The 111,797-nt window shown below is 39.1% G+C and overlaps 3 protein-coding genes across 15 annotated transcripts; 2 read left to right on the top strand and 1 right to left on the bottom strand.

Moving 5' to 3' along the window:
- Positions 1-627: 627 nt before the first annotated feature.
- LOC101746252 (MORN repeat-containing protein 4 homolog) lies at positions 628-6,512 on the top strand. The gene is made up of 4 exons (XM_004928064.4): positions 628-793; positions 1,031-1,226; positions 3,485-3,594; positions 6,307-6,512. The coding sequence occupies exons 1-4, from the start codon at positions 784-786 to the stop codon at positions 6,459-6,461; spliced, it is 471 nt and encodes a 156-aa protein (XP_004928121.1). The 5' UTR covers positions 628-783; the 3' UTR covers positions 6,462-6,512.
- A 1,900-nt stretch (positions 6,513-8,412) lies between these two features.
- Positions 8,413-46,437, bottom strand: LOC101746391 (elongation of very long chain fatty acids protein 4). 10 transcript variants are annotated; one of them, XM_062671705.1, is made up of 8 exons: positions 46,387-46,437; positions 46,060-46,305; positions 18,705-18,799; positions 17,911-18,179; positions 16,072-16,243; positions 12,834-12,961; positions 10,364-10,513; positions 8,413-8,626 (listed from the first exon to the last, which is right to left on the bottom strand). In XM_062671705.1, exons 2-8 carry the CDS (start codon positions 46,116-46,118, stop codon positions 8,543-8,545), a joined length of 957 nt encoding a protein of 318 aa, XP_062527689.1. In that variant the 5' UTR covers positions 46,119-46,305; positions 46,387-46,437; the 3' UTR covers positions 8,413-8,542. The 10 variants fall into 10 exon arrangements, with proteins under 10 accessions (XP_062527689.1, XP_062527691.1, XP_062527694.1 ...); XM_062671707.1 differs by lacking the exons at positions 46,060-46,305; positions 46,387-46,437 and adding exons at positions 20,066-20,181; positions 33,948-34,025; XM_062671710.1 differs by lacking the exons at positions 46,060-46,305; positions 46,387-46,437 and adding exons at positions 20,104-20,181; positions 33,948-34,025.
- Positions 45,576-104,280, top strand: LOC101735387 (proton-coupled amino acid transporter-like protein pathetic). 4 transcript variants are annotated; one of them, XM_062671703.1, is made up of 10 exons: positions 45,576-45,599; positions 72,728-72,789; positions 82,611-82,730; positions 84,494-84,644; positions 93,344-93,465; positions 95,620-95,704; positions 96,670-96,914; positions 99,145-99,357; positions 100,167-100,336; positions 101,311-104,280. In XM_062671703.1, exons 2-10 carry the CDS (start codon positions 72,740-72,742, stop codon positions 101,595-101,597), a joined length of 1,443 nt encoding a protein of 480 aa, XP_062527687.1. In that variant the 5' UTR covers positions 45,576-45,599; positions 72,728-72,739; the 3' UTR covers positions 101,598-104,280. The 4 variants fall into 4 exon arrangements, with proteins under 4 accessions (XP_062527687.1, XP_004927985.1, XP_021204816.1 ...); XM_004927928.5 differs by lacking the exon at positions 45,576-45,599 and adding an exon at positions 56,904-57,067; XM_021349141.3 differs by lacking the exon at positions 45,576-45,599 and adding an exon at positions 58,101-58,211.
- The last annotated feature ends 7,517 nt before the right edge of the window (positions 104,281-111,797 follow it).

Genomic DNA, 111,797 nt, shown 5'->3' with positions numbered 1-111,797 from the left:
GTCTCTATTTCTACCATAGCGGGTATTTAACGGTATACAACAAGTATTATTTAAAATAAACAAAATGAAACAATAACAAAAAAAAGTGTAACGCGTATTACTCAAAATAAACAAAACAAAACAAAATAGTATGTATAATAACTGTAGATTTATTGGTAAGGAAAGTCATTAAGTCAAATGTGCAAAAATAATAATATGCATTTTCAATCCAAAAGTTCAAAATGGTATGTTTAGTTTCAAGCTAAACAGTCCCAAACAATAGGCAAACTTACTGTTCGGTGGACATTATCTCCAAGATGATCGATAACATTTATGATATCTATTGATAGCTACTTCACACAACATAATATTAAAAGTAAGTCATACAAGTTGTTTTGAAAAACACTATTTTTAGTGTTGAATATTGCTCTCAGGGTACTTTAAGGCGTTCGGTACGTGTCACACTATAACTATGAACTTACATAAAACTCTAAATACATAAATGCGGGCTGTTTTGATACGTAGTTCAATATTGCCAATTTTTTTAACGCTTATATTTATTGTCAATGGACACATAAAAACAACGAGGAAGTGTAAATTCTAAGAAGTTTGTACAGAGCACTCTAGGTTGTCTCATTGTTTTGAACTGCTTTAGAAACCGATAATATGACGGAACTCGCCTATTCTGTTCTATAATGTTAACATTCGCTCTTTGCTAAATAATTAGATTATACCAAGGACTAGCTAAACACGACAGAAGCCGTATACTATACGCATTAAACAGTGCATTCAGAAGTACAGATAATGGTGGACGGTTAGACATTTTATTATTTATAATACTTTACTATAGTAATATTTAGTAAGTAGTAAAGCAAGCGAGTAAATAAAGTGAGCTCTATCGAGACAGAATACTCCATTGTAATGAAATGACATCTAATGTTTTTAAATTCGAACTACTTATTAATTAGTGACAGAAGCGAAGTGGGAAAGCTTATCACGTGGACTTAGATTTTATTTTGATGATAATAAACGTATTTTCTCTTTATTTCAGTCGTGGATCCCGGTGTGGTGAAGACTGGAGCGTATAAATATGAAGACGGCACTCGCTACGTCGGAGAATGGAATGCTAAAGGCCAGAAACATGGGATGGGTCACTTGGTCCTACCCGACGGAACCAGATATGACGGAGCCCTGATCGGAGGATTGTGTTCTGGACTTGGGGTGATGGCGTTTCCTGATGGCGCAAAGTAATTAATTTTGTTCACTGGTTTTTCTATTTAATGCTACCGGTTTTTCACTACAATTTGCTTAATTGGATTGAACAGAATCACGTGCGCGATTTTGTTGATTGTAATCGGTATCCTCCTAAAATATACATAGAATGGAAGACTTAAACTTCATGTTTCAAAGTATGAGTATGGTCCAACCAAACTTACCTTGAAGGCTGGATAGTCTTTGTAAAATAACTTAAACTGCAACGTCATGCCTCAATGAGGGCGTTTGCATACAAGTAAAGATATCTATGGGCTCCAGTGACTCTATAATATTGGACGAGACATTACCTGGCAATGTAACATCGTAAAAAAGGATATACAAACGTTTATCGCCTTATAATTGGCTTAAAAAAAATCTACCGTAAAGGTGCCTACTAATGCCAATTAATTTGGATGACTTCTCAAAGTTACATAATTTTATTTAAGACTAAAACGTAGAGCGCTTTGAACGTAGTCTCTTAACTCTTAAATTAAATTAATTATTTGTCGGGCTTTTACTATTGAATTCCGTTGATAAAATTTGCAGCTATTGTTATCAGTTTGGGAACTCGCGAAATATGATTATAATATACAGATCGTATGATCGTCTGTCTACAAAGGCATTAAAACATATATTTTACAGATTAAAACAATTTATACTAAGAGATAAAATTTCATAATTCTTAAACTATCTTTATATGTGACGCACTATCGCAGACGTGTTTTTTTGTGTAGCACGTAATATACTCGCATTTATATATCGGGTGATGTTCGAGATCCTACTACCTACGGCTACTAATTAATATTAACCTACTAAAGTATTTTGTAAATGCATAGATTCAGTTTCTACTGAAATTATAGATAATACACATAAATTAGTTATAGATAAGCAACTCAAGCAATCAACAAAAATGTTTACGGGCGTCGACCAGTAGATGGCTTCGCTTTAATTAGTTTCTCATTGCTCCTGTAGGTGGCAGTAACATATTACATATTCTATATTTTATTTTTAATGAAGGAGTTTGTAAATTTTCAGAAACCACAAATTGATAAAATTTAATCAATTTGTCTTTAACAAATAAATACCTGTATGATTTTTTTTTCTGTGTTTGGTTTTAATATAATTAAATGCCTTAACTTAACAACATATAAGTTTAGGGGCATCCGCTACAAGATGTCGCTAGTTTCCACATGGCGGTAGTCTCGTGGGCCAGGTCTAAATATTTTATTAATTTGTCCTTTTCTCGTCATGAGGAATGGTGATATCAACCAACACTGCTCGACGCGACCTAGTATAGTATTGATCTTAGGTTGTGTTCAATATGAAATAGATGTGTAAGGCTTTTTTTTATTTACACTTTTTTATTTACACTTACTACATTGAATTTTTTGTTGAAGTCGGTAGAAAGACATTCGTCGTGACGTCTCCTCGTAATTCATTTGAATTCGACTACTAATCAAAACGGCAATTTTTTGCGCCATTCAAGAATCGTGTACAATCTCGTTTTCGACATACGATATTTCGTGAATAATCTTTGTCTTCTTCTGGTAGTCTTATTTTGTTGTGCTTAATGTTTTTTTATGTACTGCCAACGGACTTATTAACTTTTTTCCATCTAAGCAATAAAAATAATAATAATAACAAACACATTTTATTATGTAGCTACTTACAGCTTTTTAATCAGCATATATGCGAATGCTGCTACACAAGTTGAGATGACAAAAATATATTGCATTGATGCTTGGACGAGCTCACAGCCCACTGGTGGTGGCCGGTGGCTACCGGAGCCCATAGACATCTACAACGTAAATGCCGCCCCCCACCTTGGGATATAAGTTCTAAGGTCTCAGTATAGCTATAATGGCTGCAACACCCTTCAAACCTCAACGCATTACTGCTTCACAGTGGAAATAGGCTGGATGGTGGGACCTACCCGTGCGGACTCACAAGACGTTCTACCACGTAATTTATCATAATCGACATGGCTAGACAACGTAGCAATTGTACTACGAAAGCGTGCATGTTGCGTACTATCAACGAAAAACGCTACTGCCCGTATAAGACCCCGACTTTATGCTGGGAGATCAACATGGCCGACTGTGTAATGTGACTTAGGAATTTTTATTAAAGTAAAGGTGAATCAGATTAGCCCACTGTTTTGATTATAAAGTTGACGCATTAAAAAGTTCATGTACCTTTTAAGAGTGAAATAAACACGTTTACTTGATTTCTTTGGTCAATTATTTTTCAGATATGAAGGAGAGTTCATGCAAGGCTGGTTTCACGGTCATGGTGTATTCTGGCGAGCTGATGGTATGAAATTCGAAGGGGAATTCCGAGGAGGCCGGGTATGGGGTTTAGGTAGGTTGTTTCTTTTTTTCTTTTTTATGATGGGTGACAGTGCTTATAAATCCACCTGGTGGTAAGTGATTTTTAGACCCCGTAGTCATCCTAATGTGAATGACCCGACTTAAGAAATGTCTAACGGCTGCCCATTCTTTTTCTTCCCGAGCGCATGATTGCTTTGCGCTAGAAATAAGCAGGATGATGCTACTGTGTGAACTCACAACACTACTAACCTTCTACTACTCTTAAAGATATTATTAATTTATTTCATAATTTCAATAAAATCAAAAGAAACATCGCTTTTATACATAAATGTGATTATTCATTTTTGCCCGCGTGGCATCCGATTTCGCTACCAGGAAATTCAGACCACGTACCTTTACCGAACTCCCATTGAAGCTTTTCACGTTTGCTGTCTTTTAACATATGACATTCTGAAACTAGATCCCTCGGGGAACATCGCGTGAAAAGGTTCGCAATCTTGGGGATTGAAGGAAAGCTTCGACAAGTACCGGATACAAGTGGGCTTTAAGTTATTGCCGCCGAAAGGCATTTAGGGTGCGATCTTTAAAAGCTCATAACGAGTTAAAACTTGAGGAAAAGGTGGAATTTGTTACGCTTTACCAGATATCGACCGCTGAAAAAAAATTATTGAAGTCTAGTGCTAGTTGAAATTTAACCGAGAAAGAATCTTGCTCAGGGGACTGTTGGAAAGATAGGTTGATGCAGCCCCGCTTTGTCATCTCGTCACGGTTTAGAGGAGAGCGAAGTAAAGCTCTCGACTTTAGTATCGTTCTATAAATGTTTTTTTTTTTTATTGTTTAGATGGATGGACGAGCTCACAGCCCACCTGGTGCTAAGTGGTTACTGGAGCCCGTGGATATCTACAACGTAAATGCGCCACCCACCTTGAGATATAAGTTCTAAGATCTCAGTATAGGTACAACGGCTGTCCCACCCTTCAAACCGAAACGCATTACTGCTTCACGGCAGAAATAGGCAGGGCGGTGGTACCTACCCGCTCGGACTCACAAGAGGTCCTACCACCAGAAAATGTGTTCAATTGATTCTTGAAACGCATTATATTCTTTTCTTAAACTGGCAGGCAATTTCTCTGTTCATTGTACGTTGTGAAATTTACGAGTCCACACCAACCACCCTTTTTTTTTTCTTTTTTTTTTCGCTGGGGAATCCGTTTACGGATACCAGGGACAACAACCACCCTACCAATTTTCGACGCGAACTACCTTCCGTTTCGAAGAGTACAATATACTATATACATGTAGGAATGGAACGGTATGGATGAATGACAGATATGGAGCATGACTGAGCGAGAGAGATAGGAGATGTCGTGTTAGGAAGTAAGAAAGACGGCGAATGAATGTGGAACATTAATTTTTTTTCGCAAGAGGAGGGGTAGTTGCCGGACGCGACGGCAGACTCACGCGATTTAATTCTGAAGACGAAAGACTTTTATATTTTAGTTACATAGATTAAGACGATTAAGACGAAATAATAAATCTAGTTTGTATCAATTCATCAACCGTTTTACTGGCCCACCCTGTATATAAAACCCTACATACATATATTATAGACTTCATTTATCTCAAAGTGTGTGGCGGCGTTCACGTTGTGATGGTGAGCTGATTCACGCGTCTGAGTATAAAAAATTCCATAATTCAAATTAACATTTTCGTAGGGTTTTCGCGAGTCATAGGAATAATTAAAAATACGCTTACGGTTTATTCTTTAATCATGTCCGTGTCGACGAAAATTGTGAAGTCTTCAAATTATGCTGATAATTTATGACCTCATGTCTCAAGGTGGATCGCGAAATTCACTTTGTGATATTTATTGGTGGATTTTATTGGTGGTAGGACCTCTTGTCCGTCCGCGCGGGTAGGTACCACCACGCTGCCTATTTCTGCCGTGAAGCAGTAATGCGTTGTAGATGTCTATGGGCTCCAGTAACCACTTAACACCAGGTGGGTTGTGAGCTCGTCCACTCATCTAAGCAATAAAAAAATATATTAGGCCATCGTTTTTAAAACACGATGGCCCAATAAGTCCACTAAACCAGTACAATATAAGATCGTAGTGTGGTTTAATATCTCAAAGCTTTCATATAGATGTATCGTCCGACTTCTTGCATAAACGCTAGGACCTATATTATTTTCTATTTTCCTAAAAAATGTAGAATCATGTTTCGTTTTACTCGGAAGCAAATTATTTATTGTGATAGATGAAAAGACTTTAAGAGCCTCTGTATCAAGTGACTGAAGAATAAATTGCTTATAAATCCTTGTTTAATTTTGAAGATAGCTTTATGTAGATAGAGAAGATTGGGAAACGTACTTTTTACCTTTAGAGCCTGAGGTAATTTATTGGTATTAATCTTATTTTCAGATTAACTATACCAAGAATTTATATCGAAGTTAGACGAGAAAAGATAATGTTGTTTGCAATCTTCCTGTGACTCATAAAGACGGTCTAAGAAAAAGAAGTCCAACTTGGAATATGAGATACAACTTTCATTCTTAGTTGTACATATTATAATATATTGACCTCTTCGTAACTGGAATAGGCAGGAAGTGGCTGCTTACGAATGCGGGCTCAGAATATTCCATAAAATCAGCAATAAAGCTGTTTTATTATAAATTTATTATTAGGCATAAGTTTTTCAGTGAAATGTATATCGTACTTAAAAGAAAACTATTAAATTTTCAGGTCTGGTCACATTCAATGATGGCAGCAACGGATTCCCTCGTAACGAAGGTTTCTTCCAAGACTGCAGGATGGTGAGAAGAAAGCGATGCCCTGAAGTCGTTCAGAGAGCCCAGAAAGTAGCTTACATGGCCAGAGCTCAATGTCAACAGTTTTAAGCCAAAAATACACAGTTAATAATAAAACCCATTGTGGTAGTTCAAAAAGCATTTTGTGTTGTATCTTTTAATTATAATAACGTTTGCATTCGACGCCTGTGGAATTCAAATCGATTCATATATCGTCTTTTCGCATTAAAAGTGTACAATTTCAAAAAATATATTCGAAATTGAGTTAATATGCGGAATCATTTGGTATCACCAGTATTTTTCTCATAAATACTGTCAAAAGAGCGTAGTTTAGTTTTAAATTATTATTATTTTAGTTTACCTATGTTTTGACTACTATTAAAAAAATTAATACATAATTTTATCTTACTTTAAAAGACAGATAGAGTAATTGGTAAAAAGTAAAATGTTGCAAAGATGATTAATATTAAAAATATCACATGTTAAACCTTTAAATCACTCTCCTGTAAAATTAGTAAGTTTTGAGACTATATATACAGTTTTAATGCGAGAAGACGATATGTGTTTTAGTACTGAAGGAGGAAAGAGCTCACGGTCTGCCTGGTGGTAAGCGGTAACCGGAGCTCGAAAAGTAGCTTTACTTAATTTCGTTGGTCTCTTTCTGATCTTTTTGGTGATTACCTATGTGGTGCATTAAGCTTCGTGCTTTACATATACGGTGGAGGGAGTGGGTTGCACATCGGCGCAGCGGAGTTAGGGAGAGCCGCCCTCAAACATTCAACGACTCTGGTATATTTGTACCTATTTCATTTTGACCGCGCAATTATTAGAGGGCGTGTGCATCACACGGGCAGTACAAGGGCTGGAGACATCACAGTGGAATGCGGCGACCCACCTTGAGACATGAGATCTAAGCTACCAGTCCATATTAACAGGGAGCCCAAGCCTGGGTAGATTCGCCTTGAGGTTCACTCAGTGTTCCTGTAGGGGAGCATGAAAACCGCGCTGGTTGAGCCTTTGCTCGCCCACCTATCCTGGTGAAACTGGAAAGACCCCTGAGTAATCCTTTGATCGTGAAAATAAAACGAAGATCGCGTAGATTCCACCTGCGCATTCGGCTATTCAAAGATGTTCCTTTAAAAAACATCGGTTATCTGTAAAGTCGGTTTACTGACGATAGCTGAACGTGACAACGTCATAAGAAAATACTGATGGAATGGTCTAATTTTTCAAAAGAAAATTTTAATTTTATTTGTTTGATAGATATTTTGTATGGACAATTGACACCACATTCACTTTTCACTGAACTTCATACTTGACGAAAACATGCAAATGTATTATTGTATAGCAGCTGTCCACGCGGATGCATCGCTCACTCAAGTAGGAGAGAGACAGATGTCGAACGCTGCCGAACGCGGAGGCCGATTGTGCCTCTTTGTCGCTCGTAGCGCGCTCTCTCGCTTGCACTTCAGGCCTTAAATGGAACGCCCCAATGAGTTATGTTTTTTCGTGCGTGCAGCCGGCTCCATCGAATTATAGGACGTTGTCACGTTAAAAACTTTCCTTAAAAAATACATTATTGCTCCATTTTATAAATCCTCTCATCTCCTTTTTATCATCGCACCTCCCGCCATCGGAGCAGAGTTCATCCATATTATCTGGAAACGCTGCGTTTATCGACAGTGCGTTTCCAGAGGTTTTGTTTGCCACGTACCATCCGGCTATGGAATGAGCTCCCCTCCACGGTGTTTCCCGAGCGCTATGACATGTCCTTCTTCAAACGAGATTTGTGGAGAGTGTAAAGCAGTAGGCAGCAGCTTGGCTCTGCCCCTGGAATTACTGAAGTCCATGGGCGACGGTAACCACTCGCCATCAGGTGGGCCGTATACTCGTCTGCCTGCAAAGGAAATACAAAAAAAATATACGTCCGATACTCGTCAAAAAAATTACTACGATCACTGTACTACGAGATGTGATGTCAAGTATGATTATCTGGCTAGCTATTTATAAAAATCGAATAGTTTAAAATAAAACATCGAAACTAGATTAAATGTTTATTTGATCTATGTATAATTTAGTAAAAATAGCACAGTGTAAATAATATTAAAGAGAAGTCCTTAAATTAAGTTTTTTTAATCAACTGATGTAATAAATATTATGGTTAACTATGTTTAGCAATCTTTAAGTTTTTTGGCGGCTATCGTTTCGTCATCGTCCAGACACTGCCCGTATCTGACTTCCATACACTTGCTTCCCTGTAACAGATAAATAAACGGTACATAAATTTTACTAGATAATAGATACATTAATTATAATGATATGGAGTATTTCAGAATTAATAAACAATAAAAGATTTAATTGTGTTTTCTGTGATATAATAAGAAAACAACTTTTAAAGCCCTTAATCTCTATTAAAATGAATATTAAAAATTAAACAGTATTAATGAACTTTATAAAAGTAAGCTCTCTTTTTACTCAATCCCAGACTTCGCTATATGACATTGAAGAAAAATCCTTTTTAAAAACTAAAGAGTTTTAAATAATAAAGATTTTTCTTTAAATACATATTTTTCATGACGCTTGTAGCTCAGATAGCGTAATATCAGGTGACATCAATGTATTTTTGAACATAATGTGATTCTATTACTCGTACTAATTAAGAGATTAGAAAAAAATTGTAAAACATAATGATTTTAAAAATACTTTATTCTAAAATTGGCGTAAAGATGTTTCTAGGTACCAATATATTAGAACCAATTGTAGTTTCAAATATTCAATTAAGTAATTAAAGTGATGGATAACCTACTTTAATGGCTATAGACTCTAATTTCGAGAATAATAAATGGAAATGGCTTAGAAAGAGCTTCTCCTTTGCATACCTTAGCATCTCATAGGTTAACTAGTTGTGTTATATATTATTTAAATTTCGCTACTAAGATCTCGCTGTTTTTGAAGCAAATGTAACTTTATTTTTAAAAAATGCTTAGAAATGGATCATACAAGTTATTATCTATTACTCTAGCTTTAATTTATTTCCATCTTTCTGAAAGAGTTCGAATATCCTGACTATAGAATTGATCGTCTTTTGCTGCTATCTACAAATTAATCAGATTTTTGATGTCTGTATATGATCTGTAACAGCTGGTCAGTCAGACCACGTTTCATCGAAGGGAACAAATAATAATCGAATGGTTATCTGGGGAATATAGTGAGTGGACTTGTGATTTTAGCGGGTCATGCGTAATAAGAAATCCTTTATATTCCTTTACAGTTATAAATACCTATACGCACTTAGTTGGACGATTTTATTGTGAATTAAAAATTGGATTATGACACGGAATACGAACGAATCAATCATCCAACTCGCTCATTCAAAATTACTTGTCAAACATTTTTGGGTTTTCATAATATAAATTTACCTTGACGATTTACTTGTATACACAAGCAAGCTAAGGTATTTTTAACTCCGAAATCTCAGAACTAACTTCGTTAACGGAAGTCACGCTTCGTGCCTCAATATAAAGTAAACATTGCTCCGTCTCGAGAGTAATCATAACGTAACTTGAAAGTGTAATGCCATAACGGAACCAGCCACAGCCAACTTTCACTCGGAACCAACATTATGCAATCGAAAATGCAATTAGCTTGCAATTAATGATTAATATATATTTTTAAATTTTCTACATTCCGAACAATCAGTTTGGGCTGTGCGAATTATGTTTCGGTGCTCATACCAGGAAATGTTTCTATTTTGAATGATAATGAATAATCAGAAGAAACGCATACGCGTATTTCAAAGTCATGAGTTACTGCAATTAATTTAATACTATTTTACTATTTAAATGAGCATTTAAGCCGCTTGTAACACATATAAGTTTGCAAAACTAACAAGGCTCAGTTCCAATTGCATTCTACCACAGCAGGACGTTGATACCTTGCCGTGTTGGCTCAGAATAAGATTTATAATGCTCTGATATAATATCGCTCCTTACCTTTGCAATATAAGCCTTCATGTAGAAGTTACCGAACAGAATGATGAAGGAAATCATGTAGAAGATCAGCACGTAGTGCATCCAAAGCGGGAACTCACAGCCTGTTCTGATTCCGTTGATGCCGAGAATCAAAGCGCATGTGAACTGGATCTATAAGAGGTCAATACATAATTTGTTATCTGAGATTTTATAATGCTTCTGGTTTTGTTTTTTGTTATCTTTGTGTTTTTTTGTAGATTGTAGTTTATGTATTCTAATTAGTTTAGTAACGGTGTTCGAATCCCACAGGCTGGTACCAATTTTTCTAATGATACCTACTTCACAAATGTTCACGATTGACTTCCACGGTGAAGGAATAACATCGTGTAATAAAAACGCAAAATTATAATTTGCGTAATTACTGGTGGTAGGACCTTTTGTGAGTCCGCACGGGTGGGTACCACCACCCCGCCTATTTCTGCCGTGAAGCAGTAATGCGTTTCGATTTGAAGGGTGGGGCAGCCGTTGTAACCATACTAAGACTTATAAGAAGAGCTTATATCTCAAGGTGTGTGGCGCATTAACGTTGTGGATGTCTATGGGCTCCAGTAACCACTTAACACCAGGTGGGCTGTGAGCTCGTCCACCCATCTAAGAGATAAAAAAAGTTATTTTTTTGTTTGATACACTTTTATTGTAATCCGCCAGCAAATAACGCAGCATTCTTAACTAATCCAAAACTAGGCAAAGTTTTTGAAGTAAATTAAAAAAGTTTAAACTAGAATAGCACCACCCGCTTCTTTCAAAGGGCGTCATAAATTAATAATAGTTTATTCAAGAAGATAAGTTCATCTAACTACAACTAAATAAGTCGGACTTTATAAATAAATTATGTTTTTCTATTCATATCACTTCATTATTATAAACAAGAGTACACCTGTGTTTGTGTGCGTGTGCTCTATGCTACCCTCCAAAACCATTCTTAAGTATTCTTTATAAGATCTGGACGAACTAATTTACAGTTTAATGTAATTCTAGAGACATTTTAGTTTCTAAGCGTTCGTACGAAAAATTAATCTTCAATTATTTACTTTCGAAGAAAACCATAGTAAAATTTTATGCAAAGGTAACTTGAACATCCATTAGGCACTTTCAGAAACTATCTGAAAGCGATTCTATTTTAAAGCCTACGTTAAAGCTTAATTAGTAAGTTTAGCAACACCTACAACTATTAAGAATAAAAATGTGGTTCACTAAATAATTGGGCGCGTGCCAAAAGTTTTACTGTCTTATAATTTAAAGGACAGACACTTGGTGCTTTTAAATATTTTATTCACTACAATATGAAAAAAATATACAAATACGAAATGGAGCTCAATACATAGATCAAATAAATTGGCATATATCTAAATATAGAAGTATAACTACTTTTTACTGGTGGTAGGACCACTTGTGAGTCCGCGCGGGTAGGTATCACCACCCCGCCTATTTCTGCCGTGAAGCAGTAATGCGTTTCGGTTTGAAGGATGGGGCAGCCGTTGTTACTATACTTGAGACCTTAGAACTTATATCTCAAGGTGGGTGGCGCATTTACGTTGTAGATGACTATGGGCTCCAGTAACCACTTAACACCAGGATGGCTGTGAGATCGTCCACCCATCTAAGCAATAAAAAAAAACTTAACTTGTATTGTTATTTAAATATGTACAACTAAAACAAAAACATAAAAAATAAAATATTATGTGTACTCGTAAAAAAAAGATTAAGAAATAAATCAAATATCGGTTATTTAATAAAATGATCGATATATGAATTTCATGTAATTATTTTTCTTTATACTGACAACACTGATTTTAATCTGACTGACTGACACTTCGCTTGCTGCTTGTGCTTGCGTTCAAAATGGATGTGTTTTGATTTTTCTTCGTATATGTTTTTTTATATACTTAAAATGTTTACTTAATACGTAAAAGGTTTTGATGCTGGCAATATTTTTCCCGCAAAAATAAAATTCTTGTTTTTTTCAATAGAGTTACTTTTTTTAAACTACTTATTGTAAAATGTAGTGGCGCTTATTTGGAAGAAAGTAAATGCATATTTATTTATGACAAAATTAATGCACTAAGTATTTTTTCTCTAATCTATTATCCGCTTTGGGCCTGAAATGGGCCGTCCCCTTTGCAGATTGTAACATGCGATCGTCTTCCGAAAAACATGTAGTTACTAAAAGCTATTTCAAAGCAAGACATTTAATTAAATATGACAATTAATTACGAGAACTATGCCTTTTTCTGCCGAAAAATAGTCACAGAGTCTGGTTTGGAGGACCCGCTGTTCCAGCAATTCATCCAGGCCAAGCCCTACTTTTACTCTATCTCAATAAGATTTGTGTCCTTACGTTGAGATGCCCATGGGCCTCGATAACGGTATAATACCAGACGGGCCGTGAGCCTGTTAAGAAAAAAAAACATCACTTTCAAGGTTCACTTACCAGTTGCATGATCGTGAGATACTTCTTCCACCACAAATACTGACTGACTGTCGGACCGAAAACTGAAAGACCATAGTAAGTGTACATCAGCACGTGGATTCCACTGTTCACCATGGCGGGAAGGAAAGCTGAAACAAAAATGTATAATTTTATGAGTACATCTCTGAGTTTTGTGACTACAGAACAATCACTATTTTTCTCTATATGTGGTAAGCAGACGTCTTTGGCCTATTGATATGAAACTGCTACCTAACACGTTAAACGCTTCATAAAAAAATTGAGTATCTTCATTCAGGTCATGGTGCTCACCGGTGAGCCTTACGTTAATGAACGCGTGAGGATTCCAACGTAAGCGCTTCCTACAAGCCACAGATTGCAGCTATCAAATCAAATGCGTATGGAAGTGAGCCGCGTGGCCCTTTAGCCGAACCGAACGCATTTGTTTTCAAATCCAATGGAAAGTTGTAGTTTTTATCAAAATTATATTTTTTTTATTGCCCTTGTAGGCAGACGAGCACACGGCTCACCTGATGGTGAGTGGTTACCGTTGCCCAAGGACTTCAGCAATGCCAGGGACAGAGCCAAGCCGCTGCCTACCGTTTAATACTCTCCACAAGCCTTGTTTGAAGAAGGACATGTCATAGCGCTCGGGAAACACCGTAGAGGGGAGCTCATTCCATAGCCGGATGGTACGTGGCAAAAAAGACCTCTAGAAACGCACTGTGGATGACCGCAGTGGCTCCAGGTAGTAGATGAACTCTACTCCGGTGGCGGGCGGAGCGATGGTAAAAACGAGATGACGGTATCATCTCGAACAGTTCCTCAGAGCACACACACAAAATTATAGCCTTTTAAAATATCTTAAAAACTAGGCGGTAAAAGTCACAATTTTTTATCTTCCGCGCAAATATCGCATTTTATAAATTTTATAATGAAAATCTCAAGTTGATAAAAATTTATGATTTCCTGATTTTGGCTTGGCCCGAATGGTATAGTACGCTAAGCCCACCGGTGGGCTGCATGGCGTTCAACGTGTTAAACTCTCATTTGTTTTTCTTTAGATGGGCAGATGTCTTCGGCCTATTAATATAAGTTGTTACTGAAACTCATAACTATTATTCAAATGCATTTGTCACTTTATACCTAAATAAAGTTCTAATTAAGTTAGATTTCCACACAGAGATGTAGTGTAATGTGTAACTCCTTTAGGGGCCCCGTGTACATCTTTACAACAATGACCCTCAATGTTATAGATACATCATTATTCTCCTGCCCTTCTCCCAATCACCTGGGGTCGACGCAACATGTACCCTTCCGTACTCTTCTTCTATCATGTACCATTTGTTCGCTCACTCCTCTTATACATATCGTCTTTCACGAAATCCATTCATTTTTCTTCTGGTCGACCTCTTCCTCTTCCTCAATGCTACATATACCTAAACTTAAAAACAATATCAAGAACCTTTGTAAAGTAAGACCAATAATTGTCTAAATTCAGTAATTATCTAGCAGATAGCGCTTTGTGAGAATGAGCCCCAGACAGTTACATTATATTTTTTTCATTTTTATATATTTTTTCAACTAGCAAGAAATGATTAACGGTAATTAAAAAAATATTGACTCGCCTTTGAAGTGTTCTCAGAATCTCCTTTTAGAGCCGGTGGCACATATGCCATGTTTTGACATATATTATATCGAATAGGGTATTAATTACGTTTAAGTTGAAATAAATGATTTATTTATATGTAAAAATGTAATTTAATACAAAGCAGATAAACGGAAAATTAACTTCACATTTAAAGTTTAAAAAAAAACCGTTAAAACAATTTTGAATTGTATATAATAATTTCAACTCTTTTCATCAGTCTTATTTATATAAAGTTTAAAAAAAATTTTTTTTATTGAATTACACCTACAATTTAATGCCGCATTCAAATTCACGCTGAAATCGTATCACAATGACTTCCACAAGTAACCTTTAAGCCACTAAATTGACATTCGGATAAAGAAAATTAATCCTATAAAGCAGTTTTCACACCAAACAATATTTCTCATGAATTCCATTAGCAGTTGTTTGACTTAAGATTATCGAGCTCAATTACTTTAACTTCGAGGTATTAATCGGGCATTTCACCAGAACTTTCTTTACCCAGTGACTAATCGTAAAAAAAAAATTGGGTTTTACAGTCTCCGCACAGTAACCCAACCACAAATAGAATTTGCCTATTTTAACCGTCCGAAAAACGAGAAAGGGAAATGAAATGCTATTTTTTTTTCTTAAATATTAAATTATCATTTCTAAACGAAATTAGTTAAGTATTTTCATAAAAGTCGTATTGGGCCCGACTCGGAGCTATAAAAAGAAAATAAATTCATATTTAAAAAGGAAAACCAATGAGACATTTCAATTAAGAGTTACCAAGAAGGCTTCACTTTCCCTTAATACAGCTCGTTAAAAAAGATGTAATTGAATTGAAAAAAATACTCATCTGGCAAATCAACGGTTAATTTAATTTTCTGACTACAACAAGAAAGTTATTACATTATATATCAGAAAGTACGGTTACAAAGGCCAGTTCTGAATTGAGAACGAACGTTACTGTGAGAAGCAAACAGTGTTTTCTTTACTACATTTTAGTGGAACATATGATTGTTGGAACAGGCTAGAAAATTCATTGTTCTTGTTTCCTCGAAAGGTCCATTTATAGCGACATGTAATCCTGAGACCCATTATTTAAGCATTTATATTACAATTTGAGGAAATAACAATTGAAATCATACAATGTCAGATTGAGGAGCTTAACAGTCCCGACTTATAAACAATTGAAGAACATTTCATATTAGTTTAAAGTATTTAGAGCAACAAAATGTGAGTTGTGGTGTAAAATAAGGCACGTTTCTGAAATAAAGATGCTAAGTTTATTTCTATACCGTGCGTTGAAATCTGAGCAAAGAAGTTTCTATTATTTTTTGATGCCATTGTAATATAAAACGCGTGTGATATTTTTAAAAGATAGAGAGATGAAAAGATATGTCACTAAAACACTTTTAAAAATCTCTTAACGATACGTGGATTCTCAAGAAAATATTATGTAGAAAGTTTCAAGTCTCAGTCAAAAATAATAGTACTAAGCATCCAATAAGGAATACGCTTCAGAAAAGAGTACCCATTATTAGTTTGGGTGTTAATATTTATTTATTTAAAATATAAAAATTCTAGGATATGAATGATACTCACTAGATCCACTAGGCACCCATTTGATTCCAATCCACCAGAACGAAAACATGGTCGAGTGATGGTAAACATGCAAAAATGTCAGCTGCTCATCCTTCTTCCTCAGTATAAAGAAGAAGGTATCACAAAATTCCAGAAGCTTCGAAAAATAGTACCACCATACCGCATCTGCTATCTGTGAAACAAATTAATGTTTCTAAGGCAACATACAAATCTAATTAATAGGATTAATTAGCTTTAAAATTTCACTAACAAATGTTTTTCTTATAAGTAGCTTAAACAGTAATATTTAAAAATAATTTCTTTATTTTAATTTGTAAAATGTCAATTATCGAATTTGTAATAATAATAATAGCCATGCATCATGCGACTAACATTGATTTGCAAAGAAAAATATAATTGGCATTCGTCACAAGTACATTTGTTGCACACAACATCAATTAATGTGATTTAGGCATGCCTATTGGGTGTGGTATATATATTCACCGTGACTAAAGTAAACAACTCATTAACAATTCTTTTCAGACGTGAAAATTTTCAAATGTTTTTGTTCGTGTAGCCTCTTAACTTCATTTACATTTCTAAAGGGATGTTTAAGTTAATTCTTTCGAGAGACCTTGACAAAGTGTGACGGTCATTTTCGTAGCGCGAAAGTTAGCAAAGCCCTCCATTATCACAAGCGGACCCGTTTGCTGTTTACAGATGAACGTCAAAGAGATTCTCAAACAATTTCTGCGAAACATCTTCGTTTTTGCTTTATGTCCCTTTGTCTTGTTGAAATTCTTCATGACCAAGTCTTGCATTAGATATTTTTTTAGTATTCATCTGATTTTATACCAAAGATTCTGCCTTAGGCTCTATTGCAGGTAGAAATATGTTGTGACCGGTTAAATCTATACTAATATTATTATTATTATATATATATTATAAAGAGGAAAGATTTGTTTGTTTGTTTGTATTGAATAGGCTCCGAAACTAATGAACCGATTTGAAAAATTCTTTCACTGTTTGGAAGCTACACTATTCCCAAGCGACGTAGGCTATAATCTTTTTTGAAAAAAATAGGGATCCTTACTAAAACTCCAATAATGTAACCCAAAGTGTAAAAAAATTACCTAAAATATTCTTTACATCGCGTGCCCTGCGAAAACTATTGATGATAGAATAAAATTATGTGCTATGACTTTGTAGAACACATTATTATTTACAAAAATTGTCGCGACAGCATATGTCTAACTATTGTAGTTATGCCGCAATAAGTGTTCTTTTATTTTTTAAAATAAAACAACGCCAAATAACGTTGATCTCTTTGTTAAAGACCCGAATGGAGCCGGAGCGGGCCGCTAGTACCACATAAGTCGTTTAGCTAGTTTACCTTAAAATAAATAATTTGAGAGACACTCTTAATTTTTGCACCTTTTCAAAGACAAATTAAACTACACAGAACGCGGGCTGTTACCAAATTCTCTCAGGTTGAGCCCGTGAGCTCACTTACCCATCCGGGCTTAGCTAGAACAGCCCACTAGTCTACCAGCGAACAGATTGGGGAAAAAATACAGCCTTTGTTACTACTTTCTCCTTCGTTCATTTACTGGTGGTAGGACCTCTTGTGAGTCCACGCGAGTAAGTACCACCACCCTGCCTATTTCTGCCGTGAAGCAGTAATGCGTTTCGGTTTGAAAAGTGGGGCAGCCGTTATAGCTATACTGATATCTTAGAACTTGTTTCTCAAGGTGGGTGGCGCATTTACGTTGTAGCTGTCTATGGGCTCCAGTAGCCACTTAACACCAGGTCGGCTGTGAGCTCGTCCACCCATCTAAGCAATAATAAAAAAATACTAACCTGCAATTCGTCCGGGTCATATTTCTGCCGGCAAGGTTCACAAATATAACTATATCTTAATCTAAATGAGGCTGTCAGTAACCTGACAGCTATATAGGCATTTAGCGCAGCCATGGCTAAGTTGTAGGGTACTAAAAGCCATGTTAATTGAAATGGCTTTCTGTTTTTCATTAGCTTAGGACCGATCCACACTATGAAGAGGTAGGCTAAAGTGTACAACGCAGTCGGCAGCGGCGAGTCAACCAGTGGCCATCCTTTTGTTCTATCATCTGTGAAGAATGTTTACAATAACTTTTATATCTTCTAGAAAAATAATAATTTATTAGAGATGGGTTGTCAGTCACTTACGAAATGCTTACTTCCTTAATTTACATGTAATTAAAACTTTTTTTTACGCCTGACTGAGAAGTCCCTGACCACGAAAACTTTAAAGTAGTTAGGTTAGAGTAGTTTAAAATGTAAAATTGACCAGAACAATTTGTCCCTTCAATCGAATATAAACAACTGAAATTCAATCATGTTATGTCTCATGTCCCAAAGGCGGTTTCAGATACTGCTTCCGTTAACCACTGAACATCATAATAATATAGTTTGTGAGCTGATATATCCGAATACAAAACCAAGGTAATGATAAAGACTTGAAACAAGAACTTGAAAATTTATTTGAAAGCAATACGGTAAGATAATGTGAACAATACCTAGTTTTATTTATTCCGTTTCTCCTCACAAGATATATTTTTAACTCATTTCTAATAACGACTAATCTTTATAATAAGTTAAGCTGAATATCAAACCTGACAATGATAGTGTCCATATATAATAATCGTATGTGTCTTTTAAAACGCTCTGCGTTGAATTCACTATAACATCGGCCATGTTTCTGTGTAATCTGTAACAAAGGAAAAATTGGTTTTAGCTCAGTCATTTTGATTATATAATTAAACTAGATGTTGTTCGGGAATTTATGTGCTTTGGTTATACGATCTTTATTTCAGTGCAATTGAGGTTTCAATTAAAATTACATACGTGAGCCCGCTGTGTTAAGAAATATGTTGTTGCCAGAAATTAATGTAAGCCTACTACAGACAAAATCAACAAAATTGTATTATGAGATAGTTATGTGTTTGCTGCGATTTTAACGTCTCTGTAGTCTGGTGGTAGTATCTCTCTCTTCGATCGGTCCCTCACTGCTGAGGATCGTGACTCCGTTCGATTCCGTCAACCAGCTGTCTCCATCGATCCCTTTGTGTAGCTTGGTGGAGTTCGTCGCTGACAGATTATCCCAGTTCCTCCGCTATTTGGTCCGACCATAGCTTGGGACCTCTATCCCTAGGCCTTTTCCCTCTATTTTACCGGTCATCACGAGGCGTTCCAAAAGGTGGTAGTATAGGAGGAGTTTATGTTTGTTAAATTTTTAGAGTTCTGAAATTACTTGTATCACAAGCTTATATTAGTTGATAGATCCACTCTATTGTACGTAAAGGATTGATTTTTAAAACTACTCTCACGTTTCCTGTCGTACGTTAATGATTGAAATAAACTTTGACTTTTGGCAGGAACGCGAGGAGTGAAGTTGTGTGATTTGTTTAATTTTGTCTATTTAGTGTTTCTTCAGGTTTAAATGTGTAATAATGGTGGTTTATTAACTGTTTAGTATCTGTGAAAATGCTCAAATGTGGAAAAATGAAACAAAGCCACTGGATGTAGCTTCTCGGGATCCTACAGAAAGCCCACTGAAAAAATCTCAGTACATGATACCATTTTACTGAGATTATATTTCATCCCATATAATCTCATCTCATTTCATTTCATTTCATTTTACTCAATATTATCGTTTTTCATAAAAATAAGAATATAAAATAAATTAAGTCTTAGCTACCAGGTCACATAGATTGTATGTTGTCTTAAATTTGTATGTTGCCTTAGAAACTGAAATTTCGTAAATTAGCCCTTTAAAAAAAAGAAATAAGCTTTCCCAAAAGTGCTAACAACTGTACCACAAACAAATAGAGTTTCCATATAAACTTATAATCACTAAGAATAAAATTATCGAATACATCAATATATTTGTACATTGGTTTCTAACCAAAAATAGTTAATTGGAATTTGTTGCTTTTGGTATGAAAGTTACATTCAGTTATTCATTCTTTCATACCATTTATCTCCACGAATATTTCCTTAGTGGATGCTTACAAGATGAAACGCACCAGCTGCCCGAATTTCAAGTTTACAGCCCCAGTACTTCTACGTAGTGGTTCTGCGTTGATGTACCTGTCAGGACCAGTAATGATGTCTATTAGAGATGTCGGCGCAACGTCACTATTTAGTTAACTAACTGTTTCCTTAATATTACGCATGTCAACAACTGATTAAGACGGTATTCGAGAGAATTCATGACTAAGCTACCCCTACGTTCTACATAAATAAGAGTGACTATTGTCGCGCAAAGCCCCCAGAAGACTGAAGACGAAGTGGAAGGAGAAAGAAAGGAAGAAACAAGAAAAAAAGAAAAAGAAGAGAAGACAACTATCAACGTCCTAACTAACATTCACAAACCTGCATCACTCAAACCCGCAGCTCATCACCCCTGCCCCCATATCCGCATAACCTTAACTAGTAGGTGAGCTCACGGGGCTCAAACAGGACGATGTTGCTAATACGCGGCGAGTCTACCACACCATCCCACTTCTGACACCACTGTTACGGGGTGGGATGATGAAGACTTTTTAAAAAAACACATTTTACAGAAACTGAAAAATGTAATTTTATTATATGAAAGTACACGTTTTAGATAAGTGTCCACAACGAGATTTTAAACCGATCTAATTTACTGTGGTAACCGAAATGCTGACGAAGCTTTCGATTTGCGTCATTACTTAGAATCGAAGTAAACAACTGAGGCTAGGTCAGCAGTTTACTTTGTATTGACCATGTTGTAATCGAATATTATAACAGAACCCTAGCAAGAGCCGTGCTTCGCAGAATCTACCACTGGATCGGAAACGCGACCCACTGAGAAGATCCGGCGAGAAACTTAGTGGGCGTTGTCTGTGGGTTAATTTACTCGCCGAGAACGATGACCGGAAATATATTATATTTAATTTTTAAAGCCTATTAAATTGGTTGGAACAAATAGTTTAAGACTTAGAAACTATTACAAATATGTTAAAATGAAAGTGTCATGTACAATGTTCTGCGTGCAAATATGGTTGTACTGACCTTACATAAACAAGCTTCGAAACATAAAAAAATGTTAGCAAAATATGTAAAACTGAATATTTAGATTTAAAATACTTCGATAGATGTATTGGTTGTGACATTTTTAGTTAATGATTTTTTTTTAGTTAAAGCCTTTTTTAAGAGTATGCTCACATCTACGAATCTAGTTTAAAAATAAATTATTTATGGCCACCTACAACCTGAAGTCATCGTGGCCTATCGGATAGGACGTACGGTGCATTCGTGTTGAGCGATGCACCGGTGTTCGAATCTCAGGCGGGTACCAATTTTTCTAATGAAATAAGTACTCAACAAATGTTCACGATTGATTTCCACGGTAAAGGAATAACATCGTGTAATAAAAATGAAACCCGCAAAATTATAATTTGCGTAATTTACTGGTGGTAGGACCTCTTGTGAGTCCGCGCGGTCGGGTACCACCACCCTGCCTATTTCTGCCGTGAAGCAGTAATGCGTTTCGGTTTGAGGGGTGGGGTAGCTGTTGTAACTATAGAGAGAGAGAGAATACACTTTATTGCACACCAACACAATTTATATTTAAAAAAAAAAAAAAGTCAAAAAGCACATATGTACAATATACTTGAGACCTTAGAACTTGTATCTCAAGGTGGTTGGCGCATTTACGTTGTAGATGTCTATGGGCTCCAGTAACCACTTAACACCAGGTGGGCTGTGAGCTCGTCCACCCACCCAAGTAATAAATAAAAAAAACTTGCTTATTTATACGAGTCGAAGTCTTAGAAGCAACTTATCGTAAAACTAATCACAAGTAAAGAATCGGTAAATAGCAAATAGATATTTTTTTGGTTTTCTAATGCTATTTATCATTAGAGCCTCAAGCGAGTCGCAATTGTTCTAAAATATGATTTAAATAATTATTTTCACACGTCAGTTTGTCAACAATGCAATTTGTAACAACATATCGCGTCATTCAATACTTTCCCCTTATCAGACCCGCTGAAAGCTTAGCTGGCGATATGAGTAATTAGCATATTGTTAATCAATTTCAACGTCAATCAAATATAAACGCTTATTAACGCGTTCTGGAACAAACATTACAGATGGGTTTTTTTTGCGCTAATTTTAAAAAGCAAAATAATGATGTATAATATATTTAAAAACTGACACTTACACTGAATAATTAAGAATTCTATAGAAGAAAGAAAAGAAAATGTGCACATATTCTATATACATATAAGATAACATTACTGCTTATTTCAGTTTTTAAATAATAAAAAATACAAGGTTGTTCTATTTTAGGTGAATCGGGCAATGCGTGACTAATTTTTTCCCTATTTACCATTTATTCAGTTAAGCTTTCCAAATTATAACCAAATAATCAAAAGCTCCGCGGCTTATACAGTTTGACAATAAGCGGTATATATACGTATACATACATTGCGTAAATTATAAAAGTTCAGCCTACTAAAAGCAAATATCATTAGATAGGTACCGAACCTCTACATATTTTTGCCGCGAAGTTGTCATTCATTACATTTTTTTTTATTGCGTAGGTGTGTGGACGAGCTCACAGCCCACCTGGTGTTAAGTGGTTACTGGAGCCCATATACATCTACAACGTAAATGCGCCACACACCTTGTGATATAGTTCTAAGGTCTCAGTATAGTCACAACGGCTGCCCCACCCTTCAAACCGAAACGCATTACTGCTTCACGGTAGAAATAGGCGGGGCGGTGGTACCTACCCGTGCGGACTCACAAGAGGTCCTACCACCAGTAAAGTTTAAAAGTAGGTACGATACAATGCTAATCAGAGACCTTTTTTTTCTTAAGGAAAGCGTTTTTAGTGTCCACGTTATGATGTTTAAGGGTTATATTGCCGTAACATACAACGTAAATACCTATTGTTTTAGTATGTATTGTAAACTTATGGTGTAATTAACAGGCAGTGTAAAACAAAATTGATAGACCTCTCATGCTACGCTTGAACGTTGACCTCGCGCGTTATCTGATTTCAATTGTATTTCATTGCTGACACGTGTGAAACGTGGTCTCTTTTAAAAGTCGCTCTCTCTTTCGGAAATGTTTTTTCAAACCACTTTGTATGTCATAGTATTTAATTCAATGTAGTGTACCACTTGTAAATTATATAGTAGATTTGTGGGTGCATTATGTCGCCAATCTTGGTATATTGTTAAAAAAAACGATATCTCCGTGATTAAAGCTACTTTTACGGTTTTTTATTTTCATTGAATATTTAACAAAGAAATACATTTTTTTTACTTAGGTGGGTGGACGAGCTCACAGCCCACCTGGTTTTAAGTGGTTACTGGAGCCCATTGACATCTACAACGGCTGCCCCACCCTTCAAACCGAAACGCATTACTGCTTTACGGCAGAAATAGGCAGTACCTACCCGGGCTGACTCACAAGAGGTCCTACCACTTACCACCAAAATTGAAGGTATTTCATAATTATAAGTGCATAATAGTATAATGATCCGTGACCACGAAAACTGTCAATTGTTCGAAATTTTGAAACTATTAATACTAGTGGTCCCGCAATAGTCGAAATTCGACTATAATTAATTGGAATTATAAGTTTTAACATTATTATGGTCCTATTGTTACAGATTTCGCCAAGACTATACTAGAGACAAATACTCGTAATATTAAAGATAAACAATACTAACCTATTCATAAATTAACTACAGACTTTAAGCAATAAAAAAATTTGATAATAAACAAAGAGTATATTATTATGTGTGTGTGTCAAATACATGGTATGGTAATGTAATGTATATTTTATGCATTATTTAAAAAAAATATTAGCATTGTACACTTCTTCTCTATATTCTCTATAAGTGTGGAAAAATTCATACTCCTCCATTCGCGCAATTTTTGTAAAAAGGGATACAAAGTTTTTGCTTCACGTATTAATATATAGATAATGACAATAAAAGTCCGGAGATTAAAGCGTAAAAGTAGCTTTAATTGCATTTACTATTTGCGGCAGCCGACAATACCATATGTCTCCACATTCGGCGCCTGTAATTCATTGGGTTACGTAAATAAAGTGGACAGACCTTACTTCAATTCGCTCGAGTACCGGCGTAAGTAAATAGAATCAGAATTAATTAGCATTACGTGCTCGACAACACATAGGGTGTAATCAATTACATATATAATCGTCAAAGCGAAAATATTCGTGAACAAATAACAGAAAACAAAATACGTTTGTCACGTTAGAATACAATATAATGTCGTAAATTCACCTCTTGCGATTATTTATTTTTGTGAAAAACGAAAATATTATATTTTCATTTTTCTCGGGATCTCAACATCTATCTAGACTATAATTTCCAGATCGAGTCTTGAAATAAAACTTTTCCTAAAAATTGTCACGTAAGATTTATCTAAATCTTTTATTTATTGCGGTAGTGCCACAATATAATAATATAAAACACAGTAATTCCAAACACAAAAGTACGTTTTTTTTTTGAATTGCTCACATTGGTACGTAGGGCCCACCTGATTTAAAATTGTTATCTGTGCCCCTTGATATCACAACAAGCCACAACCTACTTGGAGATTGTGCTCAAAGCCTCAACTGTATTATAAGTATAAGTTGTATAACGGCTGACCCACTCGTCAAATAGGAACGCGCGACTGCTTCCTGGCAGGTATAGGCTGGTTGTTTCTGCAGGATAGCACCGTGGTATGTGAGGAATGTAGATCTACACGACGACCTAAATTTAGTACCGACACGTAAGTATAGTTTAGTACCGATCAGGAAGCGTCAGAACGCTACTTTAAAAAAGCAGCGCGGTACGATAAGCCTCTTGTCGTGGCCGCCGCTAATTTATTCTTCGATCGCGACGGGGCAACGCAAGGCCGCCGTCACCCGAAACATGTCTTGTCGGATCTGCAGAATCTACCACCGGATCGGAAACGCGACCCACTGAGAAGATCCGGCGAGAAACTCAGTGGGCTGTGTCTATGGGTTAATTTACTCGTCGAGCCCTTCGTCGCAAGCGACGGGTTCGACGAGGACGGTGACCGGTAGCCACTTAGGCTAACAGCGTATAAAATAATAAAAAATTTATGGATTTGTGCAATTTTTTTCTATTAGCAAAAATATCGAATACTTTATTAAATTTTTATAAGTAACCAAATAATTGTAACTCTAATTAACGGTATATTCAAATATCAACAAATAAATAACAACTTAGTACTCCGTGACAACTACGGAAAAAAGGTGATAAAGGCGAGATTAAACCGCAAAGGAAGTGTAAATTATTTTAACGCCACACGAAAAACTAAGAAACTACCGAAAGCAAGTCTCATTTATGTTTTGAAGAATCAATATACACAGCATTTTCCTTAAACAATTCCATCGTTCTATAAATAAGAAACAATTAACCGACAGACATTAAGAAAATTAAGAAATGTTAAACTACAATATCATCGAAATATAACCTTAGCCCTCTAAAACCGAGATTTGTCTCCATTCATTTGAATCAACAATAATTATCAAGACGGTCATCATTTGTCTTGCGACGTCTGGCCATCAAAGGTGAAAGTGATGAGAGAGATACAAAATACAGAATCGTGTACGAAGGACGGAGGTAGTGAAACTCTAAAATCAGGTACCGTTTCTTGTTAAGTAACATCGGCATTACAAGCCTTTATTATGTAAGTTTTCTTATTAATGCCATGACTCGCTTTTTTTTCTGAGTTGCCCTACTGACGTTGTCTATGAAGTTTCACTTACATCGTTTTAGTAAAGCCGGTGTACGGGCAAAAGAAATCAAAGCAAATGAATGTTTTTTTTTTCTACCTAGGCTGATAGCCTTGAGAGGCTATGTCAGCGTAACCAGACAAGTAGGTTATCTCTCGGGGCTCAAACCAGGAGGCCCTAGCAAGAGCACTGCTTAGCTTACTGAGAAGACCCGGCGAGAAACTCAGTGGGCTGTGTCTATGGGTTAATTTACTCGTCGAGCCCTTGGTTGCAAGCGACGGGTTCGGCGAGGACTGGGACCGGAACGAATGTACTGATAATATAAAAACAAATTAAGTAATAGTCACACGACATCCAACATGCCATCACGGAGCATACCATTTTCAATTCTATGGACTGGTTATAAAACACAAAAATTCGTACGTCAATGTCAAGCCTAATAAGGGTTCTTGTGTTAATTTAACATCAGGTAGGTACGCCGTGAGTTTGTCTATTTTACTAATTACACAATAATAACGAATTTAACGCTAAAGTAATAAAATGAACGTCTTGAAACACTCAATTAAATGTCTCTCGGTACGAGATTGTACGTTCTAAATTCATTCTCATAATCTGGTTAACATAATACGAGAGGTGTAATAGGTTTCCGCGGTGTACTCGCTCTGCGTACTATATGTACGGTATAACACCATTTCCCGGAATAGTCGACCGCGGCTCTATGATTATATCATTATTACCTTCGCACACAATCAAATTAGAAGTATGCTTCACAATGATATGTTGAGTTTGGGAATCGGAGCGACATTTGAATTTCGTTCCCGATCCACTAACGGTGCTTTTAGGTGCGTTGAGCTCACCGTATTCGTCGAACCCGAAGGGTTCGACAAAGGGTTCGTAGTCTATGGTTTTTTTTTTCAACTCTCACGCTCAACAACCCGCGTCCGAACCTTGCATGAGACAGAACTCATGAAAAGGCAAAGGGGGGAAAGTGAAGCGTTTAGTGCGGAGCACATCTCTCCCATCACCCTCCCCCTCGGGACGCCGGACCGGCGGTCGTCGGCGCCACGACCACCAGCCCTCTCGGTCGAGCAGGCTATCCGGAGCCCGCCTAGATGTCGCCGGTTAGAATGGGTTATCCTACGGAATACCCCGCCGGGTCAGAACCAGCGTGGGTCGAGGATAGCCGGCCTTCCATCACCCGGATGTTCTTGCGTAAAACGCGTGCAGAGCACTTGCATGTCGTCTTCTTAGGCCCCCTTCGCCGGTCCACAGACTGACATGTGAAGGGGGCGCGAAACACGTAGAGGGCCAGGGCTTGGGCGAGATCCACCTCACTGTCCCCCGCTCGACGGCGGCGGGCTTGCGCGTCTCTCACGTGCCCCGCCGCCTCCTTTTGCAAGATGGTGCACTCGCAGAAGTCAAGCATCGCCTTCCACGACTCGTCGTCGCTGAGCATCGATGCCACAACACTCGGCAACGACAAGTCGTTTCCTATTTTTACGACGAGGACACGGTGCTACCACTCCCATGCGGGGCAGGCAACGAGCGTGTGCTCTGCCGTGTTCGAGTCGCAACCACAATAGTGGCACTCTGCCGTCGGCTCGGCTCCGATCCGGTGCAGGAACTCACCGAAGCAACCATGCCCAGTGAGCACCTGCGTAAGCTGGAAAGTGAGGCGTCCTCTGTCACGATTCACCCAGTCCACAAGAACTGGGCGAATCGCCTCGACGGTCCTACGACCAGTCGAAGGATCGGCCAGCCGCCTGGACCATGATTCCAGCACGGACCGCCGAGATTGGGCCCTCCGCGCTCTGACCACACTAGGGCCGGGACGCGCCACGCCCCAGGCACGAAGGTCAGCCAGCCACTGATAGTCAGCGGCGAGCGCCTCCGCCTCCAGAACCCAAGGCGGCGTCCCAGCCAGTACACACGCCACCTCAAAGGAGATGGTGCGATAACCACGGATGACCCTGACCGCGATGGTGCGTTGCGGCCGTTGCAGCAACTTCGCCACCCCCGCGGCCAGGGACAGTTGAAATTTGTATAATCGATACCGAATGAGACACGATCAGTACTGTCTTTTATGCCAAAAAGCAGTCTTGCCGTGTATTTTGAAGGCAGCTGCTATAAAATAGTATTGAGTTTTTGAACTCATATCTCAAGGTCGCGGCAGTCATGTCTAAGAAGTCGTAAGGTCGAGCAGTTCATCTTTAGTCATAATAAAACGTGCTGAGGTTTATGTAAATTATGATTCCTCGATCAGCGCTTTCTCAGTGACGACACTTCAGTGCTAAGGGCAGAGACTCATAAAATTATAATGCGGAGCCATGTAGTTTTTAGATATTTCTCGATTTTCAAAATTACGAATACTATGTATGTTTATAAGCCTACAAAAAAATACAAGAAAGCATATAAGAATAAAAAATACAAGAAGAAAGAAGAAGAAGAAAGCAACAATACAAGAACAAAGCTTATTTATTTTTATTTCTCACCGAAAATCGGTAATGTCAATTCGAAAAGTTTTTATTATTTATTTATTTATGTACACACAAAAAAGAAGACATAGTACAGAGTAATAGGAAAAATATGTACAAAGGCACTGCTTATTTCCTTAAGAAATCTCTTCCAGCAGACCTGCGAGAAGATTATGAGAATATTAATTAAAAGTGATGAGTGTGTGTAGAACAGCTAACTTAAAAAATACAACATGAGAATTATAGTAATGCACATACACATAGCAAATATTGTTAAACTTGAATACAAAATATTAAAAGTAACACAGTTTTTAATTTTTCTTCAGATCATTCATTTACTTATGATAATCTCTTCTATTATATTATAGCCAATATAGAGCAAGCAATATTTTCTAGCAAGCTTTGACATTCGCCTGGGAATGTCGATACTGAAGTATTTATATCTTACTTTCATTCATTTTGAACAAAACCTTTTTAAAAAGGTCTTAACTATTTGCGACAGCCATGGACAACTGATAAATCCTTTTCGAAGAGTTCTCTTTTGGTTTAACAATTGAATACTTTCTCCTGCTATTCAAAAACACCTGACAGCCGTTCCCAGCGATATCACATCGTGTAGTTCTCATACGCGATACACATGCAGGTGGCTTTGATTAGATATATATAATCCACTGACTCGGTGGTATAGTAATTAGCGTGACTGACTGTTGTACCGAGGGTCGCGGGTTCGATTCCCACGTCGATTAAACATAATGTGTGATGAACAGGTTTGTTTGCTCTTTATTTGGCTGTTTATCTATACAAATATATAAATCTACAATGGTTTTTACGGATGTTCCGTTATAACTACTGAAACATGCATCCGATTGACTTGAAGCTTGGTATTCATGTAGAAAACGCATGTACTTAATGGATAGGCTAATATTTATATGAATCTTGGACTCCCTACACCAGTTGTGGGGGCGTTAATGATCAGAATGTTTGTGGGGGTTAGAAATAATAATGTTAATTTTAAATGCCCAGCGAAGCGGATAAGGTACAGCTAGTTATCTATATATTGATAGATATATAAGTGTACACTTCTGGATACGGTCTAGGTGTATTAAATTCGTTTCTCGCAATAATACGCTCTGGATAGTTTCTCCAAAATATATTGCCGGTAAAAATCACGTTGTTCCGATTTAAACAAAGTAAAGTGTCATCTTTTGACATTGACATAAATTGACATCGATTTTTTTTGTATGTGGGCCTATTTTTGTACCTAGTTTCTAAAATAAATTTATGTTCCTCAGTCACTGTTACTCATAACACAGGAATCTTAAAATTGGGGCCGGATGACCGTACCTGATTTGTTCTTATTCCATTAGTAAATGTATTCTTAGTTTGACGATTTTTTTTTGCGTTAAGAGTGCAGAATGACTTCACGCCTCACCTAGTATTAAATGGCATAGACATAGTAATGTGAACTTGGAATTCACTTCAGGACATGAAATTTGAAAATTTTTCTATTGCGTACTGCCTAAATTACTAGATTACTTTCAACGTATAGTCGTCAAATCTGTATATATATTTTGTAATCTATGGTAATTGAAATTCTAAAATTAAAAGTGAATTAGACTAATTAATTAGGCTTAAAAACAATTAAAAACAATAAAAAGTTCAAAAGAAATTAATAATATGTACAATACATGAAAGCAAACATTTAAATTATAATGAATATTAATAAAGTGAAATTCACACCCTAATTAATTTTTAAATTAATTTAAACCACAAAACAACGCACATAATTATGCCTCTCTGACTTTCTTTGAAACAGAACATTTATCTAAGATGTCGTTCCGAAGAGTTTTGTGACTGCCAATGGAATACAAAATCAATAATTCGTTTTTCTGATTTACTAATCATTGTCCAAAAGTCAGATTGCCGGCTTTGATAATAGTCGATATAATGTATTGTTTTTTTTTATTACCAATTCTCATAGTTATATTGACTTTTAATCTATTGCATAGCTTTTATAGCGTACCTTGAGCGCGGCGACCGAATCATGAAATTCCGTAACGGAAAAAACCTAACACCCCTCACTCCGCCTACCATGTAGCTCGCGTTCAACACATTCACACGTTGCGCTTGTGTAGTGTTTGTGAATAAGCGCGTGGCGTGACGTCATACTGCATGCGCATCATGAAAAATCTGCCCATCTCTCTCTCGCGCGGTCTAGCTTATGAGTGTGAAGGGGACAGTTAATGTTTTGCTTTTATTAATGTTTAATATAGCGTGGTCTTGTTTTATTATTGTTTTAATATTAAATTATCATTGCCTATGATAAAAAATGCCATGCAATAGCTTTACCGCGACAGTTCCCGAGTGCCACACGTTTTTTTTTTGTAGCTATTTATTGTGTTTGAACTAGCGATATTAGTTTGACTTGAAGTTCTTATTAAGCTTACCCCACGCGCGCCATTCAATATTAACTCATTCTATGTTTAAGTAACTCAATGTATGTATTTTTATACACAGCTTATATTACTTTATAATTTTAATTAATTCTTTAATCAAGAAAGTATGCGTCTCAAAAACGAGACCAACTTTTATGAACTCTCGACATCCAAGCTTTTACCGATAAAAGCGATCACAACAACCATTCAAAAGCTTCAATGTAATTTTATCATAAAACGAAAGCTTTTTCTTCACTTTCAACAAAAAATAATAAATTTGTGCAATTTCCTTTTTTTTTAATCGATTATATAGTTTATTATTTATTGAAATATTCACATACACATTTCAAAACAGCAAAGGCTTTAAAACAATTTATATACATATATACATACATATATTAAGTATATAGAAAAGAACAAATAGAATTATTAAAAAATTTCATAGCGAATTTTTTTTTTATTCCTTAGATGGGTAGACGAGCTCACAGCCCACCTGGTGTTAAGTGGTCACTGGAGCCCATAGAAATCTACGACGTAAATGCGCCACCCACCTTGAGTAGTTCTAAGGTCTCAAGTATAATTACAACAGCTACCCCACCCTTAAAACCGAAACGCATTACTGCTTCACGGCAGAAATAGGCGGGGTGGTGGTACCTACCCGCGCGGACTCACAAGAGGTCCTACCACCAATATAAATATATTTTTTTGTAAAATAAAAAAACTCAATTCCAAATCAAACTTTTCCAATGTCTATGACGGTGAACTCGAGGTGGTATTGCTGTCATACGATTTGTTTGTCGTTAAGCTCTGGTGAATATTTTGCAGAATAATAATTTTTACGATGCAATTGAAACAGTTACATGTCCTTGAGACGACCGCTTGCATTGTGGAATTGGGCTACTTATGGACTCCGGTAAGAACCACTGCAGAACGTCAGATAGGTCATGGATAGATGGCTCTATCAGGCTACTTCACATAGTCACTATAGAACTGATACTTCGAACTCATATCTCAAGGTGAGTGGCGGCATTTACGTTGTTGATGTCCACGGGCTTCGGTAAACACTTGACTCCAGCCAGGCCGTGAGCTCGCCGCATCCGTCAAGCAATAAAATAAAAAAATCAAAATAGGTATCTATTGTATTTTAATGACGTGCCATTGACATGAGTCATCTGATAAAATTAAAAAATCGAAACATTTCCTACTAAAACAAGTTTCAAGTTCAAAGTCGCGTCCGATATTTAAATTAGCATAATGACCGTATTGATAGTTTAATAACATTAGATAATATAATGTTAATTTATTTAAATCAAATTCACGTTATTCTGAATACAAAGTTAGCGTTTCCCATTTTCTTCGCCAATTACTCTTGTTACACGTCCATTCAAGATTGTATAGGAATAATGTTTTTAGAGTTCATGTTCATATAGATATAGGAGTTTCTTTATTGGAACGAAGTTCCTTATGGGACTTATGGGACAGGTCCAAAATATCGGAGACTCATTAAAAGTAAATTGATGTAAGAATAAAAATTATTGTTACGATAATAATCTTACAGTTTTTATTCTCATTATAGATAGTTCAAATAGTTTACAGATATCGTCATTACGGCCACAAAAACTGCGAGATTTTGCCGTAAAAATTGTTTTAGTTATGTCCACTACTCAGCAAAACCGAAAAAAAATATTCTAATGAACCCATTAAATATTATTATTTATACTGGGAACGGAAGTTTAGATCTCCGTTACGATAGGAACAGATAGGATAATGACGCGTGCGCGATCTCATGACAAGCCGTATTGCTACCACCAAAGGCGACTCTTAGCATTTAAGATAAGGCTTCAACAGCTTATTATGAAATTGTGATCAAAATTATGACGGTCCCAAGTAATTATCTTGCAGGTATGCTGCGGTAGGCAGCGGCTTGGCTCTGCCCCTGGCATTGCTGAAGTCCATGGGCGACGGTAACCACTCACCATCAGATGGGCCGTATGCTCAACTGCCTACAAGGGCAATAAAAAAAATTTATCTGTTATTCCATTAAAATATGTTATCAATTAGTATTTAATTTGATGAGGTTTTGTGTAACAGCTAGTTTTATTGTATTTGTCACTTTTAATTGATATATCATCAAGTTTGACAACCATGTTTATATTTGAATAAATGATTATAAAAAGAACAAAAACATTGATCTAATAATGACCTTGAAACTTTTGTAACGAAATTCTTAAATCCCCACTTGTAATTTCATCAAACTTTGATTTATTAGATTGGTCTTGACAGAGACTATCCACAGGTCGCAAGTCGTATAAATGCAAACTAAATGCTAATCGATCAAAAATATTGAGCATACTTCACTCACACATTACGTACAGTGCGCCATGCGCAATTTAAAATTCCAGGGTGAAGGAATAACATCGTGGAGTAAAAATCAAACCCTCAAAAAGTATAATTTGCGTAATTACTGGTGGTGGGTCTTCTTGTGAGTCCGCACAGGTAGGTACCACCACCCTGCCTATTTCTACCGTGAAGCAGTAATGCGTTTCGGTTTGAAGGGTGGGGCAGCCGTTGTAAATAAACTGAGATCTTAGAACTGATATTTCAAGGTGGGTGGTGGCATTTACGTTGTAGATGTCTATGGGCTCCGGTAATCACTGAACAGTCTTGGCACCGGGTGGGCCGTGAGCTCGTCCACCCACCTAAGCAATAAAAAATAAAAAAATTGGTATGTGTGACCAGCTTCGAGAAACGACCTCTTGAATGTGAGGTGCGTGTAATACCACTGTACTACAAGCGCAAATAAATCATGCACTCATATTAAAATTTATAAATAACTAGCTGACCCGGCAGACTTCGTAGTGCCTCAATCGATAAATAAAAGACACATCAAGGGGACACATCAAAGGAAAAACAAAATTGTTATTTTTACTTAATTCCGAGCATTTTCATATTTATCTACCTTTTAAACCTTCTCTGGACTTCCACAAAAAATTCAAGACCAAAATTAGCCAAATCGGTCCAGCCGTTCTTGAGTTTTAGCGAGACTAACAAACAGCAATTCATTTTTATATATAGAGATCTTTTTTTTTTTATTCTTAACAAATTCCTCAATACGGCATTACCCACAACTTCGAAACTTTGTAATCGATGACAAAAAACTTAAAAACGTAACAGTTTAAATACGTACCAATTCTGTTTTTTTTTTTTAAATACACTATAACACTCACTTTATTGACGGCGCAAGTTAGGCGCCAGGCTTCCGACTACCGACTGCCTTCTCCAAGCGCGGAACCTCGCAAATCGCCTCCACCGTCGAGCGAAATGCACTTACGTAAGAATCGTTACACTGTGTACTCAATAAACGGTCATATTTGTAGTTTACACTTGAGATCTTCGCACATTCCCCGGTCACCGTTCTCGTTGAACCCGTCGCTTGCGACGAAGGGCTCGACGAGTAAATTAACCCTCAGACACAGCCCACTGAGTTTCTCGCCGGATCTTCTGAGTGGATCGCGTTTCCGATCCGGTGGTAGATTCTGCGAAGCACGGCTCTTGGGTTCGTGTTAGCAACGTCGTCAGGTTTGAGCCCCGTGAGCTCACCTACTAGTTAAGGTTACGCTGGAATAGCCTCTCAAGGCACATTGATCTGAGAGAACCACTTATACTCTCTTATTTTGTTATGGTACCATCTCTTGCCCTTAAGTCCGAATGATTAGGCAGACTACAATAGAATAATAAATAGGACACATTGACCGCATAACCCTAAGTGGGTTGCGCACTTAAGTACTTTTAACGCTTTATGCCTATTTCTGCCGTAAAGCAGTAATGCTCGAAGGGTGGGGCAGCCGTTGTAACTATACTAAGACCTTAGATCTTATATCTCAACGTAGGTGGCGGCATTTACGTTGTAGATATCTATGGGCTCCGGTAATCACTTAACACCTGGTGGGCCGTGAACTCGTCCACCCAGTTAAGCAATAAAAAAAAAATATATATATTTGTCCTCAAAGATTTTTCATGCGTTCCAGCTTTTTTTCTGTAATTTGAAACCTGGATCTCAGGTCTCAAGATACTGGCGTCTATTGACTTTGGCCATTTCGTTCAGGAATAGTTATATTAATGTCTATAAATGTCAGCTAATAATTTTTTTGGGTTATTAGTTAATTGAAGTCAAACAGGAGACTATACTAATATTATAAATTCCTGCGTCTACATTATTTAGCTATTTATCTTATATATCCTTTCTTTGTAGCTTTGAAATTATGTTTATATATAATATAAGTATCTGGACTATTGTGTACTATTTATAACAAAGTAAGAGGAAAATAAAAATATAATACTGTTTCTCTTGAAAATAAAATCTCTGGAAAATAAAATACTGTTTCTCTTTATAAATTTAATATCCTCTAGGCTCGAGCGACCATAATAAAAACATGTATTCTTATTAAAATAAATCTTAAACTTCTATTTATATTTTGGCGTAATTCAAGTTTACATGCAAAGAATTTGATTTGTTAATCCTCTATTAAAACATTGTCGTTTATTAATTACTAGACGACCATATTTTAATCTTCTTTTGTCATCAAATTACTTTCTATTCAGCTTTGCTTTAGTAGTTGCCTTGAAGTCGTCGTGGCCTAAAAGATAAGACGTCCGGTGCATTCGTGTTGAAGCGATGCACCGGTGTTCGAATCCCGCAGGCGGGTACCAATTTTTCTGATGAAATACGTACTCAGCAAATGTTCACGATTGACTTCCACGGTGAAGGAATAACATCGTGTAATAAAAGTGAAACCCGCAAAATTATAATTTGCGTAATTACTGATGGTAGGACCTGTTGTGAGTCCGCGCGGGTAGGTACCACCGCCCTGCCTATTTCTGCCGTGAAGCAGTAATGCGTTTCGGTTTGAAGGGTGGGGCAGCCGTTGTGACTATACTGAGACCTTAGATCTATATCTCAAGGTGTGTGGCGCATTTACGTTGTAGATGTCTATGGGCTCCAGTAACTACTTAACACCAGGTGGGCTGTCAGCTCGTCCACCCATCTAAGCAATAACTAAAAAAAAAAAAAAAGTACTCTCCAGAAGCCTCGTTTGAAGAAGGACATGTCATAGTCTGCCTACAAAAACAAAGCAAAAGACTTGTTTAATAAAGATATAAGAATAATACTAAATAATTAATAAAAATATAAGAATTAATTTTGCAACTAAATACCCTATAGTCGACGCGTATACCCAGAACTAACTACAAACAGGTAAATATACGTTTCCGTTGACCTTTAAGACTTTTGTCTCCATCAATATTTGTCGTCTGTAGTTTTACGACAAAAAAAGTATGTATAACTGAAAAAGAAATGCGACAAGTAAATGGGCTTGTAGTTAGATCAATATTCGATCATCTCAAATACTAAATTAAACATCAAAAAGATCAATCCCTCATTTATACTCTGTGCTGTATTTTGTGTTTTCGTACATTCTAGAATATATCGTTGATAATTTCATATGCGCTTGTGCCTAAATTTACTAACGCAATGCATAATATCCGGAGTTGGATGTTGAAAATAATTGAGTGATTGAATCGCGATTTATTGTTGTTATTGTTTTTGTGTTTTAATGATATTTCTTATTATCACACCGGCTCTGAATAATTCATTGTTTCCCGATACTGAGAATTCGTAATTAAACTTCCTGCTTGTGATTTGCTGCGAGCAAAATCGTTCAATAGAGAATACTGTCAAATGAATTATTATTATAGTATTTTATGCGCATTACATAATCAAAATTTCATGTTTTTTTTATTTTTATTTTGGTTTATTCAAAGTCCAAACACATTGGTAAGTAGCCGTTTAATTATAAAAAGTAAAATGTTGAAAGCTACAAAAGTTCTAAACGATTTGTATTTGTCAGTGAATTAGTGTGTGGCGGGTAGCCATCATACAACGCAAGATAATTGACAGATGCCTGAATCTCGCTTACGACATTTTCAAGATAAGCTTGCATATATACAAGTTCCGAACAACAACATTCGGACCTCCTCCCCACGACCTCTCACAGCTGGAGTCCCGCAAGGCTCTGTCCTCTCACCCCTCCTATTTAGCTTATTCGTCAACGACATTCCCCGGTCGCCGCCGACCCATTTAGCTTTATTCGCCGACGACACGACTGTTTACTATTCTAGTAGAAATAAGTCCCTAATCGCGAAGAAGCTTCAGAGCGCAGCCCTAGCCCTAGGACAGTGGTTCCAAAAATGGCGCATAGACATCAACCCAGCGAAAAGTACTGCTGTGCTATTTCAGAGGGGAAGCTCCACACGGATTTCCTCCCGGATTAGGAGGAGGAATCTCACACCCCCGATTACTCTCTTTAGACAACCCATACCCTGGGCTAGGAAGGTCAAGTACCTGGGCGTTACCCTGGATGCATCGATGACATTCCGCCCGCATATAAAATCAGTCCGTGACCGTGCCGCGTTTATTCTCGGTAGACTCTACCCCATGATCTGTAAGCGGAGTAAAATGTCCCTTCGGAACAAGGTGACACTTTACAAAACTTGCATAAGGCCCGTCATGACTTACGCGAGTGTGGTGTTCGCTCACGCGGCCCGCACACACATAGACACCCTCCAATCCCTACAATCCCGCTTTTGCAGGTTAGCTGTTGGGGCTCCGTGGTTCGTGAGGAACGTTGACCTACACGACGACCTGGGCCTCGAATCAATTCGGAAATACATGAAGTCAGCGTCGGAACGATACTTCGATAAGGCTATGCGTCATGATAATCGCCTTATCGTTGCCGCCGCTGACTACTCCCCGAATCCTGATCATGCAGGAGCCAGTCACCGTCGACGCCCTAGACACGTCCTTACGGATCCATCAGATCCAATAACCTTTGCATTAGATGCCTTCAGCTCTAATACTAGGGGCAGGCTTAGGGACCCCGGTAACCGTACTCGTCGAACTCGACAAAGAGGTCGACGTGCAACCTAACCCATGCATCAGCCCGCTGAGTTTCTCGCCGGATCTTCTCAGCGGGTCGCGATTCCGATCCGGTAGTAGATTCATTCGCGAAACAATTGCTCTTGAGTTGTTAGGTCTCCTTCGGAGGCGCTCGGGCAGTTGTTAGCAAATCCCGCCCCTCTTGGCTGAGCCTTTGCTCGCCCACCTGTCCTGGTGAAACTGGAAAGGCCTTCGGGCCACCAGTAAACCTTCAATCATAAAAAAAAAAAAAAAAAAAAAAACATTCGGACCGTCGGTCTACCGAGCAAATATCATCCGCTCGGTGGAAGATCTTCCCTTTGTCGTATATACGGCCCCAAAGTGGTGACCTGCGACGAGATGTGAACACGCAACCTTCTGATTCATCATCAGCGCATCAAGAACTTCGGCTACCACAATCCCCGCATTCTCGCAGATAAAACAAGTCATCGACAGTCGTCTCACAGCAAGCCAGCATCACAGCCTCAACAGGACCATCGCAGCCGACTCACCGCGCTTCCTGGTCCTACGGCACGCACCTACACTGCCTCATCGCGCAGCATTCAAGCTCAGTCTTGACTCACCGCAGACTTCGAGCAGCACTGGCGACAATCACGCAGCATTCAGCTCAGTTTCGACTCACCGCAAACTTCGAGCAGCACTGGCGACACGCACGCAGTATTGAAGCTCAACCTCGACTCACCGCAGGTTTAGAGCATCACTGGCACTTGCAAGCTAATCTCAGCACGGACAACGATAACTAAATATGACACGACCTCCAGTCTCGGAGGGGAGTGATGTGGCGGGTAGCCATCATACAACGCAAGATAATTGACAGATGCCTGAATCTCGCTTACGACATTTTCAAGATAAGCTTGCATATATACAAGTTCCGAACAACAACATTCGGACCGTCGGTCTACCGAGCAAATATCATCCGCTCGGTGGAAGATCTTCCTTTTGTCGTATATACGGCCCCAAAAGTGTATCAAAAATTAGATGGATATCTTAGTAGTGGCATATACCAAATAAAACGCCCCGTGTACTAGTATCGAGTGATGTGACTATCCTGGTACTCAAATCCCTCATGCGAGTACAATTTATTTGTAAGCTCTGTATTCTCGGGGTATACATTCTGTGGATATGTAGCGAATACAGAAACCGTGAATGTGGAAAAGCGGGTTTACAAACGATATTCATTTAGATACCTACATATTAGAATCCTTTTTATCAATGTGTATGTAACAATGTACCGAGTAGATCTGCGAGTAAAGAAATCTTTAGCCGCGAACGCGAACTTGGAGAAATTGGTGGTCACTAGAAAGGTCGAGGGCAAGCGACCAAGAGGCAGGAGCTCGACCCGTTGGACGGACCAGATTCGTGCAGCCCTTGATACCACAGAGCACGATGCTCTGCACTCAGCTGCAGATAGGAACAGATGGCGCTGCATTATAAAAAAATTCATGTGTGCAATTCACACGTGGTAGAAGTGAAACCTTCCAAAATTAAAATACAATTATCCTAAACGTCTTAAGTATATGTAAAATTTTGTCATTAGTAAATAATTGTAAGGTAGTGCCCTCTGTGAATTGATATTTTAATTTCACGTATAATCCTAAATTAAAATTCACTACAAGAGCTTTCATACACACGTTAGTATTAAAAAATCTCACAGATGGCGCTGTATTAAATAGTATGTATATTTCTGTCTCATTCTTTGCTGGCTTCATCCTACACATTTTTGTATTTGTGTCTCTTACCTGTCGTTTTTTCCGTTGCATCCGGTTTGAAATCACAACGATTCTAAAGAAGTTTTCACTTCAAAAACAAACTGTTTCAAGGCCATGACCACGACCCTGAATGAGGAAGCCGACGCAAGGAGGAGGAGCCGCGAACATAGGAATTGGGTCGCATTGTTTTAATCCGTGAATAGGAATGGCAAATAAGGAGCTTTAATTTGTACTTGCCGCGTGTGCCTGACTGACTTCGACGATGTCGGAATGGCATTGTGTAATTAAGCTCGCAAAATTTCTTAACTTGCAAAATAACTGGCAGTAGGGTGTATTTCGCCCCGCGCGGAAAGCCATGCATTCTATCTATAATATGCATTCTGGTTTGAAACACGGAACAGCCTTTTTACGACAGAATTGAGTCTTCATCCTCGTGTCTCGGGGTGGGTGACAGCTTCTACGTTACTATGTCTATAGGCTTCGGTATTAAAATTTAATAATTGTAGGATTGGTAAGAACGGAATGTATGAAGAGTGTGGAACGGAGCGTTAAGATGTGAGTGACAGAAAATACTGTCTTACTGGTGTACTTTTCACTGGTGGTAGGATCTCTTGTGGGTCCACACGGGTAGGTACCACCACCCTGCCTATTTCTGCTGTGAAGCAGTAATGCGTTTTGGCTTGAAGGGCGGGGCAGCCGTTGTAACTATACTGAGACCTTGAACTTAGATCTCAAGATGGATAGCGCATTTACGTTGTAGATGTCTATGGGCTTCAGTAACCACTTAACACCAGGTGGGCTGTGAGCTCGTCCACCCATCTAAGCAATAAATAAATAAAATAAATATTAAGAAAGGGAAAAGAGAATGACAGAATAAAAGAAAATGGCGTAAACAATAGAACGAGAAAGGCGTCAAAAAACTGTCAGATAATTTTTAATTATTATAAAAAAGAAAATTTGAGAAAAGAACATTAAAAGTGCAAACAAAAAGGAATAGTCTTATTTTATGTGCTACGGTCCCAATTCTGCATAATTATGTCCGAGAAGTTTCAAATGCATTGCCATCTAAATGGCCGCCATCGTTGTTTTATTTTACTAAGACAATGCCCAAGTCCGGCTCAGGCAGTGTTCCCCAAACAAGAGACCTTCGGCCAACGCTCACACGCAGTACCGACAGATACATTGACATTGACAACTGACAACCTATAAGACGTCAATCATATTGTACTAATAAATGATCGGAAAACAATGTTTCTTTCGTTCAGATGAGCGCTTATAAGCCGACACGTATTAAAGGATAAATAATACCTTTTTTGGTCCCTTCCACGCTTCCTTCCTGGTATCTTTAATCTTAGGGTGGACCTCAAATGATAGAGGAAATGAGGCACAGATAAAGCGTAAAAAGTTTTACAAGACCCTTGAGCGTGCAAGAGAGAGAGTATTCTTTATTGTACACCAAAAAACAAACAGTGCGATACATTAAATACAAAAAAGTACAGTTGGCTGTCTTATTGCTAAGAGCGATCTCTTCCAGACAACCATCAGGTGGACAAGAATCATTTGGAAATGAATTACGCGCGGTTTACCAATCCAGTGAAATATATATATACATACACATAAACATAGGTACATACACATATCCGTAAATATACATACAATTAATACACAATATAATATAATAATAATTATTAAAAATTAATATTTTTTTATAAGCAAGCTCAGGTGTACCTCATCATCGCTCTTAAAGGTTTGTTTTTTATCATGTAGTGTCATTGCAATTTGTACAATCAAGTACGCGGCTAGTGAAAGGCGAACGGGTACATGTTTTTGTTTCAATTTCGCTAAATTAAACAAGTTTTTGGGCAACGCCTCCATGTTTTTATTGACATTATTCCGTACACGGAAAGCATTATTGTTGTATGTGCCAAAATAATACGAATTTCAATTCGAAAATAATTTTTTTATTGCCCTTGTAGGCAGAAGAGCATACGGTCCACCAGATGATGAATGGTTACCGTCGCCCATGGACTTCAGGAATGCCAGGGCAGAGCCAAGCCGCTGCCTACCGCCTCTATTTTATGCAATTTCAAGTTTATTATTAATTAAGAATCACATTGCCAACAACCACATTTTGTTCGTGCGTATTCTATATATCGGACTGCTTAACTACTTCAGGTTGGAAATAGCCAGGATGCTGTTACACACGAGCTTGCGCGCCGACCCAGCTTTCGCGCAGCGACCGATCGTTAGTGCCCCGTGAGCTCACCTAGTCACCAGGTAAATCTAGTATAACCCCTCAAGGTTATTAGAATAGGTAGGAAAAAATTCATTATTGAAAATTTGTGAGTATGGGTTTTATTTATTTACTATTTTATTTATTTATTTATTTATTTACACACAGAAAACAAGACAGTACAGAGTAATAGGAAAATTATGTACAAAGGCACTGCTTATTTCTTTGAGAAATCTCTTCCAGCAGACCTGCGAGAGGATAATGAGAATAATAATAAAAAGTGATAAGTGTATGTAGAACAAACAACACATAACTAAAATAACAAATACAACATGAGAATATAGCACATACATATAGCAAATATTATAAGTAACACAGTAACACTCGTATATGCGAAGAGTATAGAACCATGATCATTCGGTTGATGAGAGATAAAATTGTTTGACCTCGTATTTAAAAACAGAAACAGACTTGCAAACTCGGATGTCAGCCGGCAACGAATTCCACAGTCTGACCGCGTGCACAGTAAAGGAGTGAGAATAGAAATTGGTTTTACTACATGAAGAAAGTAATTCATGAACTTTTTCAAAACATAATTTCTCGATATTTTAGGAAACTGAGCGAATTTACTTTTTTATACATTTTAGAAGCACAAAAACCGGACACATTGATAATTATAACACAAGTTCTGCCAGCTACTGTTATTACCTAGAGCTACGTATTATTTTACTATGCTTTTTATTCAATACGTTATGGCAACTTGAATACAGCAGGTATTCGCCAATATACACACCGATTCGCATCTGTTGACCTATAAAACATCAATGCATTTCTCACTCGTCTTACGAGACACACCTTTCCTTTAGTATCGCGTCATGTGACGTCGTTGCTATTAACATGATGTAACTTCCATTCACGTATCAAAATGCACTACACTACAAAACTAGAATGAGAAATTAGCCTGTAAATAATGTCGTTTAATTAAAAGATCCATTTATTATAATCAAAAGATACAATTTGAAAAAAAGGGCTTATCGAAACACTATTCGTTATAGGAAAAAAAAACTTATATTCAACCATTATGCGGCAACCTTAAACCCCATTACAAGTTAATAAGAATAATAATAATAGTAAAAAAAGATGTGTGGTGTCGTGGGACACCGGATAGGAACGAATTTCCTTATTATAAACATATTAATTTTAAGGTCTCTTTGAGGTATAAAGAAAATAAAACTGGAGGTTTCGCAACAACCCACGGTCATTCGGTAACGTGCGAACTTATTGTGGTACACTTCATTCACGGCATAAGAGTTAGTATATTGCGCAAACGAACGCTCTGAGATCGTGGTCAATAAATGATAAAAAAATATGTTATTTTTTGTACGTTATTACAAAGTTGAGTCGTACACTGTGTGCATTACTAATTTGTACGTTATTACAAAGTTAAGTCGTACACTGTGTGCATTACTAATTAAAATCTTACGTTACGGACGTTTTTTCCCGGTTAGGGTACCCATCCGCATTGTCCCTTAAGGAACTTCGTTCCAAAAATGTGTGAGAACAAATCACGCACGGTCATGTGGCCCCAAACTAGGTTTCCCTGTGTTATGGGTACTAGAGACTAATACTTATATGAGTTTATTAATACATACATATAGATAAACACAGCCAGACCAAGGGCAAGCAAATATGTTCATCACGCGAATGTGTGCCAGATGTGGGAATCGAACCCACGACACTCGTCGCAGCAGTTATGATCTCTGACTACTGGACGACCGAGTCAGTAAAATCAAGAGTAATATTATTAAACATACATTTAATGGATGCAGTAATGACCCTTCTCGCCTTTTGGCCTCAAAGATTTGGGTCATAACGCACATTTTTTGTGGAAACATTAGACTAAAAATAGATAGATAAAAAAATAAGATAAGATTTTTAGGTTACCTATATCATATGATTTGCTGTCAATACACTTACACTTTAACATAATCATCAGCTTAAATATTATTTATACTACTATACTTTATGACACAGACCTAATTCAATGAACATCAAGACTTAATTTTATGCACAAAAAAATATAATAAGCAGGTATATCGCAATGGAACACTTAATAATATCCACAATGCGCACGAGGGCGAAAACGACTGATCAAATGTAAAACGTCAATAAACATTAAACAAGCGCAGTTTTTTTTTTTTTTGCTTAAGATCAATAATTATTGATCAATGTAATGATTTATTCTACGGATTTAAAAGTATAAAAATTGATTTTTGTTTAGTTATAATGTTTTATATTAGTTTTAAAATCCATTAATTAAATATTTTAATATATTTTGCTAGTTTTTTGCAATATAATGTTTTTTAAGAAGATTTAATGTGAATTGTTTAAAATAGAAATATATGTTACCTATGGCAACTCCTTTAATATTATCAATGTTTGTAGCTTAGTCATGCTAATTTCTTTTTATTTATGATTTTAATTATCCCACCATTAAAATACCCTTAAATTTTATAATAAGTATGTAAAAATGAAATGTTTTTTTTCTATAGATACTTCATTAATGTTCTTGAGAGCACGAGTAGCTGGGCCGAAAATGGCCATGTCCTTTTCACACTAAAACGTCAAAACCAAACCAAAACTCAATTTAAAACTTCTGAATTATTTTCCCTCTTGAAATTTGATTTTTAATTACCGAATGACCAACTAGGGCATGTTTTGATAAATCAGAAGCTCACTGTTGCTACTGGGTTTGTCTGTGTGATTTTATTTTTAGGTATATAGGTCTTTAATGTTTTGTGTTTATTATAGTTTGTTTTTTTTTATGTTTCGTTAAGCTATGTAATTCAGCGACTACTTATAAGATATTTATTGCAAAACATTTTTGAGAAAACGCCTATATAGAACACTGGTGGGTACATCTCTCTGGTTGTACTTGATATTTCCAGAAAAACTTAGCATAATATCTAATAGATTTTCACTTTACCGATACTAGATAATCAGATATGGCGCCAGATAGTCACTTCAATTTACCATTAAAAACTAGTTTATTAAGTAACATTTATTGTATAATTTTTGCTAATACTAAATACCAATTGGAAATATACAGGATGTAATATCATGAAAGATTAATATTGATTGATGCATTCTCTTAGGTTTAGCGGAAAATATTGTACATTTGCTAAACTCATAATTAATTACGTATTGTTCCATAAATTCAATGTCTTAAGCAAAGCCATTAAGAGGGTATCAATTAATAATAAGGCTTACTATGAGTCCATAGCATCCATAGCCTAATTTTACCGTGACGCTGTTACGTGCTGCGGCAAAAAGGGGGAATATGAGAGGGCTAGAATACCCGGTAAATTTTATCATGTCATGAATTAAATGTCTTTATCAAGGAGCAGTATCATTTCTTGCACAAGCAGACGACATAACCTAAATTCTTCAAACGGAAGATCGCAAAATCTCACATTTAAAAGTAGAATACAACAAAATGCTACTTCGTACATATTTGATAATTGTTAATGTGAGTGTTACAAGGTGTCACATTTCGCAACTCCACAAATCCAACAACAAACAGACGAAGTGGCAAGCTAGTTACATAGTGTTATTAAATCATAGTTACGCATTGCATTGCGCAAGTGAAGGTATGATGTAACCGGAAGTGAATTTGGTCAGTTTGGTCAGCGTCATCTCAGAAGTGTCTAATGTTTTTTATGTGTTATAGTATAAAACGGTGTTACGTCAAATAGTTTTCTTAAATTTCGTGACCCTGCTTGTGTTAAATATTTGTAAGTTTTCAGTTTTGATAATTTTAAAGGGAAGAGAGATACAAAAACGGAAAATTAAAACGACTGGTCCGACCTGGAATAGGAACATCCAATTCACAATGGATCAAAGGTAACTAAATAATTCACCGCGAAAGGCGCTGCAGTATTTTTTGAGCTTAGTGGCTTATTGTAGCCGCATTTACCGGTTGGAGAATTGACCCAAAAAGCAACGAAGTAACCAGGCATGAAGAGCTACAACTATTGCCTCCACCGAGCTGAGGGCCGGAGGAGGGCCTTCGTTCACGCCCCCCTCGGTAGTTTGCTTTCGGTGATAATCTCGTGATGACCTGGAAGTATCGAGACTGTACCAACTGCTACCATCACTCTAGCACGCTCGCACCAGGTGGATGGAACGACGCAGGTGTGGACATGGTCCACGTTTAATTATTCACGTTGCCGGGACGCCTGTCGTACTGTGGAAGAGCATGTTCGAAGGCGGCGTAACGCCTACCGGGCAGGCTATGTCTGACCCAGCAGGGTATCCTGTAACACTAGTGGTGCCGCTTGGATGGTCTGACAGATAGGCATACCGTGGTGGTGGTGTTGGTAGTGGAGGTGGTGGTGGTGGTACCGTGGTTGTGGTCGTCATCGATTGCCTCGACGTCTCGTCGGATCTCCTCAGGGTGGCGCCACCAGTCTGGTTGTAGTGTTGACCGCGGATAGAGATCGGATGTCTGGTGTCGTTTGGTAGGTTGGTAGGGCCCTAAAAATATCCTTGGTCTCGTGATCCGCTCCCAACATCTGTGGACCGTTAAGACCCACATACCCCGCACGCCCTATCGGTGGAAAAGCGTCGTAAGAGATTGGACCCTCTCTCTGCCCGAAAAAAAATTATGAAATAAAATTATAACACATACCGTTAACCAAATAAGTAATGAACTCCAGTAAATCGGGCTGAGAAAATCAACCACTGACTGTTAAATAAATGTGTTTTCGCGCAACTAATATTTACATTTTTGGTTAGAATATTTACTTCGAGACTTTGAGGAGATTTTTCTAGTAAGATTTCCAATTCATTACGTTATTTTTTTGGTTTATTAGCCCGGTAAAGTTTGTAAGAGAATTTAGGTAGCGCTCCTGGAGATTAACATAAAACGGATGTTATTACTAAGTTTGATTCGAAACGTGTACAATGAGTTTTTTGGTCCAAAATACCAGTAGGTATATCAAGATAATGTAGGTATATAAAATGTATTTGCTTATTGAAAATTCCGGCAATTTTGACAATCTTAGAGCATAAATGTAAGTTTTTGTAATAATGAGATGTTTTAATTAATTACGTACTTTTTTTATTACTTCGTTTATCCTAAGTGCTCTTGGATCTTTTTAATGAATACAATTACGAATGGCATGTTTTTAGAATTCAGAATGTTAAATATTATTATATCTTGTGTGATAGATGATATGTCTTTCTTCAAATGAGATTTGTTGGGGTACTCAATTGCCTTTTTTTATTGCCCTTGTAGGCAGACGAGCAGACGGCCCACCTGATGGTGAGTGGTTAACGTCGCCCGTGGACGTCAGCATGCCAGAGGCACCGCCAAACCGCTGCCTACCGTTAAGTACTTTCCACAAGCCTCGTTTGAAGGAGGACATGTCATAATCTGCCTACAAAAGCGAAGCAAAATAGAAAAACAAAAAAATTGACTCTGAAACTATCTTAGAGGGCTGTTTCTTTTAAACCTAGTCTTTTATGATATATTATCTTGTATATTGCTTGTGTGGTATATGACCTTATCGATATAAGAAAAAAAAAGCTGTGTTTTGGCTGATACTTTTTACTGGTGAAGCTTCGATGTAAATGATTGTAAGGTACTTTTTTATAGCTTATATGGGCGATCGACCAACCACTTAACACATACATGGTGCTAAATGGTTACCGGAGCCCATGGACAGCAACAACGAAATGTCGCCAATCGCCTCGAGGCATGAGCTCTCTCATCATACGAGACTACTTGTCGAACCGTTCGTTCCGATATCGAGTCGAGGGAACGCGTTCCCGGCCCCGTCACGTCACAGCCGGAGTCCCGCAAGGCTCCGCCCTCTCCCCGTTACTATTTAGTTTGTATATCAATGATATACCCCGGTCTCCGGAGACCCATCTGGCGCTCTTCGCCGATGACACCGCCATCTACTACTCGTGTAGGAAGAAGGCGTTGCTTCATCGACGACTTCAGACCGCAGCTACCACCATGGGACAGTGGTTCCGGAAGTGGCGCATCGACATCAACCCCACGAAAAGCACAGCGGTGCTCTTCAAAAGGGGTCGCCTTCCGAACACCACGCTGAGCATCCCCCTCCCGACTAGGCGCGTCAACACCTCCGCCCCCGCCATTCGCCCAATCACGATGTTCGACCAGCCCATACCGTGGGCCCCAAAGATCAAATATTTAGGCGTCACCCTCGACAGTAGGATAACATTCCGACCCCACATCAAGACGGTACGCGACCGTGCCGCCTTCATTCTAGGACGTCTCTACCCGATGATATGTAGGCGAAGTAAAATGTCCCTTAGAAATAAGGTGACACTCTACAAAACTTGCATACGCCCCGTCATGACCTATGCAAGTGTAGTGTTCGCTCACGCGGCCCGCACTCACTTAAAATCCTTCCAAATTATTCAATCCCGTTTTTGCAGGATAGCCGTCGGAGCCCCGTGGTTCATCAGGAACGTCGACCTCCATGACGACCTGGACTTAGAGTCCATCAGTAAGTATCTCCAGTCGGCGTCGATGCGCCACTTCGATAAAGCGGCACGACACGAGAACCCTCTCATCGTGGCCGCCGGTAACTACATTCCCGATCCTGCGGACAGAATGGAAAGCAGTCGACGTCGCCCAAAACACGTCATCTCGGATCCTCCCGATCCACTAACGGTGCTTCTAGGTACTTCAAGCACCGGTCACCGTTCTCGTCGAATCCGTCGCTTGCGACGAAGGGCTCGACGAGTAAATTAACTCCCAGACACAGCCCACTGAGTTTCTCGCCGGATCTTCTCAGTGGGTCGCGTTTCCGATCCGGTGGTAGATTCTGCGAAGCACGGCTCTTGCTAGGGTTCGTGTTAGCATCGTCGTCAGGTTTGAGCCCCGTGAGCTCACCTACAAACGTTAGGGTTACGCTGAAATAGCCTCTCAAGGCTCTCAGCTTAGGTAGGAAAAAAAAAAAGCATGAGCTCTAAGTCTCAGTATTGTAGTACAACGTCTCTCCCTTCAAACCGAAGTGCATTACTGCTTTACGGCATAAATATGCTTGAAATTTTCATGAATCAAAACTCTTTGAGTTTTTGACGTGACAATGTCCTATAATTCGATGGAGCCGGCTGCATGCACGAAAAACATGACTCGTGCGGCGTTACCTCGCCCTGAGGCGTATTTTCTTATGACGTTGTCACGTTCAACTATCGTCAGTAAACCGACATTAGAGACAACCGATTTTTTTAACAAAATTAGAGTAACTAAACTAACCAAGTTCATTAAAATAAAAGGACCGAGCGACAAAAAATACGAAAACCAACAATAACACAGAACGTCTGCCGAGAATGAATTTTTATTAATACTCTCAAAGCTTAATTCAGACGAGATTTTTTTATGAGTCGGAACACATCAAACGCGACTCGGTCGAGGTTAGCCTTAATCTTTCATAATTCAACGGATCTACAAACTTATTAAGAGGGTATGAGGACTAAAAAACATTTTATGGGCATCGACTTCAGAATATCTGTTCATTTGATTTTCGAACAAAATGTTTTATTTATGATATTATTTGAACTAAATCGGACAAGGCGTAAAAATTGAAAATACTTAGTATGTAGACAATATAACAAACGCACACTTTGCTAAGGAATTTCAATCAGGAGTTTGCATATTCATAAGTTTTCATCATAGCAATACTGTACAATTGATTTATATTTCAAACCCCTTTTTTTATTACTACTACACTTTTTGCAACATTAAAAACGAAAGAAAAACAGGGAATTTACTAAAAAAATTGCCGAAGAGATATTGAAGAAGGCACGGAGTTATGTTGCATTTAAATAATTTCATTGTAATGTCTTGTTATCTTTTTATTTATTGTGAGTGATGTCTCGAGTTTTATTTTAAAGAAAAAAACCTCCAAACTCAAACGTTCGCAAGCTAAAATTTTACTCTGTGCTATGAGCGTGCATATGACAGAAAAATGAATACAACCAGAATACTTAACATAATCGCGTTTAACAAAAAATACTGACTTCCACCGGGACTCGAATTAGGACCCTCCGATTTAATATCAATATCAATAGCCACTTGACTAACCAAACCGATCAAAATTTTATGAGAACCATCTAAACTTAATAACAGGATTTATCAGAGGGCTAAAGGTCATGTAGGTAATACAGCTACATACCGCAAGATCACAAGATTTTCAATTATCGAACATGAATCCGCATTCTATTTACGGGCGTCGGCCACTAGATGGCTTCGGTTCGATTAGTTTCTCATTGCTCCTGTAGATGGCAGTAACATATTAACTATGCTATATTTTATTTTTAATTAAGGATTTAAAAATATTTTTTTTTGGAATGAAGTTCCTTATGGAACGATGCGGAGGGGTACCCTAACCGGGAAAAAACGTCCGTAACGTAAGATTTTTATTAGTAATGCACACAGTGTACGACTTAACTTTGTAATAAGATACAAAAAATAAAATATTTTCATTATATATTTTTTATAAATCATTGTGAATAAAATAAAGTTGATAGCTGTGTAAACTAGTTTTTTTTTTTTTTTTTTTCATCAATAAAAAAATGATAATAAAAAATATATACCCGAATAATAATTTTCTATATACCTCGAATAGAACATAAAATTAATATTTTTATAATGAGGAACTTCGTTCCTATCCGGTGTCCCACGACACCACAGTCTTGTCTTTTTTTCTATATATAATTTTAAATGTATATAAATGGTGAAGAGGTCGTTTCTTTTATACAAAGCATTCCTTAAGACAAGAAAAAATTGATTTTAGGATGAAAAATGAAGAAAATCACAATACTACACACAGCAAAAGAAGTTTCACTTCTTTCACGTGCTTGTTGCATGCACACCATTTTTTTGCTGAAAGCCATAATAATATTATGTAATATTTGATATATTAAGATCACGTGAAGATGTAGCATCTGTAGAAACGAAAACAAAAAAAAAACTTGAAGAAACTTATTATGTAAAAACTGGAGTTTCATGGCCTTTTATTTTCATCATAACATCAGTTTGATGATACCTTTATTAGTAAGTATTAAATTTAAGAGGGCCATATTAGACTTAGTTGAAACGTTCAAATTATTTTTAGTTAAAAGTGAAACTGATAAAAAAAAACGTAAAAAATTTGAAATCTACCGAACTAGTCATTTTTACGCAATATTAACAAATCTATCAAAATCTCTACAAGTATTTAGATCAACGATAAAACATTTCATAGATAAAACTTTGTTGCTACTTGCTGCAATATTTTTGTGTAACCCACAGAAATGTTTTTGTAATAGCTAATGACTGAATGTAAATATAAAAGAGATTTCGTCGGTTATTTTCATAGAGTTTCAACAATATGTTAATGAGCATTTCATTATAAAATACTAAATATAATATTATACTATATTATACTATAATATTATAAACTATATGTATAATACACAGGGTTATCTGTGGTATAATATTATTACTGGTGGTAGGACCTCTTGTGAGTCCGCACGGGTAGGTACCACCATCATCCTAATTTCTGCCGTGAAGTAGTAATGCGTTTCGGTTTGAAGGGCGGAGCAGCCGTTGTTACTATACTGAGAACTTAGAACTCATATCTCAAGACCCATCTTGAGATATGAGTTCTAAGTGGCGACATTTACGTTGTACATGTCTAGGCTCCGGTAATCACTTAACACCAGGTGGGCCATGAGCTCGTCCACCCATCTGTGCCAAAAAAAAATAAAAAATATATATCTATATGGGTGTTATTATATATATAATACACTGTTCTCCCAAAGATCTCAATTCGACCATACTCACTAACGCCTTAAGATTTATTTTTCCTTTTGATTTGTCATTGAGATTTTGATCAATAATTTTCTTCAGTTCAATTTTTTTTCTATTAATAAAAAGTTCTTTAATATGTAACCAAATAAATAAAATCGATTAGTAAACGGAAGAGAAAATATTATTAGTGTAAATGTAACAGTAACAACGCGTATTCCTGGACAGATCCCTTAACATCAGGATGCATTATATCGGAACTACAGTATCGGACTGTGTAAACACGCACTCCTATTAAAATCAAGGGAACTTCCATTTTCCTTTATTAAAATAGCACCAGAATATTTTCGGAGAAGGAAAGCCTAAAACTGGCAACATCAATCCACCACGGCTCCTACATAAAACAGACTTTTCCAGCGAGGATTTTTCCTGGAACTATTCCGGAATAAATTCACAGCAAACATTGTGGAAATTGAGTGTGCCTTTATTATCTATACTCCTATACTAATATTATAAAGGGAAAAGATTTGTTTGTTTGTTTGTATTGAATAGGCTCCGAAAGTACTGAACTTATTTAAAAAAATCTTTCACTGTTTGAAAGCTACACAATTCTCGAGGGACATAGGCTATAATCTTTTTTGGAAAAAGTTAAGGATCCTTACTAAAACTCCAATAATTTAACCCAAGGTGTAAAAAAATTACCTAAAATATTTTTTACGTCGCGTGCCCTGCGAAAACTATTCATGATAGAATAAAATAATGTACTACGACTTTGTAGAGCACATTGTTATTTACAAAAAGTGTCACAACAGCATATGTCTAACTATTATAATTATGCCGCAATACGTGTTCTTTTATTTTTTTAAATAAAACAATGTCAAATTAAAGACCCGAGCAGAGCCGGAGCGGGCCGCTAGTCTGATATATTTCTGTCACCCCCAATTTTCTATGCAAATTTATTTCGTAGAAACACATCAAAAGGAATAAGATATGGCTTTAGACATGTGTAAGCTGCGAGGATAAATTGCTTTTACAGGCGGCTTTGAGATTGCTCGATTTCATTATTTGTTAAAGGCTGGGAGACAATGTCCGTTAGGTTAATTTACATGTAATTATTATATTACATTGTAATAATTCTATAGTTTAGCCTCGCGTTTATTAACAATACTTTTTGAATTATTTTCATATTTTTTTTCTAGGACTACTGGGATCTTCAAAAATTCACTGTGACTAGAGAAGCCGAGGGTAAAGAACAATTTGTAGATAAAAATCTACATAATGAAGATAACTTGTAAGAGGTTGTACGTTGTCCGTGTAACGTAACCGTTATACATAAAACGGTTGTAACCCCAGGCGATTGGGGCAACGCAAAACCACCATCGCCCGAAACATGTCTTGTCGAATCCCCCGGATCCAATCTCGGTGACTTTAGGATTTTTAAGCACGGGTCACCGTCCTCGTCAAACTCGTCGATTACAACGAAGTGCTCGACGTGTGAACTAGCCCATAGACCAATGTTTCCCAGCCTTTTTGTGCGATGTCCCACTGTATCATTTCTAAAATTTGTTATGTCCCCATACATAAATTTTTAACATAAAAAAAATTATTTTTTCACTTATGAAACATAAATGATAGGTTTTAGAAAGACATCACTATGAAATTTTTATCAAAATACAGTAAGTAATATTTCGAAACATATAATAAAAAAAAAATTAATACATATTTTCTATATTAATATAGTACGATTGCCTCCCTTAATTATCAAATTACCCCCTTGTGGGACGTGGGCCCCACGTTGGGAAACACCGCCTTAGAAAAACTGAGTTTCTCGCCGGATCTTCTCAGTGGGTCGCGATTCCGACCCAATGATAAATTCAGCTAAGCACTGCTCTTGCTAGGGCCAGTGCTACTAATTCTCTCAGGTTGAGCCCATGAGAGTCAGTACGTACCTATAGTTGTAATAACCCCTTAGCCTACTAACGATTAGATAGGAGAAAAAGAGGTTAGTAAGTACATTACATCGGAAGAAATACATTTGAAGCAATCAAAGAAATGTCACCAATTTAATTGTAAATATATTGATTGTGGTGGTCTTTCTATTAATTATGGTTGATCGATATATAAATTTAAAGTCTTATAATCTATATATATATAAATGTATTACTGTTCGTTAGTCTCGCTTAAACTCGGGAACGGCTGGACCGATTTGGCTAATTTTGGTCTTGAATTATTTGTGGAGGTCCAGGAAAGGTTTAAAAGGTGAGAAAATATAATAAAGCTTGAAATTATATAAAAACAATAATTTTGCTTTTCCTTTGATGTGTCCCCTTGATGTGTATTTTATTTATTGATTGAGGCACTACGAAGTCTGCCGGGTCAGCTAGTATAAAATATATTTTATAGTGTATTGTAGCGTTTACTTAAATGTAATTTAAATTATAAAAAAATTAAGATTAAAATGTTTCTACAATTAAATAATATATCGTAAAATGCAAACTATTTTTATTATTACGATTCCTAATGTTTAATTTGAGATACCAATGATATCCTAAAAGTTTGCCAATTAAAACGACTTTCGAATGTCCACAAAAACCTTTGGGAGCTTTGAAATAGTCGAATTGCTGTTCACGCGGAGTTGTTCTGTTAATTTAATTTCGAATTACGAAACGTATGAGCTCGCACTGAACATCGCGATTATTATTTCTTTAAGAATTTTTTTAAATGACGTAATTGTTGATTGAATTGAATGAAGTTGCTCGGGGACAGATTTGTTTGTTCTCTTGGCGGTCCACGGAATGCGGACGCGGTACGGAGCATCTATATATTAATACGTGAAGCAAAAACTTTGTATCCCTTTTTACGAAAATTGCGCGGGCGGAGGAGTATGAAATTTTCCACACTTATAGAGAATATAGAGTAGAAGTGCACAATGCTAATATTTTTTTAAAGTAATGCATAAAAGAAACATTAAATCAATAAAGAAAACATTACACACACCACATACCATGTCTTTGACGCACACAAGCAATGCATACTATTTATTGTCACACTTTTGTTCTTGACGTCTGTTGTCAAATTGAGAATAGATTAAATATTGTTTGTCTTAGCTAATATTTTATAAAGCGTAGTCTTGGCGAAATTTGTGAATTTTGTGATTATAGAAGTATAAAATACAATATAATAGTGTACAAGCTTACAATTACAATTAATTATAGTCGAATTTCGACTTAGGGACCTCTAGTTCTTCTAATTCTACTTACAAATGTGTTTATCGCTTCATGATTAAAATCAAAATCACCGTGTCACTTAATATCAAGATAACCAATCTTCGCACGGTAAACAATTGCGTAAACTTGATTTATGTCGTTCAAATAAAATAGAAATCTAAGATAAGTAAATCAATGTAACATGGTTGATTGTTAAAATTACTTTTATATTATGATCATTGAATAGTAATGTTATATGCACAATACATTTATATGCGTTGTATGCAAACGTTTAAAATATTAACCGCAATAGAAACGGCACGTAAAAGTAATAAAAATTTTGTGTTTCCAAATATGTTTGTACCTTGTTTTAATTTCCTGTAATATTTTCTTTTCCATGTTACATATTTTAAATTCCAAATTCCTTTAATTATGATTTTTTTTAAAATAACTTGACACAACTAACAACAATGACTAATCTAATTATATCTAATAAATGAATAAAAATAATGATTATTTATGTAAAGCTACTTATAAATAGAAAATCTGCGTTAGCTCCCCGCCAGCTGGCAGCGTTCCCAGAAGGCTGGCAGCATTTCCACGCTGGATAGCAATGCTAATTCTTTGTGCAAAATACGTACCGGCCTTCTGGCTTCCCGAGGCCTCAAATAGTTTTTTTTAAGGTCCTTCAAAAATCTTTTAGGAGATGGGTCCCAGGGGCCAAAAAGTTTCTACCCCAAACGGAACAAAAATGAAATCTTCAGAGAAATTTTCATATTTCCGCCGTTTGAGGCCTTCAGCCGTGTAAACAGCGCTGCCAGCGTTAGTCCCAGGAAGACGTGTCGGTGCCATGGTATCTACACAAGTCGCATCCCAAACGAGCGACCGACCCATCTTCCAGGGAATAATCGTTCTGTTCTGAGTTCTGTTCTGTGCAATAAAAAGAGTACCTAATAGCGCGAAAGATTGAAGATCACTATTGGCCCAACAGCATTCATCATGCCACTTGTCCGCGAGATCACAGGTTCCAATCTCGCTAAATATCTCTCCGGAGCTCCTCAACGGTTCGCGGTTCTGATCCAGTAGTGGCTGCATTCGCGAAGCAGCACTCTTTGAACTCTTGAGTCTCCCCTGGGGGCGTTCGGGCAAGAAACCTTCATTGCTGGCGGAGCCCTCAAGCTGAACTGCCTCAACTAAGCACCAATGTTCCTAAACTACCTGCGATGCTTCCATCTCAATTAAGAAACGGTATATTCAGAGCAGGGGTCGCGATTAGCACGGATCCCATCCCTTTTCTCATCTATGGGTACATTAATTTCATTAACGTGTCATCTGGATTCAATATGCACATCATTTGTTTGGAACCGAGTTCCTCAAAGGCTTCGAGCTCCACTTGTAATTGCGACTGGAACATTCAAAAGAATCGTAATTGATTTACAAATGAGATGTGATTCAAATGAATCTTTTGACAAGAATTGAGTCAGAATAAATCAAGCCCGATAGTGACGTCAATCCATTCAAAGGAACTCCATCATGGAAATGCATAAAAGATTAGATACCTTATTTTTCTAATAGCCAAAAAATATCAATGGGTAGCACTGTGATGCGCACCTTGACTTACTTCTATGTTTTTTTAAATGGGTGGACGAGCTCACAGCCCACCTGGTGTTAACTGGGTACTGGAGCCCATAGATATCTACAACGTAAATGCGTCACTCGCCTTGAGATATAAGTTCGAAGGTCTCAAGTATAGTTACAACGGCTGCCTCACCCTTCAAACCGAAACGCATTACTGCTTCACGGCAGAAATAGGCAGGGTGGTTGTACCTACCCGTGGGAACTCACAAGAGATCTTACCACCATTAATTACGCAAATTATAATTTTACGGATTTGATTAGAAGTCTAGTGATTAGAAAAATTGGTACTCGCCTGCGGGATTCGAACATCGGTACATCGCTACACACGAATGCACCGAACATCTTATCTTTTAGGCCACGAGATACAGACTACGATCGGGAATTGAACCTGGACTCAGAGGAACAATAGTCCGGATGAATTGATAGAACAATGAGACAGATTAGTAATAAGGAAGAAGACCACATCTATATCTAGACGCCTAAAGTGAAAGTTTTCACCGCGTCCTTGACCGGTAGCCATAATCAATATAACCATATTGTATAGGAATCAGGTTTTGAAATAAGGTCTACTGATAAGACCTTGTCAGATCACGATACTCGCAAACGTAGTGTCGCTCAGTCGGATCTGAAGAGTCGGATTATAGTGACTTGTCTTTATTAAATGTAAAACTTTATTGAACGTGAATTTTGTGCAGGTTCGTAAATTATTTAATTTACATTTTTTTTAAAGCTTATGGCATAGGGACATTACTGTTGAACTTATTCACGAATATTATTTATGTCGATATTTTATTCGGGGTTTTATTTATTGGGTATTTTTCTTATTTTACAATCCGCACACTATTGATAGTAATCAGATTTATTTAATTGAAATAAATAATTTTAATACTTGACTTACGGATATTTGTATCAGTACGAATATTAACTTCAGTTCTTAATAGTTGGAACTTACAGAAAAGCAAATACTTTACTAATTTATTATGTTTGTACATTGTGGCTTACTTTCAAACATCGCTTTGAGCCAAATAACTTAGAAATAATATTTTTATCTTCAAGAAAGATCTATTTTCATTAATAATTATGTGTTTTCAGTAATTTAGTTGCTATTAAAGATGAGAGCCTAGTTTAAACTTACGAAACTAAAATATGTAGGATCGGTAAGAACGGAACGTATGAAAATAGAGTGGAATGGAGCGTTAAGTTGGGAGTGAGAGAAAACAGAAAGAAAGGGAAAAGAGAAAAAGGAAGATGGCGAAGACGTTTAAAAAAATGAGCAAAGCCTAACAAAAGTGTTAATTAAATTTAATTATTATTACAAAAGAAGATTTTGGAGCAGTGGAAGTTATATTTTAGGATATTATAAGTTATTTATTTATTTTTATTTTATATTTTATAAATATTTAGAAAGTTATAGCATGACGTGATTCGCGTGTTTTTTTTATATTCACAATAAAATAATAATTTCTCGCAGATCATTCTGTGAAAATCTCTATGCGTATAATTATTGTCTGTATAATTAATGTCATTAACATAGTTCAATCTTGAACTATGTCAGTGTGGGCCAGACATAGGAAGTCTGCTTAACACGCCCGTAAAAAAATGTTAAGTTTCAGTTTTATGGGTTTGCTTTGGGATGGTATAGACATGTGATGAGACGAAATAAAAATGAGGTTGGTAAGAGAGCGTTAACTATGAATGTGGAAGGATATAAAGGAAGAGGCAGACCTAAGAAGAAATGAATGGATTGCGTGAAAGACGATATGTGTAAGAGGGGAGTGAGCCAAGAAATGGTATATGATAGAGAAGTGTGGAAGAGGAAAACATTTGCGCCGACGCCAGGTGAGCGGGAAAAGGGTAGGAGAATGATGATAAATTTTATGGGTTTGTGTATAACTTTCTAGGAAAATGTCTCAAGATTAAAACTGTTGTTCTTAGATCGATTGAGAAATGATGTATAATAGATAAGGAAATCTTTGTTATCCTTTTGCACTTCAAAGATAAATTGTGACGTATAGAATACTAATTCTGACTTTTTTTCTCGATAAGCGATTACTCAGTTAAAAATAATGCTAAGCTGAGAGCTGCTTCAATAGAACTATTGAATTCAATAGACTTCGATTTAAAATATCTTGTGAACATTTCTAATCGTTCGATTTCAAGGTGCAGTTTCAAAATTCGCGTCAGATAAATCTTTTATCAATAGGCTAAATCGAAAACGACGTCGATTCTTTGATTTGGCACAAATTAGGATATGGAACTGTGAATACGATACTAGAAGCTGACGATACTCAATCTATCGCTGAGCCAACAGTAACTTTTAATGTTAGCATCTAAACTATCTGTATCTAAGCAGTTTTGTAGACAAAGACCTAATATAACTTAACCCTTGTTTAAGACTGTTTTTGTGCTTTTCGTGTTTCACGTTTCATTGAAAAAGTCTTGTACTGAAATTTATAGTTTGCTTTATTTGAAATTTTTAGTAGACGGAACGTTTGTATGTTATATGAATATATAAGTAGTTCAGATGCTAGGAATGATTTTTTGAGTTGAATTGTAAAAAGAACATTCACACGATACAATCCAAACGGTATTTTCACAGATATTCTTAATTTTCTTAGAGCTGAAAATGTATACTCTGAGCAGTAAATAATTATCTTTCGCTGTCTCAAACACAGCTATCGCATAGTATGTGAAGACGTATTTTCTTCTCCTCCTTCAGAACTTATGCTTGTTCCTGAAGAAAAAATATTGTTACGCATAGGGGTTCGGGATAAATAAATGTTCAACCAAAGTACAACTAAAAACTGTATTCAGCACTTAAAACACTTCACAAATACTTTAAAATTCTCAATTCTCTTCTACCGCTTCGCTTCAGGTGATCCGTTCGCTGTTTCACTTCGAGTACTCTATCTCTGCAACGCTTTTAAAGTCGAGACGAAATCCCTAGCATCGTCGAGAATATTCCACAAAAGTCGAGTATTGTGTGTTTCCGCTATCTGACAATAGATGGCGCTGTACTTCTCGAGCATTCTAGACGCTACTAGATCCATCAATATTCGTTCGACTATTCGGCGATAGATGGCGTTACTATTATCGGTGTAACAATATCAAAATTCATATTAAGCATTTTTGTTGCGAAAATCTTGAGTTATTTTGCGTGTTTTACATCTGAATTAATCCTAATATCTAGAAACAGTACCGTAAACATTCTGAAGTGTGATAAGGGTTCGATCAATTCGACCTGACATGATTCCTCGCTCCTTAAGTTGTTACTGTGAAAAGTATGACATGGAAATATAGATCGAGCGTTCGAGGATGTCATACGAGTATTATCATTTGGATTACGGCTCTAGCAGAAAATATGGATTTGATTAGAAGAAACGTCCAAAAATATGAAGCTACTAGAACATTAAGCCTTTCTTTTTGAACAAAAACGTTTGAAAAAGAAAAAACAAAGCACTTAGGTCTCAAACCGTATTACTCCTTCAAGTCTCCACACTATATTCACAATTTTGTCTATTTCAATTTATAAGATAGGACAATGTTCGAGTCTCGTATTGTCTGTATGAAATCTTTTACGAATTCGACAAAAATAAAAATAATGTTGAAAAATGTCAAGCATCTACTCTAAGACGCATTTTGAGCTTGTATAAGAATGTAACCATCGTCTTACCATTCTCAACGTAACGATTAGGAGTTAGATAGTTAATTAATAAGTTAGTAATCATCACTTCATCTATTGGTATCGGCACGTAAAAAAGAATTAAATCTGGCCCATAAATGTAGAATGGGTAAGAAAGGAATGTATCAAAAGAATGTACAAGATAGTCTTGAGGTGTGAGTCACGATACTAAGAAAAAGAGAGAAATACTAATTTGTAGACAGCGGCTTGGCTCTGCCCCTGGCATTGCCGAAGTCCATGGGCGACGGTAACCACTCACCATCAGGTGGGCCGTATGCTCGTCTGCCTACAAGGGCAATAAAAAAAGAGAAATAATGAAATATATATTTTTTTTATTGCTTAGATGGCTGGACGAGCTCACAGCCCACCTGGTGTTATGTGGTTAATGGAGCCCATATATATCTACAACGTAAATGCGTCACCCACCTTGAGATATAAGTTCTAAGGTCTCAGTAAAGTTACAACGGCGGCCCCACCCTTCAAACCAAAACACATTACTGCTTCACGGCAGAAACAGGCAGGGCGGTGGTACCTACCCGCGTGGACTCACAAGAGGTCCTACCACCAGTAAAAATAATAAAAGTAAATTAAGATGACTAGGACGATTAAGTGAGATAAATTTAAAATTCAGTCAGTAAGCTGTTAGGTATTAGTAACAGGGAGGATTTGAGAAGAGAACAATCAAAACTACAATAGTGAATCAGTGTTATTTTATACGCCAATCCCAGTTCCTCATGCATTTAATCAACATTTATTTATTTATTTATTTATTCAACTTAATGCACATAAGTACAATGGCGGACTTAATGCCTGAGGCATTCTCTACCAGTCAACCAAGGGTGGTGTAGAGAATCCTGTGGTAGGTGCATAACTTAATCTGAAACAACCAAACTACATTATACAATATACAAACACATACATGGTATATATATATATATATATACATACACAAACACATATATATATACATATATATAATCACACAAATAACGTACACAATTTTATATCATGATAATAATACAAAATTTACACATATATCTATATATATATATATATATATATATCTATACATTTTCATTCATACGTTTGACTCCCGCCGAGCAGAATTCGGGAGTAGCAAGGGAGTCCTTGCATAAATTTCACCTTTGACTCGCTCGGCTGGCGAGCTATAAGAAGCCCATCCAGACGGAACGTCATTCAGTAAGGGCCGCTAAACTAGGTCGGAGAGTAAATCGTCTAATTTCGCGGTTTCTCTTTTGAAACACGCACTCTGATTTTTTTTTTTTTTTTCTTTTTTTTTTTCTACCTATGCTGATAGCCTTGAGAGGCTATTTCAGCTTCACCCTAACGTTAGTAGGTGAGCTCGCGGGGCTCAACCGGAGAGTTGCTAACACTGACCCTAGCAAGAGCAGTGCTTCGCAGAATCTACCACCGGATCGGAAACGCGACCCACTGAGAAGATCCGGCGAGAAACTCAGTGGGCTGTGTCTATGGGTTAGTTCGCTCGTCGAGCCCTTCGTCGCAAGCGACGGGTTCGACGAGGACGGTGACCGGTGCTTGTGGTGCCTAAAAGCACCGTTAATGGATCAGGAGGATCCGTAATGACGTGCTTTGGGCGACGTCGACGGTTTACCATTCGGTCTACTGGGTCGGGTATGTAATTTCCAGCGGCTACGATGAGAGGGTTCTCATGTCGTGCCGCCTTCTCAAAATGGCGCAGCGATGCCGACTGTAGATACTTACTAAAAGAGTCGAGCTCCAGGTCGTCGTGGAGATCCACATTCCTAAGGAACCAAGGCGCTCCGACGGCTATCCTGCAGAATCGTGATTGAATAACCTGAAGGGATTTCAAGTGGGTGCGGGCTGCGTGAGCGAACACTACGCTTGCATACGTCATGACGGGGCGTATACAAGTTTTGTAGAGAGTTACCTTATTACGGAGGGACAGTTTGCTTCGACTACAAAGCATTGGATAGAGTCGTCCTAGAATAAACGCGGCGCGGTCGCGTACCGTTTTTATATGGGGACGGAATGTCATCCCTCTGTCGAGGGTGACGCCTAGATATTTGACCTTCGAGACCCACGGTATGGGCTGGCCAAAGAGAGTGATGGGACTAACGGCGGAGGTGTTTGCGCGCCTACTACGGAGTGGGATGCTCGAAGTGATGTTCGGAGGGCGACCCCTTTTGAAAAGCACCGCTGCGCTTTTCGTGGGGTTGATGTCAATTCGCCACTTCCGGAACCACTGTCCCATGGTGGCTACTGCGATCTGGAGTCGCCGATGAAGCAGCGACATCTTCCTACACGAGTAGTAGATAGCCGTGTCATCGGCGAAGAGCGCTAGATGGGTCTCCGGAGACCGGGGTATATCTTTGATATACAAACTAAATAATAACGGGGAGAGCGCGGAGCCTTGCGGGACTCCGGCGGTCAGTTGACGGGGACGAGAACGAGTTCCCTCTACTCGATATCGAAACGAACGGTTCGACCAGAAGTCTCGTATGATGAGCACGAGTCTGTCTGGCACTCCCATGTTGTACAGTTTATAAATTAAACCGTTGTGCCAGACTTTGTCGAACGCCTTCGCGATGTCGAAGAAGAGGGCGCCGGTCGGGATTTGTTTACGCCTATTTAGTCCTATCAGAATGTGCTCCGTGAGGCGGTGCACTTGTTGTACGCACGAGTGTTTAGAGCGGAATCCGAACTGTTCGTCTATGAGAATTTTGTTCGCGGTAACAAAATCCCAGAGGCGTTTCCTAAGGAGCCGTTCGTAAATTTTTCCTATCGTCGAGAGGAGACTAATCGGACGGTAACTAGAAGTTTCGTTTGTCGGTTTGCCCGGCTTATGTATACCGATAACGTCCGCTTCTTTCCACACCGCGGGAAAGATGCAGTGCGTCATAGCGGCATTTAAAATTGTAGCCAACATTGCTATCAGTTGGACTGGCAAGAGTTTTAGCGCGCGGTTGTAGATGCCGTCGGAGCCGGGTGCCTTCCTAGGTTGGAGGTTGTGGATCGCGTCTCTAACTTCGTCAGTGGTAATGGGGGGTAACGCGTCCGAGGGCGGCAGGGAAGCTCTGCGCTCGACCTCCCTGTCGACTAACTCGGTGTGTTCGGGGTCCGCGTGTTGAGTGCTGGTGGTGCACTGCTCTTGCAGTGCATCGGCCAGCAGCTCAGCCTTGTCATCGTCATCGAATGCCGGTGGTTGGCCTGAAGGGCGTATGAGGGGAGGCATAGTAGCGGTAGTTTCGGATTTGAGGGTCCTAGCTAGTCGCCAGTATGCTTGGTGGGAGGGCGCGAGTTGTTCTAGATAACTATGCCAATTATCGTTACGCGCGTCGCTTAAGCGGGAGTGGACTTCGCGTTGTAGACGACGCATCTGAATCCGGTTTGAATGCGTGGGAAGACGATCGTAGGCCCGGATTGCCGCGTTCCTAACTCTTAAGAGATTCCTAAGATCGGGGGACAGTCTGATGCGGTGGAAGCTGTCCTCCACATCGACTTCTTTTGAAAATCTAATGATCGCGGAAGAGATGTGATCGGTAATGATGTTTATGGATTCGACGGTGTCCTCGGGGGATGAATTCGAATCCGGGCCGCAAGGGAGGATTGGCGGAGCGGCGTCGGCTAGGCACGTGCTCAGCTTATTCCAATCCACCATGGTCCTCGTAACAGTGACTGGGTTGTGAGGGCGACCGAGCTGCATAACGACAGGTCGGTGGTCTGAGTCGAGCTCTGACATTGCTTCGATGGAACGCAAGCGCAGAGTTACGTTCCTAAGCAATGCCAGGTCTATAGTGCTCGGACGGAGCGCGATGTTATACGGATAACATGTTGGAGTTGGGGGACCGACTATTTCAAAGGTGAGGTCGTCTATAAACGCGTCGAGACGCCTACCGTTAACGTTTGTACGATGGCAGTTCCACCTAGTGTGGTGGCAATTTAAATCGCCTGCCAGGATGACAGAGTCTCCCATGCCGAACAGTGACTCGATGTCACTGCTCAGAAGGGGCTTGTCCGGGGGGAGATAAACGGATGCGATGACGATCGGCTGGTGTCCCGTCAGCGAGATACGGCACACTGACGCCTCGATATGTGAGAGCGAGGGAGTATCGAGAGGGACAACGTGCAGGGCCCGCCTATAGTAAATGGCAATCCCGCCTTTGGAGGCGGTGAGTCTGTCATTCCTAACCATGACGTAATTCGCGACTTTCGGGTCGCGACGCGAGGGCTTCAGACAGGTTTCCTGCACTAATAGAATATCTACAAGATTATCGCGGAGGAATTCGAAAATTTGATCGCGTTGCCGCGCGAGTCCGTTAGCATTGTAGAATGCTAACGTAAGGGAATACGGTTTTTCTCTACCTTTTTGCGCCATTGGTTACCGGTAAAGATTTTTATAAAGTGCGGGACACGGACTCGTATACGTCCATGTGATCGAACGCGGCCGCGAGTCTCTGTTCAGGGGTTACCGACCTACGTATCGCGTCTGCGAACGATCGCAGACGGTCGAAGTTAACAGCGGTGACGAAGTCGCGCACGAGCGCGAAGTCGTTGACGGCAGAGGGTTGCGGGGGGCGGAACGCGGGCGCGGGGCGAGGTGCGAGCAGGGGCTGGGGCGCGGGGCGTGTCGCGAGCGGGGGCGGGGGTGCGGTTTGCGTTCCCGCCTTCGTATACGGCAGCGGCTTTTTCCACGCTGAAACCGTGGGAACTGCAGCCGGCACGAAGGCAGGTTTCGGCACTGAGGGTGTCGAAGTCTTTGGGCCGACGGTTCGCGGAGCTGGGAGGGTTGAACGCTTGCGCGGAGCCCTAGGACATCCACGGTAGTTCGCGAAGTGCCCTTGCTTAAGGCATAGGACACAACTTGGGGGTTCGGTCGCGGTTTCCCTATCTCTAACGCAATCTAACGTAGCGTGATCGCCGAGGCACTTCACGCAGCGGGGACGCGCGTGGCAATTACGCGCCGAGTGGCCATATAGCTGGCATCTGTAGCACTGCCCGGGAGTGCCACGTTTATGGGGGGCTTCGATGGAGACCCCGGATAAGCCGCAAACTTTCGAGAGGCATGAAATTTTCTTTTTGGCCTCCGGGGTTGGCTCCAACGCGACAAGAATCATATTATAGGGCTGCTTGCCCCGCCCACTGTGCATCCGATGCACACTAACTATAGGGAGTGACTGAGCGATCAGATCCTCCTTAACGTAGTCGATGTCTAACTCCTTGGGGACTCCGCGTATTACTACGCGGAGCTCGCGGTCCTCCTGAAGAGCATAGGTGTGAAAACCTATGTTCTCCTTTCGGAGGTATGAAGAGAGGGCCCTATGGTCGCCCGGCGTTGCGACCTTTATCTGAATCCCATGCGCGACGTTACGCGCATGGGTGTAATTAATTTTGTTTGCCTGAAGGGCCTGGGATACTCGATTCCACGCTGTCTTCTCTTGAAGTATCATGGGGTTACGCGGCGCGCGGAGTCCGACTCCGGTGTAACTACTACCTTCGGTCGAGAGGCGGGCGCGGATTTCGTTTGTTTTGTCGTGGAGCTCCGGGACTCCACGACGCGAGTACGATTTTTACCGCGGGTAATCGTTTGGAACCCATCCGAGGTTCCGGGCTGAGGGCTGGGCGCGGATTCAAAGTCCATCTCCGATTCGGTATCGGAGCCTGAACTATTAGAGACAGAGCTATTAGAGACGATCGAGGTCGCGACGGACGAAGTCAGTGAGGCTGACGCAATAGACGCGGGCGCGGGGGTGGGGGTAGCGCTAGGCGCTTCGTGAGTCGCATCATCGGAACGTGCGCTCGAACTTAACGCGGCGGCGGGGGGCGCGCGGCGTGCCTCCGAGGCACGTTTGAGATACGCGGCGACGGACGCGGGGGGGAGGGATTGCCACGGGCGGCCCTAAACTCTAGGTACTCGGCCCTAATTGACGGGTACCTATCCCGGAGGAACCCGACAATATCACTAACGTCTTCTTGCTCCATTCTTCGGTCTTCTTGCCCGGGGGGGGCGGCCCCGGGACTTTTGTTGAACTCGCCGAAAGGCGAGGCCCCGGATAGGATTTGTAACCCCCCTGTGCTGCAGGACAGCAAGGAGCAGGGGGGGGAATGCCTATGCCGTGAAAACGGCAATCGGCGGGGAAAAGGAAAGGAACCCGCTCGGGCTGTATAGTGCTACAGCAGGCAGAATCGCGAGCGGGGGTCTAGTCTTGAAAAAGACTGTTGTTTTGGGAAGGGTTAGGAAATCGCTAGCCTGTGAGTGCCACAGGAAGCCTGATCGTAGCGATTGGTTTGTCTTGAAAAAGACAGTTGGTAAAAGGTGGGTTCGCGGTTACAAAACTTTAGCGCACAAAAATGGACTCCGAGACGCAAATCGCAAGCGACCAACGGATCGGCACGTCCGCACTACCGAATTGTAAGCACGATGTATTCACGGTCACTACACTGTCGAGCACAACTGTGAGTTCAGAGACGCAGCTCGCAAGCGGGCCACGGATCGGAAAGCACGTCCGCGCACGACCGAGTCGTGAGCGAGAATGCGCACTCTGAGAGCACATTGTCCCTTTTTATCGTCGAACCTGCATTGAAGTAGTTCGAAATACTTGGGGAGGCAATAAGACAACCGTGATTTCCTAGGAGGATCCGTGCAAGGTCTTTTTTCGATAGAAATAACAACATACCACCACCTGCCCATTTCTGCCGTGAAGCAGTAATGCGTTTCGGTTTGAAGGGTGGGGCAGCCGTTGTAACTATACTGAGATCTTAGAACTTATATCTCAAGGTGGGTGGCGCATTTACGTTTTAGATGTTTATGGGCTCCACTAACCACTTAACACCGGGTAGGCTGTGAGCTCGCCCACTCATCTGAGCAATAAAGAAAAAAAAAGCGTACGGATTCACAATTTATCTCATCAATATACATAAATAATAAACGGTGTAGTTGAAAAAAAAAACCTTTCTGTAACATCTATAAAGGTCAAAAGCATTAAATTCCGTATATCCGAATTTACGCTAAACGCAAAATTAGACTAGAGTGGGAGTAATTTTTTTTTTTTTTATAGAGTATTTTCAGTTCAAACCTGCCTACTAATAATTAACATAATTCATATCGTTTCAACGCATTTTTTTTAATGACAAATGATAAAACAAATAATAAAACAACAAATAAAAAAATGATAAAACAAATGATAAAAGTTAAATGAGCTCCTTCGAACCTTGGCTCCCTAAACGTCCTAAAGTAATTACTATTAACATTAACTACTGGAAGTTAATCAAGTGAACGGTATACGACGAACGCCCCCTCGAACAAACAAACAGAAACACAAATAATCGTTTGGAACCTCTGGGTCTGGGTCTGCGGAGGGACTTCGGTTCCCTCTGTATTTTGTACCGTATGTTCCATGGGGAGTGCTCTGAGGAATTGTTCGAGATGATACCGGCATCTCGTTTTTACCATCGCACCGTCCGCCACCGAAGTAGAGTTCATCCATACTACCTGGAGCCACTGCGGTCATCCACAGTGCGTTTCCAGAGATCTTTTTTGCCACGTACCATCCGGCTATAGAATGAGCTCCCCTCCACAGTGTTTCCCGAGCGCTATGACATGTCCTTCTTCAAACGAGGCTTATGGAAGTATTAAGCGGTAGGCAGTGGCTTGGCTCTGCCCCTGGCATTGCTGAAGTCCATGGGCGACGGTAACCACTCACCATCAGGAGGGCCGTATGCTCGTCTGCCTACAAGGGCAAAAAATATATATATATATATATATATATTAATTTTTATGGATAAGATGTCGTAATCATCGATTTTAAAACAGGTGGCTCGTACCAAATGTCTGATTGTATTTTCCTTATAATTAACTATTTGTTTTTATGTGCTTTAGAAAAATCCATTGTTGTCTAATTATACAAATATGTACAGCAGAAGGCCGTATAATAGAATAGAAAAACTCTTTATTGAAACACCTCAAATAAATTACAAACAATAAAATTTTGAAATCACAATAATAAGCGTAACGATGGGTGGTCTTATTGCTCAGAACCTCTCGTCATTGCCAGGAAGTATTTGGCAATTTACGACGATGGTTTCCAATAATACAATGAATCACATAAAATAACCTTGAAGTTACGGATCACCGGACGTTAAACAACCTCCTCGGCTAGTTGTTGCCAAAGTCCTAAATTTTGAAGTCGTCGTGGCCTAACGGATAAGACGTCCGGTGCATTCGTGCTGAGCGATGCACCGGTGTTCGAATCTCGCAGGCGGGTACCAATTTTTCCAATAAAATACGTACTCAACAAATGTTCACGATTGACTTCCACGGTGAAGGAATAACATCGTGTGATAAAAATGAAACCCGCAAAATTATAATTTGCGTAATTACAGGTGGTAGGACCTCTTGTGAGACCACACGGGTAGGTACCACCACCCCGCCTATTTCAGCTGTGAAGCAGTAATGCGTTTCGGTTTGAAGTGTGGGGCAGCCGTTGTAACTATACTGAGACCTTAGAACTTATATCTCAAGGTGGGTGGCGCATTTACGTTTTGGATGTCTATGGGCTCAGGTAACCACTTAATATCAGGTGGGCTGTGAGCTCATCCACCCATCTAAGCAATAACATGTATATATATATATATATATCATCATCACCAGACTCCCAGTACAAACACAAACGCAGAACATACACCCACACAAGCACGCCCACGCACATAAAATACCCTGCCACCAGTAAAGTACATCAAATAATTTAAGCGAAACAAACTTTACAAATTAGACTATGAACACATCATTGAAAGCCACAAACAAATTTGTTCTGCCATTATAGAAATGACCCTGCACACACATACGGGCAAAAACTCTGATTTGCTATACTTAATTAACTAATTGATTAACTTTTATGTCGGAATAGCCATAGACAATATTATCCACCACGTCCGTGACCACTCATTGTGGGCCCGATGCAGAGATCTGGACAAAAAATTATGTTTTTAAAATATACAAGTTCACACAAAAAAAATATTGCCCGTGTAGGCAGACGAGCATGCGGTCCACCTGATGGTGAGTGGTTATCGTCGCTCAAGGACGTCAGCAATGCCGGGGCAGAGCCAAGCCGCTGCCTACCGTTTAATACTCTCAACAAGCCTCATTCGAAGAAGGACACGTCATTGCGCTCGGGAAACACCGTGGAGGGGAGCTCATTCCACAGCCGGATGGTACGTGGTAGAAAAGATCTCTGCAAAACGCACCGTGGATAAACGAAGTGGCTCCATTATTATTCATACAATGCAATCAATGCAAGAAGTTACAGCGCGACCGTCCATACCATTCATGTTGCATCAACTCGCAATTGAGAGCAAAAACAGTTTGCGGACTTTCAGCAGCGTTGTTGCTGCAGAGATTTGTTACACATTCCATTACGTGCGATGAATATGCACCGGAGAAATATCTTTTGACTTTTTTTATCCTACTTTTCCATTACCAACACAATTTATTTACTACGCATTCTACGGATTTACCACGTCATTACGGATCCTCCCGATCTATGAACGGTGCTTTTAGGTACCGCAAACACCGGTCACCGTCCTCGTCGAACCCGTCGCTTGCGGCGAAGGGCTCGACGAGTGAATTAACCCATAGACACAGCCCACTAAGTTTCTTGCCGGATCTTCTCAGTGGGTCGCGTTTCCGATCCGGTGGTAGATTCTGCGAAGCACTGCTCTTGCTAGGGCCAGTGTTACTTTTCACAGGAATTAAATAACAAATTTAATATAAAAATTTACTTAAAATGTACGAGTTTATCACTTTTTAATTTAACTCTCGCAACGCTAAATTAATTTGAAGAAAATCTCAAGCCTTCTCGTCATTGAATAAAAGCCCTTCAAAGCCCGATTTCTTGGAAACATTTAGGAATTTAAAGTACAAAAAATCTCCTGAAGCCTTTTTTTTTTTTTGGATATTGTCATGCTAAATATAAAAATCTCTTTTTTCACTTCATCAACGCTTTGGAATGTTTTATTTGAAATACCGACTTCGTTAGGTAGCCTTTGTTTCGTTTCGATATTTTAAAATTATTATTTGAACATCTTATAAAAAATGTTGAATCAAAAAAGCGAAAACATCTTCAGTCCTTGTCTAACGGAATCCACACAAAAAGGACAGCTAAATAGTATGCCGACGGTTATTTTACCGCGTAGGGATTCAGTCAGGATAAAAAGAGGTTGGGCGCGGATGGCAATTGATATACAGTGTTTTTAAGGCGGAGTGGGAGAGGAAGAAAGCAGATGTTTTTATTCGATTACACGTTACCTATGAACTTGTGGCCCGGAAAAAATAGGAAAAATGTTGAACTCATTAGGTAGCTAATTAGATTCAGAAGACGTGAAGTACGCGTAATGCATTTCTTTCTAATACAGGCACTATAACATGATTGAGTGTAGTTGAATAGCAGTTTCCAAGACAGCTAACAAGTCAATATACTTTTTCATTAGAAGAGATTTAATTTTAATTCACTAACGATAATATTCATGTACAATGATTTAATAATACAGATAAAACAGGCTATTTATATTTGTAAAAAAAAGCGAGTGTCTTTCTCATAGTTTTAATGAATGATAAATATTTGATTGTTTATTTGGAAAATCAACAGTACAAAACAAACATATAATATATTAATGATATCAATTATATATAATTGATTTGATTTGATTTGAACAAAGAAAAAAAGGAATTTATAAACTTAAGTTTATAAATAAAAGCAATACAGTACACGCACATATGTATGTACATACACCTCGATTTTATGCGTATATATATTTTAAAACTTAATAATACACATCCGACTTAACTCCCCTTAAAAATCACCTTAAAAATATACCAAAATAGCATTTCTATAAGCTACGAATAATAAACAAAATATCTCAGGATTGGAGAACTTAGTATCATATACCCTACAAAATCTACCGACAAAAGAGTTAGAAGCATATCTCGTTCGAGTCCTGTTCTAATAGTTCTAACAACTTAGCCTTAATCTAATAGTTGCATTTGTTATTTTAATAGTAACATTATTTATTTATGCTCGGAAATAGTATTGAGTCAATCCTCGAAAAAAAAAAACAATCCGATTATTTCTTGTTATTTTGTTATTTCTTTTTCTTATTCGTAATCAGCTTGATTCGTTGAAATCGTACTTCATCTTTGAAAATATACGACCATATCGACAATGCGCTGTGCAAATTAAAGAAGACATTCAAAATTGAATTGAAATGGATTGTTTGAATTCCGTCGATAATACGTTTTGAATTTACTCTAATAATATAGATAAACAAAAAAACAATTCCAATGAATTTTATTACATCACATCAACGCAGTTTTCAGTTGATCAAACGCGTTTCCCTTCGAGGAATTCGCCACAAGCGTTAGGAGCTTCGTGATTCTAAGAAAGGACTAAAGAAAAAGTTTTCCATTATGAATGTACCTTTTTGCGTGTTAAATGAATAATAATATAGCAGAAGTATTAATAGAAATATTCAAATATCAAAAATATGTTGTCGCCGTTGGGGATACATGACTGTGCGATCTCAGTCAAGATTAGGACAATCCCATCTCTTACTACTTACAACGCGATTAATTAATTTATTTATTTATTACACTTTATGTAAATTTTACATTGGCGGACATAATGCCTAAGGCATTCTCTACTAGTCAACCATAGGTAGTGCAGAGTAAATAGTGGTAGGTGCATTGAAATTTATATTAAGTTACGAATACATACACAAAAAAGTATATATATACATATATACACAATCACAATCACTATGGAGAAGTGGTAAAATCAGCTCAAAGAAGACAGGGTCGCGCTGTCGTAACTTTCTTAGTGAAAACCATGAAAGCCATAATCAGACCAAGCCTTCAAACTGATAATGTCTACCTTTTAAACAGGCACGTTGCTGTCGCCATAAACTGTCTTTATTCTAAGCGGAAAAAATACAAAGACTGTTGGATGTGGCCAATATGATATCCAATCTATATGACCATGATGAAAACTAGTTACCCCTAGTTACAGATTAGAACTGACAGTTTTGTGATTGTTCTGACCACCCAGTAAAGATTTACAAAGATCGATGATGACACAATCAAGCGTATTACAAGGTGTTTGACAGTTTGATTATAGCGTTATCAGATTGTAAGAAGATTTCCCCCCGAATTTTGGGTATTTGGTATTTTGAAAGAAAATAGTTGTGCTGTTGTCATGAGCTTTAATGTACAAGTCGGTGGCCAAATTATTAGGAGCAGTACCTATAATTATGAATGATCCAGCTCGAGTGAGTTTTTTCAACGAACGATTTGTTATAGGTCTCATAGATATTTGACATTCTCAAGAGTGTATAATTGAGAACGCGATATCCATATGTGACCTAGATGGAATTATTTATTTTGTAGACAAAAGTGATTTATTATGCATCATTACAAATCGAATTAAAACACACAAGTGCTCAAAACTCTCCACATCAGTAATCACTATTGAAATTTCATTAAATCCTGTTTAAATTTACGTGAATTCAGAACGATCTTTGCGAGAGCAAGGACCTCTGCATAATTTCAGGATAACCAGATATCGTTGTTACATCAGTTATAATCTTGTTTCGTTTTCACTAATTTCATTATCTTGTTTCGCAGGATAAAGCCATAATGGAGAAAAATAAAAGCCAATCAGTTAAGGTGGACAACTTTTCTTCGACGTAAGTAAATTAATAGCTTTTTTTTCTTGGTTTTTTAACGGCAATTAAATTGTTCATAATGAGTGCCTCTAGTTTGAAATTGAAGTCATTGTTAATTGAGGAGCATTCTATGATTACCTTTCCTTTGCAGCTGTTTTCGTTTTGGCCTACACCAAATATCACCCCTTTGCATCTTTGACGCTTTAATCCCAATGTTTGGGCTGCTGCTTCAGTTATCAAAGATATTTGCGAGCCTTGATCTAACAAAGCTCGCATGTTATAATAGTTTCCATCCCACCGCTGTCACCACAAAATGTAGGGTGCGATGTGAGTTTGTTAGTTAAAGATAATGTTACTTAAAAATGTTTATTGTTAAAATATAGAGAAATTAAATTAAATGTTAATGTTATGAATGCACCCGGGTGACGCGGTTGTTGATCGTGCACTGACGATTTGTGGAAATGAAGTTAACGCGTCACGCGAATTGTGCTGACAAAGGTGTTCGGTAATATATCACCGAACACAATCCGTAGATTTTAAATAGATGTGTTGTTGCAAAACACACGCAATCAGAGTCATTTGTACATTGACAAAGTTGGTACAAATAAAGATCATTGAGTCATTAGGCTACATTAAATAAATTAAATATTAAACTTGACTAATAGCTTTTTAGCAGAATGTGTATAATTTATTGTGATCATAAGAGCATGGTTTGATCTTTTTGTTAGCGCAAGCTAACCCTTTAAGGTCTACAGTCCAGACGTATTGGATACATATTTTAGTCTTACATTCATCTTAAGACTGCAAAGGGTTAAAATGTTTCATATACAAATAAGTCTGCGGGTTGGAAATAAGATCAAAGGGGAGGTGCGGGAGGTATACCTACGATAAAGGAAAGATCTTCCACCGAGCGGGTGATATTGCTCGGTAGACCGACGATCCGAATGTTGTTGTTCGGAACTTGTATACATGCAAGCTTACCTTGACAATGTCGTAGGTGACATTCAGCTATTTTTCAGATATCTTGTGTGATGGCTACCCACCACAGACAGACGAAGAATGAAAGTGCAACGGCTTAGCAATGCACTTGGTATTTTCGTTGTCCGTCAGCGACGGTGCACCCAATGCTTCCATCCTCTTAAAGTGATCGTGCCGCCTCCATGATTTTTTTTTATTGCTTAGATGGGTGGACGAGCTCACAGCCCACCTGGTGTTAAGTGGTTACTGGAACCTATAGACATCTACAACGCAAATTCGCCACCCACCTTGAGATATAAGTTCTAAGGTCTCAAATATAGTTACAACGGCTGCCCCACCCTTCAAACCGAAACGCATTACTGCTTCACGGCAGAAATAGGAAGGGCGGTGGTACCTACCCGCGCGGACTTACAAAAGGTCCTACCACCAGTAATTACGCAAATTATATATTTTTTGCGGGTTTGATTTTTATTACACACTGTTATTCCTGCACCGTGGAAGTCAATCGTGACCATTTGATGAGTACGTATTTCATTAGAAAAATTGGTACCCGCCTGAGATTCGAACACCGGTGCATCGCTTCAACATGAATGCACCGGACGGACGTCTTATCCTTTAGGCCACGATGACTTCATTGCAGTATTGCAGATTGCAGCAGATTGCAGTACAACACTAGAACCTGAGCCAGAAACTAACCAGATCGCCATTGTGACCTAATTTTTTTACTATCGATTACAAAACGTGTTGTTAAGCTATCGTTAAAGAACGACAATATCGCATCACCACCGCCACCAGCGCATCCTTGTTACCAAATTAGTTACGACTGTACCTATCTTCTTAAGGATCTAAAAGATTACTAAAATGGTCTATAGGCAATATCAGTGGCTTGCTTGGCTCTAAAGTATCAATTTTATTTTTCCACACGACCCACGAAAACGGTTTGACATGGGTCGAATCACCGGCTTTCTCATTTTAACTGAAAAACTATGAAAACAGGCGTAATAACAAACAAAATATATCACGTTGAACGGATATGTAGGTATTAGAATAAAAAAATAGGTTAAACAAAATATATCCAAGAACGACTTTAATACGACACATATCCCGCCTAAGTTTTCTTTTAATTGAAAAATAACTAAACATTTTCTCGGGATGAAATATTAAATATGTCACTCTCTGTTACCATGGCAATTTTTGACATGCGTTCCTATTCTAATGTATATGGTAGATGAAAACTCATTCCGATAGAGGCACCCGTCACGTGCGGACGTGCCCATCGACCACTCGATCGCCCGGCCTTTGTTCGCCCGGCTTTTGTTAGCCCGGCCATTGTTCGCGCGGCCTGTGTTCGTGGTACATCTGCCGACCAAGTGTTTTTCCTGGAAGTTTTTATTTGTTTTGTTTCCTTTCGTTATTTCTGTGTTCGTGGTACATCTGCCGACAAACTGCTTTCCTGGAAGTGTTTAATTGTTTTGTTTCTTTTTGTTATTTCCGTTTTGTTGTGTTTTTTCTTTGTCCTGTAGTAATCGTGCCGCATCGCCACCTGTGTTCAATAGAACCGCTCAGGTCCGAGAAGTTGGGGCCTCGCCGCAAGGCGAGTGTCTTCAAGACCCGGGGCCGCCCCACCTGGGCACTCAGCGATCATGGACGCTGTGTTCGCGGAATTCCTCCGACTTCGTCATCCACAGCTCGCCTCAGAGTTTCTGGCTTTCAAGGCCAATCACACTGCGAGCTCTCTCGAAGACTCCGCCGTGCTCGCTGCTCCTGCGTCGCCTGTACCTGCGTGCAAAGCTTCTACATCGAGCACCGCAACCTCCGTCGTGCCTGCCGTTCCCGCGTCGCCTATACTGGCGAGTAAAACTGCTGCGTCGTCCGCCGTGGCCACCGTTCCAGCTGTGCGATCCGCGGCCTCCGTCGCGCCCTCCAAAACACCTGCTCGTAGGTCACCGGCGCCCGCCTCCTCGTCCTCCGACTCTGACTCGGAGATGGAGGTCGACCTCGCCCCCGCCTCATCGACGGATGGATTTACCCTGGTACAAAAGGGTAAGAAGCGTGCCGCGGAGTCTCGAGCTCCCGCGGCCGCTAAAATTAGCAAAGCCGCGAACGCGTCGCGCCCCCGCCCCCAAACTCCCGTTGCGCCTCCAGCCCGTGCCAGTCCGTCGCCGCGTCCGGTGGCACAAAATAAAACCCAGTCCCCTCCTCCGGTAATCCTTCAAGAGAAGGCAGCTTGGGATCGAGTTTCCCTGGCCCTTAAGGCCAAAAATATCAATTTCACGAATGCCCGTAACCTCGCGAACGGCATCCAAATGAAGGTGCATTCATCTGATGACCATAGGGCCCTCACCTCTTACCTCCGTAAGGAGCGTATAAGCTTCCACACTTATACGCTTCAGGAGGAGCGCGAACTCCGCGTTGTAATACGCGGAATCCCTAAAGAGTTAGATGTAGAGCTCGTAAAAGCCGACCTGTTAGAACAAGGCCTACCAGTGAATTCTGTGCACCGTATGCACACCGGTCGCGGTAGGGAGCCATATAATATGGTTCTAGTCGCTCTCCAGCCTACCCCCGAGGGTAAGAAAATCTTTAACACACAGACCGTCTGTAGGCTCTCTGGTATCGCTGTCGAAGCCCCCCATAAAAAAGGCACTCCTAGCCAGTGCCATAACTGTCAATTGTACGGGCACTCTTCCCGTAACTGTCACGCGCGCCCCCGATGTGTTAAGTGTTTGGGCGATCACGCCACGGCCCTATGCACTCGCGATCAAAAAACCGCGACGGAACCGCCTAGCTGCGTCCTGTGTCGAACACAGGGTCACCCCGCAAATTACCGCGGATGCCCCCGAGCCCCGAAAATAAATCGCCGCGTCGCCCGCCAAAACCGCCTCCGAGCTTCCGGCCCAGACATCAAAGCCTCGGCACCCTCTGCGTCGCAGGCTAAGCCAGCGTTCGTTCCGGCGGCGGTGCCCAGTGTCTCGGCCTGGGCGAAACCGCTGCCGTACACGAACACGGCTACAACTCCCTCCTCCGCGATTCGTCCTGCCCCCGCGACTCGTCCCTCTCCCGCGACTTGCCCTCCGACCGCGTCCGAAAATCTCGCTTTAGCGATCGACTTCTTTCAGTCGATCAACTTTGAGCGCGTTAACGCTTTGGGCGACGCCATTCGCGCTGCCTCCACTGCACAACACTTTATCGCCGTTGTGCAGGAATACGCCGACGTATACGCGTCATTAAATACGTACGTCCTCCCCTCCCTCCGCCGGTAATCAATGGCGTATATAAGTAGAAAAAAGCCCCTATCCGTGACGATAGGATTTTTTAACGCTTACGGTCTCGCAAATCAACGTGATCAGGTTTCTGACTTTTTGCGTGACCATCAAATTGATATCTTTTTAGTGCAGGAGACCTTACTTAAGCCCGCGCGCCGTGACCCTAAAATCGCGAACTATAACATGGTCAGGAACGACAGGCTCTCTGTCCGTGGTGGTGGTACCGTCATTTACTATAGAAGAGCCCTGCATTGCGTCCCGCTCGATCCTCCCGCGCTCGCTAATATCGAAGCATCAGTGTGCCGAATCTCACTGACGGGACACGCGCCGATCGTTATCGCGTCCGTTTATCTTCCACCGGATAAGATCGTTCTAAGCAGTGATATCGAGGCGCTGCTCGGTATGGGGAGCTCTGTCATTCTGGCGGGCGACCTAAATTGTAAACACATCAGGTGGAACTCACACACCACAACCCCGAATGGCAGGCGGCTTGACGCGTTAGTCGATGATCTCGCCTTCGATATCGTCGCTCCGTTAACCCCGACTCACTACCCGCTAAATATCGCGCATCGCCCGGATATACTCGACATAGCGTTATTAAAAAACGTAACTCTGCGCTTACACTCGATCGAAGTAGTTTCAGAGTTAGATTCAGACCACCGTCCCGTCGTTATGAAGCTCGGTCGCGCTCCCGATTCCGTTCCCGTCACGAGGACTGTGGTGGATTGGCACACGCTGGGCATCAGCCTGGCTGAATCTGATCCACCATCGCTCCCGTTTAACCCGGACTCTACCCCGTCTCCTCAGGATACCGCTGAAGCCATAGACATCTTAACATCACACATCACCTCGACATTAGATAGGTCATCGAAACAAGTTGTAGCGGAGGACTTCCTTCACCGCTTCAAATTGTCCGACGATATTAGGGAACTCCTTAGAGCTAAGAACGCCTCGATACGCGCCTACGACAGGTATCCTACCGCGGAAAATCGTATTCGAATGCGTGCCCTACAACGCGACGTAAAGTCTCGCATCGCCGAAGTCCGAGATGCCAGATGGTCTGATTTCTTAGAAGGACTCGCGCCCTCCCAAAGGTCTTACTACCGCTTAGCTCGTACTCTCAAATCGGATACGGTAGTAACTATGCCCCCCCTCGTAGGCCCCTCAGGCCGACTCGCGGCCTTTGATGATGACGAAAAAGCAGAGCTGCTGGCCGATACATTGCAAACCCAGTGCATGCCCAGCACTCAATCCGTGGACCCTGTTCATGTAGAATTAGTAGACAGTGAGGTAGAACGCAGAGCCTCCTTGCCACCCTCGGATGCGTTACCACCCGTCACCCCGATGGAAGTTAAAGACTTGATCAAAGACCTACGTCCTCGCAAGGCTCCCGGTTCCGACGGTATATCTAACCGCGTTATTAAACTTCTACCCGTCCAACTCATCGTGATGTTGGCATCTATTTTCAATGCCGCTATGGCGAACTGTATCTTTCCCGCGGTGTGGAAAGAAGCGGACGTTATCGGCATACATAAACCCGGTAAACCAAAAAATCATCCGACGAGTTACCGCCCGATTAGCCTCCTCATGTCTCTAGGCAAGCTGTATGAGCGTCTGCTCTACAAGCGCCTCAGAGATTTCGTCTCATCCAAGGGCATTCTCATCGATGAACAATTCGGATTCCGTACAAATCACTCATGCGTTCAACAGGTGCACCGCCTCACGGAGCACATTCTTGTGGGGCTTAATCGACCAAAACCGTTATACACGGGAGCTCTCTTCTTCGACGTCGCAAAAGCGTTCGACAAAGTCTGGCACAACGGTTTGATTTTCAAACTATTCAACATGGGCGTGCCGGATAGTCTCGTGCTCATCATACGGGACTTCTTGTCGAACCGCTCTTTTCGATATCGAGTCGAGGGAACCCGCTCCTCCCCACGACCTCTCACAGCTGGAGTCCCGCAAGGCTCTGTCCTCTCACCCCTCCTATTTAGCTTATTCGTCAACGATATTCCCCGGTCGCCGCCGACCCATTTAGCTTTATTCGCCGACGACACGACTGTTTACTATTCTAGTAGAAATAAGTCCCTAATCGCGAAGAAGCTTCAGAGCGCAGCCCTAGCCCTAGGACAGTGGTTCCGAAAATGGCGCATAGACATCAACCCAGCGAAAAGTACTGCGGTGCTATTTCAGAGGGGAAGCTCCACACGGATTTCCTCCCGGATTAGGAGGAGGAATCTCACACCCCCGATTACTCTCTTTAGACAACCCATACCCTGGGCCAGGAAGGTCAAGTACCTAGGCGTTACCCTGGATGCATCGATGACATTCCGCCCGCATATAAAATCAGTCCGAGACCGTGCCGCGTTTATTCTCGGTAGACTCTACCCCATGATCTGTAAGCGGAGTAAAATGTCCCTTCGGAACAAGGTGACACTTTACAAAACTTGCATAAGGCCCGTCATGACTTACGCGAGTGTGGTGTTCGCTCACGCGGCCCGCACACACATAGACACCCTCCAATCCCTACAATCCCGCTTTTGCAGGTTAGCTGTCGGGGCTCCGTGGTTCGTGAGGAACGTTGACCTACACGACGACCTGGGCCTCGAATCAATTCGGAAATACATGAAGTCAGCGTCGGAACGATACTTCGATAAGGCTATGCGTCATGATAATCGCCTTATCGTTGCCGCCGCTGACTACTCCCCGAATCCTGATCATGCAGGAGCCAGTCACCGTCGACGCCCTAGACACGTCCTTACGGATCCATCAGATCCAATAACCTTTGCGTTAGATGCCTTCAGCTCTAATACTAGGGGCAGGCTTAGGGACCCCGGTAACCGTACTCGTCGAACTCGACAAAGAGGTCGACGTGCAACCTAACCCATGCATCAGCCCGCTGAGTTTCTCGCCGGATCTTCTCAGCGGGTCGCGATTCCGATCCGGTAGTAGATTCATTCGCGAAACAATTGCTCTTGAGTTGTTAGGTCTCCTTCGGAGGCGCTCGGGCAGTTGTTAGCAAATCCCACCCCTCTTGGCTGAGCCTTGCTCGCCCACCTGTCCTGGTGAAACTGGAAAGGCCTTCGGGCCACCAGTAAACTATCAATCATAAAAAAAAAAAAAAAAAAAAAAAAAAAAGATGAAAACTCGATAAAATTTATAAAATAATCGTGCGTCTTCTTAATTCATTTACGAATAAGTCCAGTTGCAGTCATCCAAACTTATATCTACTAAATTGTATAGATCTGTCTACCAAGACTACGCAACTAAATTAAAAATGGATCGCAAAGCAGAATGTCAAGAAATACCTACATTATGTTTAATGTTTCATCTAAAATAATAATTAATATGTATTATACAATTTAGTAAAATCGCCAAAGTTCCTTCCACCTGATATTACATAATTATGTTTTTAAGTTAAGATAAGGGTGAGTCAGCTGGTACAAATCTCTTTTCAAATTGGAGTTAGATGGAACCTTAACATAATATTTGAAATTGATCACTCATTTGATTTAGATTATAGACATAGCAGGGAAATAGAAAAACAAAAACAAAAAACTTAAATGTCCATAGGTACAAAACATTTTATCTTTGTCAAGCATTATTTAGATCTATAACAATCTACACAATTCATTTATGGTCAGCACATCAATCTTCATTTCAATGAACAACCTTGTGCCATTCAAAATAATCGGTGCTTGTTCAAGTGGGACGTTTGCTACAATACTATTGCAGTTTTTATTGTCAAGGTTGACAGAATGTTTTGACATAAATTTTCAAAGCAAATGAACTGGTTCGGAGATTAATTCGATAGTTTTGTGTTAATTTCTACTAGCTGGCTGGATCGACGACCGCCAGTCCGGCGTCCCGAGGGGGAGGGTGATGGGAGAGATCACTTTCCCCCCTTTGCCTTGTCATGAGTTCTGTCACATGCGAGGTTTGGACGTTGGTTGTTGAGCGACAGGAGGTTTTCGTCAGTTCGACTCTGACATACCCCGCCCAGTATCCCCAGAAAAGGGCGGAAGTCCGGCGAAAAAAAAAAAAAGGCTGGATGCCGCTTATTATTTCTGTTCGATACTTTCTGGTTTTTTTACAATTGAACCGAAACTTTAAGCTCATACCTCAGTGTAAGTGACGGCATTCAAGTTCTGATAGGCCACAATAATCACATAACATTAGACGGATCATTAATATCATGAAAAGCAATAAAAAAACAACATGCAAGCTTAGAATTTAAGTCTAATTATTCAATATCACTGTATATTGAAATTGAAATAGGTTAAGTTTTCTTTATCAGATTATTACCATTCGTAAATATATAAAAAAAATACAGTGAAGAAATGTTGATTTTAAAGATTCATTTCTTATCTCAAGTATTATATTAGGCAACTGGTTCTTATCGCGCAAGTGTCCACCCAACCTTTCTTCACATCTATCTGGGAGATAAGCGGATTTAAAAATGAAAGACAGGGTAATACTGAACGTCTTATCCAATCAAAGTATATGTTTATGTAGTATGTGTTTATCTAAGAGCAAACGTTTTTAGGGAAACAGGCGATCGTAATGTGTTAACGTAAAAATAATGTTTATATGTTGCCCGTTTGACATTCATAAAAAAAGGTATTAGTTCTCCCTCTCTCATGTTTTTGTTATTGCCTTTGTAGGCAGATGAGTGAGATGAGCCTATATAATGGTAAGTGGTTACCGAGGCTCATGGACATCAGCAATGTCAGGGGCACAGCTAAGTCGCTGCCTACTGCAGAGTACTCTCCGCAAGCTTCATTTCAAGAAGGACATGTCATAGCGCTCGAGAAACGCCGTGTAAGAGAGAACATTCCAGAACTGGATGGTTCGTGTTAGAAAATGTCTCTAGAAATGCACTGTCGATGAATGCAGCTGTTCCAGACAGCATGGATTAACTCTGCTCCGATGGCGGGAGATGTGATGATAATGTGACGTTTAGCTAACACGTCACTGCAACACAAGATTTTTGACAGATACCTGAATCTCGCTTACGACATTTTGAAGATAAGCTTGCTTATATACAAGTTCCGAACAATAACATTCGCACCGTCGGTCCACCGAGCAATATCACCCGCTCGGTGGAAGATCTTCACTTTGTCGTATACCTACAATAATAAGGAGATGCAGGACCACCTCGAATAATTCGAAAAAACTCGATTTTGAAACATTATTTATTGGTGCTCCGCTTGTATTAGTCTTAGCGTGATGTTATATAGCCTATAGCCTTTCTCAATAAATGGACTATCTAACACTGAAATAATTTTTCAAATCGACCAGTACTTCCTTCAGCTTTATAATATTAAGTATAGATTTGAACCTTTTTAACTGGAATTGCTAAAAATACGCACGGTTTCTTTGAGGTAGTTATTATTTCGTAACCGGTCCATGTTACTTTTAATTGTAAATTTGGCCACAATATTTATTATATTCGAATCGTAAAAAAGCAAGGGTCATTCAAAATTTGTAGTTTTAAATCTAATATTAGTCAGTCAAATTAAGCTTAAGGACTATTCACGTCAAATCAATGAGATATTAGAATTATTGTATCGTATTTTTTTTTTGTTCTGTTTTAAGAATTGGGCTCGCTGCCAATCCAGGGTTCCAATCTACATTGAGCATTGCATCAAAAGGTCTACCTCAAGACGACAAGCCCTATAACCCTTTTGAACATCGAAATGTGCAACATCCTAACACGTGAGTATTTTGTGTAATGTCCTTCTCAGAACTTATTTGGATCTAATGAAATAGTTTGTGTCTATTGTCACTGACAATAAATAGAATAGCGACTTGACAAAGGCTTTGAGAACACTTTAGATGCAAAAGATGCATGTAATGAAATCTATCTGCGGCTATTCACCCTAGCTACGTCTGAGTCTAGATTTATTTCTCAGTCGAAGTCAGTATTTTTTGTTTATGATATTAGAAATTCGTAGTCTGGATTTATTATTTATGTATCATTGTTTTTTTCTCGCATGTGTTTCCGAAACGCATAACAAGTTTAGCTTTTAAAGCTCGATATAAAAAAGCAGACCATTCATTTTGGTAATAAAAGAAAGGTTTTTCGTATACTTAGTTCGAATAGGTACAAGAACAACAAGGAAATCAAGGCATAAAACACTTAAATAGACGAATGCATTGAGTTCAATTTGCCAAGTCAAATTGTACACGGATACTTGTTATTACTTGATAATATTATTGTGTGGTAAGTCTAGCGGTAGGCAGCGGCTTGGCTCTGCCCCTGGCATTGCTGAAGTCCATGGGCGACGGTAACCACTCACCATCAGGTGGGCCGTATGCCCGTCTGCCTAAAAAGGCAATAAAAAAAAAAAGAAAGTCGAAACTTTTTAAGCTGATTTTTTGATGGAATATTTTATACACATATCCATAAGTAAATAATGCCGTCTATTATTTTCTAAAGGTGGTATACTGAAAACTTTACTTACTTATAACAGAACTTTATGTTGAATTATTAAATATAAATTATAGAGTAGTATTCGGATTTTATCTCAAACTAAAACTGTTTCATTCTTGCTTTAATATTTTATCAGGCGGCCAGTCTATTCTTAAGGTCATCGTCAAGTTTTGTTTGTAAAAGCCATTGAAATTCAAAACAATAGGCTATAGACGATGTACATATTTTATTTACTGTATGACTCATAAATTGAGAACTGTCTATTTAGTTTGAGGTACGCTTGTAAAGGCAACATGTAAGTTTTTGGAGTTTACTCCTTTAGAATCGATTTACATATATAGGCCCGGGGTATGAAAATTATGGGGACCAAAATCGTACTAGCATGTCACACGAAATGCGTTATGCGCCTGCGCCGGCAGTCCGCCACAAAGCCTCGTACTGATCGCGCGTTTCTCTCATTATTGTATTTTCATATATTTGTTAGTCGTTTGTTTTGTGTCTCGTTAATTTGTTAATAATCTGTAGTGTATCGTGTTGTCGTAATATAGAACTATTTCTCGTATTGTTTCGTTTAATTTTTTATATCCAGTAAACTCCAGTCGTGCGTCGGAGCGGACACACACACATTTTTTTTTTTCTATTTCCCTAGTAAGCAGATGAGCGTACGGCTCACCTGATGGTGAGTGGTTACCGTATTGACTTTAGCAATGCCAGGGACAGAGCCAAGCTACTGCCTAGCGTTAAGTACTCTCCACAAGCCTCGTTTGAAAAATGATATATCATAGTGCTCGGGAAACACCGTGAAGGGGAGCTCATTTCGAAGTTGGATGGTACGTGGCAAAAAATATCTCTGGAAATGCACTGTCCATGATCGCAGTGGCTCCAGGTAGTATGGATGAACTCTGCTCTGGTGGCGAGCGGTGCGATAGTAAACATTTAGGTGGTTAATTCCTGACTCAAGTAACCGCTTTACATAAAGTGGACCCTAAGCTCCGTGAGAGATATGTAAGAATATAATTCATATAATTATGAATTTCGCCAATAGGACATTGGGGTCGATTCTTCATCTCCTGAAATCCTGTCTTGGCTCTGGTATACTGGCGATGCCTGCTGCGTTCAAGAATTCTGGTCTAGTCGCTGGTGTCATTGGCACTATCCTAGCTGGTTTCGTCTGTACACACACTGTACATATTTTGGTAAGCAATACTAGTAATCTTTTTACTGGTGGTAGGACCTATTGTGAGTCCGCGCGGGTAGGTACCACCGCCCTGCCTAAGCAGTAATGCGTTTCGGTTTGAAGGGTGGGGCAGCCGTTGTAACTATACTGAGACCTTAGAACTTATATCTCAAGGTGGGTGGCGCATTTACGTTGTAGATGTCTATGGGCTCCAGTAACCACGTAACACCAGGTGGACTGTGACCTCGTCCAACTGTCTAAGTAATAAATAAATAAAATTACCTAAGAATTAAATGGAATAACATCGTGCAATAAAACCCCTAAAAATCATTATTTGTTGTAATTAGTAGTAGTATGGCGTCTTGTGAGTCCGTACGGGTAAGTAACACCACCCTGTCTAGTGCTGCTTTGAAACAGGAATCCATTTGGGCTTAAGAGTGAGGCAGTACTGTAAAACTGAGACTTAGAACTCATGTCCCAAGGTGGATGGCGGCAAGTGTAAATACACTGTAGATGTTTATAAGCTTCAACAATCATTTAACACTAGATAAGCCGTGAGCTTATCAGCCGATCTAATCAATTAGAAAAAGAAACGTCGGTGACCTAGCCGAGACGTCCAATATAATCAGGTCGAGTGACGCTACTGTGCCGAGGATTTGAACCTCGGCACAGTAGCGTCACTGTGGCTTTAAGTAGGTACTCACTTAAAAATCGGTTGTCTGTAAAGTCGGTTTACTGACGATAGTTGAACGTTTTTTTTTTTTTTTATTGCCTTTGTAGGCAGACGAGCATACGGCCCACCTGATGGTGAGTGGTTACCGTCGCCCATGGACTTCAGCAATGCCAAGGGCAGAGCCAAGCCGCTGCCTACCACTTAATACTCTCCACAAGCCTCGTTTGAAGAAGGACATGTCATAGCGCTCGGGAAACACCGTGGAGGGGAGCTCATTCCATAGCCGTGACAACGTCATAAGAAAATACTGATGGAATGGTTTCATTAATCAATTATCGCAATTATCGTTGCTATAAACAATTGACACTACATTCACTTTTCACTGCTAAGTTTCCATACGTATACGCTCCAGGAGGAGCGCGAACTCCGCGTTGTAATACGCGGAATCCCTAAAGAGTTAGATGTAGAGCTCGTAAAAGCCGACCTGTTAGAACAAGGCCTACCAGTGAATTCTGTGCACCGTATGCACACCGGTCGCGGTAGGGAGCCATATAATATGGTTCTAGTCGCTCTCCAGCCTACCCCCGAGGGTAAGAAAATCTTTAACACACAGACCGTCTGTAGGCTCTCTGGTATCGCTGTCGAAGCCCCCCATAAAAAAGGCACTCCTAGCCAGTGCCATAACTGTCAATTGTACGGGCACTCTTCCCGTAACTGTCACGCGCGCCCCCGATGTGTTAAGTGTTTGGGCGATCACGCCACGGCCCTCTGCGCTCGCGACCAAAAAACCGCGACGGAACCGCCTAGCTGCGTCCTGTGTCGAACACAGGGTCACCCCGCGAATTACCGTGGTTGCCCCCGAGCCCCTAAAATAAATCGCCGCGTCGCCCGCCAAAACCGCCTCCGAGCTTCCGGCCCAGACATCAAAGCCTCGGCACCCTCTGCGTCGCAGGCTAAGCCAGCGTTCGTTCCAGCGGCGGTGCCCAGTGTCTCGGCCTGGGCAAAACCGCTGCCGTACACGAACACGGCTACAACTCCCTCCTCCGCGATTCGTCCCGCCCCCGCGACTCGTCCCTCTCCCGCGACTTGCCCTCCGACCGCGTCCGACAATCTCGCTTTAGCGATCGACTTCTTTCAGTCGATCAACTTTGAGCGCGTTAACGCTTTGGGCGACGCCATTCGCGCTGCCTCCACTGCACAACACTTTATCGCCGTTGTGCAGGAATACGCCGACGTATACGCGTCATTAAGTACGTACGTCCTCCCCTCACTCCGCCGGTAATCAATGGCGTATATAAGTAGAATAAAGCCCCTATCCGTAACGATAGGATTTTTTAAAGCTTACGGTCTCGCAAATCAACGTGATCAGGTTTCTGACTTTTTGCGTGACCACCAAATTGATATCTTTTTAGTGCAGGAGACCCTACTTAAGCCCGCGCGCCGTGACCCTAAAATCGCGAACTATAACATGGTCAGGAACGACAGGCTCTCTGCCCGTGGTGGTGGTACCGTCATTTACTATAGAAGAGCCCTGCATTGCGTCCCGCTCGATCCTCCCGCGCTCGCTAATATCGAAGCATCAGTGTGCCGAATCTCACTGACGGGACACGCGCCGATCGTTATCGCGTCCGTTTATCTTCCACCGGATAAGATCGTTCTAAGCAGTGATATCGAGGCGCTGCTCGGTATGGGGAGCTCTGTCATTCTGGCGGGCGACCTAAATTGTAAACACATCAGGTGGAACTCACACACCACAACCCCGAATGGCAGGCGGCTTGACGCGTTAGTTGATGATCTCGCCTTCGATATCGTCGCTCCGCTAACCCCGACTCACTACCCGCTAAATATCGCGCATCGCCCGGATATACTCGACATAGCGTTATTAAAAAACGTAACTCTGCGCTTACACTCGATCGAAGTAGTTTCAGAGTTAGATTCAGACCACCGTCCCGTCGTTATGAAGCTCGGTCGCGCTCCCGATTCCGTTCCCGTCACGAGGACTGTGGTGGATTGGCACACGCTGGGCATCAGCCTGGCTGAATCTGATCCACCATCGCTCCCGTTTAACCCGGACTCTATCCCGTCTCCTCAGGATACCGCTGAAGCCATAGACATCTTAACGTCACACATCACCTCGACATTAGATAGGTCATCGAAACAAGTTGTAGCGGAGGACTTCCTTCACCGCTTCAAATTGTCCGACGATATTAGGGAACTCCTTAGAGCTAAGAACGCCTCGATACGCGCCTACGACAGGTATCCTACCGCGGAAAATCGTATTCGAATGCGTGCCCTACAACGCGACGTAAAGTCTCGCATCGCCGAAGTCCGAGATGCCAGATGGTCTGATTTCTTAGAAGGACTCGCGCCCTCCCAAAGGTCTTACTACCGCTTAGCTCGTACTCTCAAATCGGATACGGTAGTAACTATGCCCCCCCTCGTAGGCCCCTCAGGCCGACTCGCGGCGTTCGATGATGACGAAAAAGCAGAGCTGCTGGCCGATACATTGCAAACCCAGTGCACGCCCAGCACTCAATCCGTGGACCCTGTTCATGTAGAATTAGTAGACAGTGAGGTAGAACGCAGAGCCTCCTTGCCACCCTCTGATGCGTTACCACCCGTCACCCCGATGGAAGTTAAAGACTTGATCAAAGACCTACGTCCTCGCAAGGCTCCCGGTTCCGACGGTATATCCAACCGCGTTATTAAACTTCTACCCGTCCAACTCATCGTGATGTTGGCATCTATTTTCAATGCCGCTATGGCGAACTGTATCTTTCCCGCGGTGTGGAAAGAAGCGGACGTTATCGGCATACATAAACCCGGTAAACCAAAAAATCATCCGACGAGCTACCGCCCGATTAGCCTCCTCATGTCTCTAGGCAAACTGTATGAGCGTCTGCTCTACAAACGCCTCAGAGACTTCGTCTCATCCAAGGGCATTCTTATCGATGAACAATTCGGATTCCGTACAAATCACTCATGCGTTCAACAGGTGCACCGCCTCACGGAGCACATTCTTGTGGGGCTTAATCGACCAAAACCGTTATACACGGGAGCTCTCTTCTTCGACGTCGCAAAAGCGTTCGACAAAGTCTGGCACAATGGTTTGATTTTCAAACTATTCAACATGGGCGTGCCGGATAGTCTCGTGCTCATCATACGGGACTTCTTGTCGAACCGCTCTTTTCGATATCGAGTCGAGGGAACCCGCTCCTCCCCACGACCTCTCACAGCTGGAGTCCCGCAAGGCTCTGTCCTCTCACCCCTCCTATTTAGCTTATTCGTCAACGATATTCCCCGGTCGCCGCCGACCCATTTAGCTTTATTCGCCGACGACACGACTGTTTACTATTCTAGTAGAAATAAGTCCCTAATCGCGAAGAAGCTTCAGAGCGCAGCCCTAGCCCTAGGACAGTGGTTCCGAAAATGGCGCATAGACATCAACCCAGCGAAAAGTACTGCGGTGCTATTTCAGAGGGGAAGCTCCACACGGATTTCCTCCCGGATTAGGAGGAGGAATCTCACACCCCCGATTACTCTCTTTAGACAACCCATACCCTGGGCCAGGAAGGTCAAGTACCTGGGCGTTACCCTGGATGCATCGATGACATTCCGCCCGCATATAAAATCAGTCCGTGACCGTGCCGCGTTTATTCTCGGTAGACTCTACCCCATGATCTGTAAGCGGAGTAAAATGTCCCTTCGGAACAAGGTGACACTTTACAAAACTTGCATAAGGCCCGTCATGACTTACGCGAGTGTGGTGTTCGCTCACGCGGCCCGCACACACATAGACACCCTCCAATCCCTACAATCCCGCTTTTGCAGGTTAGCTGTCGGGGCTCCGTGGTTCGTGAGGAACGTTGACCTACACGACGACCTGGGCCTCGAATCAATTCGGAAATACATGAAGTCAGCGTCGGAACGATACTTCGATAAGGCTATGCGTCATGATAATCGCCTTATCGTTGCCGCCGCTGACTACTCCCCGAATCCTGATCATGCAGGAGCCAGTCACCGTCGACGCCCTAGACACGTCCTTACGGATCCATCAGATCCAATAACCTTTGCATTAGATGCCTTCAGCTCTAATACTAGGGGCAGGCTTAGGGACCCCGGTAACCGTACTCGTCGAACTCGACAAAGAGGTCGACGTGCAACCTAACCCATGCATCAGCCCGCTGAGTTTCTCGCCGGATCTTCTCAGCGGGTCGCGATTCCGATCCGGTAGTAGATTCATTCGCGAAACAATTGCTCTTGAGTTGTTAGGTCTCCTTCGGAGGCGCTCGGGCAGTTGTTAGCAAATCCCACCCCTCTTGGCTGAGCCTTTGCTCGCCCACCTGTCCTGGTGAAACTGGAAAGGCCTTCGGGCCACCAGTAAACTTACAATCATAAAAAAAAAAAAAAAAAAAAAAAAAAACTTTTCACTGAACTTCATACTTGACGAAAACATGTAAATGTATAGCAGCTGTCCACGCGGATGCATCGCTCACTCAAATAGGAGAGAGACAGATGCCGAACGCTGCCGAACGCGGAAGCCGATTGTGCTTCTTTGTCGCTAGTTGCGCGCTCTCGCTTGCGCTTCAAGCCTTAAATGGAACGCCTCAATGAGTCATGTTTTTTCGTGCATGTAGCCGGCTCCATCGAATTATATATAAGACGTTGTCACGTCAAGTGTCTACGGAAAACTTCTAAATAATGGAATAGAATCGTGTTAATAAAAACTAATAGTCCCACGGTAGTCGAAATTCGACTATAATTCATAGAAATTATAATTTTGTACACTATTATGATTCTATTGTCAGACTATTACTTCTACGAGTAAATAACATATTTCGCTAGAGACAAATATTAATAAAGGCAAACAATATTTAATCTATTCTCAATTTGACCTCAGACTCTAAGCAATAAGAAAAGTTTGACAATAAACAAATAGTAAGTATGCATGCGTGTGTGTGTCAAATACATGGTAGTGTGTGTACTGCTTTTTTTATTGATTTAATGTATTTTTATGCATAATTAAAAAAAAAATTAGCATTCAGCACACCTTCTCTATATTCTCTATAAGTGTGGGAAATTTCATACTCCCCCGTCCGCGCAATTTTCGTAAAAAGGGGTACAAAGTTTTTGCTTCACGTATTAATTTAAAGATATGATAAATTTAGTAGTTACTGGTGGTTGAGTGTATATCATGCAGACTCATGACTACGCAGTCTTGAGTCTGCAATACCATCATCCTATCTGTTCTGACACAAAACATTCATTTTGGCTTAAATTGTGAGATTGCCGTTATATGTATAATAAAATTGATATTACGACCTCATGTTTCATGGTTACATTAAAGATGTGATGTCTATGGACTTCAACAGACTGACTCGGTGGTGCAGTGGTTTGCGGCCCTTTCTATTCCGCCGAGGGTCGTGGATTCGATCCCCACATCTGATATCATAACACAGGGAATCCTAAATTGGGACCGGATGACATTCGAGATTTGTTCCCAGCTATTAACGTTATTTATTAATATTATATATTAATTATTATTATTAGTTATATTATTTATTATTATTATTACTTCTATACTTGTCTAGTATCAGTTGAGCCCCGAAATTCTGTCATCTTCGCAATGGAAATATTAATCAAAACTAACAATTATGTTCTCGTAACAACAAATTTCACCAGAACTATGTTTGAATCGCTGTATTTCAGATATTATGAAACTTCAAGCTCTTTCCTAAAAAGCTTTTAATCTTGAAGTACTTAAAGTTCGACTATAATAGATTCGTGAGATTATTCGAAAAGCTAAGATATCAAAACGAAGTTGAAAGTTTAATAGACTATCAGAGTTCAGGATAATTCTGCGTGTAAAGAAAGAAGCTTCACTTTGTTATTAGTAGCGCTTTTGCGTCTCAAAAACTTAATTGAATACTAATATTTATCATTTTAGAAGAATAGAATAGAATGAAATTAACATAATGGATAAAAGTGAATGCAAAATATACCTTTATTAAATTTGAAGGTATCTTTTAAATCAGTTCAACAACACCAGCAACCCAAAAAAAAATTAGTAAGCAAACTAAATTTTTTTTTAAAAGAAGGAAGACAAATTTACATTTTGTGTTCAAAATGTAATTAAATTTGATTAAACAATGAAGAACACGTGCTGAAAGACAATTTGAAGACGGAATCTTAGCTTTTTACATTCTTACTAGAGTTACAAAAGCTACGTTTGTTTTGGAGTGAATTGTAAATACTAACATTAATCTGTGAAGGGCAAAGCGACATTTTTTTTTAAATCTCCTGATTCCATAAGAAACAAAACTGAATGTATTCATTCATAACATGCACTCAAGGGAATCCCTGAGGGAAAAATTTAAAGAAATTAAAGTTCTCACTATGCCATCCCAGTACATCTTTGAAAATTTGATGTATGTTCGTAAACATATTGAGGAGTTTCCTAAATTGTCGGACATACATAATAGAAATACTAGGAACAAACACAAGCTTGTTGTGCCGATGAGTAGGTTACATAAGATACGAAATTCATTCGGGTGTTTGTCTGTCGCCTGTACAACAAAATCCCACAAGATGTTCAGAACCTACATATACATAGGTTTAAGAAAACTATTAAAGAACATCTGTGCAATAAAGCTTACTATAAAGTCAATGATTATCTAGAAAATTGCACAAAGTGGAAATGAGTTGCTCGCTCCGGGCATTTCAATATTGTAGTAATTGTTACGTTATAATACTCATTGTAAAAATGAATATTTTTTTTTATCTAATATTAAAAAATATATATATATAAAAAAAAAGAAGACATGCCCGTTGAGTTTCTTGCCAATTCTTCTCAGGACGGAGGCTAGTCCTTGTGAATTGGCGGTAGTTCTTTTGACTTTCAACAAGTATAGGTATGTACTTTCATTTATGTTGAATTTTTTTTTTATTTGATTTGATTTATCGCCAACTATAAAATAAGTCAATGGAAATAAATAAATAAATATATTTTATATTTTAAGCAGATAGCAAATACTAAAGGAAAAATGTTTTAATGTTAATGAATGGAAACATTTTGGAATTGAAACAAAATAAAATGAATGCAAAATATAATAAACTTACAACACTTACTTATGTAAATATAGTTGGAATTACTTACTAACTTTTCCGAAGAACTTTTCTGTGTAACAATTTGTCTTTTACTATTGGATTAGTAGAAAAGAATTTACTTACATAAAATTCTTAACAAGTCAAAGAATATTACATCGTAGATGTGTGCTTGTAGTTATAACATACGAGAACGACCTTGGATTCCGAGAACATCTACTACCATTTCTATCCCATCATAATAATATGTCGCAGTGATGCAATATTCTTTATTTTCCTTTCTAACTCCAACCATTCTCTAAGCTGTGTAGTTGTACATAAGAACGCTAGCCTTCTTCCCTAATGACTTGTTTGACTTCATACTGACAGCAAGTGCAGATCCAACCGACTTTTTTCATTTTGCTTTTTTAATTTTTATTGGTGGATGAGCACAAAGTCCATCTGGTATTAAGTGGTCACTGGTGCCCGTAGATGTCAACAACGTAAATGTCGCCTACCACCTCGAGGCATGGTACTAATCTAAATGCATCAGTGCTACAGTGCGGTGGTGGTACCTACCCATGCGGGCTTGCAAAAAGTCCTACCACCAGTAATTACGCAAATATATAATTTTTGCGGGTTTGATTTCTATTACACGATGTTATTCCTTCACCGTGGAAGTAAATCGTGAACATTTGCTAAGTACGTATTTCATTAAAAAAAATGTTACCCGTCTGCGGGATTCGAACATCGGTACAGTCGCATCACTTGATGCGAACGCACCAGGCGTTTTATCTTTTAAGCCACGACGACTTAAATCTTATTACAAGGTACGAAATGTCATTCAAGTTGTGATACCTTTATGAGCTCCATTAACATATTGACCAAGGAAAGCTATAGTAAATATTGTGTATAATAATTAGAATATGGATAATAATTAGATTAATGCATTATTTTTTAAGGTAAAAACATCACAGCAAATCTGCGTTGAAGCAAAGAGGCCTTCATTGAGTTTTGCTGAAACATGTGGTGCTGCCTTTATGTACGGACCCAAAAGATTACGCTCTTGGTCCGGAGCAATCCAGTAAGTCACCTTATATGTATTACTTAGTGTATTTTTTTCGGGAATAAGTCCTACTCGGTAAATAACCACCATGTTACTCAGACTATATTTCATCTCATATCATTTAATTTCATCCCAGTTAATTAATGTCAAATAATGTCAAATAAATCATCTTCATTTCATTTAATTTCACTCCATATTATCATTTTTCATAAAAGTAAAAATATAAATTAAAATAAGACATGACTTAAAGGTCTTAGTTACCAGGTCATAAAATCCCTTAAAAAAAGGGAAGAAATCTGTATGGTTAGTGCGAGTTTTTTAACTCCTCGATCGCGTAAGAGTTAACACAGATTTGTGTGGAGTTGGAACAGCTTCTGGATATGAGTTATAAAGTCTCAGTATAGTTATAACGACTGCCCTACCCTTCAAATCGAAACGCATTACTGTTTCACGGTAGAAATAGGCAGGGTGGTGGTACCTACCCGTGCGGACTCTTAAGAGGTCCTGCCACCAGTAATTATTAAAATTATTAAATTATTTTATGTGATCGAGAAGTTAAAAAACTGACACTAAGCACATTGAGCTCTGAACATAAAAAGTATAGGTAAATAATAAAAATTAAACTGACTCGGCGGTGCAGTGGTTAACAGTCCTGACTGTTGCGCCGGGGTTCGTGGGTTCGATTCTTACTTCGAGCAAACATTGTGTGATGAACAGGTTTCTTTGCTCTTTGTCTGGGTGTTCATTAACTATATAATATATATGTATATATTAAAATGTATATAAGTATTGTTACGCGTTTGGGTCCGGGATAAATAAAATTCTACCAAAGTACAACTAACAAAACTGTATCCAACACTTAAAACACTTAAACACTACACAAACACTTTAAAACACTCAACAAACGCTTTAAAACTCTCAATTCGCTTGTTCCGATTCGCTTCAGGTGATCCGTTCGCTATTTCGCTTCGAGTAGTTCCGATTACTGACTGACTGCATGCTATCTCTACAACGCTTTTATAGCCGATATCTCATCCCTAGAATTATCGAGAATATTCCACACATCTCTAGTAGTAGTTTCCGCTATTTGACAATAGATGGCGTTGTCATTCTCGAGCATTCTGGGTGCTACTAGATCCTTCTATATTCGTTCGACTATTCGGCGATAGATGGCGTTACTCTTACCAGCGTAACAGTATGTTTGTCAGTTTCTGGTACCCATAACACAAAGAATCCTAAATTGGTGACAAATGACAGTGCGTGATTTTTCTTAAAAAAAATTATATATCCTTATTTGAAAATTAATTTTTAGTGTCCTTTTTCAAAATTTAGACTAATATCAAAAGAATTTTATCCATTTATATAATACATTAGATAAAATTTTAATACTTAAATTTGGATAGCTGACGAGCTCACGGCTCAATAAGTATTAAATGGTTAGCGGGGCCCGTGGTCATCATCATGGAATACTGCTATCCACAATGAGACTTAAATTCTAGATTTCAATTGCGTTGCATAACGTCTGCCCCATCCCCTAAAACCAAAACGCGGTAGGATAATGATGTTAGATCTTCTGTGTAATCGCTATATAAATATCCAGAGTGTAAAAGCGTAATATTCAATATCCAAGCATTATAAGCACGTTAATAATTTCCGAAAATCTCAACGACAACTAAATGGTGTTTTGTTGTCATTTTTGTTGTTGTGCACGGTTCGTATTTTATTGAAGTACTAACTGACCCGGCAGAGTTCGTAGTGCCTCAATCTATAAATAAAAGACCTAAACTTTGGTATAAAATAAACTTAAAACACACAAAAGGAATCCGTCCGACAGGGGACACATCAAAGGAAAAACAAAATTGTTATTTTTATTTAATTCCGAGCATTTTCATCTTTATCTACCTTTTAAACCTTCTCTGGACCTCCACAAATAATTTAAGTCCAAAATTAGCCAAATCGGTCCAGCCGTCCTTGAGTTTTAGCGAGACTAACGAACAGCAATTCATTTTTATATATATAGATTAAAGATTATTAGTTATCATTTTTTATTAAATATTAGGATGCTATGTTTTGTTGAAATGTTTTTTTTAAACAAAAATACAACTACACGAATTCAATTTCGATTTTGGTTGTAATTGAAAACAAATATATGTATGTGTTATTTATTTTCAGAAAATTCGTCGATTACTCGCTCTCGGTGACATATTTGAGTGTTCTATGCGTTTACGTTGTTTTTATTGGATCGTCACTCAAAGAAGTAAGTACCGAGAACTGTACAATCTTATACCTTTAAGCGAGCAATTCTTGTATATTAATACATATATATATATATATATATATATATATATATATATATATATATATATGTATACAGGGGATTTCGGGGACGATAAATCGATCTAGCTACGATTTATTTTCAGAAAATGTTGTTTTATTCGTGCTTTCAATCATCAACTCTTCCCGACATCTATTGGCGATAAATAATACTATTTTTCTTAATTGAGGACAACTAACCGCCTTAAAGACACAAAAGATGGCGTTATCAAAAAAAAAACCGAGCAAACCTCGTTCATCATCTAGTTAGTAATAATAAGCGTACCTATGTTATCTTCCATGATATTGGAGCAGTCCTTCTTTATTCATTTATTATGTACCAAAGCCTGAATTTTGCCATTTTTACTGATGGTAGGACCTCTTGTGAGTCCGCACGGGTAGGTACCACCACCTTGTCTATTTTGTGTCGTGAAACAGTAATGCGTTTCTTGCACTTAACACCAGGTGAACTGGTACTAAGCTGGTGCTGGAACAGGTACTGAAATACGTACTAAAGTTATGCTCACGATCTACCATGTTATAAAAATTTATTCGAAAAACACAGTTTGCGTAAATACTGTACAATTGAGATTCCGATTTCATGACTCAATGGTGATGGTTTAATTTAATTTTTTGTTATTGCTTACATAGGTTGACGAGCTCACGGCCCACCTGATGCTAAGTGGTTATCGAAGCCCATAGACATCTACAACGTAAATGCCGCCACCCACCTTGAGATAAGAGTTCTAAGGTCTTAGTTTTTACAGTACAACGGCTACCCTTCAAACCGAAACGCATTACTGTTTCACGGCAAAAGTAAGCAGGGTGGTGGTACCTACCCGTGCGGACTCACAAAAGGTCATCTGACTCACCTGATCTCATGAATATCCTAATTATTTTACTTTGCAGGCACTAGATGTGTATATGCCCGGATATCAGCTATCGATCCAAGCCTACTGCGCTCTCAGTCTGGTTCCCCTGGTCGTGGTCTGCCAGATCAGGAATCTTAAGTACCTGGTTCCGTTCTCGGCTATTGCCAACGCTCTCATCTTCCTGGTCTTCGCGATTACTCTGTACTACATGTTTTTCGACCTGCCGCCTGTGTCTGATAGAGTAATGGTCGCTAATGTGTCCACTTGGCCGTTGTTTTTGAGGTAAATTGAGAATATTATAGCCCAAGGCATAGTCTCTAAAAGATAAGACGTCCGATGCATTCGTATCTAGCGATGCAGCGGTGATTGAATACCACAGGCGGATACCAATTTTTCTAATGAAATACGTACTTAACAAATGTTCACAATTGACTTCCACGGTGAAGGAATAACATCGTGTAATAAAAATCAAACCCACAAAATTATAATTTGCGTAATTACTGGTGGTAGGACCTCTTGTGAGTCCGCACGGGTAGGTACCACCACCCCGCCTATATCTGCCGTGAAGCAGTAATACGTTTCGGATTGACCTTTAGAACTTATATTTCAAGGTGGGTGGCGCATTTACGTTGTAGATGTCTATGGGCTCCAGTAACTATTTAACACCAGCTGGGCTGTGAGCTCATCCACCCATCTAAGCAATAAAAAAAGCCTAGACTATAACACCACGGCATTTCTTTCTGTAGCAGTCGTATGAGGCGACTAAGCGATTCAAATTCGCTGAGTATTTTACCAGAATATTGCGATAGTGTATTGACTGGTGAAAGAGCGTATTGTAAGTTCGATCTGTAGGATAGGACAACCTTGATACGATATAATTGACACTTTTTTATTGCATTTGTAGGCAGGCGAGCATACAGCCCACCTAATGGTGAGTGGTTACCATCGCCCATAGACTTCAGCAATGCCAGGGGCAGAGCCAAGCCACTGCCTACCTAAACTAATCTAGTGATTCCAATAATGTTAACGAAACACCTTTAAATTATATTTTTGTCATGTAAAAATAAATGCTGTATTAGAAAGTAGAAATTGTACCGTTGACGCATCATTCACACTATAAATAGTGCCATTAAAATTTAGAACTTAAAAAGTAGCAAACCGTGCTTTGACGGTATTATGACGCCACGTACATTCCCGATCTTGCGGACAGAATGGAAAGCAGTCGACGTCGCCCCCAACACGTCATTTCGGATCCTCCCGATCCACTAACGGTGCTTTTAGGTACCTCAAGCACCGGTCACCGTTCTCGTCGAACCCGTCGCTTGCGACGAAGGGCTCGACGAGTAAATTAACCCTCAGACACAGCCCACTGAGTTTCTCGCCGGATCTTCTCAGTGGGTCGCGTTTCCGATCCGGTGGTAGATTCTGCGAAGCACGGCTCTTGCTAGGGTTCCTGTTAGCATCGTCCTCAGGTTTGAGCCCCGTGAGCTCACCTACTAGTTAAGGTTCCGCTTATATAGCCTCTCAAAATTAGGTAGGAAAAAAAAACATACATATACTTCAATTATTCAGTACTTACTCACTTCAGTTCGTACACTTCAGTCATCAAATCAGCTTAAAACACTTCATATAGAGAGGCTGTTATATATATTGACAGTATTCAGACGCCCTGAACCTACTACGCGTCACATCTACCTAACTAGAACACATAATCCCAACATCACATTACCAAAATATGTTTTATACGATTAAATCACTTATCACAACTTAATAGGGATTACTTCCCGAACTTTCTGGATTTTTTTTTCCTATTTCATCTATAAAGTACATAATGTTCTTTTATACAAATAATATTGAATGTTACATGAACCGAAACACGCTGTCGACACGCGATAACACTTTCCAAAAATCATTTCAGTGAATGAACACTGAACAAATTTATATAATTTACATACGAAATTATTTATGTATTCGTGTACATCATTATTATCTTAAAGATAAATTAATATTTGGTAAGTACATCTGAATTAATGTAGGGCCCTTGTATTGAAGATAATATGATTTACATTTAAATTTACCAATAATACTAGAAATAAATATGCATTATAATACATTTTCATGAAGCCTTAGTATATTAAGCTGACTATTTACTATATTTAATAGAACTAGAGGTCCCGCAGTAGTCGAAATTCGACTATAATTAATTGGAATTGTAAATTTGTACACTATTATGATTGTATTTTATACTTCTATAATCACAAATTTTGCCAAAACTACACTATAAAAAATATTAAGAAGGACAAACAATATTTAATCTCAATTTGAAAACTGACGTCAAGAACAAAAGTTTTACAATAAATGGTATGCATGCGTGTGTGCGTCAAATACATGATATGTAGTGTGTGTAATGTTTTTTTTTATTGATTTAATGTATCTTTTATGCATTATGCACTTTTTTATATTATAAAATACTTTCACTAAAAATATATCAATTTCTTTATGTTTATTTTAGTACAGTGATATTCGCAATGGAAGGGATTGGAGTAGTAATGCCAGTTGAGAACGAAATGGCCAACCCTCGTCGATTCCTCGGCTGCCCAGGTGTCTTGAACACATCTATGTTTATAGTCATAACACTTTATGGAGTGTTTGGGTTCTTTGGCTACGTGCAATTCGGGGATGACGTCAAAGGGAGTGTGACTTTGAACTTACCGCAAGATGAAATGTGAGTATTTGACTTATTTTCTTTCGTACTACTGAAGTATTTTTAGTATCATCTTATCATCATCAGGCTGTGAGTGGGCACTGTCACTCATGAAACTTCAAGTCAGTCGAAATCGGTGCCTGAATCTATTGGAGTTCAGCCATTATCGAGCTAATCTTTAGCCTGGTGGGATTTTTTTCCGTATGTAGACCATTTAGATATCACAACATGAACTCCGTCATTCATACATAGCAAACAGTTTTTTGACTGGTTTCTGACACACATAGTTTGGTGGTCTGTCGATCCCAATCTGTGACACAATTTTTTTTTTTTTTTCGATTTAGTCGCAATAACTTGTATTGTCATTCTTTTTCAATGATTATGAAAAATATATATAATAATATGTCGGAGAAGCCACAATTATTAACACCATCGTCAGGTATCATAGGGGCGAATAGGGTGATCGAACTAAGAGAAACATTGAGTACACCAATGACGTTTGTTTTCTTAGAACACCCTAGAAATCGTATCTTGGCGTTAGCAAACGAAAACAAATGACAGTTCTTAAGATAGAGGCACCGCTCTTCCAGAAGGCTGGTTGGTAAGTGTGTAATGGCGTCTACGCGCCTCCATAGGCTAGACTATGTCGTAGCACGAAGTTAGCCGAGTTTCGACGATACCGCAATCGTGCTGCCATCTCTCGGAAATCGTGCTGCGTTTCGTTTAGCTACCATACTAATGACCGTCTCCGACAAATATGTATATATATATTTTTTGTTTAACTAGGCAAATAGTCGTGAAGCCTAAACCTAGCAAATTATATCTTCCAGCATTGCCCAATCGGCCAAGCTAATAATGGCTTTTGTAATATACCTGACGTACGCACTGCAATTTTACGTTCCAATGGAGATCATAACTAGGATGCTGGCGACAAGGAAATCAAATTCATATGAAAATCTCATCCAGATCACGATCAGGACTTGTCTGGTCACACTTACAGGTAATTTGAACGTTTTACGTCAAATTAATTTTTATATCTTCACTACAGTTATCTTTTTATTTTAATAATCAATTTAAGTCAAGCTAATTTAGTTTCAGATTAAAATAATTATAACAGCACTTGATAATTATTATACACACTATATTTTGCGAAATGAATAAAATTAAACAATAAAATTAAACAATAAACTCATAAAATCCAATTACAGTAATATAACGCAAATAAATAAACATTATCATAAAATACGGTAAAGTTATGTGTATTTGCAGTTTCAAAGAAGAGCTTGTTAAATCCGCCTCAGTTAATCAACAGTCAAATTATTTCATTTTCGCACACCCAATAGCCAGTTTAAATGTAATCTATAAGAATACTAATATTATAAAGAGGAAAGATTTGTTTGTTTGTTTGTTTGTATTGAATAGGCTCCGAAATTTCTGAACCGATTTGAAAAATTCCTTCATTGTTTGGAAGCTACACTATTCCCAAGAGACATAGGCTATAATCTTTTTTGAAAAAAAATATTGGTATCTTTACTAAAACTCCAATAATGTAAACCAAGGTGTAAAAAAATTACGTAAAATATTCTTTACATCACGTGCCCTGCGAAAACTATTGATGATAGAATAAAATGATGTACTACGACTTTGTAGAACACATTATTATTTACAAAAACTGTCACCACAGCATATGTCTAAATATTATATTATTATTATGCCGCAATAAATGTTATTTTATTTAAAAAAATATAACAACGTCAAATATCGTTGAAATATAAGTTAAAGACCCGAGCGGAGCCGGAGCGGGCCGCTAGTGTTTTAATAAAATAATCATCATCATTCGAGAAATATCGATAAATCCAGAGTGTCAGTTAAAATACCATCTACAAAGCTTGTTTTATTTTAATATCAACCCATTGAAATTTTACATAATTTTCCGAACACAAAATATTCTAATATATTAATTTATTCGAACAGTTGCAATTGGAGCAGCATTTCCCAATTTGGAATTAGTGATCGGTCTCGTTGGAGCAATCTTTTTCTCGACTCTTGGGCTTTTTATACCGGTCGCCGTCCAAACGATTTATCTTTGGGAGAAAGATTTCGGAAGATTCAACTATATTCTGTGGAAGAACATCATTATTGCCATAATAGCCATTATAGCCTTGGTTTCTGGAGCCTATGTGTCCATTGATGGCATATTGGAAGATTTTGGCAGGCATACCGTCATTAATATTGTAGATGAAAATTCAACTGTTACATAATAAGTCCAAGAAATATGCTGGTTCATATTTATTTCTAGAGCTTTCTCGGAAATATTTCTAAGGAAATATAAATTAATGTATCAAATGCTATGCTAGAGTAAGAATGTTTCTAATGTCTTATTTATTTATGAAAACACCACTTCTTCTTCTGTATCTCAATCATGTCGCTCTTGACAGAGTGGTCATGATCGTCATGTAGTAAAATATATATAGTACCACTGCCTCCATATTATAAAAGCCTCGAACTGAAAATTTGTATGCTTTATAATTAATAACTATTTCATATTTCTTACACATTTCAATGTATTTCAAATGTAAAAGTATACTAATATTTTTTTATTGAATTGTATTATAGCAGTTGTGTTTCATATGTATATATTTGAATGTGTATAAGTTTAAGACACTCTTGTTCTCATAAAACGGTAATTTGTCCAAACTACTTAAACTTAAGAAGTAGTTAAAAATATTGTTGCCGATTCGGCTCTGTATACCATTTACGTAAATAATTTAAATAACTCTACAGATACATAACAAAAACCAAAGCAGTATTATTTTAGACTCTACAGTTTCACTGACAGGAGTATACTTTATAACTATATTCAAATTTTCTCGCAAAATTATCACCAGTAGACGATGCAAAACGTAATACAAATATTTATGGGTTTGTGCAGCATTCTGCATTTAGCTTCTTTTAAACTTTTCTATCACATCTTTTTTTCGATCTGTTCTTTTCTCTATATACTATATAAAAATGTATTACTTAAAATAACTTAAACTTAAAGTAAAGTAAACTAACTTAAGCTTAGAGTAACTTAAAAATACTTATTAAATGTATTACTTCTTGATTATAGGAACCAAATTTTTACTATATTTTATATTACGTTAATGTACCTCGAATATAGTACAATGATAATTATTTCTCGATATATTAAAACTAACATTCGGATTTGATAACACACTTATAAATAAATCCAAATAGTCCTCTTAAACTTAAAATTAATTCAATTCATTAACTATCTCTTTGATCAGTTTTAAAGTTAATTTTGAGACGGGTAGGTACCACCGCCCCGCCTATTTCTGCCGTGAAGCAGTAATGCGTTTCGGTTTGAAGGGTGGGGCAGCCGTTGTAACTATACTGAGACCTTAGAACTATATCTCAAGGTGTGTGGCGCATTTACGTTGTAGATGTCTATGGGTTCCAGTAACCAGATGGGCTGTGAGCTCGTCCACACACCTAGGCAATAAAAATAAAAAAAAATATTAACCTTATTAAATCTTGAAAATTAATAACAGAAAATATCTGTAATTTTGTACAAATATGATTTGAAACTGAGAGGCAAGAACTAATTAACGAAAATGAAAATGTAAAAATGTATTACAATATTCCTTATGTTCTTAAAGGTGTCTCCGTTGAATTTTGACTTTCAATATAGCAAATTTGTCTCGATAGGTCAGCAAAGGAAACAAATGCAAAAAAAATGTACAACAATTTTAAATCTGAAGAGATTAATTAATGTATGGTTTCTTGTAAATTTTATAAGTTTAATAAAATTAATGAAATTCATTTAGTATTATTTTTCATTTAATATTATTATCGGCCGTCATGTTATATAATTTATATATATTTTTTTAGTATTTTTTTATTAGTATTTTTTTCGATTTTTGTGAGTAGTATATGTAATTAAAATTGATTTAAAATTTAATATCTTGTTTATTATTGGCGTTTGCGAAGTGCTTCCAAAATTTTAAAACTTTACAGTTTCCGTGATCTCAGATGACGAAGGTGTTATTTTATTCGTCGACATTTGAATATTGTTCTAAATGCCGTCTTAAATTTAAAAAAGGGTGCGTGTACTTATGTACGCGCGTAAGAAGTTATACTTTATTTTTATTAAATTGATTTCTTTTTTTTATTTTATTTTTTTAAATTTTAATCAATTTGAAAAAATATCGATTAATCAACATCCTCAAACACGCATATTGGACATCCCTTTTCTTGACATCGTATAAATTCGGTAATTCTCGGTACGGTTCGGAAAGTTCACCTGCGGCTATATTCAGACTCGCCAAGTTACGTCGGTCGTATTGTAATGAGCGATTTAGTGGGCAACTTCATTTCTGTTAATTTTGTGTAACGGTGCGCGCGCATCGTAAAATTTCACTCTCATCAATTTTTCATAACGCGCCTAAAGAAGTATAACTTCAAAAAAGAATCTGGACTCTTACATTTCTTTACTCGCAGAAAGAAACATGAACAGTGTCTTCAGGACTGGCCAAGGACCAGGCCAGGACTGGCAGCTAGTTCGACTTGAGTATTCATATTCACTAAAAATAATAAACAAGAGATTAAGCTTAGTTAAAAGTAGTTTTAGTTTTTTATTAATTAGGAGGATCAGAAGGGAAGTTCAGAAGGTTGCGTGTTCAAATCACGTTGCGGTCACCAGTTTGAGAGGTAATGACAAAAGGAAGATCTTCTAACGAGCGAGTGGAATTTGCTCAGTAGACCGACGGTCCGAATTTTGTTGTTTGGAACTTGTTTATACGTACATACATATACAAACTTATCATCAAACTGTCGTTAACGGAATCTAGGCATCTGTTATAATATCTTGTGTTCATCAATAGTTATGTTTTTGTTTAGTTAAGTACACGAAGAAGTTTCTAAATAAATAATTTAATTTAATAATGTTTTTCTTTTCATTTTCGAATTTTAAAGCCTGGAGTAGACAAAATAAGTTGGCATGATTAGGTCTTGCAACCTAGTGTCTATGTTCTTTATTCACTTTTGATTTTTTTGTGCATTTGCAAAGTGACGTGCATCCAATGTATTATTTATCTGATGGAAAATAGTTACTGCCATTCATAAATTGCAGCAATACAACAAGGCACACTGCTAGGCCATCCCATATCATAAGTTATCCTTAAGTCACGCTTGAAGGAAAACGTGTCATTAATTAATTAATTTATCAAACAATAATTATTTTTTTACATTAATAATTAAAAAATCGTTATTTTTCATGTTTTCTAAGTCTGTACAGAATAGCAGCCGTATTGTTCAAAATTAACTCTCAACCTATCTATACTCTATACTAATATTATAAAGAGGAAAGATTTGTTTGTTTGTTTGTATTTAATAGGCTCCGAAACTATTGAACCGATTTAAAAAATTCTTTCACTGTTTGGAAGCTACACTATTCCCGAGTGACATAGGATATAATATTTTTTTTTTAAAATAGGTGGAAAAAACACCCAATGTGTAAAAAAATTACTTAAAATATTCTTTACATCGCGTGCCCTGCGAAAACTATTGATTACAGAATAAAATAATGTACTACAACTTTGTAGAACACGTTATTATTTACAAAAAGTGTCACGACATCATATATCTAACTATTATAGTTATGCCGCAATAAGTGTTCTTTTATTTAAAAAACAACGTCTAATATCGTTGAAATTTTTGTTAAAGACCCGAGCGGAGCCAGAGCGGGCCGCTAGTCTCCAATAAAAGACAGATTAGGTACTTCGTATTGATACAATGTCTTATTCTGAAATCAGTAGTTTTTACCTATCTATTCGCTGGTAGCCTGAGGGGCTATTCCAGCTACGCCCGGGTGAGTAGGTGAGCTCACGGGCTCAACCTGAGAGAATTTTCTAACACTAGCCCTAGGAGCAGTGGTTCGCAGAATCTACCATCGAATCGGAATCACCGCGTACTGAGAAGATCCGACGAGAAACTCAGTGGGCTGTGTCTATGGGTTAATTCGCTCATCGCACTTAGCGTCGTAATCGATGACGAGGACGGTGACCGGTGCTTGAAAAGCCTGAAAGTACCGATAGAGGATTCGATGGATCCAAAGAGACATGTTTTAGGCAACGGCGGCTTTGCGTTGCCTCGTCGCTTAAGTCCGATAAATAACTAGTGGCAGCCACGAAAAGAGAGTTATTGTGCCACGCATATTTGTCGACGTAGCGTTCTGACGCTACCTTAAGATACGCTACCATAAGGTATAATATCGATTCTAAATTTATATCGTCGTGAAGGTTGAAATTCCTCACATATTATGGTGCTCCGACGGCTATCCTGAAAAAACGGGAATGGATGACCTGGACAGAGTTTATGTGCATGCGAGTTGCGTGAGCGGGCACTACACTTGCATCACGAAATTTGTGCAAATTTTGGTACAGTGTCACCTTATTACGAAGGGACTATTTGCTTCGCTTGCAGATCATGGGGTAGAGTTGGTCGAGTAGGAACACGGCTTGGTCACGTACTGACTAAGCGTGGGGACCAAATGTCATCCCTCTTTCGAGGGTAACGTCTGAGTACATGGCCTGGCCACGGTATGGACTGGCCAAAGATTTTGATGATGGGGACGAAGCTACCGCGCCTAATTCATGCCGAGATACGAGCAGTTGTGTCGGGAGGATTTACCATATTTTATTAGTACAAATTCTTCAAAGAGCGTTAATACTATATAATTTATAATATTGCAGATGTGCTCAAAGCACGCAATGACAATAATATATATTCGGAGAATTCAATTCTCTGTAAAAGGCGGTGATGGATATATTACGTACCCTCTTGAGAGGGGATTTAGGGAACCGCTTCGACATAACCCGGCTGAATTTAATACAGGATTTTCAAATACGACATTGGCGTATTTTAAAATTTACTATAGCATGCCCAAAGTAGCTTGCTGAGAAATTACAACTCACGTAATAATGTTTGTAGTGAACTAGTATCAGAATTAAGGGAAACCCTATTTATGTTCATACATCTATCATGGGTCGTCATTTATAAAAGGATAAAGATAAACTATTTCGTTCATAATTTCTAATCGGACGTATGTAGTAGCTCAAGGTATATATTATTTCAGGTTTGAGCCCCGTGAGCTCACCTACAAACGTTAGGGTTACGCTGAAATAGCCCCTAAGGCTATCAGATTAGGTTTAAAAAAAAAATATATATATATATACATATTATTTATAATATATTGTTCTCGTTTATGTTTTTTATAAATGGTACCTCCATACCCACCCGCTATACACTATGACTTTTCATTGTTACATGTTTCATTATAAAGCTGTTTTTTTTTTGCGATAGCACGTTAATTTGAACTCAGGGCAGTTTTAAATAGTTTCAGAACCCGTTCTTGTTACGCTAAACTCTTAATTCCTGTGGGGACTGCGAATTCGAATTTGTTATAATTTTGAATTAAAATGCTCAGAGCTTTGTTGGTTTCTAGTGCGGGTAGTTATAATTAATTAATGTGAAAAATGAGATTCTGTGTTTTGTGCCGTATATTTCGGAGTAGGGAGTGAGGAGTACTCTGAGGAATTGTTTTTTGATAATAATAAAAATAGTAATAATACCAATAATAACTAATTTTAAATAAATTTTGTACAATATAAAATAAACCAAAAGACACATGTACAACAACAATGTAAAATTAAGAAAATAGTGAAAAGAGACAACAATAACAGCCATAGTAAATTATTGGTAAATCCTGGTGAAAGTGAAGATGATTCCACTATCTTGTTTTTTACCATCGCACCACCCACCACCAGAGCAGTGTTCATCTATACCACATAGAACTACTACGTTCACCTACATTCGTTTCCAGATATCATTTTTGGCAGATGACACAGATCTTTAGAATGAACTCCCCTCTAGGGTGATTTTTGAGTGTTCATGTTCTTCTACCATAGATCCTTGAGGAGAGTTTTCGGCGATGGCAGGCCTCTGATTTTAATCTTGGTATTGCTGATATCCATAGCTATCCTCGAACACTCACATTCAAGTGGGTCTTATTGTCTGTTTACGGAGAAAAAAATTATAACTAATTTGCGTGTTTAAAACATAAATAAACCCGGAATCATTAGTAAAAAAACTTCCATTGAGAGATAGACATACGGCTGGTGATTAATATCCAAACCTTCTCAGGCCCAAAAAAGAGACAGATTACGTGAGTGATGATCTCAGGACCTGTGACAAATGATTAATTTCGTTACATAGGGGATAAGACAAAAACAGTTTGTTTTAACCCAGAATTTGTAATATTGATTTATCCGTCATTGTTTGGAATACAATTATTAGACTTATTTCTAGCACACGTGAACCTACAAAGTCATCTACCATCAGTTGAACTACGCCGAGAGTGCATTTTTTTGTCAGGAGGGAATCGCCGTACTTCCGCCCTTCACTGGGGATGGAGGGCGGGGCATGTCGGAATCGAACCGACTAAAACCTCCTGTCGCTCAACAACCAGCATCCAAACCTCGCATGAGACAGAGCTCATGAAAAGGCAAAAGGGGGAAAGTGAAGCGTTTAGTGCGGAGCACATCTCTCCCATCACCCTCCCCCTCGGGACGCCGGACTGGCGGTCGTCAGCGCCATGACCACTAGCCCTCTCAGTCGGCAGGCCCGAAGTCCGAAGCCCGCCTAGATGGTGCCGGTTAGAATGGTCTATCCTACGGAATACCCCGCTGGGTCAGAACCAGCGTGGGTTAAGGATAGCCGGCCTTCCATCACCCGGATGCTCATGCATAAAACGCGTGCAGAGCAGATCGCACGTCGTCTTCTTGGGCCTCCTTCGTCGGTCCCCAGGCCGACATGTGAGGGAGAGTGCATACTCTTGTACTGTTGTTGTTGACTGTGATGAAATACTACATGTTTGTACGCTTTCACAATGTTGGAGTTTCTAAATAAAATGTATGAGGAAATAAGGAAGTGTGAAACGTGTGATTTCGTTGGGCCTGATGTCAAAGAAACGTCACGTCCGGGAATATTACCGTGAATTTTCTTAGAAGTGTATTCTCGTGTTAAGAGTGCACACGTCGGAAGTTTCCGTAGCCTAAAGTCCAGTCTTCTCCTATGAAATAATAGCAATGTTTCGACTCACACTCTGAATACATATTATGTGTATGGTACACCAAATTTACTTAAGAAACGCGTACATAAAAAGAATTCGGAATGAAGAAGCAATTCCTATGATTAAAAAACACACATGAATCTTTTTCAAATTGCTTGCTTTATATCATTATTTTATTGCTTAGTCGAGCGTAGAGTAGGACGAAAGGAAAACAAGAGCATCACTGCTTCACGGCAGAAATAGGCAGTGCGGTGGTACCTACCCGTGCGGACACACAAGAGGTCATACCACCAGTAATTATGCAAATTATAATTTTGCGGGTTTGATTTTTATTACACGATGTTATTCCTTGACAATAATATCGGCTGTTGATAAAACTTCAGGTGAGATGCACGCATTTATTCGTTGGTAAGTACTTGAATACTTGTACAAGTATACGCACGCTGCAAACACATCGGCCCATCTAAAAAACGGAATTAAATATTCAACCATCAATAAAAATGTAGAACGCAGGAAATAATTAAAATTTTATGAATATTTTTCCTTTAACGTTTCAAATGCGAAAAGGAATTCTTTCATTACAATTTTTGTATCAATGTTACAATTTAATATTCAAAGAAACGAATAGAATAAATGAAAAATATTTCGGTATTCGTTAGTAAACGAGTAAGACCCGCAATAATGTTTGGAGGTCAGCATTCTGTTTGACAGATGTCTGAATCTCGATTACGACATTTTCAAGATAAGCTTGCATATCTATTCTATACTAATATATAAATCTACAGTCGTTTTTAGAGATGTTCCGTTATAACTACTGAACCATGCATCCGATTGACTTGTAACTTGGTATCCATGTAGAAAATACATGCACTTAATGGATAGGCTAAGTGTTGGACTCCCTAATAATAATGACAATAAATAATAATGTTAATTTTAATGCCCAGCGAAGCGGGCGAGTACGGCTAGTATTATTATACAAGTTCCGGACAATAACATTCGAACCGTTGGTCTACCAAGCAATATCACCCGTTTCCTGGAAGATCTTCCCCTTGTTGCTAAACCTTCCACAGATGCAATAGTTTTATGATAGAGTTTTTTTTTATATTTTTTTAGATCTAATGCGAGTGGACGATCTCACAGTCCGCTTTGTGTTAAGTGGTTACCAGAGTCCATAGACATTAACAACGTAAATGCCGCAACTCGCCTTGAGACATGAGTTCTTAAAGTCTCCTTGTTTCAGTACAACACCTGTCCATCCGTTAAAACGAAAAATTACTACTTTAGGGCAGAAACGGGCAGAATGATGGTACCTACCCGCGCAGGATCACAAGACATTCTGCCACCAGTAAATACGTAATTTAAAATTTCGCGGGTTTGATTTTTATTACACGTTTTCTTTCCTTCACCGTGGCAGTTAATCGTGAACATTTTTCAAGTCCGTATTTCATTACAAAAATTGGTACCTACCTGCTGGCGGGAACACCGGTGCATCGCTAGATACCAATGCACCGGACGTCTTATCCTTTAGGTCACGATGACCTCATTCTGTATTAACCGTAACCGTCTGGCATTAATCCGCCTGATGGTGAGTGGCTACGTCGCTCAAGGACATCAGCAATGCAAGGAGCACAGCCAAGCCGCTGGCTACCGTATTTGGTGTGCACCCAGTTATAATATTTTGTACTTTATAATTAGGCGACTTAATCATCGGGTACTAATAAAACAACTTAACACATTTTCCAGACAACTTAGTTCGAAGAGCTTACCTCTCGAAATAGTTCTCGTTCTTGACTTCAAAGGCTACCTTACAGACTATGTGAAGTGGATTTTGAAATAAAGTTGTAAAGGGCACAGCGAAGCTGACGCCTACCAAAGTCCTTATAAACTTTGTTGAACCATAAAAGGATAATGGAAATTATGCCGTTTTATTGATAGGTTCGGTTCGGTAGGCAGCGGCTTGACTCTGCCCCTGGCATTGCTGAAGTCCATTGGCGACGGTAACCGCTCACCATCAGACGGGCCGCTAGCTCGTCTGCCTACAAGAGCAATAAAAAAAAAGGTTCAACAGAAAAATTCAACATTTAAAAGTAATAAAAGATTAACAAACGAAATGCATGTAGCCATTATTTTTTTATTGCTTAGATGGATGGACGAGCTCAGTACAACGTAAATGCGCCCCCCACCTCGAGATATAAGTTCTAAGATCTCAGTACAGTTACAACGGCTACCCCACCCTTCGAACCGAAACGCATTAGTGCTTCACGGCGGAAATAGGCGGGGTGATGGTACCTACCCGTGCGGACTCCCAAGAGGTCCTACCACCAGTGACATTTGTGGTTGTTATTGTTAGAACTAAAGCTTTGTAATTATCGTGACCTAAGCGGCTTGCTCGTATCGTGCGATTTACAAATGACGATTACACGATGAAGTAATAACATAGTGGGACAAAAGTCAAACCCGCAAATATTATAATTTGTATTAATGTGTAAATTACCTACCACTATTCACTCTGCACTACCTTTGGTTGACTGGTAGAGAATGCCTTAGGCATTAAGTCCGCCAATGTAAATTTTACATGAAGTGTAATAAATAAATAAATTAAATAAATTACCGGTGACCCTTATTACTTGCCCTGCCCTGCTTGACTCCGCCTATTACTTGTGAATAATTGTGAAGAAGTATGCGATTGTTTTGTAATACGTGCCAGTTTGAGAGACAGCGGATCTGAAAGGTGTATACTTCACAATTGAGATTTAGACCTCAACGTAGGTTTTACTTACTGGAGTCGTGTAGTGGGTAGGGCCCTAAACACCGTCTTTAGGGCCGCGGTCCCAAAATCTACGAATTGTCCAGCCCCACATAACAGGCGCCCACCCTATATAGGCACGGGGATCTCGTAGGAAGTTCAGCTCACGGTCTAGAAAAAAAAGGTATTTTAAAGCCCTTGCAGGCCAACCATACGGCAAACCTGATGGTGAGTGCTTACCGTCCCTCGTGGACGTCAGGAATGCCAGGGGCACAGCCAAGCCACTGCGCACCAAGCGACATTAGCGGTATTCACGTATTAAACATTAAAGTGTTCTTTATGGATTACGTAACCCCAGACGGACCGTCAGCTCAGTCATCCTAAAATAATTGAGTGGTTTCCTTTTTGTTATGGCCCTTTACCTACAATTTTATACGAAAAACTAGTCTCATTTTACTATACTATCTATATATTAATAAGTGAAGCAAAAACTTTGTATCACTTTTTACGAAAATTGCGCGGACGGAGGAGTATGAAATTTTCCACACTTATAGAGAATATAGAGAAGAAGTGCACAATGCA

This window comes from Bombyx mori, chromosome 13, assembly GCF_030269925.1.
Source record: "Bombyx mori chromosome 13, ASM3026992v2".
NCBI lineage: Eukaryota > Metazoa > Arthropoda > Insecta > Lepidoptera > Bombycidae > Bombyx > Bombyx mori.
The sequence above is the reverse complement of the archived record's forward strand: the minus strand, read 5'-3'. Positions and strand labels throughout refer to the sequence as shown.

Excerpts from the sequence above, each read along its gene's own strand:
- LOC101746252 (XM_004928064.4), top strand. Across the intron at positions 1,227-3,484 it reads GCGTTTCCTGATGGCGCAAA|ATATGAAGGAGAGTTCATGC; the intron begins GTAATTAATTTT and ends ATTATTTTTCAG. Across the intron at positions 3,595-6,306 it reads AGGCCGGGTATGGGGTTTAG|GTCTGGTCACATTCAATGAT; the intron begins GTAGGTTGTTTC and ends TTAAATTTTCAG.
- LOC101746391 (XM_062671705.1), bottom strand. The coding sequence starts at position 46,118 with ATGACGACCACAACCACGGTACCACCACCACCACCTCCACTACCAACA. Across the intron at positions 18,800-46,059 it reads CTACCAACACCACCACCACG|ATTACACAGAAACATGGCCG; the intron begins GTATGCCTATCT and ends CCTTTGTTACAG. Across the intron at positions 10,514-12,833 it reads ATCTCACGATCATGCAACTG|ATCCAGTTCACATGCGCTTT; the intron begins GTAAGTGAACCT and ends GACCTCTTATAG.
- LOC101735387 (XM_038015084.2), top strand. The coding sequence starts at position 72,310 with ATGTACAAGTCGGTGGCCAAATTATTAGGAGCAGTACCTATAATTATG. Across the intron at positions 82,731-84,493 it reads AATGTGCAACATCCTAACAC|GACATTGGGGTCGATTCTTC; the intron begins GTGAGTATTTTG and ends TTTCGCCAATAG. Across the intron at positions 99,358-100,166 it reads AACTTACCGCAAGATGAAAT|CATTGCCCAATCGGCCAAGC; the intron begins GTGAGTATTTGA and ends TATATCTTCCAG.